Source organism: Vulpes vulpes, chromosome 12 (genome assembly GCF_048418805.1).
Source record: "Vulpes vulpes isolate BD-2025 chromosome 12, VulVul3, whole genome shotgun sequence".
In the NCBI taxonomy this organism is placed as follows: domain Eukaryota; kingdom Metazoa; phylum Chordata; class Mammalia; order Carnivora; family Canidae; genus Vulpes; species Vulpes vulpes.
In genome coordinates this window covers 51,607,802-51,715,198 of record NC_132791.1, presented here as the reverse complement: position 1 = coordinate 51,715,198, position 107,397 = coordinate 51,607,802, and the positions used below count along the sequence as shown (strand labels likewise).

The window sequence follows — 107,397 nt, the reverse complement described above, 5'->3', positions numbered from 1 at the left end:
ATCTGCTAAGATGTTTCTCTTGTTTTTGAGGTTTTTAAAAAATTATTTATTCATGAGAGACACAGAGAGAGACAGAGACAAAGGCAGAGGGAGAAGCAGGCTCCCTGTGGGGAGCTCAATGTGGAATTCCATCCCAGGACCCTGGGATCATGACCTGAGCTGAAAGCAGATGCTAAACCACTGAGCCATCCAGGTACCCCCTGTTTTTGAGTCTTGCTATTTATTTTTCTCCTTTCATATTTCTAGCTGTTATTTCTGTGTAAAGAGGGATCTGAGCATGAACTTCCTACCTAAATTTCACCCCAGAAATTGAATTCTAGTTTCATCACTTTCTGACTCAATCTTTTCAACTTCGTATTACATGTTATCAATAAAGTATTGCTAACCTGCCTAAACAATGCTACATAAAAATTTAAAAAATGATACATGAGACCAATTGAAAATGCCTTATTTTGACACGTCCTCTAAAAGAAAAATTTCTTTGGGGTGCCTGAGTGGCTTAGTGAGTTAAGTATCTGACTTTTTCAGCTCAGGTCTTGATCTCAGGGTCATGCCAGCTTGGAGCCTGCTTAATAAAACAAAAATTGAAACTAAAAGAGGGATGCCTGGGTGGCTCAATTGGTTAAGTGTCCAACTCTTTAATTTCAGCTCAGGTAATGATCTCAGGTCATGGGATAAGCCTGTCATCTGGCTCTGCACTTAGCATGGGGTCTGTTTGTCTCTCTCCCTCCGTTCCTCCCCTCACTCATTCATTCATTCATTCTCTCTCTCTCTTTCTCTCTCTAATAAGTGAAATCTCTAAAAAAATAATAAATAGTAAAATTTTAAAGATTTCTGCAACTATTCATAAAAGTTTGACCTAGTGCTATCAGTTTTTGCTGATAGGAAAATTAATTTTTATTTACTTATGATAGTCATCACAGAGAGAGAGAGAGGCAGAGACACAGGCAGAGGGAGAAGCAGGCTCCATGCCCTGGGAGCCCGACGTGGGATTCGATCCCGGGTCTCCAGGATCGCGCCCTGGGCCAAAGGCAGGCGCTAAACCGCTGCGCCACCCAGGGATCCCGGTAAATTTTTTTAAAAAACATTTTATTTATTTGAGAGAGAACAGGAGCATGGAAGAGGGCAGAGGGAGAAGCAGACTCTTGCTGATCAGGAAACCCCATACCAGACTCAATCCCAGAGATATGAACTGAGCCACTTAAGGCAGCCGCTTAATCAACTGAGCCATCCAGGCACTCAGGAAAGTGGTAAATTTTTAAAAAATGAGTGGGTATGCCCTTGTAAAGTCCATAATGAGGGTAATAGAAATTAATATAAGAATCTTAAGTATTCATAATACCCATTCATAATGAGGGTAATAGAAATTAATATAAGAATCTTAAGTATCCACACCATTTATAGGTGGAGAAGTACTAGGCAGTTTAATCAAACTACAGAAACCCCACAGGGAAGTGGTTCCCAAGAGATAAGTGAGCATGTAACATAAAATCCTCACACTTTGAATCCTTAGCAAACTAAAGGCACTATCATGCATCGACACAGACAAAATTTAAATTTTGTTTCTATAGGGTCTATTAAATGAAAAAAAAAGTTTATCCTGGAATTATATTTAGTTTTGGTTCATCAAATGTTTATGTCATTATGTTCTGTACATTTATTTGTTTTTGTTCTGTACGTTTATTATGCTTAACAATTACTTCAGTTTTAGAAGTTTTTTAAAAAAAAAACTGGCTTAGAGATATAGTTCTGTACATACAGGCAGGGCAACCTTTTCTAGTGCTTCATAATTATTAAATAGGGTGTGTCCTTGCGATTTAGCTTTTATCCAATCAAGGGAGAAAGTCCTTGAGGCAGAGACTCAGGCAGAGGGAGAAGCAGGCTCCATGCAGGGAGCCCAATGCAGGACTTGACCCCGGGACTCCAGGATCACGCCCTGGGCTGAAGGCGGCGCTAAACCGCTGCGCCACCCAGGGATCCCCTCTAGATTTATTATTATATATTAATTGTCATTACACCTTTCTTCTGACTTTAATAAGACACACTTTCTCGGGTCCCTCCCGCTATCGTGGTCCTCAACGCTGCCTTGAATAACTTGGCCCTGCTGAGTGCTCATGCTATTCCAGGAGTTGCAGTTCCCAACAAAATGCAATGCTTGTGCCTTTCGGCCGGAACCGCCATCTCCCAGTAATTCGCCAAAATGACCAACACAAAGGGAAAGAGGAGAGGTACCCGCTATATGTTCTCTAGGCCTTTTAGAAAACATGGAGTTGGGATCCCTGGGTGGCGCAGCGGTTTGGCGCCTGCCTTTGGCCCAGGGCGCGATCCTGGAGACCCGGGATCGAATCCCACGTCGGGCTCCCGGTGCATGGAGCCTGCTTCTCCCTCTGCCTGTGTCTCTGCCTCTCTCTCTCTCGCTCTCTGTGTGACTATCATAAATAAATAAAAATTAAAAAAAAAAAGAAAACATGGAGTTGTTCCTTTGGCCACATACATGCGAATCTATAAGAAAGGTGATATTGTGACATCAAGGGAATGGGCACTGTTCAAAAAGGAATGCCCCACAAATGTCACCACGGCAAAACTGGAAGGGTCTACAATGTTACTCAGCATGCTGTTGGCATTGTTGTAAACTAACAAGTTAAGGGCAAGATTCTTGCCAAGACAATTAATGTCCGCATTGAGCATATTAAACACTCAAAGAGCCGAGGTAGCTTCCTGAAGCGTGTGAAGGAAAACGATCAGAAAAAGAAGGAAGCCAAAGAGAAAGGTACTTGGGCCCTACTGAAGCGCCAGCCTGCCCCACCCAGAGAAGCGCACTTTGTGAGAACCAATGGAAAGGAGCCTGAACTGCTGGAACCCATTCCCTATGAATTCATGGCATAACTGTAAAGAAAATAAAAGACCTCCGGATAGTAAAAAATAAAATAAAATAAAAAATAAATGCTTGTCTTCATGGAGCCTACATTCTATCTAATGAGAAACATTCAAAATAAGTACATTTAGCATGCAAGTCAGTTGTAACTGTTAAGAAAAATAAGGCAGGTAAGGGGAATATGGAGTCTTGAGAAGGGTGGCAATTTAAATAGAATGGACAGGGAAATCTCCACTGGGACAACCCTGAACAAAGACGTGAAGAAGGCCAGAAACACGGAAGATAAATATTTGGGAGAAGAGCGACTGAGGAGAACGAATAAACCTGCGCCAAGAACACATCCTAAACGCAACTCTCTCTACAGCGTCGCTCCCTACTGACGTATTTCCGTCGTTTACAAGCGAGGTCGCAGACGGTCACTAAAAAACAAGTGCCTGGCGCAATAACCTCCATTTTGCTTTTGGGCACCAGCCGTTGGTGGGTTGGGGCCTTGCCCTCCTTCCTTTCCTTCTTTTCAGCCTGGGGGCTAATTTTCTTCACTTTCGAGGTAACAGTAGAGAAACCCGGTGGCCTGGGAGAGTGGCCAAGAGTGCTAGCCCAGGGAGGAGGACCCCCCCCCCCACGCTTCGTACCCCCCCCCACTTCGGGGGGGGCCCCCCCCCAAGACTGCCCTCATTCAAGATGGCGGCGCAAGCCTCGCGCTTTGTCCGGTCGGATGGCACGCATGCCTAGCACGCCTGTCTGGCTTGGCGCTCGGGGGCGGGTCTACGGCGGGGTGGGGGGGCGGTGGTGGGCTTGTACCCTGCGGCCTGGCCTGAAGTCATCTGCGGCTCGGCTGCCGCTGCCAGCAACACCTTCAGCGTTCCCTGGTTTTGGTGGGGAAGATGGAGCCGTTGACTGTCGCGTCTGACAGCGGCGACCGGCCGGGGGCTCCAGCGACCTCTGGCCTGTCGGCTTCCCAGCGTCGTGCGGAGCTGCGGCGGAGGAAGCTGCTCATGAACTCGGAGCAGCGCATCAACCGCATCATGGGCTTTCACAGGCCCGGGAGTGGCGCGGGTGAGAGCCTCCCGTCTCCCCTTACTCTCCCGCCCGCCGCTTTGAGTCTCCAGGACCATTCCTGCTTTCTTTCCCTCCAGCGCCCCGCTGGCCTTTTTGACAGAGCCTTGCTCTCTGACCTTCCCTCTGTCCCGGACTTTTTTTTTTTTTTTTAAGATTTTATTTATTCATGAGAATCCCAGAGAGAAAGGCAGAGACCTATGCAGAGGGAGAAGCAGGCTCCATGGGATCACGCCCTGAGCCACCCAGGTGCCCGTCTGTCCCGTCTTTTTAGGTGATGTCCCAAGTTCTCACTTATCACCCCCCCCCCACACACACACGTTTCTAGTTCCCCCGTTTTCTGCGGGCTTCGCTCTGCTTGTCCCCATCTCCGCCCCCGGCTGCGAAGCCTTGGCGCCTCCGCCTTGGTGCCTTCTGGCCCGTTATGCCAGACCCCCCCGTCTTCATTCCCCACGCTCTCCCTTCTGTCCCCGGTTGCACCGCTCTGCCTGTTATGTCCCTCGGTAAAATTGCTCTTCGGTTCTTTCCCTTCGAAATGCTTTTCCTTCCAGTGCCTTTGCTATAGCGTCTACCTTCTTTTGCCTTTCGCTGTTACTCTGTCCGCCCCCCGGAGCTTGTGTTTATTTACCTGCTCCCCCAGTCCTTCCTACGTGGTCATCTATCCTGGTGCCTGTGTCCAGTGCTCTCAACACTGTCCTCTTCAGGCTTTCTACAACAGATAAAACGGAGTGACCATTCTTTACCCCAACAAGTGGGACGTGCCCCACCCCCACCCCCAGGTCTTTTCTCCCAATTTGCTGAGATTGATGTGATTGAAGTCAGGAACCGCGTTTAACCCTAAAGAGAGTTCCTCATTTCTCCCCCAGTGCGTGTACAATTCAGTGAATATTCATGTGAATATTTATTGAACATGTAGTATGTGCTGGTGTTCTCTTAAGTTTCCACGGAGCTTCTTTAGTAATTGACCTTTACTCAGTATTTGCAAGCTACTGAACGCTTTGTGATTTCTGTGGGCTTCTGATAGTCAGTCCTGAACACTTAGTTTGCAGGTTCACAGCCAAAACTACCAGGGAAGGTAAGGAGCACTATTTCAGATTATCCTAGAACAATAAATAGTTAGACGCATTTCTCCCTTTAATAACAGACAGCAGGTATTTATTATTTCCCAAGACATTTATTGTCCTTCTCAAGTTATATTCTATATTTTGTTCTTTAGCTATGATAATTCTATCACTAAAGCTTTTGTTTTGCTTTGGAAGCAGAACAGCATCCTCAAATTGCTTAATTACCTACTAATGGCTCCCTCATTACAGTAGAAGGATTACGTAAACAGTAGCTGTAGGGTATGCCACACCCTATGCTGACCAGACTCTGGGTTCAGAAATGTGATATTAAAGTACAGATTTGTAAAAGCTTTAATGATTTTAATCAAATAAGCTACAGCAGGCAATGCAGTCATTCTTCTGGGATATATTATCCATGAAAACCTGGTCTGTATAGCTTGCTCCATCTCCATGACCATCTTGCCCAATTTATCTGCTAGTCTTATCTTCTACTCCCAGAATTTGGGTTGTATCCTCTGCCAGAATACTCTTCTGGGGTGACATATATTCTTGAGGGTGTAGAGGAAGAAACTAGTTTATGTTTTATGCAGAATCAGTGTTTAGATTCAGAGACTGGCAGAGTTCTAGCAGCGGCATATTTTTTAATATTAATGTAAGAGCTGTTTGCCAGTATACACTCCATAAGGCTTCTAAATTTCTTTTCTCAGAAGAAGAAAGTCAGACAAAATCAAAGCAGCAGGACAGTGACAAACTGAACTCCCTCAGCATTCCTTCAGTTTCAAAGAGAGTAGTGCTGGGCGATTCGGTCAGTACAGGAACAACTGACCAGCAAAGTGGTGTGGCCGAGGTAAAGGGGACTCAGCTGGGAGACAAGTTGGACTCTTTCATTAAACCACCTGAGTGCAGTAATGATGTAAATCTTGAGCTCCGGCAGCGGAACAGAGGGGACCTGACAGCAGACACTGTTCAGCGGGGTTCACGCCATGGCCTTGAACAGTACCTGTCCAGATTTGAAGAAGCAATGAAGTTACGGAAACAGCTGATTAGTGAAAAACCCAATCAAGAAGATGGAAATACAACAGAAGAATTTGACTCTTTTCGAATCTTTAGATTGGTGGGATGTGCTCTTCTTGCCTTTGGAGTCCGAGCTTTTGTTTGCAAATACTTGGTAAGAAACATGGAAAATGCAGGTCGGCTATATAATGAGTACTTTTGATCCATGGAGTTGATTGCTGGTATTAATATTTACCAGATTAATATGGCTGTTTTGAGATATATTATTACACTGCTTTTCCCCCTAGATATAGATGAAATGTTCTGGTTGAATACAGAGCCCAATAATAATTACTTAACTCTGTATTCTAGGCAGCATTCTGAGTGCTTTCCATATATAAACTCCTTGAACCTCATCCTTCTGACTGTGTTCTATAGATGAGGGAATGAAGACTCAGAGGTTAAGTCATTTGCCCAAGGTCACATAGCTACTAAATGACAGCTGGGCTTTAATGAAGGCAATTTCTTTCCAAAACCAAAGGGTGAAGTATCTACATGTATCATATATTAATTACTACTATTTAAATAATTTGAAACCTTAAAATGCAGTCCCTGTGGTCCTGAACATGATGTAAATTTCCTGTGATTCAGCAAGCACTTCAGCATTTTATAATGTTGTAGTATCATCGTGATGGCAGTCCCATCTTCACCACGCCTTCACTCGCCAGGAGAAATGAAGAAAATCATAGCTCATATTTCTGTGTCTTGCTTTTTTTTTTTAAGATTTTTTATTTATGATAGTCACACACAGAGAGGGAGAGAGAGAGAGAGAGAGAGAGAGAGAGAGGCAGAGACACAGGAGGAGGGAGAAGCAGGCTCCATGCACCGGGAGCCCGACGTGGGATTCGATCCCAGGTCTCCACGATCGCGCCCTGGGCCAAAGGCAGGCACCAAACCGCTGCGCACCCAGGGATCCCTGTGTCTTGCTTCTGGAAGAACTTTCATTCACTAGACTTTTTAAGAATACCTACCCAGTACCCAATTTGCACATAGCAAATTTTTCAGATAATTAAAGTTTATATTAAACAGCAAGAAAGGGGGGATCCCTGGGTGGCGCAGCGGTTTAGCGCCTGCCTTTGGCCCAGGGCGCGATCCTGGAGACCCGGGATCGAATCCCACATCAGGCTCCCCGTGCATGGAGCCTGCTTCTCCCTCTGCCTGTGTCTCTGCCTCTCTCTCTCTCTCACTGTGTGCCTATCATAAATAAAATAAAAAAATTAAAAAAAAAATAAATAAATAAACAGCAAGAAAGGTTTTAAAAATCTACTTTATGGACGTTTTTTAAAAAGTGAATCTGTCATACAGACTTTTTTTCTGACGTTAAATTGTCATTATAGCTTTCAGTATTTAAAAATGAGATGTGTGGCTGCTTCCTTTTTCCTTTTTCTTATCTAAAGGGCCCTGTGCTTTTAGGATTTTAAAGTTATGTCCTATTTTTGTGCCTCATTTTTGTGTGAGGTTTTTTGGTTTTCTGGGGTTTTTTGCTATCAGATTTTCAGCTGTTACTTCTCACTGCTTATATTATACATTCATCTGTTAATGTTTACTCCTTCACTCCCTTCATAATATTTTTAGTCTTAGGAATAAATGTAAATTAATTATCGTTTTGACCTTTACGATTTTATTGTGTGAGAAGCAAGACAACCACTCCATTTTATCTATAGTAAGAATAGCTTGCCATTTGGATGCTTAACAATGTAGCTAGTGAGATCATTACTTGCCACAGTGTCTGGGAATGTATGACATCTATTGAATACTGGGTCTTTCATGTGTGCTTTGAAATTGTCAGTTAATTACCTCTAGACAAGAGAGATGTTGCTGCATGATGTATTATACATCTATATCACCTCTGAATACTTTAAATCATTGAAAGAATAAATTTTTGCGAGAGTAGACTTTGGGGGGACATCAAAAGAATGTAACTTGACTTGAGAAACGTATTTTATGATAAGGAAATCCATTCTCTTTATTTTTTTCACCCTTGAGCAGAAACAAGACTATTTTCAGCTTCTAAAAATATATATATATATAACAGTTATTTTGCTTGGAATTTTATTGTTGCTGTTAGTTTAATTTGTTGTGGTTTAAATGATGATGTTGGAAATACATAATTTTATCTTCTATCTTCACAGTCCATATTTGCTCCGTTTCTTACTTTACAACTTGCGTACATGGGACTATACAAATATTTTCCCAAGGTAAATTAAACTTTTTCTAAATTATGGTGATGTATTTAGACTGATTAATGATTTGACAATTTTAAGAACTTAAAAAAAAAATTAGTCATACACATAGTCTGAATCAGTGCTACTAGAAGTATCCTTGGCCCACCAGTGCTGATCTTAAAGCTATTTATTTCTGTTTGTAACAAGTTAAGTTCAGAAAGCAAGTGATTAGAAACTTCTTAGCAATTCGATGTTGCCATAACATTTAACAAAATTTTGGTCCACCGTGGATTGGAGGGAAAACTTAATCATGGAGTTTGAATAATACTTGTCTGAGAAAGTGTTCAGTTTAATTACTTAGTGAATTTAGTAATACATTTTATCTGTAATAAAGGAAATTAATTTTTTAAAAATATTTTATTTATTTATTCATGGGAAACAGAGAGGCAGAGGGAGAAGCAGGCTCACTGTGGGGAGCCAGATGTGAGACGTGATCCCGGAGTCCTGGGATCACTCCAGAGGCAGACGCTTAACCTCTGAGCCACCCAGGCATCCCAGAAATTAATTTTAAAACGGGTTAAATTACCTTACTGTGCTCCTTATTGGACACCTAGTAACAATGCACTTTATCTTTAATGTCAGGGGCCTGGTATTTGCAAGAAATACTTGTCCAAAATTGCAGAACAGAATCCTAGAGAGTGTCATGTTTACCTAGTCTGCTTAACTACAAATGTATACACAGTTTTATGGGACTTGGCTGGCATAGAGGGTAACCTCACTTATGTCATTGAGTGTTGTGTGAATTTTTTTTTTAATTTTTATTTATTTATAATAGTCACATAGAGAGAGAGAGAGAGAGAGGCAGAGACACAGGCAGAGGGAGAAGCAGGCTCCATGCACCGGGAGCCCGATGTGGGATTCGATCCCGGGTCTCCAGGATCGCTCCCTGGGCCAAAGGCAGGCGCCAAACCGCTGCGCCACCCAGGGATCCCTGTTGTGTGAATTTTTAACTGAAAAACAGTTTCATGGTCATTTGCTTAGTCATTTGTAATGAACTGATAGACCTCATATGTGTTTTTAATGGGTTTGAAACATTTATATTTATGAAGAGTCAAATAGGTTTTATATACAAAGTAAAAGAATAAAGTAATGTGATTTTATTTTATTTTTTTTGTGTGATTTTATTTTATATGTAAATTAATTTTGAGGGGTAATATGTATTTATTGAAAGATTGGTTATAGTTTTTCTTTCTTTCTTCTTTAAGATTTAATTTATTTATTCACGAGAGATCCAGAGAGAGAGGTGGAGACATGGGCAGAGGGAGAAGCTCCCTACAGGGAGCCTGATGTGGGACTTGATCCTGCGACTCCAGGATCATACCCTGAGCCAAAGGCAGACGCTTAACTACTGAGCCACCCAGGCGTCCCAAGTTACAGTTTTTCAATAGCAAAGTTTGGAAACAACAAAGACGTCTAATGACTCATTAAATTCTGGCCTATCTGTTTAGAATGATGAAGCTCTGATATATAGATAATGGTAAGCCTGCCAAGAAATATTAAGAGAAGAAAAAATGCAGGATAGGATCTATAGTATGCTACTTTTTTTCATCGAAAGGTGGAAAATAATTGCTTGTGTATATGTAAAACTGGAAGAATCTTTTTTTTTTTTAAGATTTTATTTTTAAGTAATCTCTACAGCCAATGTGGGGCCCAAACATACAACCCTGAGGGACGCCTTGGGGCTCAGTTAGTTAGGTGTCTGACTCTTTATCTCAGCTTAGGTCCCTTTTTTTTTTTTTTTTTAAGATTTTATTTATTTATCTGAGAGAGAAGGAGAGCAAGAGCATGAGCAGGGGGGAGAGGGGCAGACGGAGAGGGAGAAGCAGGCTCCCACTGAGCAGGGAGCCTAGCATGGGACTGTATCCCAGGACCCTGGGATCATGACCTGAGCTGAAAGCAGATGCTTAACTGACTGAGCCACCCAGGTGCCTCTCAGCTCAGGTCTTGATCTCAGGGTCATGAGTTTGATCCGTGCATTGGGCTCCACACTGGGCAAGGAGCCTACTTAAAAAACAAAAAACAAAAACAAAACCCTACAACCCTGAGATCAAGATTCACACACTCCACTGACTAAGCCAGCCAGGTGCCCCATACACTCTGGAGGAAGGTTACTTGAAACTATTGACAGTGGTTATTTGTGCTAGGAGTGTATATGTGTTGTTAGGTAAATGGGAGAGAGAAAAGGAAGGGAGACTATAGTATACTTTTCTCTAAACAAAACATTTTCTTGTAACTTTTTTAAGATTTATTTATTTTAAAATATTTTATTTGAGAGAGAGAGAGAGAGTACAAGCAGAGGGAGGGACAGAGAGAGAGGGAGAAGCAGGCTCCCCGCTGAGCAGGGAATCCTACTTCCAGGGCTCAGTCTGGGACTCTGGGATCATGATCTGAGCCAAAGGCAGGCACTTAACTGAGCCACCCAGGCACCTCTATTTTATTTTATTTTATTTATTTGAGAGAGAGTGAGAGAGAGTGCACACACATGCGCAAGCATAGGGTGGGGCGGGGGAGGACTGAGGGAGGCAGAGAGAGAGAGAAAGAGAGAGAGAAAGAATCCCAAGTAGATTTCCCAGTGAGAACCAAGTTGGATGCAGAACTTGGTCCCAAGACTATGAGATCACAACCTAAGCTAAAATCAAGAGTCAGGTACTCAACTGACTGAGCCACTCAGGTACCCAAGATTTTTTTTTTTTTAAAGAATTTATTTATTTATTCATGAGAGACAGAGAGAGACACAGACACAGACACAGGCAGAGGGAGAAGCAGGCTCCATGCAGGAAGCCTGATGTGGGACTCGATCCTGGGACTCCAGGATGACACCCTGAGCCAAAGGCAGGCGCCCAACCGCTTAGCCATGCAGGCATCCCAAGATTTTTTTTAAAAGTAATCTTCACAAGCAACATGGAGCTAGAACTTAGAGCCCTGAGATCAAGAGTTGCACACTCCACCAATGGAGCCAGCCAGGAACCCCTTGTGACAGTTTTTATTTTATTATTTTTTTAAAGATTTATTTACTTATCTATTTATGATATATATATATATATATATATATATAGAGAGAGAGAGAGAGAGAGAGAGAGAGAGAGAGGCGCAGAGACACAGGCAGAGGGAGAAGCAGGCTCCATGCTGGGAGCCCGACGCGGGACTGGACCCCGGGACTCCAGGATCGCGCCCTGGGCCAAAGGCAGGCTCCAAACCGCTGAGCCACCCAGGGATCCCCTTGACAGTTTTTAAATACAGAGAAATTGGGACGCCTGGGTGGCTCAGCAGTTGAGCATCTGCCTTTGGCTCAGAGTGTGATCCTGGGGTCCTGGTATTGAGTCCTGCATCAGGCTTCCTGCTCGGTGGAGAGCCTGCTTCTCCCTCTGTCTATGTCTCTGCCTATCTCTCTGTGCCTCCCATGAATAAATAAATAAAATCTTAAAAAAAAAATCAAATGTTTGAAGAATTGTGCAGTGAACACCCATTTATTTGTACTTATTACATAAATTCTTTAACATTTTGTTACGTTATCCTGTATCTATCTAATTTATCCATTTTAAAAGCATCTTTTTTTTTTCTTGATGCATTTCAAAGTATGTTGTAGGTATAGATGTCAGTGTACTTTACCCCTACACGTATCAGCCTAATATCATTAACTACAATTCAGTGGTGGTTTGTGGTTCTTCTTAACTTTAAGGTAAAATTTTCTTACAGTGAAATGTTCAAGTATTTAGTATATGATTTAGTGAATTTTGACAGCTTGTGAAACTCCAGTCCCTTCAACGTTTAAAATGTGGTTGTCAGGGCATTCCACCATGCCCCTTTCGTCATCTTTAGCCCGTACAATCTCAGCGTCTGACTGAGTTTTTCCCACTGTAGATTAGTTTTTGCCTGTTTTAGTACTACTACTACTACTGCTACTACTACTACTACTGCTACTACTTCTTCCTCTCCTCCTCCTCCTCCTCCTCTTCTTCTTCTTCTTCCTCTTCCTCCTCCTCCTTCCTCCTCCCTGTCCTCCCTCCTCCTCTCCTCCTCCTCTCCTCCTCCTCCTTCTTCTCTTCTTCTTCTCCTCCCTCCCTCCCTCCCTCCCTCCCTCCCTCCCTCCCTCCCTTCCTTCCTTCCTCCTCCTCCTCCTCCTCCTCCTCCTCCTCCTCCTCCTCCTCCTCCTCTTCCTCCTCTTCCTTCTTCTTCACCACCTCTATACCCATTATGGAGCTTGAACTCAACCCTGAGATCAAGAGTTACATGCTTCACTGACGGAGCCCCCCAGGGGCCCCTGTTTTAGTACTTCAGATATATGGGATAATTTCTGTCTGTACTTTTTTGAACAAAGCTTCTTTTATTCTGCATAATTTTGAGATTCATTCAGGATACCTGGGTGGTTCAGTGGTTGAGCATCTGCCTTTGGCTCAGGGTGGGATCCTGGGATCGAGTCCTGCATCAGGCTCCCCATGGGGAGCCTGCTTCTCCCTCAGCCTAAGTCTCTGCCTCTCTTTATGTGTCTCTCATGAATAAATAAATAAAATCTTAAAAAAATAATTTTGAAATTCATTCATGTTGTTGAGTTTATTGGGCCATCCCCTCCCCTTTTGTTTTTTCTGAGTAGTATTCCATTTTGTGACTATCCATTTGTTTATCTGATCTCCTGTCCGTGGATATCTTGGTATTTCGAATTTTTGGTTATTATGTTTAAAAGCAGCTAAAGGGGCATCTGGGTGGCTCAGTTGGTAAAATGTCTGCCTTCAGCTCAGGTCATGATCCCAGGGTCCTGGGAGGATCTGCTTCTCCCTCTCCTCTCTGCTTGTTCTTTATCTCTGTTGCTATTTCTGTCTCTCTCAAATAGATAAATAAAGTCTTAAAAAAGAAATAAAGCAGCTGAGAATTTGTATGACTATTTTTGTGGACTAGGCTTTGATTTCTCCTGGGTAACAAGAACCTTCTGTATTTAAAAAGTTTTTTAATCAAGTGACTGAATTTGGTGATGCCAAATTGATTAAGTAAATGAAAATTCAGCCATGAATGTCTTTAAAAATTAGACAAGAAAATTTCATCAGGAAATAGATATTCAGTAATATCCTACTGCATGTGTAACAAGTGTGAATTCCTTTGCATGACCCGTAGGGCTCTACAGAAATTTCCTATCATTCTGTCACAAATAACTCCTTTAGTATGGCTTTCACTCTTCTGACTTCTTCTGACTTTTGCTGTCATAAGACTTAGCTCCAATAAGATTTCTCCTCTCATTTTTCTCCATCTAAATCTTGCTCATTCTTGAAGGCCTGTTTTTAATTTTACTTCCTCCTGAAATCCTTCCCTGGGCTTTCTTTATACATATAACCCTGAAGTAATTTCTCTCTTCTTTGAGCCACTATGCCATACATTATTCATGTGTTTCATTTAGCAGTTATATATGTCTCGTGTAGTAATGTTTTTCCTGTTTTTCTCTGTTGTATATATCTTAAATTGTTATTTATGTCTTGCCTTCCAAGATAAGACTTTTTTTCACTTTTGATGGCATGAATGATGTCTCTTTCCTACTGCCTAGCAGTTCTCTGCTTTACATATTAATGTTGAAGAAATAGTTGTTGATATATTACTGATTGATGTTTTGAAACTTTGTTAACAGCTCTGAATCAGGCAAAAATTGCAGCACTGATAATGTTTGTATAAAGCTTAAGTAGTCTTCTGAAAGCTGTAAGATTTATTGAACTCTTTCTGTATACAGGGTGAAAAGAAGATAAAGACAACCGTACTAACAGCTGCCCTTCTATTGTCTGGAATCCCTGCTGAAGTGATAAATCGGTCAATGGATACCTATAGCAAAATGGGCGAAGTTTTCACAGATCTCTGTGTCTACTTTTTCACTTTTATCTTTTGTCATGAACTCTTTAATTACTGGGGCTCTGAAGTACCATGAAGCTTGCATCACTCAGAAAGAGCAGCTTTCCACAAAGCACCTTCTCTTCTATAGTGCAGTGTCTCTAAAGGAGGCAAATGGGTTTACACATTTATGTAATTCTTTTACTTTATAGGAGTTTTAAAATAATTTGATTAGGAATGGAATGGCAGGTTCCCTGATTTAAAAGCATTGAGTTTGTATTAATACTAATGGGAAGAATAGACTACCATTGTCATTAATTGACTTTTCTTGTTTAATTAGAATCCCTAGTCTCTACCTTTCACTAACTTCTAAGATTTGTAATTCCTCTTTTGGGAGCTGAGCTGTTCTTTTAGGGAGAGCAGATGAACATGGTCGCAGCCGGCACCAAGGGCTGCAACTTGTATTTGTGTTGTTCTGTCTTGAGAAATGGAGCCATGTTAAAAATAAAATGAATGAAACTGAATTGTCTAATGTGAAGTCTGCACATGTTAACTTATAAGGGCTAAATAAGGTAGCTAATTTTGTCTTCTTTTGTTGAATACCTTAATTTTTACTCCGGTGCAAATATGGAGTAATGGAAGAAATGATTAACATTCGTACATGTGAAATTAGAAGGTATTTATGAAGGTATGTATTTTAATTTTTATTTATGAAAAAAACTTTTTAAAAAGGTTTTATTTATTTATTCATGAGAGACACAGAAAGAGGCAGAGACATAGCGAGAGGGGGAAGCAGGCTCCTTGCAGGGAGCCCTATGTGGGACTCGATCCAGGGCCCTGGATCACACCCTGAGCTGAAGGCAGACGCTCAACCACTGAGCCACCCAGATGCCCCTTATTTTTATTTTTTACTTTTTAAAGATTTTTTTTAAAAAATTTTAAGTAATCTCTACACCCAATGCAGAACTCAAACTCACAATCCTGAGATTGAGAGTTGCATGCCCCTCCTACTGAGCCAGCCAGGTGCTCCTAGAAGTAAGATTTTTAAGTAAACTAGAACATCATGTTTAGTACATATAAAAATGGGATTTGAAAATTAATCGAGGTATGTAACCTAGTATCATAAATACCCATTTAAATAACTTGGTAATGCTACCATAATTTGGAAAGTTATAAGATTAATTTAATTAAGTTATATTGCTTGGTATTACATTTCCTTAAAGATTTTTGTATGGCATATTGATTAATCCTTGTGAAATTATAAACATATATGCCTTTTTTTTTTATCACTCCTGATGTCATTGGCATTTTACTTTGAACCACAATAATAGAGAATAACTATAGTTTAAGTGTATTCCTCTGACTTAGTATAAGATTTTGAGTATAAGGGATCCCTGGGTGGCTCAGTGGTTTAGCGCCTGCCTTTGGTCCGGGGCGCGATCCTGGAGTCTCGGGATCAAGTCCCATGTTGGGCTCCAGGCATGGAGCCTGCTTCTCCCTCCTCCTGTGTCTCTGCCTCTCTCTCTCTCTCTCTCTCTCTATGTCTATCATAAATAAATAAATAAATCTTAAAAAAAAGAGATTTTGGGATCCCTGGGTGGCGCAGCGGTTTGGCGCCTGCCTTTGACCCAGGGCGCGATCCTGGAGACCCGGGATTGAATCCCATGTCGGGCTCCCGGTGCATGGAGCCTGCTTCTCCCTCTGCCTGTGTCTCTGCCTCTCTCTCTCTCTGTGTGTGACTATCATAAATAAATAAAAATAAAAAAAAAAAGATTTTGAGTATAAAAAAAAAAAGATTTTGAGTATACATCCTTCCTGACTCCCTAATGCATCTAGTATCTAGAGGATTAGAAAGCACCCTGGGATTTGTCATTGTCCCCCGCCCCCAACCCCTGGGAAAATACTAGTGATCTTCAATTGTACATGTTTACTTCTTTTGCTTATTCTTTTGTTTCTTAAAAAAAAAAAAAAAAAAAAAAGCCCCCTGCAGTTGACACTTGCAAAGGTTTACTACTTGTAGATCATTATTGATTTTTTTTTTTCGGAGAAGAGCTTAGCTGTAAGATATCTGTCTTTTGTTGCCACTTAAAATATTTAGCCAATTGGCATCTTCCTAATTAAGTATGTTTAATAATATCACACAGAAATGGTAGTTTCTTAGTGTCGGAAGTAATTAAGAAGTTTTTACTTAAAAATATCAAGGGCTTGAAATGTATATGGGTTAAAACTAGTGTATAAATAGATGTGTGTGCACCACCATTTGTACTAAAAACAGCAAGAAGGTTCTGAGACAGCTAGAACTGGGTTAATGAGAATCAAAATCTGATTTAGATTTGAGCATTTTGTTAAAAGTGATGTATTGGAGACATACTCGAATATAATTACTTCTTTTACCTGCCCTAATAGTTAAAACAGCTTTTTCTGGGACATAGAATTGCTGTGAACCTAACATAAACATCTCATGAACATAAAAAGCCTCTCAAAATTGTCACATGAATGTGTTCTCTTAAAGGAGATTTATAGGGATGCCGGGGTTGCTCAGTTGGCAACATGTCCATCTCTTGATTTTGACTCAGATCATGATCATAGGGTTGTGAGATCCAGCCCTATGTAGGATTCCATGCTCAGCGGGGAGTTGGCTTGAGATTCCCTCCTTCTTCCTCTGTCCCTTCCCCGGCTCACACTGTCTCCCTCTCTCCCAAATAAATTTTTTTTTTTTTTAAGTGGAGTTAGAAATGAAGTATCTTGAAAACAGCTCTGGCCTGGGTATCAGATACTTGGGTTCTGGTTCCAGTTTAGTTTCCAAAAAGATTAGTGACCTAGGATTAATTTTGTTTCCGGAGTCTCAGTTTTCTCAATTAAAATCAAGAAATTCAAGTGTGTGACTTAAAAGATCTGTTCCGGGGTGCCTGGGTGACTCAGTCGGTTAGGCATCTGCCTGCAGCTTGGGTCATGATCCCACGGTTCTGGCATCGAGCCCCTATTGGTCTCTCTGCTCAGCAGGGAGCCTGCTTCTCTTTCTCCCTCTTCATCCCCCTGCTTGTGTTCTCTCACGCTCTGTCAAATAAATAAAATCTTAAAAAAAAAAAATCTGTTCCAATTGTAACATTGTTTTATATGGCTTCATCTAGTTTCATGGCTTCAAATACCACATTCTTACACATTCTATAAAATACAAATAGACAACTTCTATTTCTCCCTTGAACTCCAGACTCACGTATCCCCAATGTGGCATTACCTCCTGGATATATAGTAGGCATTTCTTTTTTTTTTTTTTTTAATATTATTCATTCATTCAGAGAGAGCGAAGAGAGAGGCAGAGACACAGGCGGAGGGAGAAGCAGGCTCCATGCAGGGAGCCCGACTCAGGACCTGATCCCGGGTCTCCAGGATCACACCCCAGGCTGCAGGCGGCGCTAAATCGCTGTGCCACCGGGGTTGCCCTATAGTAGGCATTTCAAACATCACATCATTATAGCAAATCATTGATTTTCTCTCCATCCCCTGCCAAATTTGCTGCTTCGACCCCTTTCTCTACAAGATAACCACAACCCACAGCTCTCTTGAAAGCCTGAGAGTCATCTTTATGCTTCTCTTTCCCTCACAGTTCACAGCCAATTTATCAGTATTTGGAGAGCTGCCTCTGGAATGCATCCAGAATCTGACCACTTTTCAGTGTCTCCATGTTTGTTTGATTTTTAAAGATTTTTATTTATTCATTAGAGAGAGAGAGAGAGGCAGAGACACCAGCAGAGGGAGGAGTAGGCTCCATGCAGGGAGCCTGACGTGGGACTCGATCCCCAGACCCAGGATCACACCCTGAGCCAAAGGCAGACGCTCAACTGCTGAGCCACCCAGGTGTCCCCAGTGTCTCCATGTTTAAGTCATTAGTGGTTTCCTATTTCTCTGAGACTGAAACCCACACTTGTTACCTTTAGCCTACATACAAGCAAGGTAGAATAGTTCTGATATATGCTCTCCGTTATGTCAGGCATCAGCCCCGTGCCTCTTTTGCCCTGGGCATGGATTGTACTGCTGCTACAGATGGGCAGGAAGGCACAGAGGAAGAACAGAAGCTCCTCAGTTTCTTTTTTTAAAATCAAATTTATTGAGATGAAATTTACATACAGTAAAATGTGCCAATTTTAAGTTTACAATTCAATGAGTTTTGACAAATGTGTACATTCATGCATCAGCTACCACAATTACAACCTAGAACTTTTCGGGGATGCCTCAGGGCTCAGTGGTTGAGTTTCTGTCTTTAGCTTAGGTTGTGATTCCAGAGTCCTGAATGAAGTCCTGAATCAGGCTCCCTTCATGGAGCCTGCTTCTCCCTCTGCCTATGTCACTGCCTTTCTCTCTCTCATAAGTAAATAAGTAAATAAATATTTTAAAAAAGCAGTCTACAACTCCTCTTCCTTAAGTATAAAGAAGTAAAATCGTAGAGGCATGTAAACTATGACAGCCTCTCTCTTAACTGCATTACAGCTTTGCATCAAAGCAGCACTTAAGGGATCCCTGGGTGGCGCAGTGGTTTGGCGCCTGCCTTTGGCCCAGGGCGCGATCCTGGAGACCCGGGATCGAATCCCACATCAGGCTCCCGGTGCATGGAGCCTGCTTCTCCCTCCGCCTGTGTCTCTGCCTCTCTCTCTCTCTGTGACTATCATAAATAAAAATTAAAAAAAAAAAAAAACAAAAAACAAAGCAGCACTTAACATTTCAGTATGTTCTGCTAGGTGAGTCATTCTCAATCTTAAGTGTACTTCAGAATCACCTAAGAAGCTTAAACATCCCAGTGCATAGGAGGCGCTCCAGACCAAGTATATCAGAATAATGGTATGGAACACATGCATACATGTGTGTGTATATATATATATATATATATATATTTTTTTTTTTAAGATGTTATTTTTAGGTAATCTCCATACCTGGCCTGAGGTTTGAACTCGTCTCCCTGAGATCAAGAGTCACATGCTCTATAGACAGCCACCCAGATGCCCCATCATGTATTTTTTTTTTTTAAAGCTTCCAAGCTCAGGGAATGTTGAGAATCACTATAATTTTAGGAATATATTCTTAGCTCTTCTTCCTCTTCACCAACTTAACTCCTACTCAATCTTCACATCTCACCTTAAAGGTCACATCCTCAGGGAACTCTTTCTAAACCTCTCCCTTATGCTGTAATCTCTCTCTCTCTCTCTCTCTCTCTCTCTTTTTTTTTTTTTTGTATTACATTTGCTTGTGTTTTAATGTCTATATCCCCCACTAACTTGTAAGCTCCCTGGATGTAGGACGGACGTAACCCACACACACAACAATACATACCAATGGGACGCCTGGGTGGCTCAGCACTTTGGCGCCTGCCTTAGGCCCAGGGCATGTTCCTGGGGTCTTGGGATCGAGTCCCACGTTGAGCTCCCCGCATGGAGCCTGCTTCTCCTTCTGCTTGTGTCTCTGCCCGCCCCTCCACCCCCGTTTCTCTCATGAATAAATAAATAAATAAATAAAACGTTTAAAACAAAAACAATACATATCAATGAATGAATTATAAATGAATGAAAGTGAATGGAGATGTTGGTAGCATCACTCAGCGCAGATTAAGGGGGACAGTATTATAGGTCGGGAATGCATATGGCGCCTCGGTAGATCTTTCCTTGGAGGAAAGATCTTCGCAGGGCCTGCAAAGCCAAGGCATCTTCCTCCACCGCACCAAAGCGCACAGACCTTCTAGGCCCTGCAGGGAAAACCCAGCCAAGGTCGCGCGCCTCTCGGCGCGGCCGGCGCAGTGCGGCCTCCAGCCCAGAGGGGGCGCTGTGGAGAGCCAGCAGCTTCCGGCCCGCTTGTCCTGTCTCTCTGCCGCGGCGCCCGCACGTCCTGTTTTCGTTGGCCGCTCTCGGATGGCCGCTGCAGCTGTATTTGCTGCTCCCTCTTAGTGCTGCTACTCGCCGGGCTGGCTGAGGGCGGCGCGGCCTCCTTCTTTGTTCGGTTCTTCCGCGCGTCGTCCCGAGGGGAGCCGCTGTCGGCGCGGGCGGCACCATGGGCCGGGAGTCACGGTGAGACGGCGCGCCTAGCGGCCGAGCGGCGGGCGGCGTCCTCGGGGTGGGGGAAGAGGCGGGAGTTGAGGTGGCGGCGGGACCAGGCCTGAGCCGGTGCAGCCCCACGTGCGGCCAGCGCGGCCCGCGGCCCCCGGAGGGGCAGGGGGGCCTCGGCCGAGAGAGTGGCTGTCCTTGGGCCGGTGACGGTCACTGGGTTCCCAGCACTGCCATGGCCCGTTGCAGCGCCTGGAGCGGAGCCGCCCCTCCCGGGGGTCGGTGATGGGCACCACGTCCCGCCATTTCCGCGGGGCCCACCGTAATCCCGCAGTCACTAGTGATCCCAGTTGAAGTTCTTAGCAATTCTCGTTTGCCACGTTTTCTGGGCGCCTGTTGCTGTCTATTTTAGTTCTTTGTGCGTGTCTCGTATTTTCCCAAGTCAGTCGAAAGGAGCCGAAGACTACATATTTTTACATCACCTACAACATTGAACATGACTAGCCTTTTAGCAGGTTACAATACATGCTTGTGGCATGGAGATTATTTCGCAGATAGATATCATATTTCTTTATTAGGTGTTTTCTATCCTATTTAAATTGTGGATTGGGGGGGGAGGTCTTACTAGAATTATGGTATCTCTTCAAAACTGTAGATTGTTTCGTGGTTTGGGACCTTGAGGCTTTTATCTTAGAGATGAATGTTTGCTGTGTATTTAGCAGTGAGTGAAAGGTCCTTTTTATCTGAGATATAAGTAATAAGTAAAGTAATAGTAGTTTATTGAAGTACAGTGAACGTTCAGGGAAATGGACAAAGCTTAAGGATAGAGAGCTGGATGAAAATTTAACAAATCCATAATCTGTGTAACCATCACCTGGATAAAGAGAATTTCTTTGTTTACAGAGAATCCCCGTGAAGATCTTCTAAAATTTCCTTGAAGGCATTGCTGTTTATCTGGCTATGCAGACCAGGAACCTGGAAGTGATTATTTATTTGATTCATTTTTCTCTCTTAACTGTCTAAACCCAGTAAGATTCTACACTCTGTTTTCACTCTTGCTCTCCCTGACTTAATTCCAGCCCTAATCATTTAGTACTCAGAATGCTACACTTGCCTCAAATTATCTTCCTGTGATCTTGCTCTTCTAAAAATTCCTCACACTGCCGCCAGAGTGATACTTCTAGAATAAAGATTATGCCATTCCTCTCTTTTCATCTGCATTGATTCTCATTGCCTCCAGGATGAAGTCAGACTCTTCAGCACAGCCTTCAGGGCCCTTCTCAAGGAAGCCTCCTATAGCCACCCCCCCCCCCCCCCTTGTGCTCTAGGTTAATTCGAGAAGTTATGAAAGGCTCAGAGGTGGGATGGAGCAAGGTGTTAGAGAAATAAGAGCCTAGTTTGCCTACATATATAGGTGTCATGAAGAAAAGTGGTAGGAGATAGGTTCTGGAAGGGAGTTGGGTCCAGAATGTGAGTGGATTGTAGATTTAGTTTTGAAGGTAAGAATTTGAGAGTCTTTGAAGGTTTTGAGTAAGAAATGTGTACGTATGTTAATATAATGTGGTCAGAACTCTGTTTTACAAAGTTTACTGTAGCAGCAACGAGTAAAACATTTCAGGGAAAAGGGAATAGAAGTAAGAAGACAGAGATCTTCTAAAATGTCCTAACTAGAAAGCTCTGATGTGGAATGGTGACAGTGAGAACTCTGAGGAGGTGATAATAGTGTGCAGAGAATTTACAGAAGTGAAATTGGTGATACTTCATGTTCTATTAGTTGTGTAGAATGAGAAAAATACTGAAGGTAACTGGTATTTTGAGCCTACTGACTGCAAGTTGGGATGATAAATGGCTTGGGGAGGCAAAGGTAGTAAGTTTGGGTTTTACACATTGAATTTCAGGTGCTTAGGTAGACACTTGACGGGATGAGCACTGGGTGTTTTTCTGTATGTTGGTAAATTGAACACCAATAAAAATTAATTAAAAAAAAAAAAAAGAATTTCAGGTGCTTGAGGGATGATGTGGTATGCTTATTCCCTAGCCATCTTATCTATGTTTATTGCTTTAAGTAACCTTTGTATACTGATGATTCCCTTCATCAACTCTAGACTCACGTTGCAACTACCTACTTACATATCCATGGGAATGCCTAATATCCTGATTCCCACCCACCCCCCAACATGTGTTCCTTCAGGCTTCCCATCTTAATAAATAGCAATTTTATCTTTCTGCCCAGTCCAGCCACGTAGCTCAGAAACACTCATGAATTCTCCCTTGGTGTCACGCTTGGCATTGAATTAATCCTTAAATCAGGCAGTTCTAGTTTGAAAATCTCTAGATTTTGACACTTCCTAGAAACTCTCCACCTAACATTCTCATCCAATCCACCACTTTCTTACTTGGATGATTGTGTTAGCATTCTGCCTGTTTTCCCTGCTTCTGCCCTTGGATTCAATTTGTTCTCCCCTCAGCAGCCAGACCAGTGCTTTAAAAATATTAGTGAGGTAACATTACTTCTGCACTTAGAATCTTCCAGTAACTTCTCAACTTACTGAGAGTGAAAGAAAAAATCCTTAGAATCGCCTCTAAGGCTCTACAGGGCCTTCCATGTTTGGCTGCCCTACTGTATCTCTCACCTCATCACATGGCACTCTCTCTTGGTTGTTGAGCCTTAGCCACATCTGCCTTCCTTGCTGTTTCTTGAGCACACCAGTCAAGCTTCCTTCTCAGGGACTTTGCATTTGCAGTACCTTTTGCCTGAAAAGTTTCTCCCCCTTGTATCTTCAAGGTTCCTTTTATTTTCTTCAAACCTCTGAAATATCAAGTTTTTCTCTTACCACCTGGTATAAAATAGCAAACCTCCTGTGCCCCGTCGTCTCTCTCTTCATTTACTCTGATGTGTTTTTCTCCGTAGCACCACATGATGTATTGTGTATTTATTGCTTTAGTTGTCTCTCATCTCTTCATTTACCAGAATGCAAGTTGCTTAGGGCCCCAAGGCAGGAGTTTGGTCTATTCTAAAATTTTTGCTGTCCTTGTTTCCTTTTCAGTATAGTTTTTTCCTGTCTACACAGACTGTAGATAGCTATAGGGGTCATTCCTTTCCCCAGATTTTAAGAGTTGATGAATAAAAAGTCATTTCAGTGTTTGTTAAGATCTTTCGGGGAAAATCTGAGTAATTAAATATAATAGAAGCTACCTGTGTTTGCTAAACTTAATCTTGAACTTAACATTCTAGCCACTATCGAAAGCGATCAGCATCAAGGGGGCGCTCGGGAAGTCGTTCTAGAAGTCGCTCACCCTCAGACAAAAGAAGTAAACGTGGAGATGACAGACGGTCTAGAAGCAGAGATAGAGATAGAAGGAGAGAGAGGTCTCGTAGCAGAGATAAAAGAAGATCTCGGTCAAGAGACCGGAAGCGTCTGAGGTAAGACTAGTTTCCTAAAAATGATAAAGTGGGCCTTCTCAGGTAAATCAGGCTTCTTCAAAAGTGGAATTTAGTGGCCCCTTTGTGGGCATTCTCCTTAAACCCAGTTCATTTGATGAGGTCCAGAGGTGATTTGCCTGAAGCAAAGACTATTAAACAGTGTTTTAAGTTTGGAAACGTTAGGCTATATTTCTTGTAATCCAAAGAGAATCCCCAGAGTACCCTGAGAAAGGTTTTATTTTATTTTATTATTATTATTTTTTAAAGATTTACTTATTTATTTATTCATGAGAAACACACACACACACACACACACACACACACACAGGCAGAGACACAGGCAGAGGGAGAAGCAGGCTCCATGCAAGGAGCCTGATGTGGGACTCCATCCCCTGTCTCCAGGATCACACCATGGGCTGCAGGCGGCGCTAAACCACTGCACCACTGGGGCTGCCCTGAGAAAGGTTTTAAAAACAAGTGAAAGGTAAGGTAATATGTCATCAGGGCTGTTCTGTTCTAATTCTGTCCCAAGAGAGCTGACCACTGTGTTCAGAACAGCCACCAAAGGCAATAGGAGAAGGAAAAGGGCAGAGCTATCTGCAATCCCTGTTTGCTGTTTAACACTTTAAAGAAAAATGGGGGATCCCTGGGTGGCTCAGCAGTTTAGTGCCTGCCTTCAGCCCAGGTTCTGATCCTGGAGTCCCGGGGTCAAGTCCTGCATCGGGCTCCCTACATGGGGCCTGCTTCTCCCTCTGCCTATGTCAATGCCTCTCTCTCTCAGTTTCTCATGAATGAAAAAATCTTAGAAAAAAAAAAAAAGAAAAATGGCTTTTTTAAAGCTTTTTATTTATTTTTATTTTTATTTTTTTAAAATTTTTTATTTATTTATGATAGTCACACACACACACAGAGAGAGAGAGAGAGAGGCAGAGACACAGGCAGAGGGAGAAGCAGGCTCCATGCACCGGGAGCCCGACGTGGGATTTGATCCCGGGTCTCCAGGATTGTGCCCTGGGCCAAAGGCAGGCGCCAAACCGCTGTGCCACCCAGGGATCCCCAAGCTTTTTATTTTTAAGTAATTTCTTTACCCAACATGGGCTCAAACTTATAACCCTGAGATCAAGAATTGCATTCTCTACAGACTGAGCCAGCTAGGCACACCCGGCCCACCCACCTCCCACTTTTTAATTTCTAAAAAAAATTCTATTTATTTATTTAAAAGAGATTTTATTTTTAAGTAATGTCTGCACACAATGTGGTGCTTGAGCTTGCAACCTCAAAATGAAGAGTTGCATACTCTACCAACTGAGCCAGTCAGGCAACCCTGTTTGACACTGTTTTATTTATTTATTTTTTAAGATTTAAAAAAAAAATATTTATTCGAGAGAGAGAGAGAGAGAAAGAAGAAAGAAAGAAAGAAAAAGAAAGAAAGAAAGAAAGAAAGAAAGAAAGAAAGAAAGAGAAAGAAAGAAGCAGGCTCCATGCTGGGAGCCTGACATGGGACTCGATCCCGGGTCTCCAGGATCACACCCTGGGCTGAAGGTGGCGCTAAACCACTAAGCCACCGGGGCTGCCCTTGGTAGTTTAAAAAACTATTTTAGATTTAAACAAAAGAACCTCCTAATTTTTATTTTAATTTCACTTGCTTACATATTCCTCCGCATCGGTCAAGCAGCTGTCAAGCACCTTTCTAGCTGTTGAAAACATTGTAAATAAAAATAATCTTCCTCACACCAAAAAATCGTTTGATAAGTTTCTTATTATTATCATAGGAAATAAGACAAAGTTGTACATGTGCTATGAACTGATCACAGAAAAAAACTGTCTTTTTCATACATCGTAAGAAGAAATTGAAAAGGTATTACAGGGTACTCAGGGAAAATACTCATTTATGAAAATGTGCATAGTGCTAACTTACTCAGTTTTGTATCATGTGGTGCCAGGAACAGTTTCATAAAATTCATTCATGTACTTGTTAAGTGAAATTGATTTTTTGGGATTTGGTCTTTGACTTTCAGGAGTGAAAGTAGAATCACAAGAAGAGCAAGAAGGATTTTGAGATTATCTAAGTGAATTCTCCATATTGTATAGATGAAACTGTGACCCAGAGAGTTGATCTGCCCTGTGTCATCTCACTGTCAGCTCTAGAATAGAAATTGTTTCCTAGTCTTTTTTTTTTTTTTTTTTTAAGATTTTATTTATTTATTCATGAGAGACACAGAGAGAGGCAGAGATACAGGCAGAGAAGAAGCAGGCTCCATGCAGGGAGCCTGATGTGGGACTCAAACCCAGGACTCTAGGATCACACCTGAGCTGAAGGAGGCACCAAACTGCTGAGGCACTCAGGCATCCCCGTCTCCTAGTCTTAATTTCTGTGATCTTTCCTTTTTTTTTTTTTTTTTTTTTTTTAAGATTTTATTTATTCATGAGAGAGACACAGAGGCAGAGACATAGAGGGAGAAGCAGGATTCATGCAGGAAGCTTGATGTGGGACTCAATCCCAGGACCCCGGGATCACACCGTGAGCCAAAGGCAGACACTCACCCAGGCGCCCCTTCTGTGATCTTTCCATAGCCCCATTGTGCCCATCCTTATACTTAGGTTTTGGCTGACTGAAATTTGGATTTTCTACTATAGACCGTAGATTTTAAAAAGATTTATTATCGCAGATTTGCTGTTTTCAACAAATACCATTTTGGTATTAGTATTGTCATTTTTTACTTTAACCACTTGTAAGAATTGGCTTTACTTGTTCCTTGTTTATCTGACTTGATGGTTAATTGAAATCTCAGCCTTTAATAATGGTAATAGTTAAAAAGGCTTCTTTCAGTACGGGACAGAACCATTATCTGAAAGAAATTCTACTTGGTTCATAGAATGAATGAAAAGTGTCCTCCTTTTAGGCGTTCCAGAAGTAGAGAGAGAGACAGAAGTCGAGAGCGAAGAAGATCTCGAAGTCGAGACAGGAGACGCTCAAGGAGTAGAAGCCGAGGCCGGCGATCCAGATCCTCCAGTCCTGGCAATAAAAGCAAGAAAGCTGAGAATAGGTAATGTTATTGTTGGACCATATCTCTCCTGCAGTTTGGGAACTGACTCTTCCTTATTCTTTCCTTTTTAAAAAAAATTTATTATTTATGAGAGACAGAGAGACGCAGGCAGAGACATAGGCAGAGGGAGAAGCAGGCTCCATGTGGGGAGCCCGATGTGGGACTCGATCCTGGGTCTCCAGGATCATGCCCTGGGCCGAAGGCAGATGCTCAACTGCTGAGCCACCCAGGCGTCCCTCCTTTTTTTTTTTTTTTAATCTTTATAAATAATTACTCATTTTGTCTCTTATGAACTGTTGGTTGAATTTTAATTATAAAGCTTATAATTCTATTGAAAAGTACTAGGTTCAATTAGTTTTAACATTCATAATATATTCTCTTATTTAATACCTATTGTTAATGGTCAGGAATGTCTTGTATAAATATCTTTGTAGGAACTCTTTTTTCCTTTTTTTTTTAAATTTTTATTTTTAAAATATTTTATTTGTTTATTCATGAGAGACACAGAGAGAGGCAGGCAGAGACACAAGCAGAGGGAGAAGCAGGCTCAACGCAGGGAGCCTGATGTGGGACTTGATCCCGGGACTTGATCACGCCCTGGGCCAAAGGCAGATGCTCAGTCGCTGAGCCACCCAGTTGTCCCTCTTTTTGCTTTAAAATGATGATCTTAGCATTTCTGACAACTTTTTAACTCATGATGTGCATTGCTGAATTGCTCTTCAGGATAGGTGTGAACTTTGCTTGTGTTAAGTTAAATGTACATGTTTCCTTAGGATGCTAGTACCATTCAATTTTGAGATATATATATCTGATAGACATAGTATGTTTATCCTTTATGTTTCTCTTTTCAGTGGTTTGTTCTTTGCCTATTTCTAAAGTGGTGACATAGGATAGTTGATATAGGAGTTTGTTTCTGTTTTCTCTGTATTCCTCTTATTAATCATGAGTTTTTCTCATGTCATTAATTTTATTTTATGAATTTTTTTTATTTTACCAAGGCTGGTATAATGCTCACTGAGATTATTTTGAATTAAAAATAAAATATAATTCAGAAAAGTGAATGAAATAAATGTGCAATCTATTAAATAATTATAAACCAATATCCACGTATCCATTACCAAGGATAAGAAATACAACATGTATCTCCAGAAGCCCTCCATATCCCTTCTCTAACTCAGCTCTCTACTACCCCAGATAAAACCACTCCTGACTTTTATACTCATAATTTCTTTGTATTTTTTTTTTTTATAGTTTTACACTTGTGTTCACATCTGGAAAAAGAATTGTTTAGATTTATATCTTTTTTAACATTACCTGAATAAGTCACATATTCTTTTGTATCTCTGTTGATTATTGTTTGAGACTCATCTGTGTTGCTTACAACAGTTTATTTTCATTGGTGAATGCTATTCTGTGGTATAAATATACCACTGTTTATCCATTCTACTGAGGTAGGTGTTTGGGTTAACTTTTTGGCTATTGTGAACATTTTTATATATGTGTCATAGTATACATGTGCATGAGTTTCCCTAAGGTGTATATCTAGGAGTGAGATTATATGGTCGTAGAATAAACATAGCTTCATTTTTTTTTTTTTTTAAGATTTTATTTCTTTGTATGAGAGAGAATGAGTGGGAAGGGTAAAGGGAGAGGGAGAAGCAGATTCCTGCTGAGCAGGGAGCCCGGTGGAAAGCTTGATCTCCTGGGATCATGACCCAAACCGAAGGGAGACACTTAACTGATTGAACCCAGGTGCGCCCCCCCCTTTTTAAATTTATTTATTTGAGGGAGAGAGTGAGTGTGAGCACATGAGCAGGGGGAGGGGCAGAGGGAGAAGAATAGAGACTCTAGTAGGCTCCCTGTTGAGTGCAGAGCTCAAAATGGGGCTCCATCCCAGGAACCTGAGATCTTGGCCTGAGCTAAAATCAGGAGTCACTCACTCAACCAACTGAGCCACCCAAGAACCCCAACATACCTTCATTTTTACTGTGTAATCCCAAATGCTTTCCAAAGAGGGCATACTAATTGTACTCCAGTGAATAGTGTGAGACTTGTGTTGCTCCATACCCTTCCCGATATTTGGTATTGCCAGTCCTTTTTAATTTTGTTAATTGGTTATACATGTTAGACCAGTACTGTTGTGCTTTTAATCTGTATTTCTCTGATGACTAGTGAGGTTGAACATCTCTTCGTATGTTTATTGGTCATTCGGATTTCTTCTTTTCTGAAATATGTTAAAAATCTTTTGCTTTTTTTCCTGTTGTAGGAGGTTTTTGTTGTTCTAAAATACTCTGGTTGTTTGTCATTTGTATGAATGGCACGTATATTCTCTTACTCTGTGGCTTGTCACTCTGTAATAATACTTCTGGTGAACAAAGACTTATGAAAGAAGAAATATTTCTCAGTTCATGTTATGTATTTAGAAGAAAGTAGATATTAAAGCCTGACAAGGGCAGTATGAGAGAAGAAAATTAAAGTCTATAATTAATCTCAACATAAAAGTTATTATACTGAATCCAAAAATATATAAAGAAAATAACTATGAACTAGTTAGATTTATTCCAGGAATGGATGGTTGATTTAACATTAGAAAAGAAATCTGTTTAGGGGTGCCTCGGTGGCTCAAGTTGGTTAAGCACCTGCCTTCGGCTCTGATCGTGATCCTAGGGTCCTGGGATCGAATTCCGCATCTGGGTTCCTGCTTTGCAGGGTGGTATGTGTCTGTCTGCTTCTCTGTCCTGCCCCTCCTCTTGCTTGTGCTCTCTTTCAAATGAAGAAATAAAATCTTTAAAAAAAAAAAATCAGTGTAATTCTTTATTAATAAGATTCAAGGTGTGCTCGCCTCAGCAGCACATATACTAAAATTGGAATAAGATTCAAGGAGAAAAGTCATGGTTATCTAAGTAGATTTAGAAAAAGCTTTTTTTTTTATTAACTTCAAAATATATTCATGTTTAAAAGTTCTTAGTGTACATGAATAGAAAAGTGTTTCACAAACTGATTATAAAATTAGAAATGCAAGGGCATAAAGAATCTTAAAGAACAAGAGAGGAGGGCTACTAGATATTAAAACTTGTCATACAATTGTAGGAATTAAGTGTGGTTTTAGTAAGGATAGACAAATAGATCAGTGGAACCATATAAAGAGCCCAGAAACAGATCCCCACGTACATGGTCATTTAATAAAAGACAGCAAAGACAGCGTAATTAGTGGGAAAAAGTTCTTTCAATAAGAAGTACTTGGTGGGGGGGGCACCTGGGTGGCTCAGTCGATTAAAAGTCATACTTGATATCAGTTCAGGTCTTGATCTCAGGGTTCTGAGTTCAAGCTCAATGTGGAGCCTACTTTAAAAGAAGAAAGTAGGGATCCCTGGGTGGCGCAGCGGTTTGGCGCCTGCCTTTGGCCCGGGGCGCGATCCTGGAGACCCGGGATCGAATCCCACGTCGGGCTCCCGGTGCATGGAGCCTGCTTCTCCCTCTGCCTGTGTCTCTGCCTCTCTCTCTCTCTGTGTGACTATTATAAATAAATAAAAAAATAAAAAAAAAAATTAAAAGAAAAAAGTGGTACTGGGGACATTTGCTACCATATAATGAAGTAGGACCACCTACCTCATTCTGTACAAAAAAGCAGATTAAAGACCAAATTCAGGGATGCGTGGGTGGCTCAGTGGTTTAGTGTCTGCCTTCTGCTCAGGGTGTGATCCCGGAGTCCCAGGATGGAGTCCCACATTGGGCTTCCTGCATGGAGTCTGCTTCTCCCTCTGTCTGCCTCTGCCCCGCTCTCTTTCTCTCATGAATAAATAAATAAAATCTTTAAAAAAATAAAGCCCAAACTCGATGGCACTCGATGGCATAATTGTAAACTATTTAGAAGTCTGTACTAGAGGGCAGCCCGGGTGGCTCAGCAGTTTAGCGCTGCCTTCAGCCCAGGGCGTGATCCTGGAGACCCGGGATCGAGTCCCATGTCGGGCTCCCTGCCTGGAGTCTGCTTCTCCCTCTGCCTGTGTCTCTGCCTCTCTCTCTCTCTCTATCTCTCTCTGTCTCTCATAAATAAATAAATAAAAACTAAAACAAAACAAAAATTTTAGAAGTCTGTACTAGAAAATGTCTTCTTTACTTCTGGATGGCTTCATCAAATCTGGAAAGTGTAAAATGTACCAAATTTAAAGGGAGAGAAAAAAAGACTGAATTGATTGCTTTCAAATTATTTTTTTAAGATTTTTATTTATTTATTCATAGAGACACGGAGAGAGAGGCAGAGACATAGGCAGAGGGAGAAGCAGGCTCCATGCAGGCAGCCTGATGTGGGACTCGATCCTGGGCCTCCAGGATCACACCCCAGGCCGCAGGCGGCACTAAACCGCCGTGCCACAGGGGCTGCCCAGAATTTTTTTTTTTCTTATGAGATACCACACATAGGGGTGAAATGCAAGCCTTTGGGGGTTTTATTTTTAATTTTTTTATTTTTAAAGATTTATCTATTTATTCATGAGAGACACAGACTGAGATAAAGAGACAGAGACACAGGCAGAGGTAGAAGTATGCTCCCCACAAGGAGCCGATGCAGGACTCGATCCTGGATCCCAGGATCACGACCTGAGCTGAAGGCAGGCACCCAACCAGTGAGCCACCCAGGCGTCCCATGCTGGGGTTTTAAACATTATATATTAAATTATCGTACAGAATGTTAATATTTTCTTTTTTTTTTTTTAAGATTTTATTTATTTATTCATGACAGAGAGAGAGGCAGAGGCAGAAACAGGCTCCATGCAAGGAGCCCAATGTGGGACTCAATCCCAGGACTCCAGGATTATGCCTTGAGCCAAAGGCAGGCACTAAACCGCTGAGCCACCCAGGGATCCCCAGAATGTTATTGTTTTCATAAATTTCTTCACGTGTTAAATTTTACCTCTCAAACTTTGTCATTTGTATGATATGTCTACTTTTTCTTGGCCAAATTGCCAAATAATAGTATTTGCAATTAGTTATAAGATTACATTTTCAATTTATTTCCAAGGTGATTATTAATGTAAAAGTTAAGTTGACCCTTGGAAGTTTCTTACCTAAAAAGTAAAATGCAAGTCTTTAAATGTATTTTATTATTTTTTTTTTGAGAGACAGTGTGTGTATGTGAGCAGGGTATGGGAAGGGGCAGAGGGAAAGAGAATCTTAAGCAGGCTCCATGCTCAACACAGAGCCCGTCGTGGAGCTTGATCCCACTATTCTGAGATCATAACCTGAGCTGAAATCAAGAATTGGACACTTAACTGACTGAGCCACCCAGGCGCCCTCTTTAATTGTATTTTAAATGTGAATTTAAAGCACAAATAGATAATGTTTCTTTCTCTCTTTTTTGGTAGGTCTAGATCCAAAGAGAAAACAGATAGTGGGGAAAGTTCTAAAGAGAAGAAAAAGGACAAAGATGACAAGGAGGATGAAAAAGAAAAAGATGCTGGCGTATGTTTACTAACATGAATAATTGTATAGTATCAAATTTGTTTCTGTGATCACAAACTGTTGGGGTTTTATTATTGCTATTGATTTTATTATTTTATTTTATTTTGTTTCTTTTTTTTTAAGTAGGCCCTGCATCCAGCATAGGGCTTGAGCTCACAACCCTGAGATTAAGAGCCATATGTTCTACCACCTGAGCCAGTTAGGTGCCCCTATATATTTTTATTTTTATTTAATTTATTTTTTCTTAAAAGATTTTATTCTTTTATTTGAGAGAGAATGAGAGAACACAGCAAGGGGAGCAGCAGAGGAGGAGGGAGAAGCAGACTCCCTGCTGAGCAGGGAGCATAACGGGGACTCCATCCCAGGACCTCAGGATAATGACCTGAGCCAAAGACAGATGTTTAACTGACTGAGCCATCTAGGTGCCCCTATTTTTTTTTTTTTAATTGTATTCTTTTTTTTTTTTTTTTTTTTTTTTTATTTATTTATGATAGTCACAGAGAGAGAGAGAGAGGCAGAGACACAGGCGGAGGGAGAAGCAGGCTCCATGCACCGGGAGCCTGATGTGGGATTCGATCCCAGGTCTCCAGGATCGCGCCCTGGGCCAAAGGCAGGCGCCAAACCGCTGCGCCACCCAGGGATCCCCCTATTTTTATTTTTAAATAAACGATAACTTATAAAGAAAGAAACAGGTTAAGGAAAGAACAGTGAAAGCTGTTCCCATTAGAAAATTTTTTTCTCAAAAATCTTTCATGTCTATATACATTATCTGTTTTTACTTAACAAAATGTGACCGTAACATATATACTATGTTATACCTTGCTTTTGTTCTGTTTGTTTGTTTGTTTGTTTGTTTGTTTTAAATTAAAAAATCTCTACTGATGTAGGGCTCAAACTCAACCCCCAGATTAAGATTTGAGGCTCCACTAACCCAGCCAGGTGCCCTGCTTTTGTTTATTTTTAAATTACGCATTATTTTATCAACACATAAGGTCTGAAGAAGAATAAACAGCAGTAGACCCACTATCCAACTTAAATAGATTGCCACGCTGTTTTATTTATTATATATTGGAGGTCTGTCCTCTGTAACTGCATAAATGATATAGCTCAATGTTTTTAATGTCTGCATAGTGTTCTATTGAAACAATGTAGAGAAATCACCTTTGATGGGATGGATATTTAGGTTGTTTCCAGGCTTCGTTATGAATAGTGGTACGTGAATCCTTTTACGCATGTCTTTTGTGAATATAGTATAGGTAAATTGATATCAGTGAAATGGCTTTATCAGTGTGTTGCATTTAATGTTTTAAAAAATAGCATCAATTACCCTCTAAAAGATTTGTATACTTTTAAAGAGTTTATTTATTTATTTTAAATTTTATTTATTAATGAGAGACACAGAGAGAGAGAGAGGCAGAGACACAGGCAGAGGGAACAGCAGGCCCCATATAGGGGGCCTGATGTGGGACTCGATCCCGGGACTCCGGGATCATGCCCTGAGCTAAAGGCAGGCGCTCAACTGCTGAGCCACCCAGGCGTCCCTTAAAGTTTGTTTATTTAAGTAATCTCTACACGCAACGTGGGGACATTCAATGTGGGGCTAGGCTACTCTTGCCACCTCAAGATCAAGAGTCATGTGTTCTGACTGAGCCAGCCAGGTGCCTTAAGTTGTTTTTTTTTTTTTTTTTTTTAAATTAAGTTGGAAATTTTAATGCCAGGGTACTTAACATCCAATGTTATATTAGTTCCAAATCACCATTAAAATTGTGTGGTAGTGGGGATCCCTGGGTGGCTCAGCGGTTTGGTGCCTGCCTTTGGCCCAGGATGAGTCCTGGGATCTTGTCCCATGTCGGGCTCCGACATGGAGCCTGCTTCTCCCTCTGCCTGTGTCTCTGCCTCTTTCTTTCTCTCCCTCTATGTCTATCATGAATAAATAAATAAAATCTTAAAAAAAAAAAAAACTCAGGGGAAGAACTTTAAAAAAAAAAATTGTGTGGTAGTGGATGCCTGGGTGGATCGGTGGTTTAGTGCCTGCCTTTGGCCCGGGGTGTGATCCTGGAGTCCTGGGATTGAGTCCCACATAGGGCTTCCAACATGGAGGCTTCTTCTCCCTCTACCTCTGTCTCTGCTTCTCTCTCTCTCTCTCTGTGCCTCTCATGAATAAATAAATAAAAATCTTTAAAAAATAAAATTGTGAAAAAAAATTGTGTGGTAAATTTTCCTGTTTTTTGATATATATAGTTTCATATCTGTCTATAAATTATTGCATATGTAAATTATTTTTTAAAAATTTTATTTACTTGAGAGAGAGAGAGCAGAAGCTGGGGGGGGGCAGAGGGAGAGGGACAAGTAGACTCCCCGTTGAGCACTGAGCCTGAAGCAGGGCTTGATCCCAGTACCTCAAGATCATGACCTGAATTGAAATCAGACACTTAACTGATCTAGCCACCCAGGTGCGCCAGCATATGTCAACATTTTTTATTTCTATGATGCTTAATCATTAAGTTCCTGCTTATGGCTGTGAAAATGGTTTGTTGTCACCTTTTCAGAGTATTATTAATCATCTTGATAATGTCTTTAGAATGGCTGTTTTTAGGAAACCTAGACCTAAAGACTAAAAGACCAAAACTTTTTAATCATGTTAATAAATCGCTTTTACTGACTCACTTATTTGTAATAGAAGATTTCTTTTTCATGGAGGAAATTTTGGAGTTTAGAGGATTTAAAGTTGAGAATAATAATTGGAATTTTGCTTGTTAATTTATCTAGTGTCTAGTTTGAAAAAGAAAGTGAATTCATGTGTGTATCTAGCTTTTACTTAAAATGTGATTAGTTTATTGTCTTTGAAGTCTGTCTGCTTTCTTAGTTGTAGATGCCTTTTTAAAAAGATTTTATCTATCTATCTATCTATCTATCTATCTATCTATCTATCTATCTATCTGTGAGAGACACAAAGAGAGAGAGGCAGTGACACAGGCAGAGAGAGAAGCAGGCTCCATGCAGGGAGCCTGATGTGGGACTTGATGTGGGACTCGATCCCGGAACTCCAGGATCAATCCCTGAGCTGAAGGCAGTCATCCCTGTTGTAGATGCTTTTTATTGTGATTTCATTTTGCTGGTATATTTTAAAAGATGTGTGATCTAAATCTGTTCTAATTTGAGGAATTTGTAAAAACGTCTGTTTTCCCTTTTCCTTTTTTATAATTTGGACAATTTATTTGGAATGTCCCTGGAATAAAGTTAATCTTTTTTTCTCTGTATCTCTCATTTCTCCCCAAGAATTTTGATCAGAATAAGTTGGAAGAAGAAATGAGAAAGCGAAAAGAAAGAGTTGAAAAGTGGCGAGAAGAGCAACGTAAAAAGGCCATGGAAAACATAGGAGAACTGAAAAAGGAAATTGAAGAGATGAAACAAGGGAAAAAATGGAGTTTAGAAGATGATGATGGTATATATTCATTTGTTAGACTAGTAGCCTATATAACAATTCATGTAGAATATTCTAGAAATATGAGTCATATTTCATGCTGGGAATTTTTAGGCCATTTTTTACTGTGGAAAAATATAACATTTTAACCATTTTTAAACTTTATTTATTTATTTTTAAAGATTTTGTTTATTTATTTATGAGAGAGACAGAGAATGAGGCAGAGACATGGAGGGAGAAGCAGGCTTCTGGCAAGGAGCCTGATGCAGGACTCAATCCTGGGATCACGCCCCGAGCTGAAGGCAGACGCCCAACCACTGAGCCACCCAGGTTTCCCTAACCATTTTTTAAAAAATATTTTATTTATTTGAGATAAGAGCATGAGCAAGGGGGTGGAGCAGAGGGAGAGGGACAACAGAACTCCCTATTAAGCAAGGAGCCTGATGTAGGGCTTGATCCTAGGGCCCTGAGATCATGACTTGAGCTGAAACCAAGAGTCAGAAACTCAACCAATTTAGTGGTGCCCAGATTTTAACCACTGTTAAGTGTATAATTTTGTGGCATTAAGTACATTCTTGTTTTTTTCATCATCCATCACCACTGTCCATTTCCAGAACTTTTTTGTTATTCCAAACAGAAACTCTGTACCCAATAAAGATTTTTCTTTACTTTTTTTAAGATTGTACTTAAAAAAAAAAAGATTTTATTTATTTATTCATGAGAGACACAGAGAGAGAGAGAGAGAGGCAGAGACACAGGCAGAGGGAGAAGCAGGCTCCATGCAGGGAGCCCAGTGCGGGACCCGATACTGGGACTCCAGGATCACACCCTGAGCCAGTGGTAGACACCAAACCACCAAGCCATCCAGGGATCCCTCAAGATTTAAAAAACATTTTTAAGTAATCTCTATATCTGATGTGGAGCTTGAACCTACAACCCTGATATCAAGAATCACATGCTCCACTGACTGAGCCAGCCAGGTGTCCCTGTACCCAATAAAAATCAATTCCGCATCTTGCCCTTCTCTCTACTTCCTATCTCTGGTAATATCTATTCTGTGAATTTGCCTATTCCAGGTACCTCACATAAGTGTAGTCATACATTATTTCTGCTTTTGCATATGGGCTTATTTTATTCACTGTTATGTCCTCAAGGTTCTTCCATGTTGTAGCATGTATCAGCCTCTCATTCCTTCTTTATGGCTGAATCATAGTCCATTGTGTGTATAATACTACATTATGTATACCTTTTTTTCTGTTGGATATGTGGGTGGTTTCACCTTTTGACTATTGTGAATAATGCTGCTATGAATATAGTGCAAATATCTCTTTGAATACCTGCTTTTGGTTCTTTTGGATATATACCTAGAAGTAGAATTACTGGATTCATATTGAGCTATTAAATCTCTTGTAATATTTATTAATATGTAAATTGTAGGTCAATGTTCTATTTTTTTAAAGATTTTATTTATTTATTCATGAGAGACACACACAGAGAGAGAGAGAGAGAGAGAGAGAGAGAGGCAGAGACACAGGCAGAGGGAGAAACAAGCTCCATGCAGGGAGCCTGACATGGGACTTGATCCTGGGATTCCAGGATCACGCCCTAGGCTGAAGGCAGGTGCTAAACCGCTGAGCCACCCAGGCTGCCCCTAGGGCAATGTTCAATAAGGAATTACTGATTTTACTTTAGAATGGAGAGTTGGGTTCTTATGGGCATAGTCAATAAATAGCTTTTTAATTTTTTACTACAAGTAAGTATGTTAGTAATGAAGGTAAATTAAGGGTATGTTTTTAGAAAATAAAAAAAGGGTATGTTTTTAGGTCCTTCCTGATTTTTCATAACTTGGAAGTATTTCCCTATCATATCTGATTTTGATTTTTAGGTTTTAGTGAAGTAGGCAAGTATGAAATTTTTTTTAAGTATGAAATTTTATAGGAAAATGGAAATTTGCTTCATTTTTCTGTGCAAAATACAGTGAATTTTTCAATTTTTGTGAAAATTTCACAGAGTGGTTTAAATAGATAAGGAATTGTATTCTTTTTTTTTTTTTTTTTTTTAATTTTATTTATTTGTGATAGAGAGAGAGAGGCAGAGACATAGATGGAGGGAGAAGCAGGCTCCATGCACTGGGAGTCCGACGTGGGATTCGATCCCGGGTCTCCAGGATCACGCCCCCGGCCAAAGGCAGGCGCTAAACCGCTGCGCCACCCAGGGATCCCCAGGAATTGTATTCTTAAGGGACAATGATGTCTTAGTTATGTGAAAAAAAGATTATCTTGAAATTAAAATGTGCTATTTTTTCCTATGATTTTAAAAATAGGTAATTGAAAGAAAAGAAACCTATAATTTAGGAGTTTTTAGTCTTTTTTTTTCAGTTTACCTTATAGTTTATTATTATTACTACTGAACACTGATATATGTTTTATTTAGAAAGTCATAAATGTATTTGCACTGCAGTGTACCTGGGTTGATTGGAAGGGAGGTTGTGCAGTGAGAGAATCGGTAGTGGTGGGATGCAACCTGAGTATGAAGTATTTCCTTTGAAAACGTGTACAGAAAAGTGATTCTGCCATTTTAGATGATGAAGATGATCCTGCAGAAGCTGAAAAGGAAGGAAATGAAATGGAAGGTGAGGAGTTAGATCCATTAGATGCTTACATGGAAGAAGTAAAAGAAGAAGTAAAGAAGTTTAATATGAGAAGTGTGAAAGGTGGTGGGGGAAACGAAAAGGTAGGTCATTTTCTTATTTTTATTTTGTTTTTTATTTTTTATTTTTTTTTAAAGATTTTATTTATTTATTCATGAGAGAGACACACACACACACAGAGGCAGAGACACAGGCAGAGGGAGAAGCAGGCTTCATGCAGGGAGCCCGACGTGGGACCCGATCCCAGGTCTCCAGGATCATACCCCGGGCTCCAGGCGGCGCTAAACCGCTGCGCCACCAGGGCTGCCCTTCTCTTATTTTTAAAGATTTATTCCTAATTGGGTAACTTGAATTATTGTAGTGACCTCCTAGGGCTGGCTTGCCTAACTTTAGGAAATTATTTCCTCTTCCATCTCAAGAATGCCAGTACTTTTTCTCAGTACTGCAGATACTTGAGAGTTTTAGCTATAAGCATTCTTTGAGAATTTATTTTTTTTTTTTAAGGATTTTATTTATGAGAGACAGAGAGAGAAAGCATGTATTGGTGGGGAGGGCCAGAAGGAGAGATACAGGCAGATTTCCTGCTGAGGAGAGTCAGATATGAGGCTTAATCCAAGGACCCCAAGATCATGACCTGGGCTGAAGGCCAAGGCTTAACTTACTGAGCCACCCAGGCACCCCTGAAAAGTCAGTCTTAACACCATCATCTTTATTTGGTATCTATGCTTGCTGTTGACTTCTCAGTAGGTCCTCTCCACATTTTTTTCTTTTTTTTTTTTTTAAGATTTTATTTATTCATTCATGAGAGACACACAGAGAGAGAGGGAAGCAAAGACACAGGCAGAGGGAGAAGCAGGCTCTATGCAGGGAGCCTGATGTGGGGCTTGATCCTGGGACTCCAGGACCAGTGGCTCAACCGCTGAGCCACCCAGGCGCCCCTAGTAGTAGTTTTTTTTTTTTTTTCCCAACTTATTCATTAGAGACACACAGAGAGAGGCACAGCCGTAGACAGAGGGAGAAGCAGGCTCCATGCAGGGATCCCGATTTAGGACTGAATCCTAGGACTTCGAGATCACACCCTGGGCCAAAGGCAGGTGCCAAACTGCTGAGCCACCCAGGCGTCCCCCTAGTAGTATTTTTTAAATGAACTATGTTACATAATTAGATTTTATATAAAATGATAAAAAACTATATTACACAGTATTAAAAACTATATGCTATATAATGCAGTTCCATTGCATTTTAAAATTTAAACAAATTCATAAAGAGAAAGCAGACTCCTTTTGTCTTTTTTTTTTTTTTTTTTTAAGATTTTGCTTATTCATGAGAGACAGAGAGAGAGAGAGGTAGAGACACAGGCAGAGGGAGAAGCAGGCTCCATGCAGGGAGCCTGATGTGGGACTCAATCCCGAGTCTCCAGAATCATGCCATGGGCTGAAGGCAGCGCTAAACTGCTGAGCCACCCGGGTTGCCCTCCTTTTGTCTTTTTTGTCACTTAAGTTTTCAGTAGTAATTAAGTTAATTCAAATTATAAATTGTGACAGTTGTTACTGTATTTCATTTGCATACAATTTGTTTTTCATTTTTACAAATACTTTATATATTCCTCTTTCCTTTTAGAAGTCTGGGCCTACAGTCACCAAAGTTGTCACTGTTGTAACAACCAAAAAAGCAGTGGTAGATTCTGATAAGAAGAAAGGTGAACTGATGGAGAATGACCAGGATGCCATGGAGGTAATTCTTCATTAATTTTGACTTTGTTCATACTATACTAGAAGTTATTTATTAGAAAGCATTGATGGAGATGTACTTTCTAGTTACAGAAACTTCTGTTAAGAGGAATTCTTGCTATTCTCAACTGTTTTGTTGCTGAATATCCAGTGGATAGAACATTCTAGTATCTGACCTTTTTCTGTATGCCCACTTTTTGCTTCCTCTCTGCCCCTCATCAGCTCACCTCAGGCATATAGGGTGGGAGAAAAAATAAAGTGACAGAATGAATTGAATTTCTTCCTATTAACCTGCATTGTAAAGATTTGTGTGGAGAGAACTATATCAAAACTTCCTTAAAGCCATATTAGAAATATTTTGTCATTTTAGCTTTATGCTGTCATTAGGAGTTTCTGTGAGGGCCAAGAAAAAAGAATAAGTTGAAGAATTCAGAATGTAAATTAGTAAAAGCCAAAGAATATTTTCTAGGACAGGAGAATTTCCTTTATTTATTTATTTAAATTGTTTTTAAGAGATGAAGATTTTAAAATCTAGGAATATTGCCTCCCATAAGGTGAAATTAGTAATGGATTTAGCTTTTTACTTTTTTTTTAAATAGTATTCTTCAGAGGAGGAAGAAGTTGATCTTCAGACGGCTCTTACAGGCTATCAGACAAAACAGAGAAAGCTTCTAGAACCAGTGGACCATGGAAAAATTGAATATGAACCATTCAGAAAAAACTTTTATGTTGAAGTTCCAGAATTAGCAAAAATGTCTCAAGAAGGTAAAATCCTTTTATTAATGTATTGGCTGTTGTGGAATAGAGAGGGACATGCTTTGCTTTGCTCAGGAGGACTATGGATAGGTGTGTGTTGATGAACTAGCAGAGTTATTTGCATAGCTTACCTGAAGAAGTGAGAGAGGAAACTAGATCTCAAAAGGTCATTCTAGAGAGTATGAGCATCATCTCCAAAGATTCAGACCAGTCAGGAATCAGTGTAGCTTTGAAGTTATTTTAAAAAATGAGAGTAATTAGTTTGGGTCATGTAGTTGAGATATTTAGGGTTCAGAGTACTTTTCATTTGAAGTTACCAAATGAATTATTGTTGGTGTTTAACCTTCTAGGATATGAACATTAGGAACCAATGTGAATCTGTATAATACTGGTAGAATAAGGATAATCTGGGCAATTCTTGCTTGGAGAAAAACTGTATTACCTGCCAATCATTGTTTGTTATTGATGTTGCAATATAAGACATAATAAAAGCCATATTATAGAAATTGGAGTATTTCTTTTTGTTCCCAGTTAGTGTAGCACTGATTGTATTAACCCTCCCTGAGCTGATCAATACTTGGTCCTGTAGCTTTCTGCAGAGTTAATCTTCAGTAGCACTAAAAAATAGAATTGAAGATTCTTAATCTTACCATGCCTGATTGAAAAGTAGGAGGCATTAATGGAACAATATTTAACAGTTTATAATCTGGATTTTGTTTTGTAGAGGTAAATGTATTTCGGTTGGAAATGGAGGGCATCACTGTCAAAGGAAAAGGTTGTCCCAAACCAATTAAATCTTGGGTCCAGTGTGGAATTTCCATGAAGATCTTAAATTCTCTCAAAAAGTAAGTGGTTAGCAATTATATACACATTTGTCTTTCTTTCCTTTCTTCCTTCCTTCTTTCCTTCCAGATTTTATTATTTATTTGAGAGATCACAAGAGGGAGCTCAAGAATGGGGGGAGGGGCTAAGGGAAAGGGTGAAGTAGACTTCCAGCTGAGCAGGGAGCCCAACATGAGGCTCAGTCCCAGGACTCTTGATCCAAACTGAAGGTAGGCATTTAACCAACTAAGCAACTCAGGCACCCCATCTACATTTTTCTTTTTTTTTTTTAAGGTTTTATTAATTAATTAATTAATTAATTATAGTCACAGAGAGAGAGAGAGAGAGGCAGAGACACAGGCAGAGGGAGAAGCAGGCTTCATGCACCGGGAGCCCGATGTGGGATTCGATCCTGGGTTTCCAGGATCGCGCCCTGGGCCAAAGGCAAGGCGCTAAACCACTGCGCCACCCAGGGATCCCTCATCTACATTTTTCAATGTCTTAGTATTTATAGTGGCTCTTTTATACAGTTAACTACATTACATTTTTATTCTTATAGGAAAACTTACTATTTTTTTTTTTTTAAGATTTTATTTACTTATTCATGAGAGACACAGAAAGAGAGGCAGGCTCCCAGTGGGGAGCCCAATGCAGGACTCGATCCCTGGACCTCGGGATCATGACTCGAGTCAAAAGCAGATGTTCAACCACTGAGCCACCCAGGCGTCCCTTACTATTTTTTTTCTTCAGTACCTTTATTGAGGTAGCATTTACCATGTTATGAAGTATACTCTCTTAATGTACAGTCCGATGATTTTTAGTATATCTACGGAGTTACACAGTCATCACCATAATCTAATATTAGAAAATTTCCTTATCCCAAAAAGAGGCCTATATCCATTCACTTCTCCCTTCTCTTTCCTAAGCAGCCACTAATCTACTGTCTCTAGATTTGTCTATTCTGGACGTTTCCTATAAATGTCTTTTGTCACCAGCTTTTTTATTTTATTTTATTTTTTAAGATTTTATTTACTTATGCATGAAAGACACAGACAGAGAGAGAGAGAGAGAGAGAGAGAGAGGCAGAGACAGGCAGAGGGAGAAGTAGGCTCCATGCAGGAAGCCCGATGTAGGACTTGATCCCGGGTCTCCAGGATCACGCCATGGGCTGAAGGAGGTGCTAAACTGCTGAGCCACCTTGGCTGCCCAGTCACCAGCGTCTTTAACTTAGCATAACATTTTCAGTGTCTATCCGTGATGTAGAATGCCTTAATGCTTTATTCCTTTTTGGCAAACAATATTTCATTGTTATGAATATACCACATTTTGGACAACTTTATTTTGGGACTTTGGGAGATCCAGAGATCTCACTTTTTATCTTGTCTTCCTTTGGTTTGCTTTATAAGGCATGGCTATGAAAAGCCCACACCAATTCAGACCCAGGCGATTCCTGCTATAATGTCCGGACGAGATTTGATTGGTATTGCCAAGACAGGAAGTGGAAAGACCATTGCTTTTCTGTTACCCATGTTTAGACACATCATGGATCAGAGGTCATTAGAAGAAGGAGAGGGGCCAATAGGTAAAATTCTTTTCATTAAACTATTTCTTCAGGTAACAACTTTGTTGTCAGTTAATCAGAAAGACCTGATACTTTATAATGTTCTATTATATCAATAAAGATGTCTTTATGTACATTTCCTTTATAAATTTGGCACTTTGGGGCTGATTTCCCCTTACCAGCAGGTGGAGTGAGAATCTTCAGAGCTCTGGAGTGACATCTCAGAAGTACAAAAACAGCCTCTCCTGGCACAGCTCAATTTTTAAACTCTGACTCGGCAGGTAGACTCCTCGTGCATCTATCTGTTTATTTATATTGAGGTTTGTGCTTAGCGAGTATCATGGATCAATGAACTCAACATAGAAGACTGTAGCGAAATATATTTTCTTTTTATTTTTGGTCTTAAAAGGCTATATAGTGCCAGCATTTCATTCCGGATTAGGTCTTCAGATTCATTTCTTCATTCATTTGGTAGAGATCTGTTTTGCAAATTCAAGTAGGGTTTTGGAAATTTGTTAGGTCCTCTCTTGGAAAAAGAGGGCACAATATATTCCTACTCTGTCTGTGCCCCTCAGACCAAGGTTGTTTCCAGAAGCCATGGTATGGCTCTGCAGCACAGTGAGTCACTTGATTATCTTTGCTCTGTGATTTGCAGTTGAGAATGATTTGCATTCTTTTCAACCAAGTATTTTCCTGATGACTGAGTGAGGCATTTAACTCTCATTTATCTTTTCTATAGCATGTTTTTAAAATCTACTTAAAATTATCATACACCACAATTTCTACTATTATAAAGCTTTTGAAATAGTTTTCAGAGGTCCATAAAACAAGTGAAAACAAAAACAAACATTAGACTAAGAAATCTGAATGTTATTGCAGAGGTTAAATTTAACACTTTAAAGCATAGCTTGTAGAATTTTGGTGGTTAGGCTTTTGACATATTTATCTTTTCAGCTGTCATCATGACTCCAACTCGAGAACTGGCTTTACAAATTACTAAAGAATGTAAGAAGTTTTCGAAGACCCTGGGACTTAGAGTGGTTTGTGTTTATGGAGGAACAGGAATCAGTGAGCAGGTAGTTATAAAAGGAACATTTGGTTTTTTCATTATTTAATAATGTAAATGTGATTTGTTTTAGTGTTTTGTATAGTCCTTTTATTTATTTATTCATTCATTCATTTATTTTATATTTTGCAGAGAGAATTGGGGAGGGGCAGAGGGAAAGGGAGAGAGAGAATCTTAAGCAGGCTCCATGCTCAGGATGGAGCGTTCTGCGGGCCTCCATCTCATGACCCTGAGATCAAGACCTCAGCCAAAATCATGAGTTGGTTGCTTAATTGAGTAAGCCATGCAGGCACTCCCTCTGTATAGTGATTGCTTTTATTTGTTTATTTTTGTTTATTAATTTTTTAAAGGATATTATATATTCATGAGAGAAGCAGAGATACAGGGAGAAGGGAAAGCAGGCTCCATGCAGGGAGCCTGATGTGGGACTCAATCCTGGTACTCTGGGATGATGCCCTGAGTCAAAGGCTCAGCCACTAAGCCACCCAGGTGTTCCATATACTGATTGCTTTTAAAATCTTAAAAAATATGAGGTAGGAAAATAATAGGATGAATTATGCTAATGTTATATTTTAGGATCTTGAGTCTTTCTTTAAAAATATTTATTTATTTTTAAAAAATATTTAGTTTAGAGAGAGAAAGTTCAGGTGGGGAGGGGCAGAAAGAGAGGGAGAATCTTTCATTTTTTTTTTTTTTTAAGATTTATTTATTTATTTATGATAGACAGAGAGAGAGGCAGAGACACAGGAGGAGGGAGAAGCAGGCTCCACGCCGGGAGCCCGATGCGGGACTTGATCCCGGGACTCCAGGATCGCGCCCTGGGCCAAAGGCAGGCACCAAACCTCCAAGCCACCCAGGGATCCCTGAGAGGGAGAATCTTAAACAGACTCTGCACTGAGCTCAGAGCCCACCGTGGGGCTCCATCTCATTTTCCTGAGATCATGACCTGGGCCGAAACCAAGTGTTGGACACTTAACTGATTGTGCCACCCAGGTGCCCAGGATTTTGAGTCTTTTATTTTTTTTTTTTTAAGGTTTTCTTTCTTTATTCATGAGAGACACACAGAGAGAAGTAGAGATATAGACAGAGGGAGAAGCAGGCTTCCTGTGGGGAGTCTGATGTTGGTACTCGATCCCAGGACCCCGGGATCATACCCTGGGCTGAAGGCAGATGCTGAACTACTGAGCCATCCAGGTGTCCCTTGTGTCATTTTTTTTTTCCTTGAGTCATTTTTATACCTTGTTTTTTCTGTTACTCTTTGTCTTTCTTTGCTCAAGGAAGGCTGATCTTTTTTTCATTTTACAGATAAAGAAAAGGCCAGAAAGGTTAGGTACATTGATCAAAGGTTTTAGGTTAACAAATTAGTTTGTTCTGGACCCTAGGCCTTCTACATTCTAGACCAGCATTTATTTTCTCTAATTCATGTGACATCTTCAAAACGTAGTGATGAGGGCAGCCCTGGTGGCGCAGCAGTTTAGTGCCGCCTGCAGCCTGGGGTGTGATCCTGGAGACCCGGAATCGAGTCCCGTGTTGGGCTTCCTGCATGGGGCCTGCTTCTCCCTCTGCCTGTATCTCTGCCTCTCTCTCTCTCTCTGTGTGTGTCTCTATGAATAAATAAACAAAATCTTAAAAAACAAAAAAACGTAGTGATGAGTGCTTTATGTTATATTAGTTTTATCTGTATCCTTAAATAATTTCAGCCAGAATTATTTAATCAGACATTCGTTTACTCTCTTTACTTTGACGTTTATCTGTTTTTTTTAAATTTATTTTTAGTTTTTTATTTATTCATTTAAGAGAGAGATTGATAGTATGAGTGGGAGTGGAGGAGGGGCAAAAAGAGAGGGAGATGCAGACTCCCCGTTTGGTGGAGAGCTTAGTCCCAGAACCCTGAGATCATGACCGTAGCCCAAGGCAGGCACTTAACTGAATGAGCCACTCAGGTTCCCCTCTCCAAGTGTTATCTTTTCTTTTCTTTTCTTTTCTTTTCTTTTCTTTTCTTTTCTTTTCTTTTCTTTTCTTTTCTTTTCTTTCTTTTCTTTTCTCTTTTCTTTTTTTTTTAAAGATTTTAGTTATTTATTTATTCATGAGGGAGAGAGAGAGGCAGAGACACAGGCAGAGGGAGAAGCAGGCTCCATGCAGGGAGCCCGATGTGGGACTCAATCCCGAGTCTCCAGGATCACTCCCTGGGCTGAAGGCAGCGCTAAACCGCTGAACCACCCAGGCTGCCCCTCCAAGTGTTTTCTAAAGAATGATAGTCATTAGATACTTTGCTATAACTAGAAGGAGGAAAAAAACCAGGTTCTATGATCAAGTAAATTTTGGAAATGTCATATTATGCAGTGTTAAAGTAGACTTTTTATTCTGCAGGACTTCTTAGTCTTTAATAATGAGTATGTTCTGTGATACTAGAAGAATGGGATAAATTAAGTGATATATATATTTTTTTAAGATTTTATTTATTTATTCATGAGAGACACAGAGAGAAAGAGGCAGAGACATAGGCATAGGGAGAAGCAGGCTCCTTGTAGGGAACCTGATGAATAATTCGATCCCAGGACCCCGGGATCATGCCCTGAGCCAGAGGCAGACACTCAACCACTGCGCCACTCGGGGTCCCTAAGTGATATTTTGCTGAACTTATTTAAACACAAAATCCTTTCTGAGGAATATTTGCTGCTGTTAAGCACTTTATGTTTTCTAAGTCATCTTCCTTGGTTGTTTTGATGACATTGTAAGAAATAATATTTACAAAAATAACTTGATACATGCATGAATATTATATTTATATAGAAGCCAAACAAAGTTTTATGATCTCTAACACATTCTCTTCTTTCCATTCTATTTCATTTTTAAAACCCTGGTTGTGACTTATATAATAATTCACTAGTGGAAGCAGCTCTCTACTTGAAAATCATTGGTCTATATAATCGCTTTAAATACAGCTCTCTCATGTTCCTTTCTTGATTTTGAGGAATCATGTCAAATTAAAATTGGTAAAATTATCTGGTTTACATGGAGTTGAAAGGTACAGCCCTGTGTGCTCATGTTGCCGCTTCCTCTTCCTTCAGTAGTGCTCCAGCATTCCAAAGAACTGAGCAGGAAGCTTTGGGGTCTTTTAATCAGTCCTCACTGTCTTTACCTTATGGGGCCATACAAGGATCCTGGGCAGTATTTTCAGATCTGTTTAAATAAGAATTAGTGATAAATAGACTGTAATATTTAATCTTTTTCATTAGATTGCTGAGCTGAAAAGAGGTGCTGAAATTATTGTTTGCACACCTGGTCGAATGATTGACATGTTAGCAGCTAACAGTGGTAAGTCACGAGTGTTTTTTTTGTTCTCATTTCTCCTTTTTGAATTCTGTACATTTTTTGTTAAATCAAAGCAGATACAAGAAATCACTAAAGTGGTTTTATATTTCTTCTTAAAGCTGTAATATCTTAAAATTTGTATTGCAACACATTTGTTGTGAGCGTTCATATTGGAATTTAATTTACAACTTCTTTTGGGAACTAACTCCATCTGATCTTTTAGCTCTTTAACATGGATTCTCAATCAAATTTTGGCCTAGCTTTGCTTTTAACAGGGGAGGGGTTTGGACATTTTTTTTTGTTTTGTTTTAATTCTGAACTTTAGACTTTTTCCCCCATAGGAGCTAGTATTTTCTTATAATACTGGATAAATTAAGGTATTGCAGCTTCAAGAAATTTTATCTTTTATAAATATTGCATGTTTTTTAGCTCGTATGTTGTGCTTTGTTAAATTATTCCCTATCAAAACTGTTACTAAACTGTTGACATTATTTAACTTCTGTGGAGAAAGGCCCTTCAAGATTTATAGAACTGGGCTTCCGAGACGTAAGCCATCCAAGGTAGGTCATTTAATGCTGTTCCCAACCTTGCAGAACTAATGGGGGCTGCAGATGTTAGTGTGGAATACTTAAGTATTAGCATTTATTTTCGCTTCATTTCTTATTTTTTTTGAAGAAAATGCTTTCAAAGGTTTCCATTGCAGTATTCAGTATGTACATAATAGAGTATTAAAAACTGTGAGTAATGCATGTTTTTCATAGCATTCTGCTTGAATTTCTGTATACATTTACTTCTAATTCTCCGTGAAGTTGGCGAAGTGACATTGAAGTTGTTTGATAAAATCAGTGTGCCTGTACAGTCTACAAAAAGTTTTGGGTTGAATGCTGATAAAATAATCCCTCGTTTTTTTCTCAATGCTGCATTGATTAAGTCTCCTGAAATTCATCTTGATTAATTTTACCTTTTTCCTTTATCTGTCTTTTGGTTTATATTGAATAACTATTTTATACGTGTTTTTGCCAGGTGATTGATTCATCATTTGATAGAAATGCTTGTGTTAATCCTTTAGAAAGGCTTTCCTGTGTATGTATTTAGTAGTTTTCACTGGCTAAGAAACACTTTGCATCTTTTTAAACCAGTGGAAGCATTTAATAAAATTGAATTTGTTATCTTTATATAGAAAAATGTATGTATGCAATACATTTGGTATTTAAAGTTTTTGTGTAGTACTTTAGTTACCTAATGATGTTGAATAGCTTCTCATTAATATCTTGACATGCCCTTTAGAAGCTTCTAACTGTATGGAAGTAGTTTATAAATTAATATAAAAAGGAGGTTTTCTGCATCTAAAATAGTTAGCACTGGAACTTGCTTTCCACACATACGCTGTAATCTCTAATATGTTTTTTCCTAGGTGATGCTGTCAGATAATGGCTGATGTGGCTCGATGCTTCATCTCAGTCTTAGTTTTATGATGTGTTTTGGAGAGGGCTGTTTTCTGAATTTTACAGGTCCTTCAGGCCCTATGATGGTATGCAAGAGACGAGTTTGACAAAATAAAGGGCCTCATATACCCATTGTCAGAAAGTACTTGCCATTAGATTAAGATCTTGTAGACCAAAGTTTCGTTTCACTGTTTAAACATACCTAACTTACCCCTCTGGTTAAGTCAGGCATTTTAGTTCCCTTTACAGTTTTTTAAAGTTGTTGGTAGTCATAAAATGAATTGTGACTGATTTTTAGTTTTCCTTTTGTCTTTATTTTTTTCCTCATTTTAGGTCGTGTCACGAATCTTCGAAGAGTGACATATGTTGTTTTAGATGAAGCAGACAGAATGTTTGACATGGGTTTTGAACCACAGGTAATCATTAAACGTCTTAGTGTTTTGAACTGTAAAATAAACCTTGTAACTGCCATGAGAATGAAATGTTCATATGGTGTTTGAGAACATATTGAATTGAAATAGATTTTTATGTTTTGAATTCATCTTAAAACTGGTTCAGAAAGTATTTGTGCAGGCTTTGCTTATTAGTCTTTTAAAGGTATCCATGGTAAAATTAAAATTGGAGTGCCAATAGTAGAAGCTTAAGCTTTCATATTTTATAGTTTTTATTAATGCTTTTAAATAAATTCCTTCAATTCATTCTTTTAATTTTCAGTATAGTACATGCTGTTTACATTCTCCAATGTGAAAACAAGGACCCAAGAGCATTTGTCTCTTTAGGTTTTCATGTTCCTCATGCATTCTTTGCTCAGATACAAAATTTCAGGATATAAACTTAGAGGGACTCGTTAAGAGGTGGTATTTTTATTAATGAGATAAGGAATGTGATTTATCAGTGTGCTATGGATGCCCCCTCAAAATTTACTTTCAATCACAAACTGCATAATTGAAATATGGGATATTAGAAAGGGACCCAATTAAAGTGATCTTTAGTCTTTTCAGTTTGTTTGGTCTCCAGAAATGCATTGCCTGTCACATAGTGACTGTATAGTGTTTAGATTTAGGAATAATCTAAATGAGAGATCTGGAGAGCACATAAGAGTAAAGAAGAGTGTAATGATCCCTGAACCACGTGAGAAATAGTTAAGGAAATGAGGAATAATTAAGCTTGGAGTATAGGACTTAATAGCATCCTTTAACCCTTTGGTAAAAGTCTGTCACATGAAAGAATCATTGAGGAGTGGACCTAGGACCCGTTTGGGAAATTGTATGAAGCTGGGTCTGAGTATAATGTGAATAAGGGCTGGATAAACATTTGGACATGAAGCAGGGTACATTGTAGAAGGAGGGCAGATACTGAGTATGCTTTTCATCCATGAATTCAGATAGAGAGGCAGGGTGATCCATTTGTGGAAAGAAAGTAGAGGGACTTGATGAATTTGATGGTAGATGGGATCAGATCCCTTTAGTGTCTTTCCCAATCCCAGGAAATCTTAGACTTTATGGTAATATTTGCAGTAGGTGTAAAAAAAAAAAAAAGTAGGTGTAGTAGTGATCGGGCCTTTATGGTCGATCAATTAAGTTTTGCCAGAGGGAGGTCAAAACAACATTTCCCATTGATACGCAGAGTGAATCATCCTTTGCCATTAGTGCTTACATTTCTTTAAGTACTCGAGGGAGAAATGCTGAGTAGTAGTTTATTTGTTGATCACTAAAAACCATGAGAAGAAATTTTAGAGTAAGTTAATGATTATTTTGTGAGCTTGTAGTGTAGATTTAAAAAATGCTGGGTTTGGGTTCATTTCCACTATTTGAGTGTAAAGCAAGCAAGTAAAGGCACTCCCGTTTGAATCAAAGCTGGTTCTAATGAATGCACATGTGCATAATGGTCTCTATCTAAAGAAGAGTGGGCAGGCAGTATGTCTTCAGACATGATTTTGTACTGAAGAAAATAATGAAATTTGGGAACTAAATTAAATACATTCGCTGAATGTATATCTTTCTGAGGTCACTGTTCAGTAAGTGTACATGTTGTGCAATGATATAGCAGAAGGTACAGGACTCTACTTTTCTGTATTGACGTATGTAGGCTGGCAGGTCAAAAGACTTGAAGAAATCTTTGTGTGTTGTTTTATTTTTTTATTATTTTTTTATTTTATTTTTTTTTTGTGTATTGTTTTAAATTTAACACTTTCAAGCACCAAAACAAGAGTTTTTAGCATAAAGGATAAAAGGATAAGATGATAGGATTTCTCAGGAGCACCACAAGTGGTACACAAGTTTACATCTATTTTAAACCTTATTATTTTTTTTAACTTACTAAAGAAAAACTTGTACTATCTAGTGGACATCTTCCAAAGGGCAGCAACAGAATGTGAAGAACTCCTTTCGGGTAAAAAAACCCAAACAAACAAAAAGCCTTCTTTTGGAACCAAAGACAGTGGAAGAGTAGATTGGGAATCTATTTGTTCTTGTATCTGAAGTTGAAATCTATTAAAACTCAGCATCTGATAGGATATTAAAAAGTGTTTGTTTTTTTTTTTAGGATTTTATATTTGTATTCATGAGAGGCACAGGACAGAGAGAGACATAGACAGAAGGAGAGGAAGGCTCCCTGTGGGAGTCTGATGTGAGGCTTGATCCTAGGGCCCTGGGATCACAACCTGAGCCAAAGGCAGACTCTCAACCATTGAGCCACCCAGGCATTCTTAAAAAGTGGTTTTCCATGAGAAATTGCCCACAGTTTCTGGGTTTGTTCGTTTAATTTAGTAGAAATAAAGAGTAAGAGAAGAAATTGATTAGATACAGAAGTTAATTGTTAGCTCAAGTTAGCCATAATGGGAGCTAGATATACATGATTTGGTGAAAGTATGTAAATAATATTCCTTTTAGTTATAAAATGTTATTATTGACGTGTTCTATTTTTATTGAGAAAGACAAGAATGTTTTAGTTGGCCTAAATTTATTCATGCCTATGCCTAATACAAAGTGAAGGGAGCTAAAGATCCTGACGATATTTACTCTAGGTTTTTACTTTCTTTTTTCTTTTTTTAAATTTATTTATTTGAGAGAGAGAGCTCGTGTATGCAGGAACAGGGCGGGAAGGGCAGAGGGAAAGAATCCCAAGCAAACTCCCTGCTGAGCACAGAGCCTGACTCAGGGATCTATCCCACGACCCTAACATCATGACCTGACCTGAAACCAAGAGTCAGAGGCCCAACCAACTAAGCCACCCAAGTGTCCCACTGAGTTTTCACTTTCTTAAAAATACCAATCACATAGTAAAGTGAGACTGTAAATGTGCTTGTCAGTTGTACACTGCAAAGCACCATGTTTGTGTAAGTCACTTTAAGGAGCTCACTGTCTCATGAGAGATTATTGTAAGTTTGAAGCTTTCTTCAAATTAACATCAAAAATAAGTCACTAGATAGATGATAAGACACTTCAGTGTCTGAGTCCTCTTCAGGCCACCAATGAAGGATTCGGTGCATAAGCAGTTACTGATGAATAAAATGGCTGCTCCTTAAGGAAATTGAGGCACTAAAAAAAGAGAGTTTTGAAAGCTTATTGTTGAGACTAATGTAATACTTAACATTAGAGGAAACATTCAGGGACATAATGACAGTTGACTACTCTCCCCCCAACACACACCAAGTTTTATTCCTATTTCATACTATAGTCCAGGGTAATTTTTACCAAACTACATATCAACATCTCAGGGACCCTATTCGTGATTTTAAAGCTGGGATTGAGGGGCACCTGGGTGGCTCAGTGGTTGAGCGTTTGTGTTCGGCTAAATTCGTGATCCCGAAGTCGTGGAATAGAGTCCTGCATGAGGTTTTCTGCAGGGAACCTGCTTTTCCCTCTTGCCTATGTCTCTGCCTCTCTCTCTCTGTGTCTCTCATGAATAAATACATAAAACCTTAAAAAAAATAAAAATAAAAACTGGGATTGGGATATTTACATTGATGAGTAAATAAATCATTCACTTGGTAGCAAATTATTTTCTTGATGGTAAAGAAAAGCATTGCAGATCGTCAGGAGAAATAGAAGACATAATGTGTTAAGCTTTTAGAACATCTCTAAAAGGAGCATATGCTAACAATCGAATTGAATTAGCAAAAAGTGAGAAAACTGCTACTTGGTAAACATAGTGACTTATTGGACTAATGAATTTAATTTTAGCTTATAAGTGTGAAAGGGGAAGTTTATGGACTTGGCAAATCACAGCTGACTTGAAGTATCTGTAGTATGAGAGAAGGAACATATTGAAAAGTTTCAGGAACAGCTTTTAATCAGTAGCTCCCAATCTGATAGCCAAGGCAATCAAAATGTATACCAGTCATCACTGAAAAAGTGCATAATCATTAGAGTCATTCTACAGACATCTTCATGACCCTAAGCAGTAATAGATACTCAAAAGGTAAATCTAAGCTCCCATGTACAGTACATTGTTATAGGAAGCACAGGATTTGTAGCTTCCATTCAGGAAGGTTTCTCTGCACTATGACAAGAGGAGAGTTAGGTTTGCTTCTCCAGAAAACTTTAATCCTTTGATAGTGTTTTTCTGCATATAGTGAAAATTAAAGGTTATTTGTGAATATTCTAGGAAGGCAGGATGTGTATTACTCTTTGAAGAGATTTTCAAGGCCACAATGGGGCTTTAATATGAATTGTCTGTCTGGTCCTTGTTTCTACATCTATAAAATGAGAAGGTGAGGGACACCTAGGTGGCTAAGTCAGGCTGGGCATCTGCCTTTAGCTTGAGTCATGATCTCAGGGTTCTGGGAATGAGCACTACATCGTGCTTTCGAGTCTGCTTCTCTCCCTGCTCCTTCCCCCACTTGTGCTTGTGCTCTTTCTGTCTCTCAAATAAATAAAATCTTTTTTTAAAAAATGAGAGGCTGAGACTAAATGAGCAGTCCTTTGACTTGTTTAGATAAGATACCTGAAAGTCACGATACTTTGTAATGTCTTAAAAGATGGACACATTCAATACTATTATGTGAATTTGCAATGATACTACTGCCAAGTTCATATTATCAGACCAGGCATGGTTAATGATTCCTATTTTTTTCAGTAATATACTTTAGTCATTCTGAAAGGAATGTCATTTTATGTAGGAAATTAAAGAAAGGCATTGCTGATAAGATGACATAAGAACTAAGACCTCAGTAAAGTGAGAGGTTGAGCCAGGTAGGTATTTGGGAGAAAAGTGTTATAGGCAAAGAACCAGTACAAATGCCCTGACTTGGGAGCTTGCTTGGCCAGTGTCCCTGCAGTAGAGTAAAGGAGCGGGATTTTGGTAGGAAGAGAGTAGAAAATAAGTACAGAGAGATGTGCAGATGGTGTGGTGAACATGTAAGACCCTATATGGCTGGGCTAGGAATTTGGATTTTATTTTATTTTATTTATTTTTTATTTTTATTTTTTTTTTGGAATTTGGATTTTAATTTGATGTGATGAGTTGCTATATTGGAAGGTTTTTTTTTGTTTTTTGGTTTGAACACACCACCCTGAGATCAAGACCTGAGCTGAGATCAAGAGTTGAATGCTCAACTGACTAAGCTATTCAAGCTTTTCTATATTGGAGGGTTTTGAGCAGAGGAATCTGTCATGTAATTTTTTTACATTTTTAGTTTTCACAATTACATGTGCACATAGGTTAAATGGTGTCCCTCTGCTCCCTTCTCTTTAATCTCTTAGCCGATTTTTTTGGTATTCTACTTCTCTAAATGGTGTGCTTCTGTTTCTCCTTTTTATTTTTCTGTTTTTGGTATCACTTACTGATTACCCACAGGGGAACATAATTTCTGTTTTCCTTCTTCCTGTCACATTCTTGCATCATTTCTTCCCTTATTTTTCCAGTAGATTTTTGTTGCTGTCTTAATTGGATCAGTATATAACTTATGACAATCTAAATGTTATTCAGAGCTGGGCAGTGTAGTAAACAAATTATTTTTAATTTCCTCTATAACTTTGTTTTCTCTAGAGATAATCATCTTTTTATGTTTGTTGCCTAGATTTCTTATATACTTAAAATTAATTAAATGCCAAACTCTGTTATATAAATCTATCAAGTAGTTGAAACACACCAAGTTTTCTGTTTATTTCATCTTCCTTAAGGAATTTCTTTTCTTTTTTTTTTTTTTTAAGATTTTATTAATTTATTCATGACAGACACAGAGAGAGAGAGAGAGGCAGAGACACAGGCTGAGGGAGAAGCAAGCTCCATGCAGGGAGCCTGACGTGGGACTCGATTCCGGGTCTCCAGGATCAGGCCATGGGCTGAAGGCGGCACTAAACTGCTAAGCCACCGGGACTGCCCAAGGAATTTCTTCAGCGCCTCTTGACTTGCTCCAGTCATTCATGGTTTATTGTTCTTTTTTTTTTTTTTTTTTTTTTTTTAATGATAGTCATACAGAGAGAGAGATAGGCAGAGACATAGGCAGAGGGAGAAGCAGGCTCCATGCACCGGGAGCCTGACGTGGGATTCGATCCCAGGTCTCCAGGATCGCGCCCTGGGCCAAAGGCAGGCGCCAAACTGCTGCGCCACGCAGGGATCCCTGGTTTATTGTTCTTTATGCTTGACATACATCTGCCATCCTGGAATCCATCATTCTGAGGGTCCCCTTTGTTTCTCACTTGGTTAGGATCCCCAAAGTTCTATAATCCAAGAGTAAATCTTTTATTAATTTTTTTAAATGGAACGCTTCATGAATTTCTGTGTCATTCTGTATCATTCCAATTTCTTTTTAGTATGTGTATTAACTGAAGCAAGCGCTTAAGTGATTCATTTTTGTTTTTTAAATTTATTTTTATTCAAGTATAATTAGCATACAGGGTTATATTAGTTTCAGTACTCACTGTTCAGTACAATATTCAGCAATTCTATACATCACTCAGTACTCATCATGGTAAGTGTATTCTTAATCCTCTTCATGTATTTCACCCATCCCCACACCCACGTACCCTCTAGTAACCACCAGTTTGTTTTCTGTATTTAAGTCTGCCTTTTTTTTTTTTTTTTTTTTTACTTTTTTTCTTTGTTCGTTTGTTTTGTTTCTTAAATTCCACATGTAAATGAAATCCTAGGTTATTTGTCTTTCTCTGGCTGACTTCTTTCACTTAGCATTATTATACCCTGTAGGTTCATCCATGGTGTTTTTTTTTTTTTAAGATTTTATTTATCTATTCGTGAGAGACAACAGAGAGAGAGGCAGAGACACAGGCAGAGAGAAGCAGGCTCCATGCAGGGAGCCTGATGCGGACCTGAATCCCCGGACTCCAGGATCACACCCTGGGCCAAAAGCACAAGCTAAAGCACTGAGCTACCCAGGTGTCCCGGTTTATCCATGTTGTTGCATATGGCAAGATTTCATTTAAATGGCTCATTTTTTCTTTTTTTTAAGGTTTAATTTATTTATTCATGAGAGATACAGAGAGAGAGAGAGCCAGAGAGCCAGGCAGAGGGTGAAGCAGGCTCCACGCAGGGAGCCCAACATGGGACTCGATCCCGGGACTCCAGGATCATGCCCCTGGGCCAAAGGCAGACAGACGCTCAACTGCTGAGCCACCCAGGGATCCCCTAAATGGCTCATTTCTAAAGATTGCCTTCTACCGACATAGGATTTGTGTCCTCCAAATTGATTTTCTATTTGCTTTGGTTTCTGTATTCAGATCAGAGGCATTCTGTAGATGTCTGGGAATCTGTAGTTACCTACTTACCTTTAAGAGGTGGAGAAAAGGCAGCTTAAAATTCAAAGCTCTCTCTGCCAGAGCAGAACATACTGACTACCTAAGTTTCACTGTTGTGATCTGGCTGAGTCTTTCTTTTGGTTGGGGACTATCTTATTCCTGTCTTCTTGGGCTGAGCAGACTGTCCCTGGAGAAATATTGGCTAGTCTCCGGCTAGAAATGTGAAGGCCTGTCTCGTTATGGGTTGAGAAAGAGGACTTGAGGGAGAGACGGGAGCCTCAGCATCAAACATTATGTATTTACTAAATGCTTTTCTTCTTGGGATCTTATCCTTGCCTCATCCAGTCATGCTTTTTTGTTTTATTCTCTCCAGAAGCTAAACCTTTAGGTTTTTGGCTAGGATGAGAGAAGGGCCCATTGCCTGGCTGAGTAGCAGTTACATAGAGGTTGGGTGATTTGATTGCTTCTTAAGCAGGTTTTGTATCAATTCTCCTTATTTTGAGACCCCACCTTTCATCTCCATGTAGGGAAAACAGCTTTGTTCTCAACTTTTCTTCACTGCTAACGTGGGGCTCTGCTTCCTTGAGCTTGATTTATCTTTTACTGTCTTCATGATTTTGTTGCTTTTTGCCTTTTTTTTTTTTTTTTTAAGATTTTGTGTATTATAAAGCATGCCTATGAATGAGGAGAGAGGCAGAGGTGGAAGAAGAGAATCTTAAGCAGACTCCCTGCTGAGTGCAGAGCCCGATGCAGGGCTCCACCTTACAATCTTGAGCTCATGACTTGAGCTGAAATCAATAATTGGACGCTTAACCACCTGAGCCACCCAAGCACCCCTCCCATCTTGCTTTTATCTTTCTTTGTATGCCAGTACATTTGACAGCTTTAAATTAAACAGACTCAAAAATAAGAACAGTGCAATAGTCTTACATTCATTCTAGAAATCAATTTTTAATTTTCCCCCAAGGAAACCACCAGTTCTGTTTCTTTTTTTTTTTTTTTAAGATTTATTTATTTATTTATGATAGAGAGAAAGAGAGAGGCAGAGACACAGGAGGAAGGAGAACAGTTCCTGTTTCTTATTAGCAAGTTCTACCAGATATTCTAGGAATGAATAATTTTGTTCCTAATTATATTTTATCTCAAAGTATGAAGAAGGGTTAATATTCAACAATTAAAAAATATTCAACAATTTATAAGATCATTGTAATCTTTTAAAAAACACTTTCTTTTTTTTAAGATTTTATTTATTTGAGAAAGAGAGAGAGCCTTGTGAGAAAGCACAAATAAGGGGGGAGGGGCGGAGGGAGAGAAAAAAGCAGAGTACTTGCTGAGCAGGGAGCCAGATGTGGATACCGGGCTCAATCCCAAGACCCTGGGAACATGATCTAAGCAGAAGGCAGACTAGACTGACTGAGCCACCCAGGTGCTCCTCATTGTAATTTTTTATTTTTAAAGGGGCTCTCAGTCCTCATTCTGTACCATAAAATTCTCCTATCTTAAATGTATAATGCAGTGGTTTTTGGTATACATACACATCTGTTCAGCTGTCACCACAATCCGGTTTTAGAACATTGCCATCACCAGAAAGATACCTTATACCTATTTGTACTCATTTCCTGTTGTACCCCAGCCTGAGGCAGCTGCTGATCTGATTTCTGGCTTCATAGATTTGCCTTTTCTGGGCTTTTCTTTTCTTTCTTTCTTTCTTTCTTTCTTTCTTTCTTTCTTTCTTTCTTTCTTTCTTTCTTTCTAAGATTTTATTATTTATTTATTCATGAAAGATGCAGAGACACAGGCAGAGGCAGAAGCAGGCTCCATGCAGGGAGCCTGACGTGGGACCTGATCCCAGGACTCCAGGATCAGGCCCTGGGCTAAAGGCGGCGCTAAACCACTGAGCCACCCGGGCTACCTGCCTTTTCTGGACGTTTCATATAAAATTCATATAGTATACATCTAGCTTATTTTACTCAGCATACTGTATTTGAGGTTTGTCCATGTTATAGCATGTCTTTCATTCCTTTTGTGCTGAGTGGTTAGTATTCTGTCATATAGAAACATATCATATATTTATTCATGAAACATATTGGATTATTTCTGCCTTTTGGCTTTTACGAGTGGTGCTGCTATGAACATTTGCATAAGATGTATATGCCTTTATTTCTATTGCATAGATACCAAGGGGTAGGATTTCTTTCATTTTTTTTATTTTTTTTTTATTTTTTTTTTCTTTCTTTTTTTTTTTTTATAAGTTCCTTTTTTAAAATTTTTTTTAAAGACTTTATTTGAGGGGATCCCTGGGTGGCTCAGCAGTCTAGCGCCTGCCTTTGGCCCAAGGTGTGATCCTAGAGTTCCGGGATTGAGCCCCACATCAGGCTCCCTGCATGGAGCCTGCTTCTCCCTCTGCCTGTGTCTCTGCCTGTTTCTCTGTGTCCCTCATGAATAAATAAGTAAAATCGTAAAAAAAAAAAAAAAAAAAAAAAAGACTTTATTTGAGAGGTGGAAAGAATGTGAGGGGGGAGGGAGGCACAGGGGGAGAGAGAAAGAGAGAGAGAGAGAGAGAGAGAAAATCAGACTCCTTGATGAGCAGAGAACATGATGTGAGGCTCAATCCCAGCACCCTGGGATCATGACCTGAGGTGAAGGCAGATGCTTAACTGACTAAGCCACCCAGGTTCCGCCTAAGGGCTAGGATTTCTGGGTTGTGTGCAATTTATGTTTGACTTTGTAAGGAACTGTCAGACTTTTCCATAGTGGCTATTTGATTTTATAGGCTAGTATAATATTGGTATCAAAATAAAAAAGTTAAGGTAGTTTCATGTACAATGATACAGAAGCCTAAAAATTATATCGCCCAATAGAGTAATGCTTAAACAATAAACCATACTGAAGTTGGTGTTCTTTTTTTTTTTTTTTTTTTTTAATGATAGTCACACACAGAGAGAGAGAGAGAGAGAGAGAGAGAGAGAGAGGCAGAGACACAGGCAGAGGGAGAAGCAGGCTCCGTGCACCGGGAGCCCGACGTGGGATTCGATCCCGCGTCTCCAGGATTGCGCCCTGGGCCAAAGGCAGGCGCCAAACTGCTGCGCCACCCAGGGATCCCTGAAGTTGGTGTTCTTTAGATGTAAGGCTAGTTTAAGATTAGAAAAATCAAGTAAGGGACACCTGGGTGGCTCCGTCATTTAAGCGTCTGACTCTTGGTTTTGGCTCATGTCATGATCTCGTGGGCCCTGAGATTGAGTGTTTCATTGAGAGTCTGCTTGAAGATTCTCTCCTTCTGACCCTTCCCTCAGTTGTATGCACTCTCTATGCCTAAGATACATAAGTACATCTTTTCTTTAAACAAAGAAAAATTAAGTAATATAATCCATCCTCTCAGAAGAGAGGAAAAAGCCATACGTTATCTAAAATGTGGAAAAGGTGTTGATAACATTTTATGATTTAAAAACTCAACATAGTCTAGTGAGGAACCTCCTTCCCTAATAAAATGTATCTACAAAAAACTCTGTAGTAAATGTTATACTTAGCGGTAGAACTTTTAACTGTTAACATGAAAAAAGAAAGTAAGGGAGTACTTGGTGGCTCAGTTGATTAAGCATCTGCTTTTCGTTCAGGTCACGATTCCAGGGTCCTGGGACTGAGTCCAGCATCAGCCTCCATGCTCAGCAGGGAGCCCGCTTCTCCCTTTCCCTCTGTCTGCCACTCCGCCAGCTCTTGCTCTCTTGCTCTCTTGCTCTCTCTGTCAAATAAATAAAATCTTTAAAAAAAAAAAAAAAAAAGTGAAGTAGTTAACACCCATTCAACATTTTACTAGAACAGAAAGAGTATAATGTTTAGAAAGGAAGTAGCAAGTGTGATTTACAGATGCTGGGACTATTTTTGTAGAAGATTTAAAACAATCTACAGATAAGAAGACTGTAAAGTTTCTGGGTACCAATACAGTAAACAAAAGTCATTCACGTTTCTTTTCTCAGCAGTTAGAAAATGTACTTTAAAAATAATTTACAGAAGCATGAAAAAATAAACCTGACAAAATATATCTAAGATCTTTTGTAGAAAATTATGAAGATTTACTGGAAAACAGGGATCCCTGGGTGGCGCAGCGGTTTGGTGCCTGCCTTTGGCCCAGGGCGCGATCCTGGAGACCCGGGATCGAATCCCACCTCAGGCTCCCGGTGCATGGAGCCTGCTTCTCCCTCTGCCTATGTCTCTGCCTCTCTCTCTCTCTCTCTGTATGACTACATAAATAAATAATAAAAAATAATTAAAAAAAAAAAAAAAAAGAAAACATTACACAGGGTTTGCAAAGTTATGTAAAGACCAAGCAGTGAAGAGTAACCCTCTTGTGGAAGAGAAACAGGATAGTGTGCTTCTTAAAAATCTAGTTAATTCTTATTTTAGAATTATGTTTTCTTGGGTCTGGGTACCATTTAGTCAGAATGTTGTTATCATCTCCTATCTTATTTTCTTACTGTCTTCGTTAGTTTGTGCAGTTTTTAAAAACAATCCCCGTACTGTTACTTTTTACAGCGTTTCTCAGGGGAATTGAAATAAATGTACGTGGTCAGCCAATAGTCTTTAACTGAGAGTACTGACACAAAAGCCATCATTTTGGTTGCTGGATAGAGAATAGCTTGGGTAGGAGTAAAAGCCGGGAGATAGTTGGAATTAGCCAGCTCAGAGATGGTTGATCTTTAGGCCAAGAACCCAGATTTCCAAGTGCATTCGGTAGGACTGTTTCATGGATTTCACATCGTTGATTGGAGTGAAGATCTGGTCTTAGAATTCTGTATATTCCTGGGAAGACCTTCACCTTTCCCATTTTCCAGCCACTCACCACTATCTACCTTGAAATCATTATTGGGGCAGCCCGGGTGGCTTGGCGGTTTAGCACTGCCTTCAGCCCAGAGCCTGATTCTGGAGACCCGGGATCGAATCCCACATCGGGCTTCCTGTGTGGAGCCTGCTTCTCCCTCTGCCTGTGTCTCTGCCTCTCTCTCTCTCTCCCTCTCTGTGTTCTTATGAATAAATAAAATCTTAAAAAAAAAGGAAATCATCATTATTATTGATTATTCGTTATTTCTATTTTTCTTGTTTATTCCAGTCATAATAAGACTCCTAGAATTTCTCCAGGGATCTATAGAGGTACCTATATCCTACTCCCTTAGCAATGTGTTCGCTTTAATTGTTCTCTTTGTTTCTGTTGCTCCTATCAACCTCTGACACATAATATATATCTGTCTCTCTTCCTTAGAATGGAAACTCCCCGAAGACAAATTTTTATTTCTTTTTATTGAATATTCCAAGCACTTAGAGTGATGCTTGACACATAATAGTTGCTCAACAAAAATATGTTGAATAAGTGAAGGAACAGTGATACAAAGAGAAAATAGTTGTATTCCAGATAAAATTTTAAGATTAAGAATATTGAATTTGTGAATTAGGGGTGAGATGAGTGAAAGAGAGTAGTGACAGGTGGCTCTTCCATCTTTGCCCTAAATTTGTGGGTAACTCTAGATGCCATTCTTAGGAGGGGGAGACTGAGTGGAACAATGAAAGGTAACAAGTTTCAAAGTCACTGAATAGATGTTCTCAAATTTTCCTTTTACTTGGTTTTGACATTGTATGGTTTTTGGAGACTATACTCACCATATTTATTTGCAAATATGTTCTCAGGTCATGCGCATTGTGGATAATGTCCGTCCTGATCGACAGACAGTTATGTTTTCAGCTACTTTTCCCAGAGCTATGGAGGCTTTGGCTCGCAGAATCCTGAGTAAACCCATTGAAGTGCAGGTTGGAGGCAGGAGTGTGGTTTGCTCAGATGTAGAGCAACAAGTGGTAGGTACAGTCTTTAGGAAATCCTCAATTCCCTGTGTGTTGTTTAGACAGTATATAATCCTTTGGGGATCATTGTGATGAAGGCACATAATTTCTAATGTTAAATAGGATACAGTTACTGCCATTAATATTTTATCCGATAAACTTGAATATGCTGTTCCTTGGAACTGCGTGTTTAAAATACTCTTTTTAGTTCCTCCCACCAGAAGAGGTGGGGCTAGTGGATGGAAATGTTATATACCAATCTTACTCTTTAAGTAATAGGATATAAGGTCAAGAGGCAAGAGAGAACTAGATGATCGTTTGCCCACATTTGCAAGCCCCTTCTCTCAAAGTTAGAAATTTTTTTTAGTCTAACTGGTCTATCAGCTAAAATCAGTATTTTCCTACCCATCCCTAAGGATATAGCAAGGTATTCTCAGCCATTTGCCACAAATAAAATGAATATTTTTGTTTTAGAGATGTATTTGCATTTTTACTCCCTTAACATGGTGCAATTTGATATTTTCAGATTGTGATTGAAGAAGAAAAGAAATTCTTGAAGTTGCTTGAGCTTCTTGGCCATTATCAAGAATCAGGATCTGTTATTATATTTGTGGATAAGCAAGAACATGCTGATGGTCTTCTGAAAGATTTAATGAGAGCATCTTATCCTTGCATGTCTCTTCATGGAGGTAACGTTTAGTGAAATACCTGTTGAGTACTTAATTTGGCCAAGCACTATTGTGTTCTGATAATATTTACTGTGTGCTGTAATGGAGAACCAGATTTTGTATCATCTTTCTTAGTTTTTACTCACAACAACTCTTTGGGAAGGGTAAGCATTATTGTTCCATCTTAGAGATAAAGAAAATAGACAAAGGTACATTGGTTTGATTAAATCATACAGCCATTAATCAGTTGGGGAGAAAATGAACTTAAAATTTTCTGTTTTATGTTAAATTGTTTCCATTGTGTCATGCTACTTAGATGTTTTCATGATTAGCATTAGATCTTTAATTGAAAGTAACGTTTCATTTTGGTGTAACATCCCCATTGTTACGTGTATGTGGGACTTATAATAGAACACTAAACATATGAAATAGAGACGATTTGAATCACCCTCATTAACTAAGTGTTCTGGCGGTCTGTGACTTTGTAATGAACTACCCCAAAATTTAGTGGCAACTGTCATTTAATTATAAATCTGTACTTTGGATGGAGCTCAGCACGTACTGTCTAGTTGCTGTTTCATGCTCTTATCTACTGGGATGGCTTAATTGAGACTGGGGATCTATTTCTAACTTGCCTTAACTTATATGGCTGGCAAGTTGGTTCTGGCTTTTGACTGAGCTCTGTCAGGCTGTCGGCCAGGGGTCATGGCTCTTTCCTTTGCGAACCTCTCTGTGGACTGCTTGGCTAGAAGGTAAGAATGAAAAGCTGACAGACCAGTTAAGGATGATACTGGGAATTGGCAGAACTTTCATTTTCACCATACTCTGTAGGTCAGAATAGTCCCAAGAGTGGCCCAGATTCAAGGGAATAGATGGATAGACTCCAGTTCTTGATGGGAGGGTCAGACCCTTTATAGAAGAGAATGTAGAATAGGCCATGCTTTTGCTGTCATCTTTGGGAAATAAAGTCTACCTTACCATGTGCCATTGTGGATGTAATTAAAAGGGCTTTGAGCATATGTATTTGGTTAGCTTTTAATGTTTGAAAATGCCTCATATTTTCCCCCTTTTTTTTGTTATTGGGATAAAATATACATTACATAAAATTTACCATTTTAGCTGTTTTAAAGTGTATAATTTGGTGGCATTAAGTATATTCACCATGCTGTGTAATACTACCACTCTCTACTTCCGGAAGTTTTTATCATCCCAAACACATACTCTACCTATTAAGTGATACTTCATTTCCAACCCCACCCCCTAACCTAGGCAGGGAACCTGTATTCTACTTTTTCCATTTATGAATTTCCCTGTTGTAGGTACTTCACACAAATGGAATCATACAGTATTTGTCTTTATATGCCTGTTTTTTTCACTTAGCATAATTGTCTTTGAGGCTTATCAGTGTTTTATCATGTATCAGAATTTTCAATTTTTTAAAATAAGTATTTTAATTCTAGCATAGTTAACATACATTGCTATATTACTTTCAGTTGTACAATATAGTGACATAGCAATTCTGTACATCACTCAGTGCTGGTCCTAAGTGTACTCTTAATCCCCATTACCTATTTCATCCATCCCTCTACCCACCTTTCCTCTGGTAACCCTCCGTTTGTTCTTTGTAGTTAAGAGCCTATTTCTTGGTTTGTTTATCTCCTTTTTTTTTTTTCCTTTGTCCATTTGATTTGTTTCTCAAATTCCACGGGAGTAAAATCATATGGTATTTCTTTTTCTGAGTTATTTCATTTAGCATTTTACTTTCTGGGTTCATCCATGTTGTTGCAAACGGCAAGATATTCTTTTTTTGTGGCTGAACAATATTCCATTCCAATCACGCCACATCTTTATCCGTTCATGTATTGATAGATACTTGTGCTCTCTTCTAGGATTTTTCTGGTTTCAAGTCTCACATGTAGGTCTTTAATCCATTTTGAGTTTATTTTTAAGTATGGTGTAAGAAGATACTCTTTTTTTTTTTAACATTAAAAAATACTCCATTGCATGCATATACCACATTTCTTTTATTCATTCATCTCTTGATGGACTCTTGGGTTCTTCCTGCCTATTCGCTGCTGTGAATAATGCTATTTTGAACACTGGGTATATATGTTGAATTTCTTTGGGTATATACCTGCAAGTATTGCTTGGTCATATGGTAAGTCTATTTTTAACTTTTTTTTTTTTTTTTTTTTAAGATTTTATCTATTTATTCATGAGAGACAGAAAGAGAGAGAGAGAGGGGCAGAGACACAGGCAGAGGGAGAAGCAGGCTCCATGTAGGGAGCTCAACCTGGAACTTGATCCCGGGACTCCAGGGTCACGCCCTGGCCTGGGCCAAAGGCAGGCACTAAACCACTGAGCCACCCAGGGATCCTCTATTTTTAACTTTTTAAGGAACCACCATACTGTTCTTTACAGTAGTTGTACCATTTTGCATTTTCACTAGCAGTGCAGTAAGATTCCAGTTTATTCACGACCTGGCTAGCACTCATTGTTTTCTCTTATTTTGCTAGTTGATGTGAAGTAGTCTGTCATTGTGGTTTTGATTTGCATTTCCCTAATGACTGAGATTGAACATCTTTTTATGTGCTTATTTGGCTTTTGTATATATTCTTTGGAGAAATGTCTGTCCTAGGCTTTTGCCCATTTTTAATCAGCTTTTTTTTTTTTTTTTTTTTTTTTCATTTCATTGCTGAGTTGTAGGATTTCTTTATTCTGGATAGCAGTCCCTTATCAGATGTACAATTTGCTTGTATTTTCTCATATTCAGTGGGTTGTCCTTTCACCCTTTGGATAGTGTCCTTTGATGCACAAAAGTTTAAATTTTGAAGTTCAATTTATATATTTTTTCTTGGGGATGCCTGGGTGGCTCATCAGTTAAGTGTCTGCCTTTGGCTTAGAGCGTGATCCTGGAGTCCTGGGATTGAGTTCCGCATCGGGCTTTCTGCATGGAGCCTGCTTCTCCCTCTGCCTATGTCTTCTCTCTTCTCTGTGTTTCTCGTGAGTTTAAAAATAAAATCTTTAATATATATATATTATGTATATTTTCTTTTATGCCTCTCTTTTTTTTTTATTTTTAAGATTTTATTTGAGAGAGAAAAAGAGATAGCAGGGGATAGGCAAAAGGAGAGGGAATCTCAGGCAAACTGCATGCTGAATGATGAGCCCATTGCAAGGCTCAGTCTCATGACCCTGAGATCATGGCCTGAGCCAAAATCAAGAGTCAGATACTTAACCGACTTAGCCACCCAGGCGCCCCTGTTGCATGTTCTTTTGGTGTTATATCCAAAAGACCAAAACCATTGCCAATTCCAAGGTTATGAAAGTTTTCCCTATTGTTTTCTTCTGTGAGTTCTAACATTATAGCTGTTTAGTTAATTCATTTTGAGGTAATTTTTATGATGTATATAGGTCCAGCTGCATTCTTTTTCATGTTTGTATTCAGTATGTCAGCCCCTTTTGGTAAAAAGACTGTCTTTTTACCCATTGTAGAATCTTGGCACCTTCATCAAAATCATCTGACCATTTATCTGAGGGTTTATTTCTAAGCTCTCTATTTGATTATGTTGGTCTGTATGTTTGTCTTTTTTTTTTTTTTTGGTAAGATTTTATTTATTCATGAGAGACCCAGGGAGAGAGAGAGAGATTGAGAGGCAGAGGGTGAAGCAGGCTCCACACAGGGAGCCTGATGCAGGACTCAATCCCGCAACTCCAGGATCATGCCCTGGGCCGAAGGCAGGTGCTAAACCGCTGAGCCACCTAGCGATCCCATGTATATTTGTCTTACACCAATATCATTTCATTTTAGTTTTGATCTTTTTACATTTATTTTATTCATTTTTTATTTTTTAATAAACTTTATTCCCAATGTGGGGCTTGAACTCATGACCCAGAGATCAAGAGTTGACTCGGTGGGGAGCCTGCTTCTCCCTCCCCTGCTCCCCTTCTTGTGCTTTCTCTCTCTCTCTCTCTGTGAAATAAATAAAATCTTTTTTAAAAAAGTTGACTGTTCTACTGAAGGAGCTAGCCAGGCACCTGTTTACATTTCTTCTTCTTTTTTTTTTAAGATTTTTATTTATTCATGAGAGACACAGAGAGAGGCAGAGGCATAGGTAGAGGGAGAAGCAGGCTCCCCACAGGCAGCTCAATGTGGGACTCAGTCCCAGTACCCTGGGATCACAACCTGAGCCAAAGGCAGTTGCCCCATGTGCCCCTACATTTCTTTTTTTAATAAACTTTTTTTAGAGCAGTTTTAGGTTCACAGCAAAATTGAGCAGAAGTTAGAGTTCCTATATATCCCTTGCCCTACACATGCAAAACTTCTCTTCTGTTGCTATCCCACACCACAGAGGTACATTTCTTAAAATTGTTCAGACATAATTGTCACCCAAAGTCCATAGTTTACATTAGGATTCACTTTTTTTTTTTTTGTAAGATTTTATTTTTGAGGGACGCCTTGGGAGGCTCAGTGGTTGAGCGTCTGTCTGCCTTTGGCTCAGAGAGTGATCCCGGAATCCTGGGATTAAGTCCTACATTGGGCTCCCCTTTAGAGAGCCTGCTTCTCCCTCTGCCTATGTCTCTGCCTCTGTCTGTCTCTAATAAATAAATAAATAAATAAATAAATAAATAAATAAATAAATAAATAAGTAAATAAATAAATAAATAAATAAATAAAATCTTTAGGGAAAAAAAAGATTTTATTTTTGAGTAATCTCTACACCTGATGGGGGGCTCAAACTCAGGTGGATAACCCCAAGATCAAGAGTTGGATAGTCTACTGACTGAGCTAGCCATGGGCCCCATTAGGATTCATTCTTGGTGTTATGAATTTTGTGGATTTGGACAAATTTATAATGACCTATATCTAGGAGTATAGTATCATAATGTATTATTACTCACATAGAAAATACTACCATAAAAATCCTCTGTGCTCTGCCTGTTTATCCCTCTCTCTCCCTGTCCCTTGGCTGCCACTAATCTTTTTACTTTCTCTACATCTTTGCCTTTTCTAGAATGTCCACATTTACATTTAGTCATTAGGATAAATAGGCAGTACTGACATACATTGATGTTTTATTTTAGCCCTGTTAATGTCATCATCCTGGAAATGTTTGGGTTGCCATTAGCTGCAAAGCTTTTAGTCTAGAACTTTGTCGTCCTCATTTGGAACATTGGGCTTGGCTTTCTTTCCCTGGATGATTTCTCCTCTGCCCTATGTTTAGTGGGGTTTTTTTGTTTTTGTTTTTGTTTTTTTGTACTTTTAAATTTAAATGTTTTTATTAACACAGGTATGTCTATGTAGACCTTGTGGCTAAAAGCAAATACTTCTGTTTATTGTGCATGTAAGATTTATGTTTTAGCTTAGACTTTTTTTTTTTCCAGTTAGTTCGTAGTGGAACAGTGCCTGACAACCACTGATATGTTCTCATAAGAATATTTGTAAATGTAGGTCATACATTATGCACTTGTTTTTTTTGTTTTTTTGGTTTTTTTACTCAATGTGATGACTTTGATGTCCACTGAAGTTATTGGACTATTTATTTTTATTGCCCAGCACTGTTTATTATGGATATACCAGTGTTTGTGTCCCTTCGTTTGCTGAAGGCTCATTTGGGTTTTTCCCAGTTTAAAAATTTTTTTAAATTTTATTTATTTTTAAAGATCTTATTTATTTATTTGAGCGAGAGCACGAGCGGGGAGAGAGACAGAGGGAGGGGTGAAAGAGAATCTTGGAGCAGACTCCCTGCCAAGTACAGAGCTGGACACGGGGTCAAGTTGAGGACCCCACCATCATGACCTTAGCCAAAAACAAGAATTGGCCACTCAGCTAACAGCCACCTAGGCACACCCTGGGTTATTCCTCGTTTTTGCTAATAGGAATAGAGCTGCTACTGAATGTGCAACTACAGGTTTTTGTGTGAACATAGTTTTCATCGCTGTAGGGTAGATAACCAGGAATGGGATTGCTGGGTAAGTATGGTAAGTGTTTATCTAGAGGGGATCCCTGGGTGGTGGCTCGGCGGTTTCGCGCCTGCCTTTGGCCCAGGGCGCGATCCTGGAGTCCCAGGATCGAGTCCTGCGTTGGGCTTCCGGCATGGAGCCTGCTTCTCCCTCTGCCTGTATCTCTGCCACTCTCTATCTCTCTCTGTGTGTCTATCATAAATAAATAAATAAATAAATCTTTAAAAAAAAAGTGGTTATCTAGGTATGGTTTTCTTTGTTTTTATTCTACTCATGGTTCACTGAGCTTGTAGATTCTGTAAAATTTATGTTTTTAGGACATGTTTGGGAAAATCTTGACTATAATTTCTTAAGGTTTTTTTTTTTTTTTCCTGTGCTATTTTTCTTTCCTTTTGAGACTCCATTATGTGTATGTTCAGCCCTTTAATACTGTCACATCTTTGATCCTTTATTCACTTTTGGTTTTTCTTTCTTTTTTTTTTTTTTAAAGATTTTATTCATTAATTCATGAGAAACAGAGAGGCAGAGACACAGGCAGAAAGAGAAGCAGGCTCCCTACAGGGAGCCCTTTATGGGACTCGATCTCAGGACTCCAGGATCATGCCCTGAGCCAAAGGCAGGCGCTAAACTGCTGAGCCACCCATGCATCCCTTCATGTTGGTTTTTCAACCCTTTTTTCTCCCCTCCTTAATTAAGGTTGGATTGTTTCTTTGACTCCAGTCTTCAAGTTCACTGTTTTCTTTTTGCCATCTGCTGTTAAGTCTATCCAACTCTCTCTCTTGTATTTTCCTGTTTCTCTAATTAGATTTCCTAGCCATCTATTTAAGTTTGACTTCCCTCCTTGGCTTTCTAGGGCCTTTCCTCAAGCAAAATCTTTAAAATAAATAAATCAAATCCTTTAAACTCAGCGAGTGCCATTATTATTCTATATTATCAAAAATTCCAATTTCTGCTTATTTTTAGTCACTCTCTTGTACCTTCAGTTATTGGTTTTTTGTTTTTGTTTTAATACTTTTGTTAGAATTTATAGTTTTTATCTGTAGATGGGTTGGTCCAATAAATAGCTTTTCCTACATTGAGGGAAATGTATGTTTTTTCTTTTCTTTTTTTTTTCTTTTTTTAAGATTTTATTCATTGATTTGGGAGAGAGAACAGGCATGAATGGGGGGAGGAGCAGAGGGAGAAGCGGGCTCCCCCGCTGAGTGAGAAGCCCAACCCAGGGCTTGATCCCAGGACCCTGAGATCATGACTTGAGCCGAAGGGGATGCTTAACCGATTGAGCCACCCAAGCACCCCAAAAATGTGATGTGCTGTTTTTATAAGTAAGGACATCCCCCCCGCAAATAATCCCTTGTCTGTACTTCTCTTCTCTTTGGTCAGAATTACATCACATGCTTATGCCTAAATCATTTGTAAACAAGTAGAATGACTAAGGTACTCAAAGTGTTGTACTGGGACTCCTGAAAGTCTCTGAGAACTTCAGGAGTTAATGAGATCACAAGTATTTGTGTAATAACTTCACTATGTGGTTTGCCTTTTCTACTTTAGTTCTGTTAGGAATGTATAGTGTTTTAAAAGCTTCATGGCATATTATATTTACACCAGACTGGATGCAGAGATATGACATGCCAGCTATCCTCTACTAAGCCAGACATTAAAGAGATTTACAAAAATGTGAAACATCTTAATAAATTACTATTATGGAAGGGTTATTTTTCACGAAATTTTTAAAATTTATAATATGTGCTTTATTTTTATTTTTAAATAGGTTAAAAATACCTTAAATTATTTTCATTCTAGTTTCTTTTTTATAGGATTTATTTATTTATTCATTCATTCATTTGACAGAGAGCACAAGCAGGGGGACAGGGACAGGGAAAAACAAACTTCCCCACTGAGAGTGGAGCCTGACATAGGGCTTGATCCCAGGACCCTGAGATCATGAACTGAGCCAAAGCCAGATGCTTAACTGACTGAGCTACCCAGGTGCCCCAGTTCTAGTTTCTAATAAATTAAATATTGATAGAGATACTTATGTAGGGATCCCTGGGTGGCGCAGCGGTTTGGCGCTTGTCTTTGGCCCAGGGCGCGATCCTGGAGACCCGGGATCGAATCCCACATCAGGCTCCCGGTGCATGGAGCCTGCTTCTCCCTCTGCCTATGTCTCTGCCTCTCTCTCTCTCTCTCTCTCTGTGACTATCATAAATAAATAAAAATTAAAAAAAAAAATTTAGAGATACTTATGTAGAGCTCTCGGGTTTAATCCTAATTAATTTTAAGACTTGAAAGGCATCCTTAGCACAGAAAGTTTGGGAGGGGTTCATTCACCTCCTAAAATGGAGACGCTCTTCTCTGGTTTGATATACATTGACCATGTGTTGGGTGAATTTTTGAACAAACTTGAGGTTATGTTTGTTTATTTTTTATTTTTTTATAAAGATTTTATTTATTTATTCATGAAATACACGAGAGAGAGAGGCAGAGACACAGGCAGAGGGAGAAGCAGGCTCCATGCAGGGAGCCCGATGCGGGACTTGATCCGGGTCTCCAGGATCATACCCTGGGCCGAAGGCAGGCACCAAACTGCTGAGCCACCCAGGGATTCCCGAGGTTATGTTTAAAAGGAAGAGGGTTAATTGCTGCTAGGCAAGTATCCCATATACTTAGCATATCATATTCATTTCACGTAATAAAGCATATGCAGTTGACTTAGGTAGTCAAGATACATTAGTCTAAAGTAAAAGTTTTTGTACTTTATAAATTTAATTTATATTAATACTGATTCCATTTTTCTTACAAGACTTTTAGGTTCAGTGTTGGATTCCACTTGTTTTGATATTAGATCCAAATATTTTTTTTAATTCGGTCTCTGAAGAGTACATTTAAATTTTAGGTAATAATATTAATTAACATTGATGCATATTTAGATGCTAAGTTATTCTCTGTGTTTTAAACTCAGATCTTATGTGAACCCTTAGAGTATCTCCTGCTGCAGAAATGAATTTCAAGGTTTGAGAATTTACCCCATTCTGTTTTTTTTTTAAGATTTTACTTATTTATTCATGAGAGACATAGAGCGAGAGGCAGAGATACAGGCAGAGGGAGAGAAGCAGGTTCCTTGCAGGGAACCTGATGTGGGACTTAATCCCAGGACCCTGGGATCATGATGTGAGCCAATGGCAGTAGCTCAACCAGAGTCACCCAGGTGCCCCTCCCCATTCCATTTTGTAATTACTAGAAATTTGCCGTCATAAAATCAATTTGTGATCTGAGTATCTTGTCATAGAACATTTTAGCATTTTATCACTCATCTGGAGGCTCTATGGGTACCATACTTAAAAGAGATCCAATTGGGTGTTTTTTAACCAGTGGGTTTCAAACTGTATTTAAAAGGAATGTATAATCACCTAAGTATCTTAAAGTGCAGAACCGGATTCAGTAGTTTGGTTAGGATCAAGTTCTACATTTTAACAACATGCCATGTGATGCTGCTCTGGTCCTCGGACAGAAATAGTAAGGCTCTAATAACCCATAGGAGGAGAAGGATGTGAATCCTGTTAGTGTAGGCTAAGTATACCTGCCTTTTCTTCTTTTACCTCTTAAACAGGTATAGGTTAATGAATCAGAGATGGGGCTTCTGCAGTTACAACCCGTATACACAAGAAAGGGGGCAAAACAAGGGCAGATTTAGAAGATTCATAAATTAAATGAGTTAAAAGCAGTAGCCTTTGATCTTGCCATTAAATTCCCTTAATATTTTATTTTCTCTGTTGAGTTGGTGGACTTGTGGGCAGTTTAAGTTGGATTTATTCTCTACTGTACATTTTTACTTATTTCTGTGTCAGAGGAAATGAAAAATTTAATTTCATTGTGTGGTTTTATAACTTTTTAAAAATTTTCTTGCAGGCATTGATCAATATGACAGAGATAGCATCATAAATGACTTTAAGAATGGGACGTGCAAACTTCTCGTAGCTACTTCTGTTGCTGCCCGAGGTCTAGATGTGAAACATCTGATTCTTGTAGTAAATTACAGCTGCCCCAACCATTATGAGGATTATGTGCACAGAGCAGGACGGACTGGAAGAGCAGGCAATAAAGTAAAAATAATTTTTTAAAGTTGATTTCCATTACATTAAAATATAGGTTTTTTTTTTTTTTTTTTAAGATTTTTAAGGAGTAGATAATAGGAGTTACAGGAACATTTTGAAAATGCTCAGTCATCAGAGTATGGGGACTAATTGATGTTCATCATTTCTATGTATAGTATTATTAAAATTATCAGATAACTAGCCATTCTGTTTTGGCAGATAGTGTTATGTCTTCTTTTAGGATTTTTTATTTTACACTACCTAAAAATTTCTGCCTACACATGTACATGTATATAGTTTGGGATCTTTCATTACTATTTTTAAAATGTGGGATCATAAAATATACTCCTCCCCGAAACTGTCACCCTTTTTTTCATTACTTCCCTGTCCCACTCTGTACACTATATATATTACTTGCTGTTTTAACTCACTTATGGTCTGGTAAGTATATATAGTCTAACTCACTCTTTTTGAAGGTAGCAGAATATTCTGTTGTTGGAATCACTGATGATGATATATTTGATATTCCAACCCTGAACATTCATACTGAAGCAATAATATTAATAATAATAGGATATACTTATGGTTTATTGAATGCTAGATGCTGTTCCCTGTGATATACATATATTGTCTCACTTTATCCTCATAATTTCCATTTGAGGTAAATGATATTACCCCATTTAATAGATGAGAAAAGCTAAGGCACGTGGAAATTAAATTAGTTGCCCAAGCTTGCATAGCTAATAAGTAGTGATGGCTTTTATTCTTTTAACCTGAGTTATTTTGTAGATTTAAGGAAGTGTATAAAGGGGCATGCAGTAAAAATTACAGCCTTTTTGGTCCACATACAGTCTTTGTCATATGGGTATGGGTGGGTGTGTGGGGGTGTGTGTGGGTGGTGTGCAAACCTCAAAGAAGAAGTGATACCAGTCTTAGCTCATGGACAGTACAGAATCAGGCCATGGGTCAAATGTGATAATTAGATATTCCTGAAAATATTAAGCCATGTTTTAAAATTTGTAGCACTTCTCTGATAGAGGCAGAGTATATTGTAGAGATGACTGATTGTGGTGTGCTATTCCCCTACTCCCAACTCTAGCTTTTGTCTTGCCTGAACCAAAAAGCTCCTGGAGACATGTGAAACCTTTAACTTTGGAGAACCCCAGGGAGATGATGTAGCTGACTTCATTTCTGTATATAAAAAATTTTTGTATGTGTGTATATATGTATATGTGTATATATATGTGTGTGTGAGTGTATGTATACATACATATATACACACACACAAATGTTTTTATATCTTTTATTGGTCTTAAAAACTATGTGGAGGAAAAATTATGTGGAAAGATACATCCCTGAAAATATGTAGAAGTTAGTTGGGGTAGAGTGGTGTTGTAGGTAGTGTAGGAAAGGAGTGCAAACAAAGGGGAAAAATAATGTATTATATTAAAATTTATTTCTATGACAATGCAGTTTTGCATTTATGTAAAATCATATATTTCTACTTAGACATAAAGAAATTAGAAATTTTCTGGTTTCACATATATTTAGATATTAAACTTGGACATTTCACTCTGAGGGGTTAAAGAATTTAGTAGGACTCTTCTGTTGTTTAAAATTATTTAATAATGAAGCCAGTCTTAAGAGGGTTTATTAGGTGGGTCAGATTCTATCTTGTGATCTAAATTAGGGTCATGTTGTTAGTGTCTGATCTACTTTTCATCCTTCATTAGGGTTATGCATATACTTTTATCACAGAAGATCAAGCTCGCTATGCCGGTGACATAATTAAAGCGCTTGAATTATCAGGAACTGCAGTGCCTCCAGATCTGGAGAAACTTTGGAGTGATTTCAAAGATCAACAGAAAGCTGTAAGTTTTTTTAACTCCCATTATTTTTATGCAGCTCATTATTGTGTTCTAAACTTCGAATATTTAATACTTGTAAACTTTGATAGAATTATTTTATCTCTTTAGGGAGGTGGGAAAAGGAGTGAAAACAAAATTCTCTTTCTTCAACTCAGTGTTTGTATAATCTACATAGAGTTCTTTTGTTGTTGTTCACACACTAGATGAAGTGTTTTTTGTTATATTGGTGTGCACTACCTTGAAAAATATTTAATGACTCCTAAATTCCTGAACACTGAGGTTTTGTAGTATGAAATTAACTTTTTTGTTTTTCCTTGAAAGGAAGGGAAAATAATTAAAAAGAGTAGTGGGTTCTCTGGTAAGGGATTCAAGTTTGATGAAACAGAACAAGCTTTGGCTAACGAGAGGAAGAAGTTGCAAAAAGCGGCTCTTGGTCTGCAAGACTCAGATGATGAGGATGCTGCAGTTGATGTAAGTGTCGTTTTTCTAAGCCCCATTCTTCCCAGTTGAAGCATTTGTTGCTTTCATTCTGGAGGTCTTAACATTTGCTTGTTGAGAAAGCCAGTTCTTGCAAGCCTTTCTGGTGTGTGCCCTTCCCAACATTTTCTTTCTCTCTCTCACTCTCTCCCTTTTCTGTCTCTCTGTATATTCACGTATGCTCTACCCTATTTATGTATTTTCATAAAATGAAGCCATACTTGCCTTATAACCTTTACAACAGTCTTAAGTTGAAATCTACTCATTTTAGTAAATTCATTCTTGCTTTCTTTTTTTTAATACATTTTATTTTTAAAGATGTATGTATTTGAGAGAGCAAGCAAATAGGAATGGCAGGAGAGGCAGGAGAGAATCTCCAGCATACCCCCTGTTGAGCACAGAGTCCAATGCAGGGCTTAATCTCACGACCCTGAAATCGTCCATGATCTGAACTGACTGAGCCACCTAGGTACTCCTAATTCTTACATTATTCTTTGATGGTTATATAATATTTTGTTATATGAATGTCCCACAGTTTAATGAATCTGACCCCTAATTTTCAATATGTGGGTCATTTCTACATATTCATATTTAGAATATAAATATACTTTATTATCATAAACTGTACTTCAGTGCTTATCCTACATTTAATTTTGCACATTCATTCAGATTAAGTTTTGAGGTTAAGTGTGTAAATGGTATTGCTAGTCTAAAAGGTGTATCTGATTTGGTTCTCAAACATTGTTAGATTGTCCTCCAGCAAAGTGAATACCAGTCTGCATCCCCTCTAGTTGTATGAAGAGTACCTGGCTCCCCATGTCTTTTTTTTTCCCCCGTGTCTTTAATAACATTAGTACTAATATATATTTTTTAAATTTTATTTATGTATTCATGAGAGACACAGAGAGAGAGGCAGGGACATATGCAGAGAGAGAAACAGGCTCCCCATATGGAGCCCAATACTCTGAGATCATGCCCTGAACCGAAGGCAGATGCTTAACCACTGAGCCATAATATTTTTATTTTTTAAAACTTAATCATTATAGAATATCCTCATTTACAGTAATACTCAGTGGGGCTCCTGGGTGGCTCAGTAGGTAGAGCATATGACTCTTGATCTTGGAATTGTGATTGCAAGCCCCACCCACATTGGGTGTAATAGAGCTTACTTAAAAAATAAAGAGCAATAATTGTTAGCATTTTTTGATTGTTACTAAGTGCCATGCATTGTGTCAAATGCTTTACAGGGATTATTTCATTTACTTCTGCACATTATCCATAGAAAGTAGATACTCAAGAGTATTCTCATGTTATAATTGAGGAGACTAAGACTTAGGAGTATTAGTCTTTTCAGGTATACAAAGCAATTAATGGGATGAGCTGGGCCCTATACCTAATCCATTCTTATTTTAGAGCCCTTGTTCTTAGCTAATGGCATTATTTGTGACCCAGTGAAGAGGGACCCTGAGGACTCAGCAAATTCAGTGTTTCACAGAGTATTCTTTGGAACCCAAAGAAGCTTGAGCTTTAGCAAAGGATGTTTTCATTATAAAATAATTTTGGAAAATCTTCCTAGTGTATACCACTGGTAGTGATATAAGCATATCAAAGTATATGTAAAGTCCTCAATTCAAGAAACTTGTTTAACTTTGTTTAACTCAGAAGTCCTGGCGATCCCTGGGTGGCTTAGCGGTTTGGTGCCTGCCTTTGGCCCAGGGCGCGATCCTGGAGTCCCGGGATCGAGTCCCACGTCGGGCTCCCGGCATGGAGCCTGCTTCTCCCTCCTCTTGTGTCTCTGCGCCTCTCTCTCTCTCTCTCTAGGTCTATCATAAATAAATTAATTAATTTAAAAAAAAAACTCAGAAGTCCTCCACATTTGATCATTGATCATAGTTGTGGTTTTGTGTTGTTTTTTGTTTGTTTTTTTTAAGACTTTATTTATTCATGAGAGACAGAGAGAGAGAGAGAGAGAGAGAGAGGCAGAGACACAAGCAGAGGGAGAAGCAGGCCCCATGCAGGGAGCCTGACGTGGGACTCGATTCCGGGTCTCCAGGATCACACCTGGGCCGAAGGTGGCGCTAAGCCACTGAGCTACTGGGGCTTCACTGTTTTTTTGTTTCTGTTTTTGTTTTTTACATATTCTATTAAACCTTAGCTCAGGACACAATTTTAGAATCAGGAATTCAATCTGATCTAGTCATTTGAGGAATTTGAGGCCCAGAAAAGGTATTTGGTCTACAACCACATTGGCTGTTAGGTACAAACAGCAGCAGACCCCAGATCTCTCACTAACCCTATGCCACTTCTTTCTAGTATACCATACTGGCTTAAAATTTAATTAGGTCAATGTTTTAGTTATTGGTTATGGTGTAACAAATCAATCCAAAACCTAGTAGTTTAAGACAAAAAACATTTATTTTCTTACATTTCCTTTAGGGTAGAAAAATCAGGAGCAGTTTAGCCTGGTAGTTCTGGCTTAGGGTCTCCTTGAGGTTGCAGTAAAGCTATTGTCCCAGGCCGTGGTCATCTGAGGGCTTGACTGATAGAGGATCATCTTCTTTTGAGATGGCTCACTCACTGTGCTGTTGGCAGAATACCTCTGTTCTTTCCTCTGCCTGTGTGTCCTCACAATATGGCAACTGGCTTCTCCCAAGGTGAGTCAGCTAAGAGAAGGGGCAAAGAGGAAGCCTTTACGGCCTTTTATGACTAATGTCTGGAGTCACACTGGAGTTAATACTTTATTCTGTCTCTTAGAAATATATCACTAAGTCCAGCCTACATTCAAGGAAAGGCTCCACGTTTTGAAGGGGAAGAGTATTAAAGAATTTATGAACTTGCTTTGAAATACCTCTGGTTTTTAGGGGAGGAGGAGCAGAGGGAGGAAAGAGAGAATCTTAAGCATGATGCACACCCAGTGCACAACCTGACTCAGAGCTCGATCTCACAATCCTGAGGTGCATGATGCAAACAGAAATTAAGAGATGCTTTAACCGACTGAGCCCCCAAGCACCCCCAAAAATCCACCTCAGTTTTTTTTTTTAAATTTTTTTTTTTTTTAATTTATGATAGTCACAGAGAGAGAGAGAGAGAGGGAGAGACATAGGCAGAGGGAGAAGCAAGCTCCATGCACCGGGAGCCCGATGTGGGATTCGATCCCGGTTCTCCAGGATCGTGCCCTGGGCCAAAGGCAGGCGCCGAACCGCTGCGCCACCCAGGGATCCCCCACCACCTCAGTTTTTTAATGTTACTTTGAACATTATTTCAAATCTCATTGTATGAAATATATCAATTCTTTCTCTGGTTAATTTTTTTAATATATATTTATTTATTTTAGAGCATACGCATGAGTGGGGAGAAGGGCAGAGGGAGAGGTAGAGAAAGAATCTCAAATAGAATCAACACTGGGCATGGAGCCCTATGTGGGGCTCAATCTCATGACCCTGAGATCATGACCTGAGCTGAAATCAAGAATCAGATGCTTGGACTAAGCCACCCAGGCACCCCATCTAATTAATTTTTAAAACCCTAAACAAGCTCTTCTCTGCATTTGAGATTTAGTAGATAAGTCCTTATTAGCCTAATTTAAGTATATAAAGGGATTTGCATCTCTTTAGTTGGCATTGTCAATAGTCATTGTTGGGCAAAAGGCGTCCTTAAAAGATGCTTATAGATAGATATGTCCAGCCTCAAGATGACCCGGTGGCACTTGGACTCAAGTGGCTCCTGGAAGAGCTGAGGTATTCACGCTTTGTTCTTGCTTTGATGGATAAACCAAACCTTAACTTGTTTTCCTTTTTTGGCTCAAAGGAATAGTGCAATAAAGCCTTCTTTTCTGGGGCATCCCTGGGTGGCTCAGTGGTTTGGTGCCTGCCTTTGGCCCAGGCGTGATCCTGGAGTCCCAGGATTGGGTCCCGCATTGGGCTCCCTGCGTGGAGCCTGCTTCTCCCTCTGCCTATGTCTCTACCTCTCTGTGTGTGTCTCTTATGAATAAATAAATAAAATCTTAAAAAAAAAAAAGAAAACTTCTTTCCTGAATCTGTTACTCAATTTTTTATTTGAGAGAGAGAGAGAGCATGAGTGAGGATGCACAGAGGGAGAGGGAGAAGACGACTCCCCATTGATCAGAGAACCGGATGTGGGGCTGGATCCCAGAATTGCGGGATCATGACCTTAGCTGAAGGCAGAGACTTAACGGACTAAGCCACCCGGGTGCCCTGTTACCCTATTTTTAAGTCAAATCCATTTACACTTTAGAAGTTGGAAAGGATTTTGGGAGCCCCATCTTAGGATCATATACCATTCCCCCTCAGAGCTTGTTGACTATATTTTTAGTTGCCCACTGGCCTTTAGTTACTGCCCTTCTTCCAGCCTCTTTCACGGCAGTTTAATTTTGCCTCAAGGCTTGAGCCCTGAAGCATCTCAGCTGCATTATGTTGGGTACTCTGTCTTGACAGCACATGGTCCTCAATTGCTGAACTGGCATGTATATTCTGGACCACTTAGGACTGTGTTCAGTAGATTCATGTGGCATTGTATCTCTGTTTTTTCTCTCTTTCTCTTTCTTTATCCTGCCATAGATACCTGATTTTTTAAAGTGTGCCATCCTCAATAATTACCTGGTCTATTTTCCTATTGATATGTGTGTTTGAATTAACATAAATACAACTGTCTAAATCCAGTCATTTGGTAGAAATATTCTTTATTAGTTTCTGTGGATATATCTAAATTGGTATTTTTAATCCAATTTTTATTAATCCTTTTTTTTTCTTGTTTAGATTGATGAACAAATTGAAAGCATGTTTAATTCAAAGAAGAGAGTTAAAGATATGGCTGCTCCTGGAACATCTAGTGTCCCTGCTCCAACTGCAGGAAATGCTGAGAAATTAGAAATTGCTAAGAGATTGGCTCTTAGAATCAATGCTCAGAAGAATTTGGGCATTGAGTCTCAGGTATTAAGTAATTTGTTCCGAGTTTTAGTCAGTATTTTTGTCAGCACAAGTGAACAGGTTGTTCTAGATGTTGAGTTAGCAGGAATTTAACATTAATCTAAATACAGAATTATTTAATTATTGCATGTGGATGATTCCTCTAGTATGGTTAATGGAGATCTTTTTTGTTGTTGTTGTTTTTGTTTTTGTTTAACTGAAATCTTAATGCTTATTTTAGAATGCCTAACTGACGCATGTTAGCTGTAGATACTTTTATAAAATAATATTCTGATTGATCTTACCAAAATCTTAAGTAAATAACTCCCTTTTCCTTTTTTTTAAAAGACTTTATTAATTAATTAATTCATTTATTAGAGCATGAACAGTGGGGAAGGACAGAAGGAGAGGGAGAAACAGACTCCCAGCTGAGCAGGGAGCCTGATTCAGGGTCAGTCCCAGGACCCTTGGATCATGACCTGAGTTAGAAGCAGAAGTTTAACTGACTTACCCACCCAGGCACCCCTGCCTTTTTCTTTCTTGATTTTGTTTTTTTTAAAGATTTATTCATGTGAGAGAGAGAGAGAGAGAGGCGGAGACACGGGCAGAGGGAGAAGCAGGCTGTATGCAGGGAGCCCCATGTAGAACTCGATCCTGGGTCTCCAGGATCAGACCCTGGGCTAAAAGCGGCGCTAAACCACTGAGTCACCAGAGCTGCTCCCCCACCCCCCTTTTTAAAGATTTTATTTATTCATGAGAGACACAGACAAGGCAGAGGGAGGAGCAAGCTCCCTAATGGGACTTGATCCCAGGACCCCAAGATCACTTCTTGAGCCAAAGGCAGACGCACAGCCACTGAGCCATCAGGCATCCCGCCATCTTTCTCTTGAGAGCTTTTTTATTAAGTTAATTTTTAACAAATTATTATCAGTTAATTTTTAACTAAGAGTAAACTTTCTAGCATTCCCAAATAATAGTTTGTTAATTTTAACAGTGTTTTGGAGATTTTGAGTGTTTGTGGATTTATAGGGCCCTCTCTCCAGTAGGCTGGATAGCTTCGGGAATAGCTGGAAGATCCAAGCTAGATACTAGTACGCTTGACTCAGTGAGGCAGCCACAATCAAGGCTTAGAGTCTCGGGTTTCTGTGTTGTTTAGCCAGTGAGAATCATGTGTCTGCTATACTCAGGCCTGCACTTTCTCTGGAAACAGGGATTAATGCACCTAATATAATATTCTCTGGGATTATTACTGCTAGTAACTCCTTATTTGTGACATCAAATAGCCCTACCTTCTCATTGTTAAAAAACCTTGAGGTTTGAGTCCTGTATTACCTACAAAATTCTGTCCACATTAGGCATATAGTCAAATTAAGTCCAAATTAGAAAGGTTTGAGTGTAAAAATTAGAATGTCAGTCATTTACCATAATTTAATGAATATTGCCTTGGGCTATGGGGAAGGAGGAGCTCAATGGTGGTAGTGGACAAAGATTCTAATTTAGAGGAAACTCTTAGGAGCCACAAAGTTATATAAATGATTTTAGATATATTTTTTAAAGATTTTATTTATTCATGAGAGACACAGAGAGAGAGAGGCAGAGACACAGGCAGAGGGGGAAGCAGGCTCCACGCAGGGAGCCCAATGTGGGGCTCGATCCCAGGTCTCCAGGATCACGCCCTGGGCTGAAGGCAGCACTAAACCGCTGAGCCACCCGGGCTGCCCGATTTTAGATATATTTTACTATATTTGCTATCAACAGTTACCTAATTTTCTATGATCCAGTAGAATTTTTAATGATAGAGTTGAGTGTTCTTTAAGTGTTCTTTATTTTCCCATCAAAGTAAGGAAGATAGATTTATTATTAAACTATTAATATGTACTGCTAAATTGCACATGAGTAGGACTCTGTATTAGAAAGGTGGTTCTAGTTAGTGGCTTTCCAGAGAATAATTTGTGGTAGGATCGTTGATCTTGTCTCTGCCCTCATTTGAGATTTGACTGTAGGTCTTCTTTAACTGCAGGATGTGATGCAACAGGCTACCAATGCAATTCTCAGAGGTGGCACCATCCTGGCTCCCACTGTGTCTGCCAAAACCATTGCAGAGCAACTTGCTGAAAAGATCAATGCCAAGCTCAATTATGTGCCTTTGGAGAAACAAGAAGAGGAAAGACAGGATGGTGGACAAAATGAGTCTTTTAAGAGATATGAGGAAGAATTAGAGATCAATGACTTCCCACAGGCAAGTAACAGTTTTAAACCTTTTTAAAATCATAGAGTAGAAACTCTTGCTTCTTTAGGAACAAAAATTTCTTCTTAAAAATCCATGAACATATATTTTTTTAAGATTTTATTTATTCATGAGACACACAGAAAGAAAGAGGCAGAGGGAGAAGCAGGCTCCATGCAGGGAGCCTGATGTGGGACTTGACTCAATCGTGATATGGGACTCAATCACAGTACTCCAGGATCATGCCCTGAGCCAAAGACATACACACTTAACCCCTGAGCCACCCAGGCGTCCCTCCATGAACATTTTAATAGCTACTCTTTATCTAGATGAGGAAGACAACAATAGAAGTTGTATTTCTATCAATATATTCTAGGTGCATTAGGATCTAAATGATTTTATGTGAAGGTATCAATTATATTCTTAATATTGACCGTAATATTATTTAGCCAACCTATTCTGTCAGTACACCAGGGATTTGTTCTATTGTAAAGTGATTTTTTTCCCCCCACCCTTTCTTTCATAGACTGCTAGATGGAAAGTTACTTCTAAGGAAGCTCTGCAAAGAATCAGTGAATATTCTGAAGCTGCAATTACAATCAGAGGAACGTATTTCCCACCTGGCAAAGAACCGAAGGAAGGAGAGCGGAAAATTTACTTGGCAATTGAAAGTATGTATTATTGGTTCTGTTGCCGCCTTGAATTAGGTCAGAGTTGATACAGATGTAATAGAAATGGAGAGAATGTAAAGTCATTTCTAGAGAGGATAAAAATAACATGTATAAGAAAATAGTTCCATATATCATTTAAGGTCTTTATTTAGAAATTCAGGATATATAGAAAGGTGAATGATCTTTATATAGAACTCTTTCAGTCTTGAAAATTCAGTCACATTAGAAAATCACTCTAAAAGAAAACATGTATTTTAAGGACTAATATGTTTATTATTCTAATAAGAATATTCTGGCCAGAGTTTAGGTTAGAAAGTAAATCAGTAAAAAAAAATAAATAAATAAAAAAATAAAGGTAAATCAGTATATTAGTTCACTTAATGAATATTTATCCAAGCAAGTATTCTCTGTGAAATTATGCCCATAAAAGTTCTTGCATATCTTTAAAAAAATGAGAGGACAAAGAATACCATAAGACAAAGTGTATAAGATATGTATTACCTAAGACTGATCAGATTTGCACTTTTTTTTCCACCCAGATTTATCTTAGAGACTGTGTGTGAGAAAGTGTGTGCAAGTAGGGAGAGTGGCAGAGGGAGCAGAAAAGGGAGAGAAACTCAAGCAGACTCCTTGCTGAGTGTGGAGCCTGACATGGGGCTTGATTTCATGACCCTGACTGAGATTATGACCTGAACCTAAACCAAGAGTCGGACACATAACTGAGCCACCCAGGCACCCCAATCAGATGTGCTTTATAACTTTATTTCACACATTCATGAATGAGTTTAACAGTTTCCTTTTTGATTTTCCCCCTAATGTAATATTCTCCTGCATAGTAGGACAACTTGAGATCAGTGACTTTCCTTCATTTATATTTAATCTGAATATCTTTGTAATAGACTTAAAAGTGTAGACCAGCCGCATCCTCTTCATCTATTTAATGAACTAAATATTTTTTGGATACTGTTTTTGGAGCTGTGGAGAGGTTGATTCTGTGTGTTCTGTACATTCAAAGTCTGCATACATGGTGCTTTAAATGGTTTTGATGGCTGCCGAGAAGCCGCTCTCATATCATGTATTACCTCAGGCACTGGCCTAGTTACTTTGAGGTGCATACATCACTTCTGACAAAGAAGCCTTACCTCATCCCTCTTCACCACTCTGTAGCTCTTTACCTATTTGTTTTTCTTCACAGTACTCATCACATAGAAATTGTAGTATATTTTTATTTGTCTATGTCCCCCCTACTAGAGTTATAGGAATGTAGTGACTTTGTCGTCTGTTCTCTTCCCAAAGCAAATGGTTAAACACTTGATAAATTTTCTGAGTAATACATCTAATTAAGCCCTATAATCACTTGTCTTCAGAATACAAAGTATTATTTGACAGGCATATCCTCTATTTGATCTATTTAGAGCTGTACTGTCCAGGAGAATGCTCTGTGATGGCTATGGAGCACTCAAAATATGGCCAGTGTGACTAAAATTTGTAAATTTAATTTTTTATTAATTAAAATTTTTGTAAAGGAATTCATTTTTTATTTTTTTTAAAGTAATTTCTACATCCATCATGGGGCTCAAACTCCTGATGGCAAGATCAAGAGTTGCATGCTCCACTGACTCAGCCAGCCAGGACCCCCAATTTTTATTAATTTAAGTAGCCACATGCTTGGCTAGTGGCTACTGTAATGAATAGCTTTCCTCTAAAGTTTGTGGTTGGAAAGATCATTGGAAGGTATTTAGATCCATTGAAAGTGTATTGTAAATAAGATTTGTCTCTTAGTGACAGTTCTTGTTATATTTTGGCATTTATTTAATTTTGTGAAGACTTTATAATTTTACGGAAGTTCTTTACTGAATATAACCTACAGATGATTTACTTACGTGTTAGGATTTGATTCTTTCCAGGCCAAAACAAGGAATCCCACAGACATGACTAAAAATTGATTAGTGCTGTGCCTGTTTAGTCACTTTCCTTTGAATCGGTGACCTCAGTTGTTTTTGTGTGGCATCTTAGCATAAAAACACAAGAAGAGAAACACATGTGCAATGTATCCCATCTACCCCTAGGTAGAAATTGTTTCCTGGCCCAAAGTGCGAGATGGGGTCAGAGTATATTAAAGCACTGATAAGTGCTGTTGCCAAGATTCTGCTGGTTGGGATGGTTTTTGCTTTTTCTTTAATCATTTTCTTTTCTTTTCTTTTCTTTTCTTTTCTTTTCTTTTCTTTTCTTTTCTTTTCTTTTCTTTTCTTTTCTTTTCTTTTTTCTTTCTTTTCTTTTCTTTTCCTTTCCTTTCCTTTCCTTTCCTTTCCTTTCCTTTCCTTTCCTTTCCTTTCCTTTCCTTTCTTTTCTTTTCCTTTCTTTTCTTTTCTTTTCTTTTCTTTTCTTTTCTTTTCTTTTCTATTCTTTTTTTTCTTTTTTTTCTTTTCTTTTCTTTCTTCTTTCCTTTTTCTTTCTTTTTTCTTTAGTTTTTGCCTAATTGCTATAAACTTTTGATTAGCTTTTATAGTTCTCATACAGTTGATTTCAGGTTTTTGCAAGTTTATTCACTTTTTGTCAAAGAACAGGCTTTTGGAGTTCCAGGCTTCCATTTTCACTGATGCCCTCTCACTATTGGACTTCTTAGGTTAATGATGAATTGTAGCAATCGGGAAATTCAGATGTACCCTTTGTATGTTCCATTTTATTCCCATTCTGCCATTATTTTATGCATATTTAAAAATTCATGCATATTTAAGATTTATGTATATTTTTAAATGGTATACAAAAGATGTAGAGCTGGAACTGAGCAAATTGTCTATTTTTGTTTGTGATTATGACTTTAAGTCAGGTTTTTAAATGCGTCCTTTTATGTGTCCTGAAAGACTTTTATTCTGCCATTGACTGTGTTTCTAAATCATATGATACTCTTCCTTATTGTTTAGTACAATGAGGATCGCTGGCACCTAGTTCTTTAAGGAGGTTCTTTAAGGAGAAAAAATTACGCTGACATCTTTCTGTGCTTGGAACTGGACAGGTCTTTCCTATTCCAGTGTTCTTTAGGAGGACGTACAGGATGGAGGAGACACAGTGTCATCCAGTGGAATCTGATGATAAAACCCTTGGTATACATGCAATCATACTTTTATTTTCGGCTTAAATATCATGGGTGTCATTTAAGCAAAGCCAATACTTTTTTAAATGCCTGCCTTACAAAGAGCTGAATCAGAGAGAGATATGATTGTTTGCTTTGAAAAAGGATCCTTTATGTAGTTTTTGAATTTAAAGGTAATTATGTTTAGTATAGTATAAATATATCAGAGTTCATCTTACATATAATTTTATCAGAACTTATCTCCTCTACTGCCAAGTGAAGTGAGAAGCCCATAGCTTCTGCTTAACTTTTGCAGTCACTTCGAATGCTGGTCATTTCTTTCCATTGTCAAATTGTACTTAGGAAATAACCTCTAACTTTTATGATCTAAGCCAGCTTTTTTCTCCCCGTCTGTAACAAGACAATCTTGTCAAAAATGAATCTTTAGAATTCTAGAGCCATAGTGATGCTAAAAAGTGGAGATTAGTAATTAAAATGATCCAAAGCTTGGAGATTTTCATAGATGATTAGTTTTTTAAAGGATGTTTTTTTTCTTAGTTTTTGAAACGCCAGCCAAATCAACTGAACTCTAATAGGATGAAAACAGGTGTTGGAAGGAGCCTGGTGTCATCTGTTTCTAGTTCTGTAATTGGAGGGACCCTACTCCCTGGCTCCTTGGAGGCTCTGTGTGGCTCAGCGGTTTCAGGCCTCCCACCAGGCAGCGGGAAGGAGAACAGGAAAGACTTATGTGCCTAGCCATCCTGTATAATTTATGGCCTGTTTTGTGACCCTCTCTTTTTACTAGTGGAGAATCCCCTAAAAGCAGCCAGAGTTGTTTTAGGACCAATGAAAGGAAATGCCTCTTTTCCATGGCAGCTTATAAACATATGTAACCTATTACCTAAAGAAGCTTTATAAGTCAAAACTTTAAACTGGTCCAAATGGTCAGGCACTAACTTAAGTAGGAAAATTACTTTTCTACTTGAATTTAGGTGAGAGTGTCATTTTCTTTCTTTTTAAAACAGCACAGAATATCAGCAAGCTTCACACCAGTTCATTCCAAGTGTAGCATATTTTCCTCCTGAATTTCATTTTCTTTGTAATTTTTAGTCTGGCTTTGCTCTTGATTCTACCCTTTTGTTTACTTTCATCCACCTCTCTTCTCTTCCAGCACCCACAGCTTTAGAATGTGTGGTTGCTGGCTGGTGGAGGTGTAGGATTTAGATTAGATATGTTGCTATGTCTTCACCCATATTCCCGGCTCTTTCCTTCCTATTGTTAAACTGTTTCTTCTTTCTCCTCCCCTTTCTCTCCTTCTCCCTTCCTTTCCTCTCTCTAGGGTCAAAAAAGGTCATTCACCTCTCATAAGGGGAATTCTTGTAGCTTGTTTTCCTCTTTTGGTTTTCTTACATAGAATGATAAATATATAGTTCTCTACATTGCATCCCTAGTTCTCCTTATATTCTTTAGCATTTCACTCCTCATCCTTTAATTTCTAATCTATTGGTCCAGCTCTTTCATTTTTATGTGTGCACAGTGCTACCTATTGTTTTTATTTTTATTTTGTTTATTCACTTTTTTGGGAGAGAAAATTTTAAGCAGACTCCACGCCAACGCAGAACCTGACATGGGGCTCAGTATTATAACCCTGAGATCATGATCCATGCCGAAATCAAGTTGGACAATTAACCGACTGAGCCACCCAACTGCCCTCCCTTTTTAAAAAACTTTCATTTCTTTGTTTTTATTATTATTTTGTGTGTGTGCTACCTACCTAGACTTACACCTGCTCCCTGGCCTTGTCCCTTGGCTTCAGATCCCTTCACATGACCACCCTTCATAGCTCTCTTGTGTCCATGTCTCCTTTACTTCTGGTTCATATTTCCATTGGCCTTACTGATATTTCCAATTAGATGTCACATGAGCACCTCAATTACAGCAAAATCAGAAGTGAATTTCATCCACCATTACTGCTGATAATACCTGTTTTTGGATTTGGTATCTTCCTTATTACTTTATTTATCTCTCAACTCTTAGTCACTTAACTCTGCCTAGAGAAGTGAGGGAGAAGTTTTTGTAAGAGTGATATTTAAAAGTCTTTTTTTTTTTTAAAGTCGTTCTAACAGACTATTTCCTATCTTCTCATTATGTTGTAATATCTTTACAAGTTTGTTTTTCTCATAGTCTGCAAGATCATAAAGAGCATGAATCAGTTCTTTGTATAATGAATCTCTAACACTGTATCATATATGATAGGTGCTTAATGTTTCTTGAATTTAATAACTATGGATGAATGTGTCCAGAGTGCTTCATCCTCTTGGCTATCTTACTAATGTTCTTTTACACTCTTTTCCAACCGCACTATACTTCTCTTCAGGAATTAAGCATGCCTTTTTTTTTTTTCTTTTAAAGGTTTATTTATTTATTTGAGAGTGAGAGAGGATGATAGGGAGAAGGGAAAGTAGGGAAGGGGAGGGAGAAGCAGACTTCCCGCTGAGTGGGAGACCTGATGCAGGCTCAATCCCAGGACCCTGATAATCATGACTTGAGCCAAAGGCAAACACTTAACTGACTGAGCCACTCAGGCACATATAAGCATGCCTTTCATTAATTTGTACTGCTGCACGTGGGATTCCCTTTGCAAAATATTCCGTGGCATAACTTCTTCAATGTGGCTAGTTCTCCATCTTAAGGAATATAATAAATGCCCAATAAATATTTGTTAAATAAATGAACCAAGGAATTTATATATGTATTTTTATGATTATATTTATTCATGAGAGACAAGGAGAGAGGCAGAGACATAGGTAGAGGGAGAAGCAGGCTCCCTATGGGGAGCCTGATGCAGGACTCAATCCCAGGACCTGGGATCATGCCCTGAGCCAAAGACAAACACTCAGCTACTCAGGCACCCAGGCATCCCAAGGAGTTTATATTTCTCTTCAACTTTTTCTTAGTCTCTTTTAGACAAAGTGCTAATCATCTTTTCTTTGGTCTTTTTTTTTTTTTTTTTTAAGATTTTATTTATTCATGATAGATATAGAGAGAGAGAGAGGGAGAGGCAGAGACACAGGCAGAGGGGGAAGCAGGCTCCATGCAGGGAGCCCGACGTGGGACTCGATCCCGGGTCTCCAGGATCAGGCCCTGGGCCAAAGGCAGGCACTCAACCGCTGCACCACCCAGGGATCCCTTCTTTGGTCTTTTTAATCATACCAAGAACTCTTTTTTTTTTTTTTTTTTTTAAGATTGATTTATTTATTTGAGAGAGAGAGAATCTCAAGTGGACTCCACCCTGAGCTTAGAGCAGGATGGGGGGCTCAATCTCACGACCCTGATACCATGACCTGAATCGAAACAAGAGTTGATCGCTTAAGTGACTATGCCACCCAGGTGCCCTATACCAAGAATTCTTAACACTACATGTAATGTGATCTCACTGGTTACATTTGAAACTCTACAAGTAATTGGAATAATAATGTGGATGACATTCTACCAAGTTCTGAAAGGCTATCTTGCCAGGTAGTACAGTGTTTCTAAAAGTCATCTACAGTATTTCCTACTGGATCTCCATGACATGCATAAACATTCAGTGTAATTCTAGTAATACGAATAATGTTTTCTTCTTACTCACCAGGTGCCAATGAACTGGCTGTGCAGAAAGCAAAGGCAGAAATCACCAGGCTTATAAAAGAAGAACTGATTCGGCTGGTGAGTGAAAACCTCAAGGACTTATTTATTTGTTTTAGTAAATATTTTATTGAACTATAATATAAATTCAAAAAAGTACACAATTCTAGAACATACAGGTTGATGAATTTTCACAAAGGATGCACCATGATGTGATAACTACCCAGATCAAGTAACATGGTACAATACCAGCATTCCAAAAACCTGTCTCATGCTCTTCCTGTCACTGTTCCTTTCCCCCAAATGTAATGGTATTCTGACTTTTAACCTAGTAGATTAGTTGCACCTATTTTTGAACTCCATATAAGTGAGATACCATTACTGTATACTCTTTTGTATCTAGTTTCTTTTTCTTTTTATAATAAATTTATTTTTTATTGGTGTTCAATTTGCCAACTCACAGAATAACACCCAGTGCTCATCCCGTCAAGTGCCCCCCTCAGTGGTATCTAGTTTCTTTGACTCAGCATTACTTGGAGGAACTCCATATTGTTGCTTGTAGCAGTAGTTCATTGTCTTTCATAGCTGTGTAGTATTTAATTTGTGAATATACCCACAATTTTTGTATTGACTTTGGGGCTATTTTGCTTTTTTGTTTTTACGAGTAACACTTCTGTGAGCGTTCGTTTTAAAAAAAAAAAAAAATTATTTATTTATTTAAGAGCGAGAGAGGGTGCCGGTGACAGGGGCAGAGGAAAAGGGAGAGATAGTCTTAAGCTGACTCCATGCTGTGCATGGAACGAAATGGGGCATGATCTCACAACCCTGAGATCACGGCATGAGCCAAAATCAAGAGTCAGATGCTTAACCAACTGAGCCACCCAGGGTTCTCTTTTCTGAGAATTCTTTCATGTCTCCTTTGTACATACAAGTATGCTTTTCTCTTGGTTATATGCCTTGGAATAGAATTGCTTATTATAGGTGAATATAGTTAGCTTTACATAAATTTTGCTAAATAATTTTCCAAAGTTGTTATGACTTGGAAAAGACATTGTTTTATAGACCACCATGCCAAAGAAAATGAACACATTCCAGTGTCTTTTTTTTTTTTTAAAGGCTTATTTATTTACCTTAGAGAGAGAGAGAGTACACTCTAGCAAGGGAAGGGGCAGAGGGAGATAAGCAGATTCCCAGCTGAGTGTGAAGCCTGCCGAGGGGCTTGATCCCACAATCCTGAGATCATGACCTGAGCCAAAATCAAGAATCCAGCTGATTAACCAACTGAGCTGAGCCTCCCAGTAACTTGCCCCCAACCCTGTGTCTTTAGTGCCAGTCGAAGCTTGTAAACTTCCTATAATATGTGTTTTGGGTGAGGACCCTTTGAAAGGAGGCTTTGTCCTTTCTCTACAAATGTTTTTTGTTTTTTGTTTTTTTCTTCAGAAATTCCCCTTACGGAACTTCCCTTGAGGGGATAAAAAGTTTAAAGAATAAAAGATACACAAAACAGAAAGGAAGAAGAAAAACCTTTTTTCCCCCTTTTCTTTTGAAAAACAGTCTTTTAATCAAGTTCTTTTTACTCTGTCTCACCAAGGAGTGATAGAAAAAGAACCTTGATGCTACCACCATTAATTGATTCAAAGCTATTGTACAAGAGTAGTCACGTGAACACAAAGATGATTGATTATTAAAGAATTTTTTCTTCCTTGGTATAATAATACTAACATTTTCTGTTCTAAATATCTGATAATGCTAGGCATTTGGAAAAGAAGTTTATTTGACATGTATTCCTTTTTTTTCCTTTGCTTTTTCTGACCATGTATCTTTTTTTTCTGTTGCAGCAAAATTCATACCAACCAACAAATAAAGGAAGATACAAAGTCTTATAAAACATCTGGAAAAAACTTTTTACCTGTGCTGGTCTGTGATACATGTGGCATTTGTTGTCTCCAGTTTACAATGTATTGTATATTATCATTTTTAAAATTCTGTCTTGCTGATTTTTTTAAATACATGAAACCAGTATTTGCTAAAGAAATCTTCTTTCAGTAAGTACCACCAGAATTATCAAACTGTATTTAAAACAGGCCTGTTTTCAGAGTATGATATCCTTTAATGTAAGCTTTAAATATCAATATTTTAAATATCTGGATAATATTCCAGAAGTTTAAAAAAATGGAAATATTTGGACTTTCTATTGACAGTAATAAAGTACACAAGTCACTAAGGAGCTCTTCACCTTATCCTTTTGAAATGAAATTCTGATCATCTTCTCAAAAAAAGGTAAAATTCTCTAATTTGTGTCCCCCCCTTGAGCTTAAATTGTACTTGACTCAGTGGAACAATATGAACTGGATATAAGAATGTTATAATAGAATTTTTACAAAATATTTCAGTTTTTGTTTCAATTTTAATCATCATAAATGGGCAATAGTTGGACTGCTTTTTGGTTTTGTAAAATTAAAGATTTGTAGTATAAGAGTTTTTGCATTTCTTTACACTGCAAAGAGCTTTAGTATTTACTCCTTTTAGGTTCCCCTCACAACCTCTAGCTCTGTGTCTAGCTACTGACTCTTTTTTAATCTTCCCTAAAAGAAAGTGATTTATAGCCTATAAATATTAATGTTTCTTCTCTCCTCTGAAGCGTTTGTTTATACATCTGTACATAAATATACACTGCTAATTTTAATCCACATTTTCTCCAGGATTATTGAGTAGGTCATGAACTTTCTTTCTTAAAAATTTTCAAGCATAATGGTACCTGTGTTGTAGACTTAGATTTAAAGCATCTCTCGGTGAAATCTAGTTCACAAGGAGTCATAAATTATATCTTTGACCCCCTCAGATATATTTCCTGAATATTCTAATTTAAATTGTTATAATTGGATCACCCAGTATTCTTTTCAAGACTGCTGGTGTATTAGAACTTTGTATTGTTGTCATTTCTTGAAAAAATAAAATTTCTAGGAATTAAATAGATATTTCTTAAATTAAGAGATATAGAAGTTTCTGAATATTCTTAGAATTTTTTAAAAAAATAAAGCTTACTAAAATATTAATTGTACAATAAGTGGTTAAAATGACAAGGGGTATCAATCATTATTTCTTCAATATAGTTATTCTTATTGAAAAACTAAGATGAATATAACTGGGAAATACTCTTGGATCCCTTCCATATCTACTTTCTTTCTTAGGAGAAGAAAACAGACAAAACACAAGTAACAAGAGAACCAAATAAACCGTTTACTCTAAAGTGCAGGCATCTTGGGTTCCTTTCTCCCCCTTCCCCCAGTTTATTTATTTGCTTATTTTTATTACCTCTGGATAGTTTGGTTCTTTTGATAGAATATGTGGCAGTCTCACATTGGTGACAATTGGTGCTCCCTTTAGCCTCTGGATCACTTTGAGATTCAGAGTTTTACATCATTTTAGCATTACTACCTTTATGTTTGTATATCTAGTTGTAATAAACCACTGATAGTATTTTGTCCTGAAGTGAAACACATTTCTCTGTTACTACATTTTTTAGTGTCACACTGACTCTTTGATTTTTAAAATTTGAATGATGTACAGACTAATTTCTTTTTTTAATGCAGTATCAATATTTGCTCATGTTTTCTAAATTCCTTATAAAATAAAGTTAATTCAAACTACACTTTCTTGAAATCATCTCTGCTGAAATGTTTTATGCTGTTTTCTCTAATTTGGTTTACATTGGTAGGCATGTGAGAGAAGTACTGTACTCTCCGTATCTTTATTTAAAAATTTGAACAACCTTACCACCGAGAATTTACAGTTCTATCCAAAAATATCTTTCTGAAGAAGGCTTGTAGTCTTAGATTATGTTCGTGTTTGGCATAATACAGGCTATAGGTAAAATAATAGTTCATGTGACAGTTGGCACTTCACCACAGTGCACTCATTTTACAAAATGGAAGTATAGAATTTACCAAAGATGGCTAAGTTCCTTCCAAGTTCTTGTAGACGCTTTATTATTTGATATGTTTCATTTCTTTTTTTTTTATTATTTTTATTTTTTTTTTAATTTTTATTTATTTATGATAGTCACAGAGAAAGAGAGAGAGGCAGAGACATAGGCAGAGGGAGAAGCAGGCTCCATGCACCGGGAGCCCGATGTGGGATTCGATCCCGGGTCTCCAGGATCCCGCCCTGGGCCAAAGGCAGGCGCCAAACCGCTGCGCCACCTAGGGATCCCGATATGTTTCATTTCTTCTTAGCTTTGTCAGTGTACAAATGGTGGTCAGCTAGTAGCACTGTACACCAGAGACTGCAGTCCTTCTTCTGAGGCAGGCAGCCCCTACATGTGAAGTGTTTGGCTTGTTTGAGCAGAACCAGCCCTTTAGTACCTGCTGTTTATAAATCCTATAAAGCCAGTTGTGAGATCGGCTTCTAAATAGCATATCAGCACTTTAAGGATCACAAGCTAGAAAGCAAAGACTCCAAAATTGTAATTTAGCTTAACCTATGATGCCTTCCTTTTCTTCATTAAACCAGCTAAGATTCTTTAGTGACAGATAACATAGTGCTTAAGATAGGAACTAGGGGGAAAATGGCATTTGAATTCTAGGGCAAAAAGCTACATTTGGTTTAGTAAAATGTTCTCTTTTGGTGTTTTATTGATGATGGATGCTAAGCTCTTATAGCAGGCAAGAGTTCTAAGTAACTAGCCCAGTGTGATCCTTGAGATCAGATGCTTCCTCTTAAGATTTGAGTCTGGAGCTACTAGTTCTTTACAGTTTGGTACATAGTTTTTTTTTTAAGAATTGGAATTGGTTGGCATTTTTTTATGCCTTCTGCTTCTGGCATGAAAAGCTTAAGATGGCTGTGTAAATATAAAGACAAAGAGTAAATGAATATGTGTAGAGGGAATGTCTTAGCTTTTTATTCAGTTTAGGTGATGTAATCTTCAGAAAACCTTAATAAAATCTCACTTGAGTGGGCTGTTTGGCTTAGGAATATAATCAACAGCTTACTGTTTAATGTTAGGCAAGCTCTCCAGAGCTAAAGATGGCTACATTTCCCTCCCTAGTTAAAGATTCCCTAGTGTTCTCAATTGCAAGTATTTGAAGGTCTTTTTTTTTTTTTTTCCTCCCTCCTATATCAACGTATACTTTTCCTGAGGCAGGAATCCAAGTAGAAATGTGAAGAAAAACTGTAAACAATTTCTTTGCAAAATCCTTGCAGAATCAGTGATCTCACCTTTATGGTACGTTCTGGCTTAGCTGGTATTTATGTATTTGTAAGTGCATACTATCAAAACTTACATGACTGGAGAGGAATTTTTTTCTCTTTTTAAGATTTTATTTTTAAATAATCTCTTCACTCAGTGTGGGGCTTGAATTCACAACCCAAAGATCAAGAGTTGTATGCTCCACTGACTGAGCCAGCCAGGCGCCCCAAGGAATTTACTTTTGATTATTTTTCTTGACCTTATTCTTCTCCTAATACGGCTTCGGCTTATAGTTGTTCATGATTTTGAAGCTCTAGCCTTTAAAAAGAAATTCTAGCTTTGCTTTACCTTGGGAGGGATAAAAAGGGAAATAAAAAAATAAAGTTTTAACAACCCTTTGGAAATCTGGAGCTCAGTATTATCCTTTCAGATATTATTACGATTACTGTAGAAGCTAGAGTTTCAGAATTAAAAAAATTCCTAACCATTTTTGATATATGGAAATACCTGATAGTCCATGTTTTGAATATTAGACTCTTTTCACAGTTCTAGCTATTATGGAATAAAGAATATGTGAGGATTCAGTATGAAAAATGGGCTTTGTCCATAGAAAAAGCATATCATTTTAACTTGGCACTTGCTAGTAGATAGATTAATAGTCTGTCAACTCTTCTTAGCACTCAGCAGCCTTGGATTTAAAGTGTCCATGGCCTTTATTTCTGAATTCCTAGTAATCTATTTGGTCCCTGGGTCCAGCAGTTCAAGGATCTTTAAAGGCAGTATTTTCTCTCTGTGCTTTTGCCTGTGGAAGTCTTCTGGAAGCTGAGACCCCCAGAACTATACTGTTGACTTTTGCAAAAAGAGTCCTTTCTATTTCCCAAGTCGGCCCAGGGCCCAAGTTACCAATTTGGAAAGCTTGATGGAAAGAGCAGAAGAGTGAATGCCTAGGAGCTTCAAAGAGAACACGGATTCCTTTATTTAAGGGTGTCCTGGGGTCTTTATGATTCTGTGATACACGTTCAAGTTGAAAACTAATTACTTTCTTTTGTTCTTGGGTTTTGACTGCCTGCTATCTACCTCAGTGGTCTCCAAAGTGGGGCACATGTGTTGTAAGCCATTTGGAAAGCAGGAAAAATATACTAGAGCTATTTATGTTACTTTTTTTAAAAAGATTTTATTTATTTATTCATGAGAGACAGAGAGAGAGAGAAGCAGAGACATAGGCAGAGGGAGAAGCAGGCCCCATGCAGGGAGCCTGATTTGGGACTCGATCCCAGGTCTCCAGGATCACGCCCTGGGCTGAAGGCGGCACTAAACCACTAAGCCACCTGGGCTGCCCTATTTATATTACTTTTTAAATCTCATCCTTTAAGATACTTATTTGAGAAGGCGAGAGAGCTCCTGTGAGGTAGGTGTGGGAGGGGCAGAGGGAAAGGGAGGAGAATCCTCAAGCCAACTCCCCAGTGAGTACAGAGCTGATCCTAGGATCCTGAGATCACGAGCCAGTCCCCATGTGACTGAGCTACCCAGGCACCCCATCCTTTAAATTTTTTTCAGTAGCTTTTATAATATGTTGTTTTATGACATAATGTGTTTAAATATATTGATTACAATAGTGGTAAAATAGTTTATGCACATAATTTTAAATAAATTTTTCTATATTGGGGATACTTGAACAACCTTAGGCAGGTTGCTTAAATGCTTTAAAATGTTTGCTTTTAGGGATCCCTGGGTGGCGCAGCGGTTTGGCGCCTGCCTTTGGCCCAGGGCGCGATCCTGGAGACCCGGGATCGAATCCCACGTCGGGCTCCCGGTGCATGGAGCCTGCTTCTCCCTCTGCCTGTGTCTCTGCCTCTCTCTCTCACTGCGTGCCTATCATAAATAAATAAAATAAAATTAAAAAAAAAAAAAATGTTTGCTTTTAAAGCATGTAAAGATAGGGCCTGGCATATGGTAAGCATCCAGAAAGTGTCAGTACTATTATCATTACAGTGGGTTTGGGTTTCTTTATGCTGTCTTTCAGCATTGCTGTTACTTTCAGTATTGCTATAAGCTGTATACCTAGCAAGGACAGTCCATGGCTACTGATAAACTAAATCTAGAAAGTGAGATTCATTTTTTCTATGTCTATCTTTCAGTTCAAGTGAAAGTGTTTAGGAATACTTGTTGCCTCAGTTCAAAGGTCTTTAGAGGCAGCCAGCTCCCAGCTCTAGACAAATACTCCTTTTATAGCCTTCCTTTTGCATGTGTACAATCACCATTTATCATTCAAAAACTTAGTAGCTGGTGGTCTGTCCATCTCATTTGGCCTGCCCTGAGCCAGGCTGAAGCTGTTGTAGAAAGAATGAAGAATGTTGGATCAAGTCCTAATTATATTTCTTGGGTATACCTTTCCGAGGAAGAAATGTTGGTTGATAAGTCAAAGAATGTGACATTTAAAAGTGTGCTCTTGTTGCCCATAAAGTGATAATAAACGGCTCTGCTCTTGAAAAAAAACTCAACATTCAGGACTAGCTTTATGTTTTGCATGTACTATAGTATCTCATTAAAGCCAACCTGAGATAATTCTCAGAAAACAACAGATTACTGTATTTAACACTATATTCTAACTATCAACTTGATTTTTTTGTCTGCCTCACCAGAATGTAAACTCCCTGAGGTCAGGGACCATGTTAGTCCTGTATCCTCAGGACTTTGCATTCAGTAAATACAGGTTGAATTGATTAGTTGCTTGTCCAGTCATATAGCTAAGTGGTAGAACTGGATTTAAATCCACCTCTGTCTTTACCCATTAGCTCATTTAATTTCTTATCCCTGCAAGGAGGACTTTGTCTTCATTTCACACATACAGAAACTTCTGGAAAGAACAATGACTTGCCCAAGGAACCACAGGAGACAAATGGCAGAGAGGCATTCAAACCCAAGATGTCTGACTTCATCTGTTATTCTGGCTACCTCTCCACTGGGCCAGCAAATCATTTGACCTTTGACCAAAAACAAAAGTTTTTGGGTTTGGGTTTTTTTTTTTTTTTTTTATGATTTTATTTATCTATGAAAGACAGAGAGGCAGAGACACAGGCAGAGGAAGAAGCAGGCTCCCTGCAGGAAGCCTGATGTGGGACTCTATCCCAGGATCTCAGGATCACAATCTGAGCCAAAGGCAGACACTCAACCACAAAGCCACCCAGGTGCCCCAAAAGTTTCTGTTTCTAAAATGGTTTTATGTACAAATGCCATTTCAGAGAAAAATACAGAGTTACGGATCTGGAATAGTCATAGTATGGAAGTGTTACACTGCATTCTCAAATTCCACTTCAAGAATAAAAAAGAGGACTTGAGTAGAGAAAACCAGTTTTAATGTTTTTTTGGAAGGCTCTTTAACATGTCCTCACATCCGTGTACATATTTTAGCTGTCTTCTACATTTTCCTTCTGTATATGCACAGTATGGTATAATCAGTCCCATTTTGTAGTATTTTATGGAAGTAATGAATCAGATTATTTAAAATCTTGTTAGGAAACTGCCTGCCAGAAAATGAACAGGCTAGGTTTTTTTTGTTTTTGTTTTGTTTTGAAAGGTTTTATTTATTTATTCATGAGAGACAGAGGCAGAGAGACAAACAGGTCCCTTGCCAGAACCTGATGCGGGACTCCATCCCAGAACCTCGGGATCATGACCTGAGCCAAAGGCAGACGCTCAACCACTGAGCCAACCAGGTGCCCCGGGGCCGGCCTGTCCTGTATTTGGTTTTGTTTTTCTGTTGCTCCTCCTGTCTTTCCTACTGGCAGCAGTGCCTGGACAAATGCTGTGCTCAAGGCAGAAATCAGTGCTAAGAATTACCGCCCCGCCCCCCCCCCCCCCCCCCCCCCCCAGTCTTCATTGCATAGGCAAAAAGGAGAAACAGTGTCCCTAGCCTCTTCGCACTAATAAAGTGTTTTCCCCTGGACTGCCTTCCCAATTCTGGCTCCTACCCTTTCTAGCATATTCGAATTAACAGGGGGAAGACCTGGGGAAACCGATCCCCTTCTGCTAAATGGCTTGTATGGGGTGACTGAGATGCTGGAAATTTCACAATAAACTACATAAGGGGGGGGGGGTGTAAGTAAACTACTTCTAGTCCCATCCCTTCTTGTGATGGTGTCATGAAGAATATGGCAATTCTTAGGTTTATAGGTATAAAAACTTTAAAAGTTATACTATGTTCTACAAAATGCGGCCGTTCATTAACACTGATCCTAGGCCCGAGGGTCCAAATGCCTTATATTTGAATATTCCCCATCTTGTTAGCAGGTGGAGGTCTCCTCCTACCTATCCATAACCAGTAAAAGGCAGAACCTGAGTCCTTCTAACATGCTTTGGACACTACATGACACAATTAGGCATTAATTTACCAACAGCGATCAAAGGCACACTTTCTGGAACAAGACAGCTGGATTCAAATCCTGACTCCATCATTTATTAGTCTTGTAATCTGAGAAGTGGGGTCAAGTAGGAGTTCCGACATCACAGAATCGAGCTAAAAATCAATCCTGTAAAGAAGTTACTCCCGCTTCCGGTGGGTCTCCGGCCCTTCCGCGGCGCCGGGTCTGCCCCGCCTCTGCCCCGCCGCGCGAGCCGCCCCGGCCCAGGTCCAGGCCTAGGCCCAGGCCCCGCCCCCTGCCCGGCCCCGCCACGCGCAAGCGCAGTCGCGCTCCGCCAGCCACCCCTCCCAAGGCTTGCGTGCTGGTCGTCGGCGGGAGATTGGGTCTCGCGATGTGCGTCTGCGTGTGCGTGCGCGGTCCTTGCGAGCTCGCGCACGCCTCCCCTCGCAGTCCTGGGCTGTGGCGGCCTCTTCCTCCTGCGTTTGGGGCAGGACCCTGAGAGGTGGCCGCGGCGAGAGCTGAGAGTCAGCGTCCAGTTCGCCGCCAGCGGCCTCGCTGCCTGCCCCTCTGACTTGGGCTCTTCGCGCAGTGCCGAGGCGGCGGGCTGTGGGAAGGGAGCGGGGCCGGCGGGAGCTTCCCAGCTGATGGGCAACCCCTGGGCGCGCTGAGGGGCCGAGCTACGAGCGGCTGAGGTAGGTGGGCGCGCGGGGTTTTGTCAGTCTGGCTCCGAGCGGAGTCGGGGCGGCGGGAGCTCGTGGAGAAAGGCGAGGAGGCGGCCAGGACGGGAGTGGCCCGGCCCGCCGGTGCGGAGAGGTCTCCGACCCACGTCTGAGGAGGGGCTCTGGCCCAGCCCGCAGCGGGAGGAGGGGCCCCGGACGTAGCCTGCTCGTCCCTCGGCGTGGAGCCATTATTGGGGGGAAATGCCTCCTGCGGCGGGGGGGAGGGGTCACCCTTTCTTTTCTTCGAGAGGTCTAAATTAGCCGTCCTCCGTGCTCCCCGTGTTAAATTAAAGCCTGCCGGCTTCGAGATAGACGTCTAGATTGAGTGGCCTGTGGACTTCTGCAGCTTGCACAACTCCCAAGTGCACGGATAGCGGGCTCTGAATTTTGCTTCTTGGAGATTACACGACTCTTTCTCTAGTGTGGGCGTGTATCTTCTGCAAAGTTTTTATTGCTAATACATTAATAATCTCTTTCGGTTACAACAGGTAATGCATTTCCAAACGGCTCTCGTCAAATAAGGATTCTGGCCCCGGGGAAACTGCGCGTGGGGCACAATTAAGGGGTAGAAAGAAGACAAAGAAGGCCGTTATTTATGATCTGTCCTGGTATCAAAACTTTCCGTGGTGGGACAGGATGCGTAGTTTCTGGCATTCGTCTTGGCCTTTGCTGAATAGGCTTTGAGTGATGTGGGTCACAAATGGACTTTGGTTTAGAATTACTAAAAAAAAAAAAAAAAAAAAAAAAAAGATTCTATGTAATCGTTACAACCCAAACCAACCTGAAAAAAATCTTTGAGAATTACGTGATGTTTGGATCTTTGGAAGAGAGCAAAACTTGGATTTCTTGAAAGGAAGATTTCCTGCATGTTTAGAAAGCTTCAGGAATGCTTTGTGAAGTTACTAAAAATAGTTTTAGTTCTTTATGTTGGCAGTAATGAGTGCCACATTCAAGAAAAGAGAGGAATTGCTTCATAAAGAATGGCTCACCCAAGGACTTTTGGGTTTAAACGCAGTAAAAGAGCTTTGAGCATTGCAAGTGTGTGTGTGTGTGTGTGTGTGTGTTAAGGTTTATTTATTTTAGCGGATGGGGGAGGCTCTGGGAGCAGCCGAGGGCTGGAGGAGAGAGAATCCCAAACGGACTCCCCGCTGAGCTTGGAGCCGGACGCGGGGGCTCAATCCCACGACCCAAGCGGAAATCAAGAGCCAGTCTCAACCCACTGAGCCACGCAGGCGCCCCCGTGTGTGGTTTAAAAATCCTGATTTAGTCTTAGTTAAAATATGTCGAAGCTCTTAGTTGACTCCCTTATATTCAGTGAACCGTCTTTAAGGTAATTAATCTTTGAGAGTCTACGCTTTGTTACGTAACTCTTGGCTTTCTTTCAGTCCAAACTTTATAGAAGTGTATTCATTCTGACTCTCTTAAGAAATGTGGCCTGCATACTTTGAACTCTGTACTGTATTGTGGGAAGAGTCTTACAAAGAAGGAACAGTAGGCTGACAAGCCCTGAAGTAGGAGTAGGAGACATTATTAAGAGTAGGATTAATTAATGCCTGTGTATGTAAATAGTACTTACAAACATTCATATCCTGTGTGTGTGTGTTGTGTGTGTGCAGATGATGATGCACACAAGGATCTAATGGTGTGGATTCCCATCTTAAAAGGTTGGAATTTGAATATAGAAAGGATTGGTTTTAGTTAGCTCTGTTTTCTTATTAACTACAGAAGTGACTGTCATGGTGAATTTCTTTTCCAACTCTTTTTTGTTTAAGAGAGAGCTGGCTCACCAGATACATGGTGAGCAGAGTAGGGAGGGACAGAGGGAAAGAGAATCTTAAGTTCCACACTAGCGTGGAGCCCCACTTGGGGCTCAGTCTCGCCCCTGTGGTCATGACCCTAGTGAAATCAAGAGTTGGACACTTTAACCAGCTGAGCCACCCAGGTGCCCCTCTTTTCTAGCCTTTTTTTTTTTTTTTTTAAGATTTTATTTATTCACGAGAGACACAGAGAGGCAGAGACATAGGCAGAGGGAGAAGCAGGCTCCATGCAGGGAGCCCAATATGGGACTCCATGCAGGACTTGATCTCCGGACTCCAGGATCACGCCCTGAGCCCAAGGCAGGGAGCCACGCAGACGTCCCTCTTTTCTGGCTTCTTACTTAATCAGTTATTGAGTAAACAAAATGCTGATTTTTTTGACAGCAGGGAAGGAAAACACAAAATATAGATAGAAGACTAGCCCTTAGCAATGATCTTTAAGTCAGTGTATCATTGTTTTTCCATTGGAATAAACAACTTTACTCCTGTTTTGTGTTCTAGAGCTTAGAATAGTGTTTTGCATGGAGTTGGCTCTCGATAAATGTGAGCTGTGTCAGAAGTAAATTAACATAATACAAACCAAATGCCTAAATTCCTAGAGAAGATTAAAGGAATTGGTGGGAGGGGCTTTTTTTTTTTCCAAGTTACAGGTCTACTTTTTATTTATTTTTTAAAGCTTTATTTATTCATAGAGAGGCAGAGACACAGGCAGAGGGAGAAGCAGGGTCCATGCGGGGAGCCTGACGCGGGACTCTATCCTGGCTCTCTGGGATCACACCCTGGACTGAAGGCGACGCTACACCGCTGAGCCACCCGGGCTGCTCTACAAGTCTACTTTTTAAGTAGTGTATTTTTTTTTCAGTGTTTGTTCGTATCTGAGTAGAAGATACTTGGCAGCATCTTGCCTTTAAAAGCCTAATGTAATATAAACTGAGACTCGGTATCTCTGTATTAGCTGAGTGCTAATGTATCGTGAATGTTCTGCTACACTAAGAGAAGGTAAAGTTAAGGGAAGTAAGGTCCAGAAGAAAGGTTTAGTAAATTAATGATAGGAACTGAAAAAGCATGAAATGTAAAGCACTGAAATAGACTGTAGGAAGAAATGTTTTCTTCCTTTACTGTCAGTGCTACTTGTGGAAGGGAACTTGTACCTTTCTACCTCTTTTTTACTAGAGCTTTCTTTGCAGCAGAGGAATTTGTGAATAATAAAATTGAAAAGGGCATCACTTTTTCTCTTAAAATCTTCTCAGAGGTCTGTTTCTTTTTTTTTATTTTTTATTTTTTTGCATGTTGTCTCTAGTTCAACCTTATTGGCCATAAACTAATATTTTGATTCCTGCCTAATTCCTGTTTATATTTCTGAATTAGTTTATAACTTGAAGGGGGAAAGGAATGTGGTTAGTTCCTTCACAAATTCCAACATTAGCTTTTCTTGAATATGAAAAACAAAGCTGTTTGACTTTGTAGATATTATCAGCAGAAAGGTTTTGTGGATTTTTGGAGAGAGGAGCTAAAGACATGAATAAAAACTTAAACAGGAATTTTTTTTTTTTAAGATTTTATTTATTTATTCATGAGAGACAGAATGAGAGGCAGAGACACAGGCAGAGGGAGAAGCAGGCTCCTCGCGGGGATACCGATGCAGGACTCATCCCAGGTCTCCAGGGTCACGCCCCGGGCTGAAGGTGGTGCTAAACCTCTGACCCACCTGGGCTGCCCAGAATTTTTTTTTTTTTTTTAAGATTTTATTTATTTATTCATGAGAGACACACAGAGAGAGGCAGGCTCCATGCAGGGAGCCCTACGTGGAACTCGATCCTGGGACTACAGGATCACGTCCTGGGCTAAAGGCAGGCAACTCAACCACTGAGCCACCCAGCATCCCTAAACAGGAATATTTTAAAATGGGTCTTATGTTTTCATTTTAGTAGACCTGGGTGATTCTCATGGTAGGGGTTGAGTTTTGCCCTCCAGGAGATATTTAGCAACATATGGAGAAACTTTAGATTGTCAAATTGGGAGGGAGAAGAAGAGAATGTAGCTACTGACATCTAGTGGGTAGAAGCTAGGGATGTTCATAAGCATCTTAAAATACACCAGACACCCACCTCCCCCCCCCCCCAAGAATTGTTTGACTCAAATGATAATGCTATTATTGAGAAACCCTGATGTATTTGTAGATTACATTGAAATTGTTGATCTGATGTCAGGTTACCTGAATTCCTTTTTGGCTTTACCATTTCCTAATGAGTGCCATTGTCAGGTTGCTAAAAATCTCTCAGTTTCTGTAAAATAGGTCTAATAATAGTATGTTCCTTATAGAGTTGTGTGGATTAAGTCAGATAATATGCAAAGTCCCAAGCTTATTACCTCGCACATAGTAAATGTTCAAAGACTTAACTTTCAGCTCATATTACTACATGGTGGAACACATTTTGATGATCTCTCTTAATTTCTGAGCTGAAATTAGAATTTGAGCTGGTGAAGTGATGATTAATAACCTATTTCTTATTATATCCTTAGGGACTGAGTGAAGAATTGCTCCTTTTAATATTTGTGTTTAACTCAATCTTGTTTTACAAGACTTCAGCCATAAACAAGTAGCTTTTTATTATAGATATTCTTTCTTTATAGTTAAGACTTTTTTTTTTTTTTAAGATTTTATTTATTTATTCATGAGAGACCACAGAGAGGCAGAGACACAGGCAGAGGGAGAAGCAGGCTCCCTGTGGGGAGCCTGATCCGGGCCTTGATCCTGGACCCAAGATCATGCCATGAGCCGAAGGCAGACACTCAGCCACCGAGCCACTCGGGCATCCCTATAGTTAAGATCTTTTTTTTTTTTTTTAAGTTTATTTTATTTTTTTTAATTTTTATTTATTTATGATAGTCACACACACAGAGAGAGAGAGGCAGAGACACAGGCAGAGGGAGAAGCAGGCTCCATGCAGCAAGAGCTCGACGTGGGATTCGATCCAGGGTCTCCAGGATCGCGCCCTGGGCCAAAGGCAGGCGCTAAACCGCTGCGCCACCCAGGGATCCCCCTATAGTTAAGATCTTAAGATAGTTGGCAAGTAGCTTTGTATGTGTTGATTTTCAGGAATTATTTAGTAATTTAACAATTCAATTCTATGACTTGATTCTCATTTCCTTTTACCTTTATAACAGGTTTTGGTGCAATTTTACATATAGTATAGGCAAACATTAACAACTTGGGGGCTAGATCTTACTATATACATCTGTGACTTTTTCTAAAACTGAATTAGAACCTGTATCTTTATACCTTATTGAAATATAATACTGTAGTGTCACCAAACTCATTCTCTATGTGTCTAGATAATATGGCTGTTTAGGGCTGGCTTGTTTTGGTGGTGATTATAATACATACTTTATAAAGAGAAAAAAATCATAGGGATGTCTTCACAGACAAAACAGAGACTGGTCTGTTCATTAGTCACAGGGCTCTTTTAAGGGAAGAAAATCCACAATGTTTATAATCAAGGAGGAAGCAGTATTGTACATTCAACTTTCTGTCTTGATAACCATACCTTCAAAATAGGAAGTATTTTATTATGATTGTTACCCATATTTTTGTAGTATAATTCTCACTTGTATAAGAACTCATTTTAGCTAATGGAAACCTCTGTTCACCCTTTATATTAGTACTTCCTCCTATTTAGATAGATTGGGGTTTTTTGTTTTTTGTTTTGACTGATTAGTTAATTTTTTAAAAAAAGATTTTCTGTATTCATGACAGATGTAGAGGCAGAGACACAGGCAGAGGGAGAAGCAGGCTCCCTGTGGAGATCCTGATACAGAACTCAATCCCAGGACCATGGGATCATGACCTGAGCCAAAGGTAGACGCTCAACCACTGAGTCCCCCAGGTGCCCCTGATTGGTTAATTTAAAGGGAGTCAGTACCTTGAGAGATTGTGTTCTTTGCTTGGCACATTCAGTGCTTTATAAAGTGTAGTACACTGAGAATTTTTTTTTTTTTAAAGATTTATTTAATTTAGAGGAAGCATGCATGTGTGCGAGTTTAGGAAGGGGCAGAGGAAAAGAATCTTCAAGCTGACTCCCTCCTGAGTGCAGTGATAGAACCCATGAGATGATGACTTTAGCCACAACTAAGAGTACGATCCTTAACTGACTGAGTCACTTAGGTGTCCCTTTACTAAAGATTCCATATTAATAATAAATTATAAGGGCAGCCCAGGTGGTTCAGCGGTTTAGCGCCACCTTCAGCCCAGGGAGTGATCCTGGAGACCCAGGATCAAGTCCCACGTTGGGCTCCCTGCATGGAGCCTGCTCCTCCCTCTGCCTGTGTCTCTACCTCTCTCTCTCCGTGTCTCTCATGAATGAATAAATAAAATATTTAAAAATAATAATAATTATAATAATAAGTTATAATAAGGAGGAAGTGTCCACCTTGTGGCAGCTGTGGCCAGATCAGAAGTGTATGTATGTAAGAAATAGGGGATCCCTGGGTGGCACAGTGGTTTAGCGCCTGCCTTTGGCCCAAGGCGCGATCCTGGAGACCCGGGATCGAATCCCACGTCGGGCTCCTGGTGCATGGAGCCTGCTTCTCCCTCTGCCTGTGTCTCTGCCTCTCTCTCTCTCTGTGTGACTATCATAAAAAAAAAAAAAAATATTGTTACTAAGAGTTCTTGTGTTTGTTGTTATCCTTTTAAGGTTTCATGATCTAGAAGAGCCTATAAAATGTAACAGATTTATTCTGTACTTTATCCACTTTTCCAGTTCCTAAGCAGAAAACATGGCTACTAATGTAGTATTACAGTTGAGGTATCTTGTGTGAAGTAAGTCCATATCCTTGATTAAGTTGAGGAAAACAAGTATCTCTGAATCTGTTGATGTGTGTTTGTTTATAAGTGGTCTAGAGTCTTGCCTGTCAGCATAATTTTTTTTTTCTGTCTGTTATTTTAGATAGCCTGTATAGCTTTCGGAAGATGGGCTATTTTCCCACTGAATGCTGTCATACAGGTATATATTTGTATATGTGTGTTTATGGATATTCGTCTTTTATTTTTGGTAGAAAATGATGCATCCTGTTGCCAGCAGTAATCCGGCTTTCTGTGGCCCTGGCAAGCCTTCCTGCCTCAATGAAGATGCCATGAGAGCTGCTGATCAGTTTGACATATATTCCTCCCAGCAAAGCAAATATAGCCACACAGTCAGCCACAAACCAATGGCTTGTCAGAGGCAAGACCCGTTAAATGAAACACACTTGCAGACTACAAGTGGCAGAAGTCTAGAGATAAAAGATGAACTAAAGAAAAAGAAAAATCTCAACCGATCTGGAAAACGTGGCCGACCTTCAGGAACCACCAAATCCGCAGGGTACCGTACCAGCACAGGCCGACCCCTGGGAACC

The 107,397-nt window shown here is 39.4% G+C and overlaps 3 protein-coding genes across 3 annotated transcripts in view; all 3 read left to right on the top strand.

The window, feature by feature from the left end:
- Positions 1-3,548: 3,548 nt before the first annotated feature.
- CAMLG (calcium modulating ligand) lies at positions 3,549-14,602 on the top strand. The gene is made up of 4 exons (XM_025994886.2): positions 3,549-3,931; positions 5,703-6,163; positions 8,181-8,246; positions 13,984-14,602. The coding sequence occupies exons 1-4, from the start codon at positions 3,760-3,762 to the stop codon at positions 14,173-14,175; spliced, it is 891 nt and encodes a 296-aa protein (XP_025850671.1). The 5' UTR covers positions 3,549-3,759; the 3' UTR covers positions 14,176-14,602.
- A 5,314-nt stretch (positions 14,603-19,916) lies between these two features.
- On the top strand, positions 19,917-93,570 carry DDX46 (DEAD-box helicase 46). Its single transcript, XM_025994884.2, has 23 exons — positions 19,917-20,131; positions 23,343-23,531; positions 26,435-26,578; positions 31,939-32,035; positions 35,315-35,480; positions 38,041-38,192; positions 39,730-39,843; positions 40,439-40,604; positions 41,320-41,440; positions 42,824-42,999; positions 43,933-44,054; positions 47,284-47,362; positions 49,138-49,220; positions 62,178-62,342; positions 62,854-63,016; positions 72,866-73,059; positions 74,784-74,921; positions 75,240-75,389; positions 80,171-80,344; positions 82,341-82,559; positions 83,074-83,218; positions 89,926-89,999; positions 91,757-93,570. The coding sequence occupies exons 1-23, from the start codon at positions 20,115-20,117 to the stop codon at positions 91,802-91,804; spliced, it is 3,096 nt and encodes a 1,031-aa protein (XP_025850669.1). The 5' UTR covers positions 19,917-20,114; the 3' UTR covers positions 91,805-93,570.
- Positions 93,571-100,023: 6,453 nt separating this feature from the next.
- Positions 100,024-107,397, top strand: part of C12H5orf24 (chromosome 12 C5orf24 homolog) — an 11,526-nt gene continuing 4,152 nt past the window's right edge. The window contains exons 1-2 of the mRNA XM_025994882.2: positions 100,024-100,159; positions 107,059-107,397. The exon at positions 107,059-107,397 is cut by the window's right edge and continues 4,152 nt beyond it. Of these exons, the coding sequence (XP_025850667.1) occupies positions 107,062-107,397 (336 nt within the window). The 5' untranslated portion in view covers positions 100,024-100,159; positions 107,059-107,061. The remainder of the gene's footprint in view (positions 100,160-107,058) is intronic.

Bases quoted from the DNA above. Each gene is read 5' to 3' on its own strand.
- CAMLG (XM_025994886.2), top strand. From the start codon at position 3,760: ATGGAGCCGTTGACTGTCGCGTCTGACAGCGGCGACCGGCCGGGGGCT. The intron at 6,164-8,180 runs GTAAGAAACATG...CTATCTTCACAG, and splicing joins CTTTTGTTTGCAAATACTTG to TCCATATTTGCTCCGTTTCT. The intron at 8,247-13,983 runs GTAAATTAAACT...TTCTGTATACAG, and splicing joins TATACAAATATTTTCCCAAG to GGTGAAAAGAAGATAAAGAC.
- DDX46 (XM_025994884.2), top strand. The intron at 39,844-40,438 runs GTAATTCTTCAT...TTTTTTAAATAG, and splicing joins ATGACCAGGATGCCATGGAG to TATTCTTCAGAGGAGGAAGA. The intron at 62,343-62,853 runs GTAGGTACAGTC...TGATATTTTCAG, and splicing joins CAGATGTAGAGCAACAAGTG to ATTGTGATTGAAGAAGAAAA.